Raw genomic sequence first — 144,179 nt, forward strand, 5'->3', positions numbered from 1 at the left:
CTAAAAGATCTGCTGCAGGAATTATTGTGGGGCCGGTCTCTGGCCTGTGTTACACAGGAGGTCAGAGTAGGTGATCACAGTGGTCCCTTCTGGCCGTGGGATCTATGAATGTTGCATACTCAAAAGGTCGGGTGTGAAAATTTTCACCTGGAATTACAGAGTCTGCTCTCTTAAATCTGGGCATCAAAGTTCAATGAGTGCAGACAAAAGCAAATGGATGGATGTATCTCTAGGACAATGGCCTGACAATCCAAATGAAAGGGCAAATATTGCTTATGGATTCCTCGATAGACTTTACTGTCCACTAGCACAGAATTACTGTGCAGAGATCCCACCTCACATGGAGTTACAAGAGGTAAAGTCTTGTCTCAAGATGGAAAGGAGCCTGCTGGCATTCACGCTGCACCCCCAGAACCGGGCCTGCTCTGCTCCCTGACAATTTGTCACAGTCTGAAAACACAGGCATTGTAATCAGTGTGAAGGCTGTAGAATGCTACCACACAAGTATGAAATTCCAGACCTATTAATTGCATTTCCCTTTGTTCTGTAATTTCACTCCTGCCCTCTGCATCTCTAGATTCCTCTGGTCCCTCTCACACAAAGCGTGTAAGACTGGCCATGCTGTGGTGGCAACATGCTCAAGTCATGCAGGAAGCAAGTGCCTTCCCTCGCTTCCCAGGCTGGTGAGGACCAGGAGGAAAGTACTTTCCGGACCAGGAGGAAATTACTTTCCAGCCCTGGGTGGAAAGGGAGTACCTCTAGGTCTAGCTGCCTCTGATACGGTGCCTTTCATCTGCAGATCTCAAAGGAAGGTCAGCATCATCACCCCCATTTTAACAATGGGGAAACAGGGGCACAGAGAGATGATGTGACTTGCCCAAGGTCACCCAGTAAGTCAGTGGCAGAGCTGGGAATAGAACCCAGATCATCTGAGTCCCAGCCCAGTGCTCTCTCTCAATCCAGCTGCTGTCCCGTCTCCCGCTTCCTGAGCCAGTGGGGGCTCAGCCCTTGGTGCAGAGCTCTGTGCTCTCTCACTCTGTGGGGAGACTGCAGCGGGAGTGCTCTCAGCGGGTTGGGGGGCACAGCTTGCAGCATTCTCCCCTGACTCCCTCTGAACAAAGCATGGAGCAGCAGTAACAGGATCCAAGGGGAATGGTGTCCAGCCTTCCTTGGCTGGACACTGGGTTGGTTCTGACCGAACACGTGGGGCCATCATGACAGTCCCTCCTGCTCTGTGAGTTTCTGAGGGTGTTCCAGCAGAGGACAGCAACGGAGAAAGAATTAGAGGGAAACTTCAGCGGCATTTGTATTCTTGACAATCCTGGTTCTATTCAGCTTTACTTTTAAAAGTGCTCCTTAGGTTTCCTTTCTCCTCCTCAAAATTTTCGCTCGGTGAAAAATAATGCAAGAGACAGGCCAGAATTAACAAGTGACTTCCATATCAATGACACGTTTCATGTGTCTGTGAATGGAAAGGCTCTTGCTCATTCCACTCCTGTCCTCTGCATTTGTCAGGTCTGAATTTAGCAGGGCAATCATTAAACCGGAGTGAGCTGGAAAAAGGACCTGAGCCAGCACATTCAGATAACTAGTGCAGAATCTGGCGGTGTAAAGGGGTGCTCTCCCTGCACTCTAGTTATTCCATGGCAGCAGTTGGAGAGCCCGATTTGGCCTGGGTGGGCCGCCGGCTCACTGCTGGGAAAGACGGGAGCTGGGGGAGGGATGGGAGCATGGCGAGGGGAAAGGTCCTGCTGGAAATCCCCCTCATCTTGGAGCTCCTACCCAGAGGGCTCTGCCAGACCCTGGGCCGGTCCAGTGCCAGTCGTTTCTCCATCGACCGTAGGCGGTCTGAGCTGTGGGGCTGCAGTGACTGCCCGGCTCATGTGGAGGCAGATGTGTCTGTCACACCCCAGGAAATGAACTTATCACTGCATCCAGCATGTCCAGCAGCACAGGTCTGAGCTCAAGAAGCCATCTGATGCTTAAAGAAATTGAAAACCAAGCTGTCCAGTGTGCCCAGCAGCTAACTCCTCTGAGCTAACAGCACCATGTCCTGAAGGGGACCTGGGAGTCTCTTAGACTGTGGCTGCTGAAGGCACTTTCCAGAGAGTGTCTCTGACAACCTTGGCTGTGTCTGCTGTCACTGAAACGCTCACAGACTTGCTGTGCTGCTCGCTGGGCCTCACAGCCGTAGTTACCAGAATTCGGGTGTAACTAATGGACAGCTTCATATTGAAATACACAGGGGTTTCCTGCCTCTGGCCAGATCTATTCACGGCTTGTGCGTGGGGCTGGTAATCAACAGCCGCTGCATTCTAATCCCAGTCCTCACAGTGATTCCCTCTGTGGCATTCAGCAAGTCACGTCCACACGCTGTGCCTCAGTTTCCCCATTTTACCCATCTTCCTGGAATGCTGTGAAGATTCATTTGGTGATGTTTGTAAACCACTTTGACCCATGATATAAGGTACACTGAAACACGATGTAAGTGCTAGGCATTACCATTACCCTGTGCGGCATGGCAAACCCAGGAGATCCACTGATGATTTGCACATTTCTGCATAATCATAACACACCAGTGCAAAGTGTCCCTCATTATTGTCAGCACCGCTCATGTTACCAGCGTATGGGACCCTAGTGCAGAGCAGGGTTGAATTAGCAGCCACACCCCCTCCTGGCCTGGAACGCTAGGTAAATTCCAGTGTTCTCTGCTGCCTCTAAATATAACACAGGTGCAGACCAATCAACCATGCATTACATTCTCTAAGGTGCCACAAGTACTCCTTTTCTTATTCTAAATCATAGAATCGTAGGACTGGAAGGGACCTCGAGAGGTCTTCTAGTCCAGTCCCCTGCACTTCTGCCAGGACTAAGTATTATCTAGACCATCCTGGCACTCACTAAATTGCTTCGTAATGCAGACGAATGGCATGGGGGGATGGCGGGGAATGTGGAGCTACAAGGAATGCTGCGCTACTGACTACGTTAAAAGAACCCCCTGACCTTGTAAACCTGTTGATTGCATTCTCCTGGTTTTCCTTGATGGTGTCTCCAGACTTCGTTCCATTACAGTTTCATGGTAATAGCCAGTGTTGTCCACTCTCCAGGGTGTGTGGGGAGTAGCAAAGGGTTAGTGTCTGTTTAAATGGCTTTATGAGAGGCAGAGGATCTGTATGCATTTGTACCTTTATAAATTTGTGCTCAGCCTGGGCCAGTCAGGAACATGGTATGGCAGCAGATCTCCTTTTTTAGTCTCAACTGTAGCATGGAGCTTGGCTTATTTGACTGGGGGAAGGAAAGGGAAGCCTAAAGCCGCAAAGATGCAAATATTTGCAGCCTATTTTCTGAAAATATCCCAATTCTTTTTCTTTAGCCCACATGCAAACTGTCCAACCAGTGCTCTCCTCCCTGCTGGGCCCAGCTCAGTCCGAGGGACCCTCGGCAGGTCAGAATCCTCAGCGACATCGCAGCCGATGGTGTCACACACTGACAACAGTGGCTTCAGGTGGGGACTAGACAGCAGGAGCAGAGGAAAGCGAGTCCTGGTATAAGACGTGGAGGAAGAAGACAGCATATGGTAGCAGCATTAGTAGCTGAATTGTCTCAAAAACAGAGAGTGTCCAAGTTTTCCACATAGCATCAAAGGCTCCTTAGTTTACAGATCACCAACAGGGAGGCACCTGCTAGAACAAGCCAAAGGAAGGTGCTAAGAAGCTGACAGCAGCATGACAAGCTGCCCAGCTACGAATGCAGCAGATACACCAATGATGCAAGGAAAGAACGGGACCGTTTGGGAGCTGCCATTGCTGCTTCTAGCAGGAGCAACCCATTGTTTGACACAGAGGGAAGTGTGAGCAGAGGAGACACTGACAAGCTTCATAATTTGCCACAGCAGTTCCCAGCTCTGATCCACGGTGCTGTGCGGAACTTAGCGTTGCTCCACTGGAGTCAAAGACAGCGTGTAAGAGGTGTCAGAAGAGCTGTCACTAGCTCGTGCGTGGGCTGAGATCTAGACTGTTTGTCGCACACTGAGCTGCATTACACAATTGCTTGTAGACACTGGTTTCTGACCCCGTAATATATTCACAGTAGGGCTGTCATTAATCACAGTTAACTCATGCGATTAACTCAAAAGAATTAATCACGGTTAAAAAAATTAATCACGGTTAATCGCAGTTTTAATGGCACTGTTAAATACTAGAATACCAATTGAAATTTATTAAATCTTTGTGGACGTTTTTCTACATTTTTAAATATATTTATTTCAATTACAACCCAGAATACAAAGTGTACAGTGCTCACTTTATATTATTTTTATTACAAATATTTGCAGTGTAACAATGATAAACAAAAGAAATAGTATTTTTCAATTCACCTCATACAAGTATTGTAGTGCAATCTCTTTGTCGTGAAAGTGAAATTTATAAATGTAGATATTTTTGTTACATAACTGCACTCAAAAAACAAAACAATGTAAAACTTCAGAGCCTACAAGTCCACTCAGTCCTACTTCTCGTTCAGCCAATTGCTAAGACAAACAAGTTTGTTTACATTTACAGGAGATAATGCTGCCCACTTCTTATTTACAATGTCACCAGAAAGTGAGAACAGGCGTTTGCATGGCACTTTTGGTATTTACATGCCAGATATGCTCAACATCCATATGCCCCTTCATGTTTCGACCACCATGCCAGAGAACATGCTTCCATGCTGATGACACTTGTTAAAAAAATAATGCGTTAATTAAATTTGTGACTGAACTCTTTTGGGGAGAATTGTATGTCCCTTGCTCTGTTTTACCCTCATTCTGCCATACATTTCATGTTACAGCAGTCTCAGATGATGACCCAGCACATGTTGTTGATTTTAAGAACACTTTCACTGCAGATTTCACAAAACGCAAAGAAGGTACCAATGTGAGATTTCTAAAGATAGCTACAGCACTTGACCAAAGGTTTAAGAATCTGAAGTGCCTTCCAAACTCTGAGAGGGACAAGATGTGGAGCATGCTTTCAGAAGTCTTAAAAGACCAACACTCTGATGCAGAAACTACAGAACCCGAACCACCAAAAAAAGAAAATCAACCTTCTGCTGGTGGCATCTGACTCAGATACTGAAAATGAACATGCATCAGTCTGCACTGCTTTGGATTGTTATTGAGCAGAACCCATCATCAGCATGGACGCATGTCCTCTGGAATTGTGGTTGAGGCATGAAGGGACATATGAATCTTTAGCGCACCTGGCTCATAAATATCTTGTGATGCTGGCTACAACAGTGCCAGGAGAATGCCTGTTCTCACTTTCAGCTGACATTGTAAATAAGAAGCGGGCAGCATTATCTCCTGCAAATGTAAACAAACTTGTTTGTCTGAGCGATTGGCTGAACAAGAAGTAGGACTGAGTGCACTTGCAGGCTCTAAAATTCACACTGTTTTATTTTTGAATGCAGTTGTTTTTGTACATTATTCTACATTTGTAGGTTCAACTTTCATGATAAAAGATTGCACTACAGTACTTGTATTAGGTGATTTGAAAAAGACTATTTGTTTTGTTTTTTTCAGTGCAAATACTTGTAAGCACTGTACACTTTGTATTCTGTGTTGTAATTGAAATAGATATATTTGAAAATGTAGAAAACTTCCAAAAATATTTAAATAAATAGCATTCTATTATTGTTTAACAGTGTGATTAATTGCGCAATTAATCGTGATACATTTTTTTAATCGCTTGACAGCCCTAATTCACAGCCTTTGCTAGCTCATTCCTTATACAGCATGAGGATGCACCTGGGAGGGGTTTGAAAACTTTGCAATATCTCTTTGTTTTTGATACTGAGTGCAACTTTGCACTTGCAGCTGTTTGTTATGTATTCTCCCGGAATTGCTCCCTCCCCACACTTACCCCTTGAGCACGGAATTAATTTCCTGAGAATTTACAAACAAACCCATTGTGTTTGTCCTGCATCTAGCAAAATGGAACCCTGGTCCATCTCTGAGGCACTCTTGAAATGCAAATCATCAGTATTCATTATTAATTATTAATTTATTATTGGTATTATTAATTTAATAAATGTACATGAATTTTACCAGTGAGTGTTGTGACACTATGAGGGTGAAATATATGAAAAATGTGTCCTTAATAATCAATTTAATCTAGGAACACTAAAATGCCTTGATCCTAATCAGATGGTTATTGCATGGCATTAGTACAGGGCAGTGCTGAGGTTGTTTGGTACCCTAATTGTTCATTTCTTACAAGAATGTGTTTGGATTTCTTTTAAGCATAATCTGAACGCTGACTTTCCTGAGTTGATCATGCTTGGTTTATAAATACAAGATCCCTATAATGGTTTTCAGTTATTGGTACGTACTCCCAACCTTACTCCACCTGCACATCATATTTTGTGGTAGAACTTAAATAAGACACATCTAAAACAGGAACGTGCTATGGTTTCCCTAGCCCAGCTAGGAAGGCATAACCAAAATCAAGAATTGCTAACGCCACAGGCATATAATGAGCTTGTCTACATGCAGAGTTGCCCACTGAAACTGAAAGTGTGTTTCTAAACCAATTAGTTAAACCAGTGCAAAGTCTCTTGATGGTTTAAACCAGGCATATTTCACTTTAGCTTAAACTTGTTCCTAATCAGCTTAAACTACACAGAAATAAGCCACGCAAACTTAGTCCACATAGTAGTTTGTGCCAGTTTAAACTGGTTTAGCTAAATTGGTTCAACTAAACAGATGCAACATTGTGTGTAAACAGTCCTGTGATGGCAGGGGGCCATATAAGCAGTTGGGTTTAGGTTGAGGGTTAGTGTTGTGGTCGGGCTCATGTTTAGGTTTAGTTTGGACAGAGTGAAAAAGTGACTGAGAAGAGCCAGGAGATAGGAACTCGCCTTCTCTCTAGGTGCTGTTGTTAAGTGTCTGAGGGATATTTGGCTAGGCAATAGTCCAAAGCCAAACAAACACCTCCATAAACCATTGCACGGAGGAGTGGCTATCTCAGGGTGGAGCTTTGTAATCACTGCGCTAGGTGGATATTTCTCTGGACACTGTAACAAATCACCCTCTGCCCCATGGCAGGTAGCATATGATATGCAGGAAAGCACAGTGCGTAGCTCCTTACCCTCATGACCTCCCAGCTACAAAGAAGTTAAAAGATCCACAGTTCCTTGAATTAATTGAGCCCCTTTCTAATATCTAGCTGCTGTGTATTTACTGAATATGCAAATAAAAATCAAGTTGTCATTTCAACTTAGCTGTAAGCAGGTGAATCATAGATCCAGGCAGGGGCTAGCTGGGCTATTCTGTTGCCAATTAGTTTAGTTCACACCCATTGCATCTTTCTCCTCTGTTTACATAATAAATTAATCCTGTGAATTTTGTATTCGCTCTTAAACTCTCTCTTTTTTATAGAGCAATCACTATGAAAAAATGAATTTTTTATAAGTTTGCCTTTGTTACTTTAAATTTTTTATAAACTTCTTACCCTTAAGGAATATGTCTTAGACCTGGCAATGAAGTACATTAATTTCATTTGAAAAGGGAAATGTAAGTTTGTATTTTATTAACCCCCCACACACACACACACTATATCTGTAGCCGGGTATTTAATACTTGTGTACAAAATGCGAGGTATTCAATGTGCAGTATAGAATATACACAGAGAGAGCTGTGATGTGTCCAATTAAAACTTGTTCGTTTGCTTGCGTCTTAAACTCAAAAGTCACCTAAGACAAGTCATTTGTAATTCTGGCCCCAGTTCTGCCTTTGCTCCCCCACCAGCCAGCGACTGTCAGTGCCCCTGAATTCCAGAGCACTCCCACCGCTCTTGGTGGGCTGCCTCCTCCCCAGGCAGGGAGAGACCGAATCCAGGCCCACAAAGTCAAGTGGCCAGACTTTTGGCTTGACCCTTCTCCCATTGATTAGCAAAGTGGCGGGAGGGAGGGTGCCATTATCTCGCAAGGGAGCAGATTCTCGGTTAATGCTAAAGGCTCAGTTAAAGACCATTGTATCACAGCAGAGGGGTTCTGTAGGAGCTTTTACCCTGCTTTAGAAGCTGCTGAAGGCTGCAGAAATTTCACTGGTCTCCATCTCCACCACTAGTTCCCCTGCGGGTTAGTGTCCCAATAAACTGGCAACATCCTCAAAGGACCCAAATGTGAATCGTATTTTGATGCAGCAAATAGCAATGGTGACTCAGTTGTGTGCTGCTAACCAAACTTGCCTTAGGGCACACATACAGCGATGCAGCGCACCTGGTAAGACGCTCTGTGATGACAGGAGAGAGCTCTTCCGATAGCATAATAAAGCCGCCAACACGAGCGGCCGTAGCTATGTCAGCAGGAGAAGCTCTTCCACCGACATAGCACTTCCACATTGGTGCTTAGGTCAGTGTAACTTATGTCACTCAGGGATGGTTTATTCACACCCCTGAGTGAGACAAATGATGCTGACATAGACGGTAGTGTAGACATAGCCTAAGTCAGAAAGAGAGTGAAGCTCTGTGGGAAACATGCAGAGCAACTCCCTCATTCCTGATCTTTCAACCAACAGAATAGCTCCGCAGCCAAAGCATTCTAGAAGGGGGCAGGAGCTGTGTGCTTCCTGAACCCGTCAGAATAGCGAGCAATCACTGCACAATTCGTTCCCGGCACTATCCTTTCCCTGTCACCAATGAGGCAGGAACCTGTTTAGATTCAATAAATGTCCATTTACAAAAGGGAAGCTGGCAATTGTGTAGAATGTTCCCAAGTTGCAGACTGTAATGTGTTGTAAATAATTATCTTTACCATGGAAATCGATATCTCTTGAAATGGAGCCCTTTCTTCACTTGGAAAATATTGCAGATTTTTATTCCTTCATTTGCATAACATCTGAGATAGTCGGCTCAATACATAACGCCGAATATGTACAGAATCACTGAAATATACATAATATGTATCTCATGCTAAACTGGAAGGCTGCAGCTCCAATAACAGAGCATATTACTGCATCATAAAGCACACAAGCTAGTGAAGGAGATAAAGAATGTTTTCCCCTTTGGACAAGTAACCAGGAAAGCTGTGACATGTCCTCAGGTGAAGGTTGCTTGTCTGAAACTATAACATGCAAGAAGAAGTGGAAGGGCAATCAGCAGTGACAAAGACAGAGGCATTCTACCTCGTAAAACACTGGGGTAAAGGATGTAAACATGAATCAGTACACAAATTCCTCAGCTGGTCATTGCATTATACATGGTGCACAGATTCAGTATTCTTCTCCCAGCCGGAATGGGGAATGCTGGCATGCTGTGAAAATGTGCACTGCTAAATACCTCTGCATTTACCAGCCAGGTCCAGTGACTGTGCATGAAGAGGAAGGCAGGAGCCTCCCAAAAAGCAGCGGGATGTTTCCCGACCTCCATAAAGCATAGCTTGGTGAGAAAACCACTCAAGGAAGATATATATAATGAGGTCCACTGAGCAGCAGAAGCCCAATTAATTTGCAGACATTAACCAGTGAATTTGGCGTCAGAACTGACTGGGGTGGAATGAGATTCCAGCCATTCATGTACAGTTGTTCAGTCCTTTACAGAATATTTAGCATTGTGCTTAAGTGTTTTGCTGAATCAAGGCCATTAAAAGGAACATGTTATTTACAGCAAAGAACCTTCATCCCTCAAAGCCATTAAAATCCCACTGTCTAGATGATTTGTAAATGCCCGCATGGCACGGTGCTCTAGTGTGCTCTCACTACCCCTACTTGTATTCACTGTTTAACCAGGTTTACACCCTGCTATTTCCTTGCTCCTTTATTGGAGACGTCACAGCTAATGAACGGAGATTCTAACACTCTGGGCATTCAGCTTTTTCACACTTTAATTTCCTACATTTGCTTTCAGAAGGGGTCAAGAGTCATTAATATTCACGGAGCTGCAAGGAAATATACTCCCCAACTCCGACATGCTCTGTTCTAATGCCTAACAGGGGAAACCTCAGCTCTCCTGTGCAGTAGCCTTGCAACTCTGTTCTCCAAGTGAACACACAAAGGCTATCCACCTATTCTGAGCTGGCTACATCACACATGGTATTATTCTTAATCCAGACCAAAAAAAGAGCTCTTTGTTCGTCTCTGAACCATTCTATACAAACAAAATCTTTGCCAAGTACATGACTTAACTGAAGCAGTGACCTCTAACCTCCCTGGCTTCTATTTCCCCTGGCAGCCCAGCCAGTCATGTGGCGCTCTGACTGTTCTGCTTCCCATTCAAGCGTGTCTGTGTGAAGCTCAGGGCCGGAAGCATTCCCATAAGGGGCACGGAGCCGGCCAAAGTCAACCTGCAGCACCGACTCGCCGACCAGCGAAAGACAAGGCTTCTGTCATCACCTACTTCGCTTTCAAAGACTGCTTCAACCAAACCTGCTACCACAGGCTGCACATCCATAACCAGTGGGGTACAAGGGAGAATGCCAGTGTCAACTTCAGCCGAAGACGACATATAACGAAGCTGCCTCATTTGGGCTCCTCGGAAACAAATCGATGGCCTGCCAGGTCTCCAAGCTAACAATTATCATAATAAAATAGAACTAATAGCAAGGCAATGCCTTTATGTAGCACCCTCCTCACCTGGGCAGGAGACTTCGCAATCCAGCTCTATTCAAAGTAACACTGACTAAAGTGTCCTTTCAACTTTGACTGTAGAAATACACTGTTTTCTGTTAACGGCCATAGGCAGTTTCAGCTGTTAATTGAACAGCAGCAACAGAAAGACACAGAACCACCAGCTCTGATTGGTTTGTTTGCGTGCAACTGCAACACAGACAGTATCTGAGAAGCATCTTCCCGCCCAGCAAGCTAGGTGACTTCGGAGAAAAGCTAAGAACTTTACACCCTCACAAAATAGTCAGTGCAGCCACATAGCTGTAATTCATCCTAATTATTTCCCCTGCTACTGTATGCATTAATGACCCTGGTATTAATTTGGAACACTGTCATTTATACCCATATGTACCAGATTGCTCATTAATACACTGTAAATTGTAACATGGTGTTTTTCAGCTGCTGTTTATCACTGTGTATTTAAAGCTGTTACGTGGTAAGTGTACAAGTGAGGGTGACGCAGAATGTCTCTCCAGTCCTGACATTTTTCTGGAAAGGCAGGTTGACAAAGCAGAAAAACATTCAATCTTATACCATCGAATCATAGATATTCATCCTCAGTTCTGTCTGAAGTCCGCAGACCTACCACCCACTGGTTTCCTCTTTCCCGGCAACCAGATGGATCCAGTTAAGTTTTCTCGGTTGCAAGATAAAGTACTGTCAAAGGCAGTGCTTGTCCCAGTGAGGAACACCTCAAAATTCTAAAGCACCCTGTATGTCTTCCTACTGCAAATCTCAGCAGACACGGAACTGGCTGACACCGCATTCCGTTTTGCGGGCTTATATGTAACATATTCATTGAGTTGCACATGGTGGGTGCCTGCTTTTATTCCTATCTTGTTAGTAGAGTGGGGATTGCAGGATTCTGATGCGATTGTGCAATTTGCTCAAACACAGTTCCTTTTAGACAGGCACAAGCCTTCCTTTCCCCACATTATTTATTGATTGCCTCTGGACAGCTGGAATCCAGAATGCCCCAGACTGTAGATTTCAGATTACTACATTAGTTCTCTATTGAAGAGCAGTAATTCAGATGCAGGCACCAGAGATTTTCTGTAAAGATAATTTAATTAATTAATTAATTATTGTAGAAGAACCTAGATGCTCCAACCAGGATTGGGGGGCCACATTATACGGGACACTGGGCAAACAAATAGTAAGAGAATTTCACTCTCCCAAATGCTGACTAGCTAAGTAGACAAAAGACGGATTGTTAATCCTACTTCATAGATGTGGTGATTTAGGGACTTCTCCAAGGCCACACAGGAAATTGGTGGTAGATCTGTCAATTGAACCCACACTTGCACTTTTGCCACAAGGCCACCTTTCCTGCTCCTAGAACTGCTAGCTGTCCTACCGCAATATTCCCCACAAAACCAATGTGCAGTGCTACGACTGTCTCGAGTTCCCGGGGGAGACCAGGCGGGGGAGGGAATGCCTTTTATGGGACCAACTTCCGCTGGTGAGAGAGACAAGCTTCCGAGCTTACACAGAGCTCTTCTTCAGGTCATGGCTCATGGCGACATTTGACATCCTACAGTGCCTTCATTTGCAGAATTCCTCTGCCAGATGTGTACATCAGACCCATTGTCTTTGCTGGTAAGGGGCCAATAGTCTGACTCAGATCCCTCTTTGCTGAGATAAAACTGCCATCTGAAAGCCCTGCAGAGCAGAAGGCTTCCATGTAGTCCCTTTCAAACAACACGACAACTTGAAATCCGGAATTGGCTCATTCTAATCTTCTCCCACTTTGATGACTTTAGATCTATATTAGCACAAGATGTTTTTAATCTCTTCTATATGGCATTTTGTTTCCCTTTAATCACACAAGGTGGGCTTAAGCAGGAGAACATTATACAATTCCCTCCTGCTGTTTCTTTGTAGCTTGATAGTAATGCTCAATTACTTGTTATACAGTGTCTAATATTTTCTGTAGTAAAGAGAATTTTATTATCACTTAACATATTGATGAAAGAGCACAAGCTAATTAATTGAATATGTAATAAATACAGGCATATACTTGAACTATTGATTCCTTCAGTTGTGTGCTTGAAGCATTGATGTACAATGTGCAGATTTGCCCTTAAAACTGTCCAGTCATGTTGCACCAGTCTCTATTTTTAACAATGGGGCAACTTGTTTTTAAGCATGTCCGGGGAAAAAACTCCATGTGCTAAATGAGCCAGGTGCTCATGTGTGTGTGGAGGGGCCAGAGGGAGTAACGACGCCCAGACTAGGGAGAAGACACACTCGACAAAGGATATTTATTTTATCATGTATTTCATAATTACATGAATAAACCAACCAACCCAACTCTCTCCATTAACAGAGCGTTAAGGTTGAGAGTCAAGCACGCAATAGTTAGGAAATGCCAGAGTTAAAGCTGCCTGTGCAACAGAGGAGCTACCCTAAGGCTTTCATACAACCCCCCTCCCCTCCCTGTTCCTACTCTGACGCACGCCACCCAGGAGCCATATTCCCTACCTCCCACCTGGGATTACAGACGGCTGCCTGGAAGAGGCCCCAAAGCACCTTCTGCAGGTTCCAGGTACCCTGCAGCCATCACTGCTGGGAACTTTAATAGGGAAAGAAGGTCACAAATAGGCCCAGTTACCTATAATGGAGGCAATCCTCTGCCTGCAGCTTCTCTCTGCATTCACCAACAGGAGCAGAAAATGCCCCTTCCCCTGGCAATGATCCCCTGCCTGCTTCTTTCAACTGCTCCAGGCACAGCCAGGGTCCTTGTACCAAGCTGCACCTCAGTCCTGGAAGGAGTCGTCTGCCTTGAAAATGCATTGGGGCGAAGTTGGCTCTGGTCTTCTCCCATGTCTCACCCTTGGTTTGGGATCATGGCCCCGTGCAGGATTCCACACAGACTCTGTGTAGGAGAGCTCCCCCTGGATGGGCAGTTCTATGCTCGCTGAAGAACAGGTGTTAACTGTTTATCTCATACCTCCTGCCTGGACCCTGAAACCAGATGTGTCTGTTAAAGTTCAGCATGCCACCAAGCACAGCCCAAATCTTTGCTCTTCAGTTTTAGCTTGTGGAGGCACCAACCACCAGCATGTAACTGGGTTGCAAAGCTGGGACCAAACACACACAAGCTCAAGTCTGTGAAATAAAATCTCCTCTTCATCCAGCACCAAGATGGCACCTCACTCCAGAGGCCACATGCAGCATCCCCCCAAGTGACACACAACTCATTTAACAGCACAACGGCACTCCCTGTGCATCCTGTGTGCGTCTCATGCCTACTCTGAGGCCAAACCCCAAATCCTTACACAAGAACCCGTCCAGGTGATCCTACTGAGGCTTTTGCAGTCTCTGGGTTGCAGGGAGTGGGGTGGAGCACGCGGTCCAACTTCCCCTGCTGCTCCTCACGGAGCTCTCCTCCCCATGGGAAGGTCACAGAAACGAGTGGTGTTTGGATGGCGCAAGAGAAGGGAAGCAGAAGCCTTATGGAGGCCCAGAGACAAAACGTACCTTCATCAACACATGCAGCCCTGCGAGCTTTTAGTGTGCGTCCCATGCTGGCTTTATGGCTTTGCACATGAGTTTGGCCCTGCTATTTATGCAGAACTGTACAGGTGTTCATCCCAGGACAGACTTCTGCACAGAGACTTCGGACAGAACTGGAGAAATTACCCATAGTGAACTATTTAGGTGGCAAATGCCACCCCTTTTCTTCTGTTCCGGCAGTGCTGCTTGTTATCAAAGCTAAGTGTCTGCAATAAGCTGATTTCAATGGGAGTTAGGTGCCGCAATACCTTTGAGGATCTGGGCTTTCCAGCCTGCAGGCTGCTTGGAAATGGTTCATAAAGAGTTTTCATCTAGTTATATGATATCCAGAAATGGCAGTGTGTGAACAGGGCCAGCACAAACTGTGCACCACTAGGGCTTAGCAGAGATGTCAGCCCTGGCCAGGCCTTGGACAGAGGTGCAAATGTCATGCTATAGCAGGCTGTACCTGCCTCTCCCTATCCTGAACTATCCCCTGGTGGCACAGACCTGGAGAGGATCTGCCTCATGATGAGCTTTTCCCTATTACTCTCCCCAGAATGGGACTTTTCTGCTGAGTCCACTGAACGGATCAGTAGGGGAGAACATGTTGGGAGAAATATGTTCCCAGGGGTAGAGATTTGCTGGGATGCCATGTCCTATAGCAGGCTGAGTTTAATAGGATTTCCAAGTTACAATTACATGCCTTGACCCACTGTGGTATCCTACATGCATCAGCAAACGTAGAAAGGTGGAAGAAAATCAACAGAAGACCCGAACTGTATCCGGGGTGATGCTAAGCACCCCTCTGCCCCGTTGTGATCCTTCAGCACCCAGGGGGATTTCCTGGCATTGCAGCAGTGTGGTGAAACTCGTCTCTTTCTCTCTGTGATGGGTCACATCCCCACACTGGCAGTAAGAGGGATACTGGACCTAGAGAGCCCAACTGAGGCATATGGTGGCACCTGGAGGGGGGGCAGCCCTAATTAAAGCAGAGTCTGAGCTGGGAGGTGAACATAAAGGAAGTCTGGAGAAAAAGAGGGCTGATGTGTCCAAAACCAGAAAAAAACAGAAGAGTAGGGATGGTACATTGCATACCAGAATTAGATCCTAGTACCGCTCAAAAAGAATCTGGTTTTGTAGCTGCCACGATGGCTGTACTAGTTGTGGTAATGCTCGCATCACACTGGGTCTGGGATGTGTGCCCAGTGGCCGCAGACATTTCTTCAGACCCAGTAGCAGGCCCCATGGCAATAAAAAAGGGTGTCTCCGTACGCAGAAGTTAAGGAGGGTCAAGGAGGAAGCCCAGACGGATGGCTGGCCTGGGATCCTCTCCTGAGGAAAGGAGTCTGGCAAGAGGCCAGGAGAGATGGGTGGCAACTAGGGCAGAGCAAGCTCTGGTGAAGAGCCCTGATAAAAGAGCAGCAACTGGGGTCCCAGGGACCAAGCCCTGGGAGTCACTCAATTGACAACAGAGGGATGAAAGGTCAAGCCTTCCTGAGGAGGGAAGAGGTCAGTTTAAACCTATAGTTTTGGTTTGGATTTACTGGGGGGCTCCAGGCAGGGGTAGCCCTGTGTACAACATGGGTGAGTTGGAGAGGCCTTGTGAATGGGCCAGTTGCCCCCTAAGGCCCCCACATATTGCCTTAGGATGCTCTGCAGGTGCCCTGACTCAGTTTCCCTCTTCTTCAGCCTAGGGCCCTGAAGCAAACTTCCAGAACAAACTCTTCTCAAGTTCAGTAGCACCCCTCTTTGGGGCTGGATTTCTATAAATAACCAAAATAGTCACAATAAAAGTTCCCAAATCCCCAGCAAGCCCAGGCTCCCAGTCCTCATGCTGGGATCTGCCAGGCCTTCCCCACCTGGAGCCCTTTCCCCAGCAGACTCTTTAGGCAGGTTCTCAGTCAGTCAGTCTCTCTCTCTGAGCATCTCCCTTTCTCTGTGTCTCTTTCTAGCAGCACTAGTGACTCCAGACCCAGCTGGTTCTACTAACAAAGCTCCAGACCCCAGCCCAGGTGGGGCAGGCAGGGCTAATTGTATGGTGCTGGCCAGCTCCGGGCCTCTGGCCCTATAAGGGGCAGGCCAGCCATTACAACCCTGCTGACAGGGAACGGCAGGAAGAAATCCATGGAGGTGGCAGCAAGGAGTCTGGTGACGTGACTCTTGGCTGCCTGTCCTAGGGTCCCTGGCCTGGAACCCAGCATAGAGATCGGGCCTGGGCTCCCCTACCGGCCAGTGGTAAGGTAGGTTGGAGCCCCTCCAAAGGGGAAAGGATGCCTGGGAGCCCTGGGAGAGGGGTGTATGAACCTCTGACCCAGAATGGAGGGCAGCAGGCCGAACAGAGGGCCTGGGCCTTTTTTTGTTGGACTGTCTGTTACCCCGGAGGCGGTAGGACTAAAGAGACCTGACTGGAGGGCTGAGCCACGAGGAAAGGGGGAGCCCTGCGGGACTGGAGTGACCGTCGGCACGGGGCACTAGAAGGGGAGAGGCTGCACCCCGCCACGAGGGGGGCTCCAATGGTGAGTCGACCCTTTGACACTCCCCAAAAGGGGGAAGCGGATTGTTAGCATCCGGTGCAACCTTTCTGAGTATGGGGGTGGGGGGAGGAATAGTGGCTCCTCCGAGGGTCACATCCCCGTGAAGACAGCTGTCAGTGGAAAGAGGACCTAGTGTCTGGGACTATCATCTCATCTGCATGTTCAGCGCACTGCTGCCTTTGTCTCTTCATTACCAGCCCAACTTTATCCTACCTTCTTAAACAATTCTAGCCTTTCAGTCCCCTCTCTCTGCCTTTCCCTGTCTAACCCTGAGACGCTCCCAGCCCAGAGAGCACATTCTATTGATGTCTAATGCTTTCTGACTTGGAGCCAGGAGGTGGATCAGTTACCCCAACCAATAATACCTCCATTTGCGAAGGATCTTTCAGCAGACGCAATGTGATCCTAAGCCCATGACTTTTCCAATCCATTCACAGATTTCCCTTGGACGTTCCCCTTCATTAAGGAAATGCTCCCAACCTCAGCTGCTATTCCTTGACTGAGCACACTAAAATGGAGGCTTTATATTGTATGGACGAGCTCTTTTAAAAAAGCTGTCTATAAAGCGGCCTGTGATGGATTCTGATCAGATGCAGGTTTCCAGAGAACGGACTGTTCCATCTGGGAAGTGCAAGCTGTGGTTTAGGTAGTCCGCAGCTTTATTCTAAATCCAAGAGTCTAGGGGATACCAGGGAACAATCACCAGTGAAATATATGTCTTTGTTCCAATGCTAGACAATGCTAATGCTCGACAATGAGGATGTCTCTGACATTAGCAGGAGACGTAGTAAAGCGACTGGGAACGAGATACAGTGTGAGGCCTTCGGAGGATTTTACACTCTTTCTCCCTTCCGTGGAGTGTTTTTCTTTCTGGGATTTCCGATCCTTTTTTCAAGCACCATACTCAATGGCCTGATGCATTCTGGGATACGCACCACCACTACTCCAGCAGGCCACCATGCATCAGAACATTTTGTATTTTAAGGACATATTTGAACACTGTTGGGTGCCGAGGCATGTGCCTGTAATCCCAGCTACTTGGGAGGCTAAGGCAAGCAGATGGCTTGAACTCAGGGGTTTGGGGCTGGGGTGTGCTAAGCTGGTTGGGTGGCCGGTGCCACTGACAGCCTGGGCAGCGGGTGACTGAAGGACTGGCTAGGACAACACGAACAGCGTGTTGTGATCTGCGCTGTCTCTGGGAGGGCTGAATGGATCGAGGTGACTTAAACACTTTGCTGAATTGGGGTCTTAGCGAGGAATATGAAACTGCCTCATAAATAAGATGTAGAGAAACTCACCTCTGCTTGATATCAGTCCAACATAGTAAGAAAAATTAAGAAAAAAAAGTCAGCGAGATCCCATTGACTAGAGGAGTGACAAGAAGCAAGAGGGTTTCAGACATATTGAGGGGAGAGAAAGACACCAGATAAAGTTGGGATATGTGGCACAGCAGACTCAATAAAAGAAGAGCCCTTAACACAAATATATGTATTTGATCTGGTTTAGCCACTTCTGTTAGGAGAGAAATGGGATTTGAGACACACTGAGAGTCCATTTCAGGACCTACTGTACATAGTAAAGAGTAGGTCTAGGCTGCATTAAGGGGGCTGTAAATGATTTTTTAAAACCTCATTCTAAACTGCAATGTCTAGGAACAGATGGGAAACATGCCTGGGTGCTGTAGAAATTAGCTGCAAAAAAGTGAAAACTCTGCTGCTCGAGTCTGGCATGTCTTGGACACTGGATGGGGTTTCGGGAAGGCAAGATGGTTAATTTTGTTCCAGTCTTTAAAAACAGGAATTACCAGCTTATTAGCCTGACTTCTCTCCCAGGTAAAATGCTTGAAAACGTTAACAATTCAATTACTGACCCACGAGGGGGCAGGAAGGGGGGTAGGGTAGCCAACCCGGTTTGGGAAGCAGAATTTGTGCCAACCCAGCCCAATAGCCTTTTGTGACAAAACAAACTAGTAAGGTAGCTGGCATCCTTTATCTGGGTCTTAGGAAACACTGTGACACAGCATTGCACTACAATCTGACTGGTGAGGTATTGCCTGGATAGCAGCGCTACAAGGCGGATAAACAATTGGCTTGCCGATGGACGGAAGCATTATTATCAGCTGTGTTACATCAGATTGGGAAGATGTGTTAAGTGCACGAGCAGCAAAGCAGTGTTTCCAGATACACAGTGGAGGCTGCTGTAACCACATTCTGTGGGGCGGGGACTCTGGAGAGTAAGAGCGCTGGGTGAGGAGATGGCCCAGGAATAAAGAAATGGGCCAGTACTGTGGTGTTTAGAGTGTGAGGAATGCTCCTGGAAGGATGGCAGAACATTACCCAACTGCAGTTGGTGTGTGGAGTGAGAAAGAGGTAATTTAAGAGCCAAGAACAATCAGGAGTCGAGCATTGTGTCTTCACAGCTTCTAGTTTTGATGTAGTTTAAATGTTAATTGTCCAAGCCAATGAATATGTATATTCCTGACAGTCCTGGCCATCTATAACTGGAAGCTTGTCTGTGTGAATGGAAATGCTTCTGACCTTTACTATCAAATGGACTTTGGATCCTGAGAAATCAGAGTTTATTAAATTATATATATTTCCATAGGAGAATGATGGAAAGTGATCTTTTTTCCCCTTGCATGATTTCCTTTCTTTACATTTGTTTGCTTGAATAGGGATATTTACAAGATTAATTCACAGGTAAGTGTTGGAGTTGAAGGAATGGTGGAAAAGACACAGCAGATATTTGTTCAAATTCCAAATCAAATTTTGATTTGATCCTATCCTGGGCCATTTCTATGCATATCATTGATTGTAAAAATCCAAGTCAATCAATCATTCTATAATAAAAGAGCCCCCATCCCAGGCGTTAGGCAGCCTTGCCAATCTTTAAAATATACTAAACAAATAAACAGATCCCTCACTTTTCAGAGATCAGCTCAAATAACCCAGCCACAACTAGAAATGGTTGACCTTGTTGTCAGCAAAGAAGTTCTTTCCTTTGAAAAAACTGAGTTTGGATTTGCTGGAAAAGAATTATTTGCAGATTTTTTTTTCAAATAAAACACTCAGATTTTCATTGAAAAACCCAAAACCCAAGCACTGACATTTTGTTTTGCTTTGTTTTGTTTAAAACCAAAAATTGAGGGATTTTGTTTTTCCATGAAAATCCAAAATTTTTCATGGAAAATTTTTGATGACAGCAAAATTATTTTCATTTAGTCTGAATTTTTTGACAGCTAAAATAACTTCCTGACAAGTTCTTGGAACAACATAAACGTTAACAGGAATTACACACATTCCTCAGTGCCTTACTGCTGTTAATGTTGAGGTCAAATGCTTGAATCTTCACTGAAAGTAAATTGAATTGCATCTGCCATGGTGAAATTCAGCATCCACACTCTGCAGGTTAGCATGTATTTCAAATATTACCACCCATATTCCTCATCTAAGCAACATAGACCGTGTCTAACATACAGAATCATGATGTTACTGAAGTTATATAGGTTAGTTATGGCATTGGTTACTCATAACTTACCAGGCAAATTGTATATTTGATTGTGGTAATAATTGCAATTTTCAATTCAGGTGTTCTGCAGAACAAGAATTACTCACCAAACAAAATCAAGAACATTTTAGAATAATTAATACATTCGGCAACTTTGCTTTCTGTTCACTTAAATGTCATGAACAGAAAAATGGCCAAACTTATTGAAAAACTATTCTCTCTGTTCTAGTAAATATAATGTATAGTATAAAGGAAAATGCGTGGGTGTATAAGTTTGCTATTGTTACATGGTATATAGGTAAGAACAAGGGAACCTGGTGCAACATAATTATACATAATAAAATGCACATGGTCTGAGCAGATCATGCATGCTGTATCTAGATAGATGATATCCATGGGCAGGTATTCGTTGGTATACACAGATACTTATTATCCAAGTGATTGTGGATCTGAGCTTTCATACACAGATTCTGTAGGTACACTGGCATGCCTGGGTAAGAGTTCAGGTGTTATTTATTTAGTGTGTAAATAATACACTGGTGTCTGTGGTAAATTATAGGTTTCAGAGTAGCAGCCGTGTTAGTCTGTATCTTTTTGTGGTAAATTATGTTTTAGGTCAAGGTTATTTTTGTCTTTGTTGCTTGTGTGTTTCAAGTAGCTCACTGGGTAAAGCTCAGTGATCCTAAAAGCCATCTCAGGAGGACTATCTGTCTGTCCTATAAAAAGAAAAGGAGGACTTGTGGCACCTTAGAGACTAACCAGTTTATCTGAGCATAAGCTTTCGTGAGCTACAGCTCACTTCATCGGATGGATAAAAGTGGAATGCATCTGATGAAGTGAGCTGTAGCTCACGAAAGCTTATGCTCAGATAAATTGGTTAGTCTCTAAGGTGCCACAAGTCCTCCTTTTCTTTTTGCGAATACAGACTCACACGGCTGCTACTCTGAAACCTGTCTGTCCTATAGGTCAGATTTTGTTTGGCTATGTTGTGATTGTAGGGCCTTTTTCTCTGAGCCGTAGCCTGCTGACGTGCTTTGCTAATATCCAGAATAAACACCTCTAGACCTCATTTCATAGATCTGGGGAGGTTTCTGCCAGCATAGCATAGGCTGGGTCTACACCCAAAATGAATTTTCTCTTAGCTTTTATGTACAATGTGTCACCCAGTCATGTGGGTATCTGACCAGGCCTGAGAATGCATGAGCAGTGTGTTCACTCACACTTTCCCCAGCAGAGGCTGGGCTGCTGCATTGCTTTCTGTTAGTGTTCAGTGGTGTGTAATAGACGTGCGATTGCTTTCCCTGGGAATTCTCTGCTGGCGACGGTGAGAAGGAGTTGGTGATGTGTGCACTTGGGAGAATTCCTGCCCAGCAGTTATCTTCTGTAATACCCTGAAATTCTGCATTCCATTTTTCTTTTATAGGCAGTGACTTATCTATCTCGGCACTATTCAGAGAAACAAAGAGAGCGCATCCTTTTAGCTTTGCCAGCTTTCCTGAGTTTTTGCAATTTGCTTTCAATCCTGGACACTGGTTGCTGTATGTCTGCCCAGTCTGTTCTTATGTGGAGCTAATCCCATGACTTGATTTTCAAGTACTTTAGCGTCTAGACATGGTATTGCAATCTTTTGTCCTTCTCCACTGCTTCCATTATTGATTTCGATAGCCCTTCAGGCATGGGCACCTTCTAAATACAGACATGATTAGTAGTATTGTGGCTCTTCTCCCCATTGGGTGAATTTAATATTTTTGTAAGAGAATTCAGCTAAACTTTGCTTATTGTGCTTATCGTGTAAATATTAAAAAGAGAACAAAGTAGAGCTACAGAGAGGAAGGGAAGAGAAAGAAGGAAGTACGACTAGCATGCACCATGGAAGAAGAAAGAAGACTAAGGTTGCAGATAGGGGAGAGGGAAAGGGAAACTGTAAGCTGTCAGCAAGACTGTAAGCTCTCTAGAGCGGGGAGTCTGCAAAGTGCCCAGCCCAATGGAGGCCTGAGCTTTGACTGGAGTGAGTTGGAGCTGCCTTACGTAATACGAACTAACAATAATAATAAAGCCTGGGACCCAGAGGCAACTGTGACCGTGCGGCAAGACAAGGAGCCCTGACGAGAGACGGGGCTGCAGGGAACCCTTAACAAGTGCAGCCCTAGAAATCTTGAATTACCTGTACATATAAACAATCGCTATGGGGTTAGCCCAGGGCTCAGCAGGCAAAGGAGGGAGGAATGATAGTGATTGTTTACTTCAACCTCACATTAGCACTTGGTGGAAAGTTGTGTGCGCTTGTTTAAAACTTAGCACGCTCCTTGGATTTCCCCATTCCAGGTGCAAGTTGTGGGAGTCTGAGAGTCCTGCTGTGATTAGTGGACCTGATCTGGAATGCTCTGGGTTAGTGGAGGCCTTTGGATGCACGGATTGGCATCGTTGCCAGATCAGAGAGGCTCACTCCTTCTCTGTGTACCCGTGTATTAGGAAAACCCAATTAAGTCATTTACATTGAGGACCTGGAGATGGCAGCAACATATAATCACAGACATAAGCAGGGTTTACATGGTAATTATATATTCTATTTTTTATCAGTGCAACGCAGACGGAAGATTATTTTCTGCTTGATAGCATCGTAATTTTTGATCCATTTCCCCCCCAACTTAAAAAGGATTAAGATTGGGTTTCTGGTAATAATTTTGGATATGCCAACTTCATAAGTACTGCACAGCATTGTACTGAACTGATTATTAGCTACTTTGCGTATTGTTAGCACCATTTCTGCTCTTCTCGCATCAGGAATGTATAAAACCAGCTGTTTTGGGTGGTCATGCAAATATGCCAAATATTTCTTTTAAAGTCTGTTTTAAAATAAAGTACACTGTCCCTTTAAACTCCCTGGGCCGAAATGGGCTCAAGCAGATAGGCAATGGGGAGACGAAATACTCTACCTGGCTTTGATAATTTTCAAAAGGAATTCGTAGGAAATGAAGGCACCAGGTGAAACTATTTCATATCCCGAGACCTTGTCTCTGCCGAAACCACCATCTGCTTTTCATTTGCTCTTGGTCTGAGGAACAGGCTGACTGACCTCACAATTTGCATCAATAATTGGTCGGTACCAATACGTTGTCAAAAGGTTCTGACTGTCACTAGGGGTGAAGCTAGCTGGTCAGATGCTTGGCCAGTGGTGAGCAGCCTGGTGTCAGTGACCGTAGTGCTGATAGGGAAGAAATCGGTGCTACGTCTCTATTTATTGCTCAGGGTTAAACAACGTTTGTAGCTGACATTCCTTTCGGGCTCAGGCCCCCTTTGAACACGAAGTCCCCGAGGCAATCCAGAGCTGTGATTCACTCCATTGCCTACCAGGTGTTGATGGCAGGGCCAATACAAGGGACGGGACATTTGTCTGGCAGGCAAAATGTTCAGATGCAGAAGTTCTAGGCTTTGAACAGCTGATATGCTCGTTGACCCTTCCGCCATATCTTTGAATAGGGTGCAAACCTGGCCAGGAGCCTAATCTCTGACCCGGCGCAGCGGAGTTTGATTGTACTCTGCCCTCTCCCCGGGCGTCCTGCGGAACAGAGTCACATTCAGGGTCTTTGTCTTTCTCTTTTGATAGCTGCTTTCAACTACCTGAGAGGTGGTTCCAGAGAGGATGGTTCTAGACTATTCTCAGTGGTGGAAGAGGACAGGACAAGGAGTAATGGTCTCAAGTTGCAGTGGGGGAGGTTTAGGTTGGATATTAGGAAAAACTTTTTCACTAGGAGGGTGGTGAAACACTGGAATGCGTTACCTAGGGAGGTGGTGGAATCTCCTTCCTTAGAAGTTTTTAAGGTCTTGACAAAGCCCTGGCTGGGATGATTTAATTGGGGATGGGTCCTGCTTTTGAGCAGGGGGTTGGACTAGATGACCTCCTGAGGTCCCTTCCAACCCTGATATTCTATGATTCTTCAGCCCAACCTGTGCGTGGGCATCTCTTACTGTGGGAGAGACAAAACGAGCATCCCACACAGTTACTCCCCTACTTCCCTGGAGGGGGACGCACCACCACACATCACAGCAGCCAGGAAACAGAGAGGTGGTGCGTGGACAGTCCTGCTCCAGCAGGTACCCCGATGTACAGAGCACCGCTCCGCTCCATCAGGGCCCCGCTCCTGTTGTTTGGGGGTGAGGGACAGCTGGCTTGGGGAAGCATCCCCTGGGTATTGTCTCTGGCACATGAGGGGGACAGGAGCTGACAAAGCCACTGGAGCTGCACTATTGGGTGCAGAGCGGATTGACAGCAGCTCTGTAGCTTGTTCCCTGCATGCCAAGCCATTGGGGCATCTCTGCTTTCAAGCCTGGCTGCTCGGGCTGTGTGCTGCTCTCTAGCATTTGGCCGTTACCGAAGGACCCCATAGCGTGGACGCTTAGCAGAGCGGGAATTCTGAGGCTGTTGTTGCTGAGCAGAGCGAGTTCTCTGCTCCTCCCAAACAAGGTATTTGTGCCTCCCAGTGCAAACCATGAAATCGCCCAGAGTAAGTAGCAAGGCATTTGTTCCACAGGCTGGGACCTTGGTTAGTGAAAAACACAGGTTTCGTTAAAGCAAATATATACATCTCTCCTCCCCTAATCTGTGTGCATTTCCAAGCTGTATCATCCAGCCACGGGCTGCGCCACTGAGACATTTGCAGTCAATTAGGCTACCCTCAAAGATTACATTAATTTTAACTAGTTCCCTATTAGCTGAAAATAACTAATGTAATTCTCCCTGTTTGGCACCAGTAGGGAACCAGTGCAGAGTAAATGAACTCATGGTTAGGAATTAAAGATTAACAGACTAGCTAGGAGTAATGTCTTCTCCACATGAATTAGCAAATCATAGGGAATTATTGTGGACAGAGCTGGGCAGGTTCATTTTACTAGGTCAGTTAAGAACAGTCTGGAATAATTATAATGTCTCCAGAGCAGGTAGCAATGCTGGAGTTAAAGCTGAAAAGTCCTTTTCACTCTCAATTCATCACCTTAGTTGCTCAGATTTGCCCTAAACATTTTCCTTGGGGCAGAAATAGATCTTGACTGGTACATCCCGTGATTTATTTATTTTTGGCAGATTTAATAAATTCCACTTTGCAGTGTTAGAATCACACAGTTGTGACAATAGTATGTGCCCCACCAAAATTGTCTGCCTGACTATTACACGGGGGTAATGATTTACAAACAAAGCCATCATCTAAAGTTAAACTGGGCTCAGCTCGTGGTGCTTCCAAGCAAGGCAAGAGTTGGGAAGGCTGAAAAAAACAGAGACTTGGAAACAAAACTGGAAGCACTTGAAAATGCTGTCCAGAACACGTGCAGTGCATCAGTCTCCTTAGCTACAGAAACATACACCATTCTCTGGACACTGAAAACAGGGCAGGGTGACCCACTTCCCAGCCAGCCTACAGCCTGGACACCCACTGCCTCCCAAGCCAGCTTGTTTCTGCATTAGGGATTGTTTTCTCCTTGCTCAGATCCCAGGGTGAGGTTCTCGGGCGTCAGCTAGACTGGATCATCATAGTGGTCCCTTCTGGCCTGGCAAGCTATGGAATCTGAGACTTCTCGCTGAGATTGTTTGAAGTTTTATGCATGACCTATAGATATAAACATTCGTAATGCATGGCTCGGGACCAGAGTCTGCCCACAGAACTCCCAGCAAAGCCAACACCAGCTCCTTCCACCTATGGGAGGGCAGAACTTGGTCCAGAATTGCTTTTTGTAGTAGTGGTGTGGAAAATTTAATTTAAAAAAATATGTTTGTAGGCAAGATTTCCATTAATGTTTCTAAGTGGGAATCTGCACCAGGAGAGAGAACATCCAGTCAGGCCACTAACACACCTGTAGCTGCTTAGAAAAGAAAAACTCACCACTGATTTGATCAAAACCTGATGGCCTGGGAGAGGAGAGAGAGAGAATTAAGGAGAGCTTTTTGCATATTATTTACTCTCGACATTATCTCACAGTAGATTGCAGCTTTACCTCTCAGTGTTTAGTTCTATTGGAGAAAGGATGCAGCATCATTAAAAATAGAAGCATCAAAGATTATTTACATTTCAAGAATAGCTAAGGTCTTTAAAGAACCTTCCATCATCCTTTAAAGGCTCTTAGTCAAATGCTGTTCATTATTAAAGCCTGCTGGCTTTATTTAGCCTATGACTACAATTATATATTTATGAGGGAATCAGCAATTGGAAATTTCCCTGTAATGGTAACTGGAGCTTGGCATCCAAATAAAATGAACCCCATTAAGAAGTATTGTGGTCACTGGGGTGGATCAAGTGTGCTAATAGTCCAACTAAGAGCAATTAAGTCAATTAACCATTCAGACATATGCTGCTCAATTTCCCTGCTTAAACAGCCTGGTGCATCTGTGAATTTGTGGAACTTATTTATGGCGTAAGCGGCTGCTCCTCACTATTAACCAGGGGAACCAGTGAAAATAAGGGAGGCTTGTAAAAAATTAATGACTGCAGCAAAAAGACCTGCTAATTGCCAGCCCCCCTCCCAATGGGGGAAAGGTATGGCTTTTCAATGTATTTATTTTGTTGTCATCCCAATATGGTAACGAGCACTGTATGGAATTATTTGGATATGCAGATGAGAGAAGTAAAAGTTATTTTGTTAGCAGCTTCTCCTTGGTGCAGCTTCACTGGGAACACGTCTGTTGTGACAACTGTCCATTGGAGACCGCACCGTGGCTGGTTATAGGACAGCAGGGCTTGGGCGAGGAAGACTCCGACTGGCTGGGGAAACGATTCGTGGGAGCAAAGGGAGGGGGTTAGGCACACCGAACAGTTCTGCAGCCTTGCACACACAATGACAGCGCAAGCCTTCGCTGCCTGCGGAGAGCCAGAAGATCTGGGCTTTTGGCCGTGTGGCTGCCCACCTGTTCTGGCAAAGACACAGACATGGAAGGGTGCTGTGGCTATTCAATAGCACTTCAGGGCCATGAGCTTGGACGGAACTCCCCCTGCCTGCTCCATCCACCCCCCCCACGCACACACGCTGACGCTTCCAGCCACATCCCATATTTCCCACCACCCTTCTGCAGAGCCCTTCTGAGTACAGCTCCAAACTCCGTGTATCCTGTCACCAGAGTGTCTGAGCACCTGGCAAGCATCCGTGGGTCCATCCTCAAGGCCCTCTGGTGAGCTTGGGAACTACGGCCATCCCTATGGTCCAGCTGGGGACCTGCCACGGCTGGCCAAGCAGGGCTTCTCTGGCAGAGCAGGGCCTGACTCTGGCCTTCTGAGGCGACAGCTGAGTGACATTGTTCACACAACTTTTTTCAGCAACAAAAAATGCAGATTTGGCTTGGTGGAAACCTTTCCTCAGTTGGTGCTGAATTCCCTGAATTGTTTCAGTCCAGGCAAAAGCCACCCAAACGTTCTTGAACACTATCAGAAGGCTGCATTGCGACATGTTCAAAATAAAAGGGTTTGTTTTTTTCAGTTCCAAACGACTTTTTGTTTCTAAATTCAGTGTCATTGAAACATTTCTCTCTCACGGTTAAGGCTTAGAAACAAAACAAAAACATTTTTGACTTTTCGTTTAAAAAAAAGGGGGGGGGAGAATGGATTGTTGGGAACAGCCAACAAACAGGGAGATCCACTCGGCTGACACGAGGCTGGGGTCCAGGGTTCAGGAACCAGGGCTCGCCTGCACTTAGTACCTCAGCAGTGCTGGGCCTGAATTCAGCCTTAGTGTAACCACTCTCATTCCAATGGACTCACGGAGGGATGAATTCGACTTATCCATCCTCCCAGCCTCCACTTTGAAATAAGTTACTGTGGTTTATTATTCACATGGCAGCGGTGCATAAAGTCTCCAGTCAGGGCCAAGGCCCAGACCCCAGTGTGCTAGATGCTGTACAAGCATTCAGTAAGGAGACAGTCCCTGCCCTCTAGCTGTTACAGTGTCAGTTACAGTGCATTGCACCCATTTTACAGATGGGAACTCTGAGGCAGAGATGTTTAAGGTGCAATACAGGATCTAAACCTCCCAACCTTGTGCTACTCCAGAGGCAGCGGCACTAATAAAACAATCCAATGGATTTAGTGACACTGAGAATCTCAAGAATTGCTCACAAAATTTCCTCCTCTTTTGCAATTTAGGTCCTTGCTCTCTGTCCAGATGAGGATGTTCCAAATTTTTGCTAAGTACCCGCTTTAATGAACGCTGTTAAAGTTAACCTAGCCATATAGTATATGGGAGAAATCTACCATAAATATAGATAAATAGAGATTGTGAAGATAAATAACAAGAGCAGTGTGTGAGAAGTGAGAATGTACTCTATTTACTGCAGACCCATAAAAGGCTGGTAAAAGATACTGCACCTTTAATGACTCACTCTCTTCCTGGCAGCCGGCACTCACAGTTAGTGAGCTAAGGATGCAGTGACACAAAAAGCTTACAGATAATTAAATATTGATTTTTGTTTTCTAATCCTATATAAAAATTGTCCTGGGTCTCCCAATGGTAGTTTCATCTCACTAGGACGGGGGGGTGGGGGGGGAGGGCCATTAACCCTGCTTGGTTTCAAGCTCTTGTAGAACAAATACAAAGGGAGACTTGAAAAATGGAAACAACAACAGCTCTAGAACCTCTGAGAGCTGCTGTTGCTCTTCCCCACCCTCCACCCCCAGCTCTGCCAAGAATGTCACGCTGGGAAGGGAGCCAGAACACAGTTTGGGATCTGAACTTTTTTTTTTTTTTTTTGGAAGAGCTTCACAATTTGTGCTTGGAAAGCTGCAACAGGGCTTCTTGCATTACACACCCGAGCAGCGAGTTGTACATCCCATGCACAGATGGGTGCGTACTTTAGCTACAAGTGCTGAGACTGAATACTGCAAATTGAAGGTCCAGGCGTCTACCTGCCTCAGTATCTGGAGCATTGTTATAACAGAGGACACAGCAGGTGCCTCTCTCTTGAAGTACAGAATTTCCTTTCAGCCAGAAACATCTCCTTCCCTCTGTTGTCTGTTCCCTTCCCCGTTAGGTTTCTCTGTCTCTGTCGTGCTGCTCAGTGACAACACACCACCAAGTGCTGGACAAAGCACCAATACCGAGAGTGCTGCGGCCCCAGAGAGCTTGCAGGATAGAAAAGAAATATACAAACTCCTTATGCACTTGGAGGGCCAAAGAAAAGACAGCATTGGGGCATGTGCTCTGAGTCAAATATCTGAATTTTTCTACAGAACGTTTCTTTATTGGAAAATGCTGATTTGTCAAATCTGAAATTTTCATAGAACCATAGCGGTTTTGATGAGCCTTTTGTCAGGAAGATTTCTCAGGCCTGGCATGGAATAGCTGGTTCAACAGAGAGAACCAGAGCAAGCCCCAGCTGGACTAGCCCAGGGGTCAGGCACACTGTGGGATGTGTGAGTCTCAGGTTCAAATCCATGCTCTGCCTGATTCAGCCCTAACCCCCTGGCCATTTGGAGGCACCGGAGTCTGTCTCACTCTCATTTTTGTTCCAGTGCAGCATCCAAATGAATTCCCAACCCTCAAGGTTTTCCACAAAAGGACGTTCTTGTTTTCCAGTCAGCCCTGTAGGAATGAGGAGACTGGGGACATAGCGGGGCTGGGAGCAGGAGGTTGTTCCCTGAACAGACAGAACGGGAGAAGGGGCTGGGAGGCTGATGTCACTGGAGGAGTTAAGGGTGAGGGACACAGCCTGTGAGACAAGCTCTGAGATACGGGCCGGGTTGGACCTTGGAGGTGAGAAGCAGGTGATTAAACTGGATACAATGGGCAAGAGGAGTCCAGTGGGGGGTGGCATGGTCTGCCTGACAGGTGAGGAGCGTATTTCTGGATGGACTGGTGTGATATGCACACTAGGGAGGGTTGCTGGAGCTTGGATAGGAGATGACTCAGGCCTGGACACATGTATTAGCTGTTGTGCCAGAAAAGAAGGGGAAGATTTTCTGAACTGTGGAGAAAGTAGCAGCACGATCGGACAACGGTGTGTGCATGAGAGAGAGAGAGCGAGCGCGCGCATGCAGACATGCTGCTACACAACAAGCAAAAGAGGTATTAAAATAATAACCTTCCGAGTCTGCCACGCGTGGCGTTTTCTATCACTATTGGGAAAGCAATTGCCTTCAGCAAAGATCTATTTCCAAACTTGCTCATTTACAACCATGCAGTAAGTACTGTGTACACAGTATGAAATGGAATAAACCCCCAACATTATACAATAGATTCACTCATTCACAAATTGACGCATGGGCCCTCCTTTTGCAGTTATCTTTTCAAAAGCAGCATCCAGCATAACTCACACTGTTTACAGACTTCAGGATGCACGTAAATCACATTGCTTTACATAATTCCTCTCCTTCGGTAAATTGTGTCTTTTTTGAAAGAAGAGAATATTTACTCCCCTCACTTTCCAACGCTGTATATAAATGAGGCCATTGCGCCGATGCGCTGGGGGAGTCTGATTGTAGGGAAAACAGCAAAAAGTCTTCCTGAAAAACTACATGCACCATTTACTTAGAAATGTTAAATATTTTACTTGCAAAAATCTGTAGACTTGATGCTTTCCATACTAAGTACAGTAAGTACTCTCTGGGTGTGCTAAGCCCCTGCTCACCCAGGCACGCGATCAAGCAAAACAATGAGTCAAGTGCACCTTAACTTTATGGGATCAGATCCATATAAAGGCAGTTAGAAGAGTCGCTGTAGCTAAGTAGTTTCCGTACCAGTTACAATATCTTCTTCTGGCTTACTCTGAAGCTTCATGGCTACCCGTGTATTTGCACCGTCTTGCCCTTGGAATGTTCTTCCTGGATCCACTTGCCAGACCACCTCCCTCACCCCATTTAATCCCTCCTAAAAACGCACCTCTGCTGTGGAGCCCATGAGGAGCCAGGGTGAGGTAAGATAGCAACACATATTTACTTAGCAGCACCTCAGGGTGTGTCCATGCTGCAATGAGTAACCACAAGACCTGCCACAGGCCCTGTCCTTGCCTGGCTCACCCCCATGGATCCTCACTTGCATGCTTTAGACGCTCAGAGCCTCGGTCTTCAGAGCTGGGCCGGTCTCATTCAGACAGTGCTTCCTTAGCTAGCCATCACCTGCGAATGGGCCTGTTTCGGTGAGTCGCAGGTAAGGGTGGGAACGCTGTGAATGTTGAGAACTTGGGGGTTTTGTCCCAGCTGTTTCACTCGCCTTGGCTTCTAAGCCTGGCTGGGCTTTTCCGTTTACAGTAAGATCCGCCCCAGCACTCGGACTCGGGTTTTTTCCTCCCAGGCTTCTCTCTTGAGCGCTCCCTTCAGCCAGTCACAATTGTATTTCTTCTCTCCTCCTGCCCAACGCGCCTGGAGCAGCCTGCCAGTTAACAACCCCCCCCAGTCTCCTTCCTTTCAGCCTTCACAAACCACAGGTGTTCCTGCAGCATCCCTGCTAGGTGACCTCCCTGCACCCAGCCTGCTGATGCCTTGGGACTGACGGCTCCTTGGCATGTGCGTTCTCTTTATGTGCCAGTTCAATATGGGTCGTGCGCACACTCTCCAGGCAGTAGATGCACAGTTGTTAACTGGCTTCTTTCATAAGAGTCATGAGTAAAGCCACATTCCTACGAGCACTCCTCTCCTGTGCTTTAGTCAAGCAACAGAAGACGATAAACTAGGAAAAATGGAAGGATCAAAAGCTCCATGCAAAGCCCCGAGCTGGGTAATGAATGTCTCCATTACAGAGGGAAAAACTGATTTTATCAGAAAGTAAAGCACGTTGCTTTTGCACTAAATGAGCTTACAATAATAATGTGTAACGTGTGTTAGAATAAAAGTCCGGAGCGCACCCTCGCCGAGTATAATACAGGGCCATATGCCACCTGTTTAGATCTCATCCTCAAAACCCAATCCGCACAAAGAGGAGGAACCACTAGTGTTAAACCGTAAAGTACATAATTGTAAATGAAGTGTCTGGGAATACTGTGAAAGCAGCGCCTGGTAATCTCATTTAGTGTGTTCTGAGCAGTTGGAGTGGAACAATTTCTCAAGGCGAGCTGCATGTTCTGGGTAGCGACGGAGGAAAGGAAACAGCAGGGGAGACTTCAGTCAAAGCAAAGTGATGGGCTAGTTTGCTTCTTGAGTGCATCCGGCTGCGATCAGAGGGGACAAAGCTGGGCTAGAGAGCGGCTGAGACACTCTCCTTCCCATCAGCGATGGGCTGAGCTGGTCCAGTTGCTACGCGGCACATGGCGTGTAGCCACCTGGCCACGGGTTTATACCCCCAGAAGCACTCCAGCTGATGTTGCCATTTAGGTACCAATCTGCTGCTCCCGCGCCCAAATTTCCGTGGTCTGTTCCTTCTGACGTCAGGTGCAAGCGCATCCTTACAACCACCACACGGCCTTGGCAGCGGGAATTGGGGCCTTCACGAGGTGCTGGAGCCTCTCGGCTTGGCTTTGGCCTGGAAAAAATAACATAGACAGTGGTGTGGAATTCCGTGGGGGCCGGCCTTTCACAGGTTCTCTCTTGTTCCCCCCCTCAGTGGTGAGGAGCCACAGCAGGGGACTTCCCTGGCTCCGGGGCGCTGCTCAGGTGCCGTTTCCGCTGGAGCAGCACGTTGCACTGCGCTGTGCTCGCCCCTGGAGAGCCGCGGGGCCAGGCTCGCTGCGGATCACCACCTGGGCACAGTGCCCCTTTGGCAGGGCACATTCATTTCAGATTTCACAGGTGACCTGCTGCCTGGATTCCCAAGAGCCGGCATACATCCTCACCGCCAGGCTCTTCTGAATCGTCTGCCTAGCTTCATCACAGAGCACAAATTATCAATCCACTCGTGGTCACTGCTTGGGCTTGGACGGCACTGTGTCTGGAGCCACGTGGAGGTGGAGAAACGAACTGGCAAGCGTTAGCTTCAGGCTTTGGAGATGTCTGGCCTCTCTGAATGAGGTCTGCGTGCCCTGGTTTCAGCCTGGATTCCCCTTGCGGTGGGAGTTGCTGAGTGGAGTTCCAGCATCCCGGGAGTTACCCCTTCCCTCCCCCAGTGGTCTCTCCTCTGGCCTTGTCCAAGGCTCTGCACGATTCCCCATCTCCTGCCACGTGCTGTATTAGCCTCTCACCTTGTCGCCTTTGGGCTGCCCTTTTGCGTTTCCTCTGGGGGACCCAGTTTGTGCACAGAGTGTCCAAGCAGCCTCATTAGCGTCTGGGTGTAGACATCTCTGGGGCTGTGAATTTGTCACATGGCTTATGCCTTAGTTGAGATGCAAGTCTAAATGCTAATAAACAGCTCTTAACTGCATGCTGGCGAAGTTGGGCTTGGCTCTGAACTTACTGCTTTAGCAAATAAAACAATTGCGGGCGTAGCCAGCAGTGTCATTCACTGTGCACTTACACCTGGGTTCATGGACAGTGCAGGCTGGTGTGAATCCATTACACCTGCCCTCCCTTTCCTTCCCTGCCCCTCGCCCTGACTCCTCTCTCACGGCCACGCACCACCTTCCACGCGATCCCACTCCCAGTTGACTGCGGCAGACCCCTGCCCTCTCATGGTACCGGTTAAATGAAATCCCCAGCAGGTCTGCTCTCTGACCTGGAACATCTGGGACAGAGATCCCGGGAGCCTGGCAGTATTATGAGAGTAACGCGGAGATCAGAAGCAGCCCTGATAGAAACTTCCCTGGTGACGGGTTGCTCCAGAGCAGAGTGCCACACCATCAATAAAGCTGGGACATTATTGCATAGATTCTGCTGTATTTCCCTTATGCTCCTTTGCCCTGAGCCCTTCCCCACAGGCCCTCTGGAGAGTCACGCTACCAAGCCCAGTGCAGATCTTCCTCCTGCGAGGAGACCACAAGCTCCCAGTGATGCTTCCCATTGTGCCCTTTCCCCCCTCCAGTGTGCTCGGGATCCCATCGTTAGATGGGCAGAAATCTGCTGCACAGCATAGGGGCCGGGGCCGCGTTATGGGCCGCCAAGCGGTGATGTGCTCATCTGAGGCACAGAGCAGGGTGCCATGCAGCTGTGTGCATGCAGAGGGGTCACGTGTCACTGCCATGCACCTGCTCAGCCATGTCAGCGCAGAAATACACTCTGACTTCTACGAGGCTGGTTAAGTGCACTCTGGGGAAATGGGCCAGTATCTCCTACTGACCCGACTGCTGGTTTCCCAAGGAGGGACTTGAAGGTGTGTCTCACATGGTGCAGAGCCTTCTGGACTCGGGGTGTAGGGGGACTGGCTAACACAGGCATGGGTAAGTGGCCCTGCTGGAAGAACAGTGCTAGCCCCTCGTTACCTCCTGACTATGGTGATACTGCAGTGCCCCGGCATGGTGCATCCACATGGCTAAGAACCGGGTGGTTAATCATAGGCTGTGTGCACAGGAATCACCTGTGGGGACAAACCACTGACAGACTGAGAGCAATCCTGTGGAGCCATGGGGCCCTAGGGAGCAGTGATGCCCATGTCTTACGCTGGCTGAGCAGTGACAGCAACCCCCTTAGACACGCTGCCACATGGGTTCCCCAAGGTTCTTCTACGCAGCAAACACATCAGGTTTTCATGTTAGTGCTGCCCCCCCGCTTCCCCATTCTGTGATGTACATGCCTGGCCGAGGGGCAGCTTGTTGGCCCCAGAAGGGTAGGCATGCTTTTCTGATGCTCCCACCCAGCGTTAGCCATTAGACTGAGACTCGAGAAATCCTTTCGGGGGAGCAAGGTCTCAGGCTAGAGCAGGACCAGCAGCAGCTAGAGACTCCTTAGCCAGAGTTGATGGATGCTGGCATTTCAAGTGCTCCACTTTCAGGTCCTTGGACTACCTCACAAGTTGCCAGCATTCATGTGGGCAGGGAGGAAATGGGCAATTCCTCATCAAGCAAAAGCAAAGAGGGGAGACTTGGCTTCGCCAATCTCATTTTATTATAAGTTGGTTGCACAGCCATGTTCTAGTTTGTCCTAGTCCAATAGTGATCTGCAATAGCATTGGCTCATTTGGAACAGCTCCGGATTCCAGATACACCACTTGAATCCAACCCTGTTTGCCTTGAGCTAATTGGATCCTGCCCAAGCTAACCAACCTCTTAAACAAACATGGCATGCCTAAAGTTCTTAACGTCACCTCTGCAGTCACTTGCTGTTCCTACCAGCAACGCAGGGGTCTCACTAGATGGGTGTGTGTCTCAGAAAGCAGGGCAGTGTAGTGGATAGAGCACTGGACTGGGACTATGAGAACTGGTTTCTATTCCTGGTCTGCCTCTGGCCTTCTGGGAGGCCTTGAGCAGGTCACTTCCTGTCCTTATGCCTCAGCTTCTCCATCTGGAAAATGGGACTAATGATAGTGGCCTAGTTGGTAAAGTACTTTGAGAGCTACTGATGATAAGAGTTAGGTGGTGTTATACATAGGGCAAATGCCATGAGGTATGACAACTAAGGCAGCAATGTTGTGCTGAAATTATCTTTGCACAACACTTTCAAATATATAACAACAAAATATCGGTGCCAGGACAACAAACAGAGCTGGAATTCTTGTTACAAAGTTCTAGTCAATGCCAGAGGTAGATAGTCCAAAAATCAGCTCTGCTTTTACTTAACAAGCAAGACCCATATATCAAAAGATACGTTTGCCTTAAAGAAGCAGACTTGAGAATCAAAGTACCATGTTCTAATGATGGTGAGTTACAAACCGCTAACGTTCCTATAGGCACCAGTTGTCACACAGGACGCAGATCTTAACCAACGCCTCGCAGATCTGGGGAGCACGGACCTAGATCGCTGCCAGTGGTGTAATCTGTGCTCAGAGCAGAGCATCGGGAAGAATGCACCCAGAGAGAGCTGTCCGAGCCGAGGCCACCATGCATAAGCTCACTGCAGCCTTGCAGCATGGCGATGATGCCAGGCCATCGAGAACAGCTGAACATCCTCTGACTGCTCCATCTCTGAGTTTTTGTCCAGTAGCACAGCTCGCAGTTCCCACTTTGAGCCCTGGGAAGGATCGGAGAGGAAAGACCAGCCACAGAAAAGCTCAGTTATATGGAACGTGATCACTTTTCTCAGTCATGCTCTCTCAGATACCCAGGCAGCCAGACTGCTGACCACATAGTTCTTTGTACCTTACTGACCTACCTATTCTGCTCTCCCTGCCTGTGTTACCCACCTGTGAGAATCTGCCATTGGAGACCCTACCTTGCCCCAATTCAGTGGCTGCATCTTTGTCATTTACACCCTACTTTTTTCTTCTTTTTCTGAGACACTCTATTATTATCATCAATAACAATAATAAACGAGAGTGAACCTAGATGCAGTAAATAAATGAGCGAGATGACAGGAAGTGAGAGTTTGTTTTCATTCATATCTCCTTAGTAATAAAGAGCAAGGGAAGAGAAATATATTCCCTACTGAACAAGGGTTGCTTCTCAATACAGTTGTGTTCAGAGTTTCCCGTGAGGCTTCAGCAGGTTTTTAAACAAAATAACTATCATTTCATAGAATATCAGGGTTGGAAGGGACCTCAGGAGGTCATCTAGTCCAACCCCCTGCTCAAAGCAGGACCAATCCCCAATTAAATCATCCCAGCCAGGGCTTTGTCAAGCCTGACCTTAAAAACTTCTAAGGAAGGAGATTCCACCACCTCCCTAGGTAACGCATTCCAGTGTTTCACCACCCTCCTAGTGAAAAAGTTTTTCCTAATATCCAACCTAAACCTCCCCCACTGCAACTTGAGACCATTACTCCTTGTCCTGTCCTCTTCTACCACTGAGAATAGTCTAGAACCATCTCTTTGGAACCACCTCTCAGGTAGTTGAAAGCAGCTATCAAATCCCCCCTCATTCTTCTCTTCTGCAGACTAAACAATCCCAGTTCCTTCAGCCTCTCCTCATAAGTCATGTGTTCCAGACCCCTAATCATTTTTGTTGCCCTTTGCTGGACTCTCTCCAATTTTTCCACATCCTTCTTGTAGTGTGGGGCCCAAAACTGGACACAGTACTCCAGATGAGGCCTCACCAATGTCGAATAGAGGGGAACGATCACGTCCCTCGATCTGCTGGCAATGCCCCTACTTATACATCCCAAAATGCCATTGGCTTTCTTGGCAACAAGGGCACACTGTTGACTCATATCCAGCTTTTCGTCCACTGTCACCCCTAGGTCCTTTTCCGCAGAACTGCTGCCTAGCCATTCAGCCCCTAGTCTGTAGCGGTGCATTGGATTCTTCCGCCCTAAGTGCAGGACCCTGCACTTATCCTTATTGAACCTCATCAGATTTCTTTTGGCCCAATCCTCCAATTTGTCTAGGTCCCTCTGTATCCTATCCCTACCTGCCACCATATCTACCACTCCTCCTAGTTTTGTATCATCCGCAAATTTGCTGAGAGTGCAATCCACACCATCCTCCAGATCATTTATGAAGATATTGAACAAAACCGGCCCCAGGACCGACCCCTGGGGCACTCCACTTGACACCGGCTGCCAACTAGACATGGAGCCATTGATCACTACCCCCGCCCCCGAGCCTGACAGTCTAGCCAACTTTCTACCCACCTTATAGTGCATTCATCCCGCCCATACTTCTTTAACTTGCTGACAAGAATACTGTGGGAGACCGTGTCAAAAGCTTTGCTAAAGTCAAGAAACAATACATCCACTGTGTCATAAATATAAAGGGAAGGGTAAACCCCTTTGAAATCCCTCCTGGCCAGGGGAAAGCTCCTCTCACCTGTAAAGGGTTAAGAAGCTAAAGGTAACCTCGCTGGCACCTGACCAAAATGACCAATGAGGAGACAAGATACTTTCAAAAGCTGGGAGGAGGGAGAGAAACAAAGGGTCTGTGTCTGTCTGTATGCTGCTTTTGCCAGGGACAGAACAGGAATGGAGTCTTAGAACTTTTAGTAAGTAATCTAGCTAGGTATGTGTTAGATTATGATTTCTTTAAATGGCTGAGAAAAGAATTGTGCTGAATCGAATAACTATTTCTGTCTGTGTATCTTTTTTGTAACTTAAGGTTTTGCCTAGAGGGGTTCTCTATGTTTTTGAATCTAATTACCCTGTAAGATATCTACCATCCTGATTTTACAGGGGGGATTTCTTTATTTCTATTTACTTCTATTTTTTATTAAAAGTCTTTTTGTAAAAAACTGAATGCTTTTTCATTGTTCTCAGATCCAAGGGTTTGGGTCTGTGGTCACCTATGCAAATTGGTGAGGCTTTTTATCCAACATTTCCCAGGAAAGGGGGGGTGCAAGTGTTGGGAGGATTGTTCATTGTTCTTAAGATCCAAGGGTCTGGGTCTGTAGTCACCTAGGCAAATTGGTGAGGCTTTTTACCAAACCTTGTCCAGGAAGTGGGGTGCAAGGTTTTGGGAAGTATTTTGGGGGGAAGGACGCGTCCAAACAGCTCTTCCCCAGTAACCAGTATTAGTTTGGTGGTGATAGCGGCCAGTCCAAGGACAACGGGTGGAATATTTTGTACCTTGGGGAAGTTTTGACCTAAGCTGGTAAAGATAAGCTTAGGAGGTTTTTCATGCAGGTCCCCACATCTGTACCCTAGAGTTCAGAGTGGGGGAGGAACCTTGACACACTGCTTTCCCTTCATCCACAGAACCAGTAATTTCATCATAGAAGGCGATTAGATTAGTCAGGCATGACCTTCCCTTGGTGAATCCATGCTGACAGTTCCTGATCACTTTCCTCTCATGCAAGTGCTTCAGGATTGATTCTTTGAGGACCTGCTCCATGATTTTCCCAGGGACTGAGGTGAGGCTGACTGGCCTGTAGTTCCCAGGATCCTCCTTCTTCCCTTTTTTAAAGATTGGCACTACATTAGCCTTTTTCCAGTCGTCCGGGACTTCCCCCGATCGCCATGAGTTTTCAAAGATAATGGCCAATGGTTCTGCAATCACAGCTGCCAACTCCTTTAGCACTCTCGGATGCAACACATCCGGCCCCATAGACTTGTGCACGTCCAGCTTTTCTAAATAGTCCCTAACCTCTTCTTTCTCCACAGAGGGCTGGTCACCTCCTCCCCATGCTGTGCTGCCCAGTGCAGTAGTCTGGGAGCTGACCTTGTTCGTGAAGACAGAGGCAAAGAAAGCATTGAGTACATTAGCTTTTTCCACATCCTCTGTCACTAGGTTGCCTCCCTCATTCAGTAAGGGGCCCACACATTCCTTGGCTTTCTTCTTGTTGCCAACATACCTGAAGAAACCCTTCTTGTTACTCTTAACATCTCTTGCTAGCTGCAGCTCCAGGTGCGATTTGGCCCTCCTGATTTCATTCCTACATGCCCGAGCAATATTTTTATACACTTCCCTGGTCATTTGTCCAATCTTCCACTTCTTGTAAGCTTCTTTTTTATGTTTAAGATCTGCAAGGATTTCACTGTTAAGCCAAGCTGGTCGCCTGCCATATTTACTATTCTTTCGACACATCGGGATGGTTTGTCCCTGTAACCTCAATAGGGATTCTTTGAAATACAGCCAGCACTCCTGGACTCCTTTGCCCCTCACGTTATTCCCCCAGGGGATCCTACCCATCAATTCCCTGAGGGAGTCGAAGTCTGCTTTCCTGAAGTCCAGGGTCTGTATTCTGCTGCTTACCTTTCTTCCCTGTGTCAGGATCCTGAACTCGACCAACTCATGGTCACTGCCTTCCAGATTCCCATCCACTTTTGCTTCCCCTACTAATTCTTCCCAGTTTGTGAGCAGCAGGTCAAGAAAAGCTCTCCCCCTAGTTGGCTCCTCCAGAACTTGCACCAGGAAATTGTCCCCTACATTTTCCCTAACATCAAAGGGAAAGTTTCACAGACACATCCATCCCGTGCCAGGTTCCGTTTCGCTGGCTTCTTATGTATCAGCGCAAAGCCAGATACTGGGAAACATTCTCCTTGGCCACAGAGCTCCGCAAGTGAACTGCAGGATGAATTGATTTGGAACCAGTTGGCCACTAAAGTGAATTAATTTAATCCATAAGTGCTTCATTGAAATGCAGAAAATATCCTACTTAGTGTTCCACATCTGAGCAATGGTTCTGTGAAGAGATTGTTCTGTAAATTCACCCAGCATATCATGATAATCTCCTGTAAGTAACTAAGCAACAGGAGACACAAGTCACTCATTTGGTACAGCTTTATTGATAACATTTTTTTTAATCAACACTTAAGTGAGAAACACTCTTTTCAATCTAACACTTGAGATGATTTCATAACATTTTGCTGGTTCTGCCCAATTTTAAAGCAGGAGCAAACTTTTCAAAAAAGAAATGTGTGTTCAAAAAAATGCAAGTTAACTGAGCAGTCTTTTTCTACTTTATTTTTGCTACGTTTGCAGAGATCTGTATTTGAATATAAGCTGCTCTCATTTCTGGCTCATCTTCTCCTCCTCAACCTTGCAAAGAAGCAAAATAGTTAACTAACTTATGTCAATTACCCCAGAGTGCTGGGCAAGGAGGGAAAGGAAAAATTAATTTCTCAACAAAATATTCCTCCTATATGCTGTATACGTCGTATGCATTCCAGTGAAAATAATAACAAACAACAGAACTTGATTATTCCACCAGATCTGGGGAGGAAACTTTAATCGCTCTTGGGTTTTGATGGTGTGATTTGTAATGTTTTTAACCCTGGAAGGTGTTGAGCTCCCTCAGGGCGGGGCTGGACATGGTATAAATATCCTGAACAGAACAGAATGGAGTGGCAGGCTGTGAAAGGCACATAAATAAACCCCAAACCGTGCAAGTCTCCCCTAGTTTCATAGTTAGTGACAAACCTGGCCCTCAGTCCACGTGTGTCAAGGTTCACAGACCTTTGCAGTGATATTAGAGCTGGCTTGTGCTTTCTCACTGGGCCCCAGCTAGATTCAGGAGTTTGAGGAGAAGCTGGTGGGACATTTGGCATCTGATGCACTTTGCTTTGACTTTTTGGGGTAGATTTGGGGCCAGAGCCTCGGGTGCGTGACAGTCCCATGCAGATCAAACCCAAAGAGACTGTCAGTCAGTCAGTCCCTCCCTTCAGCTGAGTGGCCACCCTGGCTCTGAGACTGAGAATTTCTGCATGCCCCTCTGGGTTATCCTGCAACACAGGCATAACCTTGTTACAAGAGATGCACAAACGCACCATTAGGCCTTCATGGTGGGAAAGGTTGGTAGAACATGGGTGGCTGGGAGGGAGAAAATAATTGCTTTAGAAGTGGTGATAAGAGGGAAAGAAGTTTACACAGTCAAGGCCCTGTATAGCTTGTAAGCTCTTTGGAGCTTTTTTGGTTTGTTTATGTAACAGCTGGCAAGGTGAGGTGCTGGTCCTTGACTGGGGTGCCTGGGTACTATAGTAATATAAATAAATAATAATAACGTATGGGCTTTGCCCTTCCCACTATCTTCGAGACAAAGCCTCTGAGCTAGAGAGACTCAGGGGCTGGGCCTTGGATGTTCGTAAGTGCATTCACACTGTGGCAAATTGCCAGCATGATTATGATGGGTCCCATGCTTCCTCTTCTGGGGGGGGTTCAGGGCACAGTTTCCTGCCCCTGAACTGGGGTATCTACTGTTCTACTAGTAACCCAGAGAAGGGGAGTGGAGAGGGAGGGACCCGGGCCCGCCCTCTACTCTGGGTCCCAGCCCAGGGGCCCTAGGAATAGTGGCAAAACACTTGAAACTTCCCCTGGGCTACTTCCCTCTCCTGCTCTTCAGCTTGTGGGGCTCCCTGCCCTTTCTCTGCACAAGCCGGGTGTCTCTTTACCTAGGGTCTTGGTCTTCTAGCCAGCCATGGCACTTCTCCAAACTTCTCTGCTTCTGCTCCAACTCCTTCAAACTGCTCTCTGCTCCAGCTCCTTCCCCTGGAAGACTGAAGCAAGGTGTTTTTTTTTAATCAGGTGACTGGCTTCAGGTGCTCTAATTGGCTTCAGGTGCTTTTAATTAATCTATAGCAACCTTTCTTCCTCTACAGGGAATAAGGCTTCTCCTCATCCTGGGGCTTACATATCTCTCCTAGATCACTCTCCTGCTGCCTTCTGGCCATGCTGTATCACAGCACACAGCTTTTGGACTTACTTGTGCAGAGGGCCGGCTGCACACACTCACTGTCTCCGTTACGGGGCCCGTGCGGTTCTGAAATTCAGACTCTGTGGGGCTTTCCCTAGGCCATGCAACAAATCAGCGGCAGTGGTGAAAGGTCCTGGCTCTTAGCCAAGGGCTCACACCAGTAGGCCAAGCTGCCTCTCTGTTTAGAAACACAGCAGAGAAAAGGGATGTCATAAGCCAAGTGCAAGATAAACAGAGAAGCTTTACCCTGGCCAGCCTGCAGCTTACCCGCCAGGAGACTCCTCTGTAAATAAAGCTAACAGAGCTAATCCTCCCACCCCTGCTCTGGCTCCAGTGGCATTTGCTTATCGAGGGGCGATCTTGTTCACATATGGCCAGACTCTCAAATTAGAATGTGGAAATTTGAAGGAGAAGCCTGGCCCCGAAAAGACTGGCCTCGGAGTGCCCCAGCTAGCTGAGAGCTGTGTGGGAAGCACTCGGCACATAGGAAACAATCTGAGATGTCAGGCCCCTCTTTCAAACAGGTGAGGAAGTTCCATGGAGCTGCTTCTGCTGTAGCAAAGCAGGCTTTCTTTCTTTTGCAGCTTCTAAACTAGAAATTATGGCTCATGTCCATTATTTTAAATGTTAATGGTCTAATAAACAAGAATCACAAAAATGCTGTATAAATAAATGGAGCTGAATTTATTTCGTTCTGTGCCATGGTTAACTAGACCAGGACAATTACTACTTTGCTCTTTATTTATGCCTGCTTTAAGGCTATTCCGATGCAAAAGAGGTTAAAAGCCACTGTTTTCCTCTGGCTTTATTAAGTAATGTGGAGCAGAGCATTCAGTACAGCAAAGCTCGGGAAACCAGCATCATTGTGAACATTTTACAGGTAGAAAAAAAGATTTTGAAGCCAGCTGAAAATCTTCACCTTCACAGGCCCAAATTCCTTTTCTGCCTTTCCTCTGCAAGAGCTGATTACACCGAACACAGAGCATTTCTGTACACTCCGGGGGCACGCTCATAGTCAGGGCTGTGATGGGCTCAAAGTGGGGACTCCTGAACTCAGAGCTTGGCTGGTAAGTGGAAGAGAATCTGATCTTGGTTTGAAATGTGTTTGGAGTTTGGATGCCTGGAAGTACATTTAATTTAAAAAACCCCAAAGTGGTAGGATTCCACATTACTAGAGCTGGTGGAAAATTTTCTGGCAGAATGTGTTTCCATTAGAAACAGCAGGGGGAAAAAAATCAAAAGGAAGCATTTTGATAACATTGAAATGTTCCATTTTCACAACATCATGTTTAGAGTTTTCATTTCAAAATGACTTTGCATCTTGAATTTTATTTTATTTATTTTTTAAAGTTAAAATCAAAATGTGATGTTTTGATTGACCCGAAATGAAAATTTGAATATTGTTTCATGGGAAATTTAAAAATTCAGTGTTTTTTTCCCTTTTGGAATGAAACAAATTTCAAAATCCAGAGGTTTTCCATGAAGTAGAAGTTCCAATTCCCATCCAGCTCTAAAATTACAATGATTGCTGGGTTTAGAAAAAAATTCTAGTTCTCTTATCAGGATACAGCAGACTCTCCAGGGAACTTTCTTATATTGGCTCATCCTAGAGATGAAAATACAAGAGAGTCAGACCCTAAAATGAATTTTATACCTGAAGCTCTTAAATAGACAAATATTTTATCCACGTACATGTACTGGCTGGAAGGATGATGCAGTCTTTGCCATTTCCTAGGAGCCCAGCAGGGGGTGCTAGCCATCCTGCTGTTGTTGGGGTTACAAACGCAGATGAGCTCAGGGCGAGGGCTTTGCACTGCATTGCAAGTGATGAAGTTGGGTAGCATGTTGCCTGTCAGGGACTACTTCATGAGCTGCGGGAGACTATTATTGACAGCTTTGTGTGGGAGGTGAAAGGTGGCTAGGAATGTAGGAAACTTTTCCCGTAACACGATCGGGGAATGGACACACGGAGGTTTACTACTTGGCAGTGGTACAGCATTTCCTTGTGACGCCTTAAATGAAGACTTCTTGTGGAGTTAAAGGAAACCGTGATCGGAGGAAAAAATAAACGTAAAAAAATCACAGAGGACAAGAACTGCTTCCACAATGAACGACAGAACAAGCCAGCTCCCTAAGCAAGTTCAGGGAGCTATGTCTGTGCGACAGCAGCATATGGGTGGTGGGAGTGTGTGGGCCTCATTGTCACAGGTGCTGCATGCCCACTCCCCAGGGGTGCTGAAAAGCAGGCCCCGTGCACGGCTGAGGGCATGTAGGAACATGAGAGCATATGGAGGGGGTGGGGGCGTGCGTGTGCAGTGTTTGAACCTGTAGGAGAGAGCAAATGTGTAGGTGTATTGGGGGAGGAACATTTCTTTATTCAGGAGAACCTCTAATTCACCAAGGAAATGTTTCTTACGTGTAGCGTTCATTGGCTGTCACAGATAAATATGTATCATTTCAATAGGGGACCATGAAATCCCAGGGGTACATGTTTGTTTGTCCTCTCGCTTTATCCACAGCGTGGCTTTCTGCTTGGGATGAGGTTCTGTTGAATACTGAAATAATACTGCCACGAATTGCGCTAGGAGAGGGCAGTTCACAGCAATATTCCGGCCCCTACATACAGTCTATAGCAGCACAATAGCCCTGTCTGTCATAAAACGTGAAGGAATCCCAGGCCATTAAAAAGGAAACGTGAAACTTCGGCTGCCAGAGGTTCTGATCAGTGTATTCTGGGCGCTTTACACCTTAGAGTAGCTAATACATGGGGTCTGCCGGAATAGCACTTTTCTAAGATGTATAATCCACCAGAGGCAGCAGCCCTGATGGTGCACCAGCCTCACGTGGATAGACAACCGTTGCCACCTCGTTGCGCAACACACGTGCCAGAGAAGACACTCGCGTGGTGAGCATGGGACGCTGCCCACAAACAAACCGGAGCTTTGGAAGTTCCCAGATTTTGTGATAAGGGAGATTCTGAAGGTTTGGATGTTTCTCTGAGGCTGATTCACCCTTACCTGAGCTTCTGAGTCCTGCAATAAACTGGGCTGGAAATCGTACAAAACCAGGGTCTGCCATAGGGCTTCTCAGCTTTGATCAGATCATTAAGGCTGGAACTTTCAGTGGGGCCAGAGGTGTCAGGCACCCTATTCCCATTGACTCTGAGTGGGATTTGTGGGCCTGCCTCCTCTGAAAATCACAGTTTGAAACTACAAGAATATTCTCTCATGGGAGGACGTAGCCTTAGGGGAGTGCTCGGGTCCCCATTTTAGCTGCAGATTTAGAGCCCCTTCCTTAAATGTGTCTTCTTATGTTCATTGTCTGTGATTAACTCTTGAGAGCTGGAAGAGAGCTGAGCATCTCCAGGAATGCTGCCCTGGGTTGCACCTCCCTCTGTGGGAAGTGGTGGAGAAGACTGTGAAGTGTTTGTGTTCTGAGGGGCCAGATGGGGAGAAGGGTGAGGAGGCCAAAGCAGAGACTGCTGGGGGGCCTTTTTCTTACATTTTTGATGAGGGGAGAGGGGGAAAAACATGTCAGCTCTGAGGGGAATAGTGCAAAGAAGAGCTTCATTTCTCATCTGGCTCTTTGTGTAGCGGGAAGCCTGTGCCATTCAGTGGGTGGTCCGAGATGGCCTGACACAGACCAATGTATGCGCCTTTCAGGGCTCCGATAACCTACCATTACCCCAGTCTCTGGAAGGCACGGGGTGGTGGGTTTTGCTCAGGGGTGAAAGTAACATTCGACACTTACCAGTACGGGGCTGGCCTCGGGCGGAAGGGGCGGGGCTGGGGGTCAGCATCCCCCAGCCAGTCCATCCGTGGTGCCTGGCCCGCGCCGCCCGGCGCTCCAGTGGTGGTTTAAAGGGCCTGGGGCTCTGGCTGCTGCCACTGCAGCAGCAGCAGCCAGAGCCCCGGGCCCTTTAAATCGCCGGCTCTGGGGCAGCTGCTCCAGCCCATGGCCCGGGGCGGAGGCAAAAGGGGCAAGGACGTTAAAGCGCTTTAAGCAGGATCCTTTGCCGTGGCAGCACTTTAACGTCAGCTGTGTACAGGCTGCTACTGGTGGCCACTTTTTACCGGTTACCCCGTACCAGCCCGTACCAGCTTACCATCAGCCCTGGCTTTGCTCAGCATGCAGGGTGCTCAAACTCTCCCTGCAGCTGGATATAAAAGCCGTGTGGCCAAGAGAACAAATAAAATCCCAATATTTATTTGCTTGAGTCATTTCTGTCTGTAAATGGTTCTGCTTCCTATAGAAACACACACTCACACCAGGCTAGGTCTTTTACTGGAATCTACAGAACAATCTCAAAGAAGTTTCCCCTGAGGAGTCTCCGAGGTCTATTCATGTTTAGTCAGCTAAGAGTCTGGGATTTTTTAAAAAGAAAAAAAATCACCCAGAAACTCAAGGTCATGGGGGTCACCTGCCCAGTGCCTGATTCCAGGAGACAGCTCTTGAAAAAGCTAACACCTAGCCAGGGATATCCCACAATGCACCATGTGCGTTCTGCTGATAAGAGCCTGGGCCATGTAACCTTAGCAGCACGTGACAGGCATAGAGAAAGCACCGTTCTATTCTTGAGGGCTGTAAAAGGAAGCCAGTGCACTCAAATGAAGTTAGCCTCAGAAAAGGAGACAGATAAGAGAAGGGAACAGGAAGCCGTGGGATATTTTTATATACATTTACAGAGAGGGTTGTGCAAGTTTTGATGGGGAGGATAGCAGAGCCTCACGCCTTTGCAGGTTTTAAAAGGCTACAGGAAGGATTAAAATGTACTTCCGAATTCAGATTCATGTTTCCTCATCAGCTCTTTCACTGACCTGAAGGAACTGTTAATGTTTCAGAGGGAAACGTCTCCTCACTCCCCGCATCTTTCGAGCCATCTCTGTGCAGTGGGTTCTCTTAAACACTTTGAAGGAGAGAATAAAATATAACAGGAATACTTTGGCATTTAAAACATCCACATTCCTACTCAGATCAGCAGAGAGTAACAGAGAGAGGAGGAGAAGTCGGGCTTCCAGTGTGAACGGATTTCAGCAGCCGGTGAGGAATTCCAGCGGGCTTTACTGGCCAGCACCAACATCTAAGCAGGCACCCAGAATGGGTGGTAAAATGGTTCCACCACGCTATCAACAGGAGGGTGGTCTGAGGCTAGGAAGGGGTTTCAGACATTCTGAAATGTCGTAAATGTTTATAAGACGTTGGAGGACCCTCGGAAGAAGAGTGCAGCTGGTGGATCCATTATTATTGTCCAAGGACGCAGCCAACACTGTGTGCACAGCACGGAAGTGACTTACAGAAGGGGATCTTCACACCCACCCCCAGAGTTCTTCTTGCCATAGGTCTAGTCAGTAAACTGGGCTAAGGCCAGATAAAATGACAGTGAATACTGAGATGACTCTGCACATGAAGAACGGGGATGGGAACAACTGCGCATGTCTCAGCGCAGACCTGTCTCCCTTCAGAAACCTCACGCAACTTGTCCTCATTTGCGAGGAAACACGGTTTGTTTGGTGGCAGCTGTAAGGCCAGGGACTGGGGTGGGGACGTCTCCCTGCTGGAGAGCAAGGCTGCTGATGAGTTCAGAAGGGTCCAGGTGGTGACTTCTGGTCACCTCCCACTTTCCACGAGCCCCTTGGGGATTTGAGTTATAAATTAAATCCCAACACAAATCACAGTCATCTTGGTGTGTGTGCAAGAGAGCAAGTGTGTTTGTGAGAAACTAAAGCATTCCCTTGCCTGTGGGCACAACCTGAACTCCAGCTCTGGTGAGCTTTCCTCTAGAGATGCCATTCGTCCCCTCTTTGACGTCACTTCCCAGACAGGCACACCTGTCACTGGGATGGCATTTCCCACTCTGAACCAGTCTGGACTTTGCATTCTGCTTGGCTATAAATGGAGCCTCACAACTACAAATTCACTCGAAGGGGGCAACACTGGATTTCCATGACATTTTGTTTGGCAAAGATTCTTATTTCAGTGTTGCTTTCAATTTAAATACTTCACGGATCTCTCTTTTTCCAGTCTAATGCTTGATAGGGTGCTGCAGCATTCCACTGGTTCTGTTCTCCTAGAGACAGAGAAAGACATCAGTTCAGGTTTTGCCCACAGTTACCCCAGCATAAATTGCAACTCAATGGAGTTACGCTGGAGCAGACTGGAGCATGTCTATCCATGGCTCTTGCATTAATAAATGCAGATCAGTTTAAGACCAGGAACTTCATGACTTCGGCAAAGTCAGGCCTTACTCTGCTGCCCTGAAAACTTTCCCAGGGTCAGAATCTGTTACACTGAGTTTCTCAGTTGCTCTGCTCTATCTGAAGTGAGGGAGAAAAGCAAGCTAAATATAGAACAGATGAGCCCAAGTGCACACTGGGATAAATTCATTCTGGAGACAAATGCAGAACTGTCATCACATCCTTCCCACTGCTGTGCCATTTGCTCATCACGTGCTGCACACCTGTGGCCTCCTGGCACTGCTCTTTGATGTAGCGGGGGAGCGGTGCCAGATTCCAAGGTAGCCTTGTGCCCGGTTTGTCTCGCGACTTTCTCTCAGGGCTTTCATGGCTTCTGCTCTTACAATTATGTCAGTATCATCTTTAACCGTCTGGCTTCTGCAAACAAATGTATGTCCTCCCACACGTTCCCTCTGGGAAAGGGACGGATTCTGTCACTTGCCCTAGCTTAAGTCCATTGACTTCAACAGAGCTACTCTTGATTTGCCCCAGTGTAACCGAGATCAAAACTAGGCCCTAACTGCCTGCTCCGAACGAGCAACAGCTAAGTGAAAGAAAGGACCTACTAGCCCGTGGTGCTGCCATGGCTCCTTTCTCCTGATTGTGGGGTGTGAGAATTAGTGTAGGTCCATAATGCATCAATAGTGCCCCTAGCGCCCTGCTGTTGGGCTGGTACCATGGCTCTGTGCAGGCTGCGTAAGCAGGTGAATCGCTGTCATTTCGAAACAGTTGGTGGAGGAAAGTTAATGTGAGGAGTATAGCAAAGGGGTGGGGTTGATCATTGCACGTGCACCTGATTTTTAATCATTCCTAGTTGAAATTCTCTGAGGCAGGGAATTTAGACCCGCAGGGAGGCAGCCTGGTCCGACTCCCCCCAATCCCCACACCTTGTGTCACCACAGTGTCCCCACAAAGACTGCCAGCCCTGCAGGAGCTGAATGCCAGAGCTTTGCCGGCAGGGGCTCAGGAGTAAATGCTAATGCAAAGTGCAGGGGCAGAGACCAGTAAGGCCACTTCCCCGCTCTCCTCCCAAAGACTGACATGACCCAGAGAGGGGCAGCAGGATGGATCTGGGGAATACTGCGCTACCCAGGGAGAGAAGAGATGAGTCTGAGCCTGAGCCGGGGCATCACCTGACTGTTGTTACCAAGGGCCAGGAGGATATAGGGTGGCTTCACTTGCTCATCGTGAGCTATATGCACCCATTCCCCTCCCCCGAGCACCTCCGATGTGGACCAGTTCCCTCTGCCGGTGCCATTCAGGGACCTTCAGATCACTGGGAACTGCAAGCCCTAATGCCCGTCCTCCCTGCGCCCAGCTAACTGCTGCCTGCTCTGTGCTGCTCTAGGACGGGTGCAATTCAATCCCTTCACCAATGACCGACCTTGTAACTTCAATACAAGCCAGAGCTAGCACTGGGTTGTCTTGGGCCCATTAATATCTGAACCCCAGTGATATTTAAACAAACAGAAAACAATAAACTAAACCTTTGCTTGAAGGCGTTGAACACCTTCTGTTCACTTGTCCCAGGTTTTGCAGTCATTATTGTCTACTGAATGTAGGCGTTTCTTAGCCTCTCTAAATTTTAAACAAATATTTTTGCCAGATTTTGGAGCATCATACCCAGGAGGGTGCATTTCGTGATTAACCCCACTATCATGGGGCACACTAAGCTTAAAGGCCAAACTCCTGTGGAGACACTGACCAGAAAGCACGGCCCTCCCATTCCTGCCTGCCAAGTGCAGGATGCTGCATTTCTACTTCTAAGACATTCACAGTCTGTAGGGCCCTGGCCATTTCCCCCACATCACCCAGGAGAAATCAGCATCATTGGACTGCACCATTTGCAAACTAACTACATTCTAATTTGCAGCAGCACGGACACCATCCACGCCCAGTTTGCATCGGCTGTTTGGTAGGAATTTTTCACGTTTAGTGCAAACAAGTCGAATCTGGGTTAAGGTCCCAAGTTTCAACCCAGAACAATTTCTTGCTAAACAATATTTCTGAGAAAAAAATAATTCTGGGTCAATCGAATGTGTCAAGCAGTGTTCTGTTCAGACACAGGTCAAAGTGTCGCTCCAATTCTGAATTCTTAAATATTATATTAGTTTGTTTTGAACTTTATTTTATATAAAGTCATTTCTAAATGAGAATTGAAATCTTCTGTGCTGCAAGGGTTGGAATATTCCATTTTGACCTTATCAAAATGCTTTTTTTCCAATGTTTGTGTTTGGAAAAATTTAGTCAAAATTGACAGGTTCCCACAGAAAGTTTTAATTTTGACAAATGACATTTTCTGATTGAAAAACGTTCCATCAGAAATTTTCAACCACCTTTAGTTAGATGAGACATTCTAACTGGAATTTGGAGGAATATGGGGCAAATGGATTTTGGCTTCCACTAAAACTGGCTATCGTGTTAACCTGGGACATTGAAGCTGTGTGCTCTGAGAGCAAGCACTACGAACGGCACTTTGTTCCACTTGTGACCTGCTATTGTCATTGCAATACTCTATATTTAGTTACTAGTTTTTTTATTACCAGTAAAGAGAATCATTGCCAGAGTGAGTTACCGTAGTAAAGGAGAAGGTTTCAGATGCACAGGATAACACGATATAGCAGAGTCATAGCAGCGTAGGTTATGGATTGCAGGAAGGATAGCCCCTGTTCATACACAGGATTATCAAGGGTTTCTTTTTTTAAAGTTCATCCCACTCGGTTTGTCATTGCTCACATAGTTCAGGTTTGTTGTTTATCTAATACAGACAGCAAGTCTCGCTTTGTTCAGGTATTTCTATGCTGATGGGGTTCTCTCCACTCCCTAAGAATTAAAATATAAACCAACTGTGTAACTCCGCTTACGCTGGGCTGAAAACTTCCTTCTGCTACATCCCTAATTCTATGAATTGTCCTCTCATTTCTTCTACTCTTCTATTGGTGTCTTTTGATTACAAGTCTGCTTTGAAGAGACACTAATTGTAGCCTGCATACAATGCTTTGTAATTATGCCTATTACATTTTGATTCATTTCCATATGTCAACACCACTACAAGGGGTGTGGGGAGGGGTGGGGGGAGCGCAGGTTTTATAATCGGTTATTGCCTGCAAAAAAAATCTGCACAGAGCGTGAGTGAAGCATTCTTTGTTGAAACTGAAAATAAGATTATAAATAAAAATCTTCCTCTGACACCCAGAAAATGGACACTTTAAAATAAATTGCCACTGTTGATCAAGAAGATTGCTAGCTACCTTTTACATTAATGAGGCAAATACTCTTCGAATCCCTAATAGCAATATGTTTGAGTATGTCATTTCAATAGCTTCTTTCTTAATAAAGGTTGACCCTAATATTCCCTTCGCTGTCAAAGGCATTGTCCTCCAAGACATATATGTGATTTTTAGCTGCTCATAAAAGAAAGAAAAAGAAAAAAAAGACCAACAGTTTTACAAAGAACTATGAAAATGAAAGTGAGGAGAGTGTTAGACCCCGGCTGAAGAGACCGGACTTGGGACAAAAATGCAATTTGCATTGCAGCCTCCTTAAGAGCCGTTCTCAGGAGCCAGAAGGTTATTGAATGTCATGGGGGAGTATACATCTTAGCAAGGATGTTCATAATGGGTGGAGGAAGCCCGTGTAAAATGGCTTTTCCGACAGTTTATGGCTGGGTGACCCGCAAACCACTGAAGGTCAGTCCTGGTTTACCAGCTTCCAGCGTTAAAATGAGCATTGGGTGCTTCTGAGCATGAATTTCCCCCTCTTTCCAAACTAGATTACAGTGTGTAGCAGACAGCGCACATGCTAAATCAAAGGCACCAATCCACTTCCCAGCTCTCTCTCACTCCTCCCTCCGCCTCTCCTGCCCAGACGCCTGCTTGGCTTTGTCCCCCCTCCAGGTAATTCTACCAACTAATTATAGGACTTGTAAAAGTATGAGAAGAGCTTATTCTTTAGCAATCAATCAATACAAGTTAAAAGGGCATCTTGTTTGTTTCTGTAACAATGCTCTTTAGAAAATTGGGTCCTTTTACATTTCCTGGCTGATACACCATCAGTCATCAGTTGCATCAGTCACATTATGTTATGTTTTGGAGCATAATATAACATGATGTGAATGATGTATCAGGCAGGAGATTCACAAGTGATGGGTTTCTGCAAGATGTATTTAAAATTAAAAATTCCTGAGTTTGGGGAGTAAGAAAGAGTCAAGTTTTGTTTGTCCTCATGCCAGTCGCTGTACCAGCATGCAGACAACACACGGCCACAGCAGACAATAGCACAGGTACCAGCAGGCAAAAGAGGACAACGTAGAGCAACTCCCAGATTACCTGTGGGGAAGCAGTTATGTCCCAATCCACTCCTAGAATCCATCCCACACCATACCCCAGAGCACACCCGTTTGCTGCTCTCAGTAACACACGATCCCGCTCTGGTGTTCCAGCTCAAGTGGTCGCCTCAAGGACTGGAAAATGCCATTTCCTTTGGGCCATATTCGGCAGTGACATCAATGGCAGAGGGAGTTACTGGTTGGCGGACAGAAAACAGGTGTAAGTGGCAAACCAGTGTAACCTCCACTGGGTAGATGGTGCTGGGTGGAGAGCTGAACCTGCTGTCCTCAGGGCCCAGTGTGGCCCCAGGAGGGCTGTGGGAAAGGGGCAGAAAAGCTGCTCTCTCCAACAGCCTCCATTTAGCTGGTTGCTTTGCTACTACCCCGGCTAACCTCTGTATCAGCAGCACTTGCTTTTCAGATACACCGAATGACAAATGGACGCAAGGAGACACTGATGGCAATGAATATACATTAGAAGTTAAGAAATCAATATTGCCAACCCCCCCAAGGAAGAGGAAGGTAGTATGGTGTGGCCAATTCTCATGCGTTTCAGTGCTTTTCAGAAAGCCTGAACTCCTAGAGTCAGCTGGTTACATGGCAGGTTTCAGAGTAGCAGCCGTGTTAGTCTGTATCCGCAAAAAGAAAAGGAGGACTTGTGGCACCTTAGAGACTAACCAATTTATTTGAGCATAAGCTTTCGTGAGCTACAGAAGTGAGCTGTAGCTCACGAAAGCTTATGCTCAAATAAATTGGTTAGTCTCTAAGGTGCCACAAGTCCTCCTTTTCTTTTTTCTGGTTACATGAGAATCTAGACTTTCATTTTAAAAATAGTAAGTTTCTAGTCCTCATGATTGCAGAGCAAAGCTTGAAAACATAACCTGAGTGTGGCCCTAAAAGCTCAGATCTCAGAATACAAATACAAAATGGATATTTTTCAAAATGTCATATGATTTTTGAACGCTTGGAGTTAGTGGTCCAGACATTGTCCACACACTGTTGTAAATACAGAATAACTCTCATGGACTTCAGAGGATTTGTACTCCAAATTTACACCAGTGTAACCGATATCCATGTTTGGATCTGCTGTTTTCTGTGGAAATAAGAGCTCTGGGTGCTGTGAACAGCACTCCACTGGTACCATGCACCACAATGAGATGTCAAAGGGGCATCACAGCTGTATCAGAGTGACTCCTTTTTTTAGTTAGTGTATTAATCAAACTGTGGTTCTGTTGTACCCTGGGTGGATACTGATGGTCATTGTTGGCTAGATCTGTAAGAAAGTGACTGATTTTTGTGATATTTTAAGTGATTTTTTTCCCCTAGGCCATTTCACAATCACAAATGTTGCTGGGTTTTATCGTGTGTGTGTGCGAGCGCGCGCACATGTAATTTCTGTGAAATGACTATTTGCATGTCCAGAAATGCAGAACATTCAATAGCTTGCAAGTTTTTGCTGCACATTTATTTTTATCCAAATTAAATTTTGAATTTCAAAAAGTTACATTTGCTTTGAAAAAACAAGTCCATTTCTGACTGTAAATGGATGAGACGCTTTCAGTGAATCCAGAACATTTGGCTGGATTTTTTAAGACTGATCAATTTTAAATCATGTTGAAAGGAAATGCAAAAAGTTTGATATTCAAGGTTTTCGTATTTTATTCTTTTGCACACTCAGATTGGGAAGCGAGCTGTGGAGATGGCAGTTCGTATGGAAATGATAGACAGGGTCTGTAATAAAATCAGCCAGAAGTTTGTGCTTTAAAAAATCAAGCATGTTATTTCTTTAATGTGCTCACATGTACCAGATGATGTACAAAATACAGTTAAGGGTGTACTTTACTGGAATCACTTTAATCGCCACTGAAATGTTGCCTTTTCTGTGGTAGAAGCTAGCTGGATTAGACAACAGTTTAGAGCAGGCAGTGAAGAGGTGTTCCATGTATAAATGGAGCTGTAGAGAATATTCAGGTTGGCACCCACACCAGCACTGGACCAGGACATCCCAGATGGAATACACGGATTGTGGCAGAAAAGTTTCCCAGAAGGTAACATAGTGTTTCTTTTTGTGGAACTCTCTCAACAATCTTTTCATTTCAAACAAACCTGCTCAGAAGGTTCCTTATTTGTGCCATGTATGGTCATCACGTTACGCAGACAAACGGGTATGCAGAACAGCTACCCTGCCCGCACACCACTTGCTTTTTAAAATAATGCTCGTATCTCAGTAGCTTTAAATAAATCGATAGATACTGAGTCACACCAACAGGAACGTCACGTCAAGATGGAGGAAGTGCCTCACCTGCCAAGTTATTATTACTGATTAGCCACATCGTTGCTGTTCAAGTTACCAGAATCCTCTTGCCAACACACGCTCTCCACGCTCCTCAGCGGCCCGCTCAGTCTCACCTCCATGGCTCCCCTTCTGCGTGGCGGGACAGGGAGACACCAGCAGCGAAGGGGCGAATGAGAACTGGTCCAAAAAGCAGCAGAAATGACCAAAACCATTGTTTGGCTGCTCCCTGGATAAGCAACTCTCAACCCAGCTCCAACCAGTTCCACCGAAGCTGAGGAGAACAAATACTCACCTGGGCCAGGCTGACTGAGCGCGAAAGCATCCGGCAGCCCTTGCTCTGGTGCTGCTGGAGGGTGTCTGCTGCAGACTCCAGGCTGCCCAGCAGGAGAGCGAGGGAGATCTTCCTTTTATTTTTACAGCTGCTTTGTCCAGCAGTCGGTAGCCAGACAGGGGGTGGACTTGCCTCGTTACCCAAGTCCCCTTCCAATAGCTGGGCTGCTGGTCCCACTGTGCATGTGTGTCCCGCAATAGCGTTACTCTCCCCTTCCGGTGACGGGGCCACATAAGAAGATAAGGACCTACTCTAGCTGTCAGCTCAGAGAGTTACTCCTTTAACTCATGCTGTTGATGCTTGTGCTTTTACCGCAAAAGGTGCTGCATTGAAAGCCCATTGACAACCCAAAGGGGTCATTAATACACGAGTCCATGTTATCGGAGATCAGACTCAAACTGGGACCCCCAGTGACCACTGGCAGCAGTTCCATTCAGTGGATGGGGTCTGTGCTGTGCACATCAGCTCTGGAAGTGGCTCTGTGCCTGATAGGGTGACCAGATGTCCCAATTTTATAGGGACAGTCCCGATATTTGGGGCTTTTTCTTATATAGGTGCCTATTGCCTCCAAACCCCTGTCCTGATTTTTCACACTTGCCGTCTGGTCACTCTAGTGCCTGACCTAGAGCCCAGTGGAGTCAAAGGGAGTCTTTCCACAGACTTCGGTGAGCTCTAGATCAGGCCCTCCGTGCGGACATTCTCACTCATGGAGAACCTCTGGCTCACACCTGAGCAACGCGAGGGGTCGGCCTGCTCAGGCACGGATTAGAGGAGCATGGTCTGCAAAGCTCGAGGGGCCACCTGGCACTCCCCACAGCTACAGTGTAGAAATCGCCCAACGATCAGACTGACTTTGCCTCGTGCTGGGCACCATGTGGTGCCGACAAGGGGTCAGAGGTGGGCACTGGAAATGGGACAGACATCTCCCTCCCGCTCCCACCCCTCACCCGGAGATTGCTGTGGGGGAAAGCCCCAGTCAGGTCTCAGAATGGAAACTTGGAAGCCTGGAGAGCAAAGCCAGGATTGTGATGAGGGGCTGAGCTGCCCTACAAGCTGCCATTCAGCCGAGTCTCTGACAGCTCTGCAGGAACCGTCAGAAACCATCTCTCTGACTCAGAGTGATTCACAGGAAGTTTGAAGGAAATTCAAGTTCTGTTGCTTTCAGGGAGTGAGTGGGTGCTCAAAGGTGACAACATGCCCCTTCTCCATTCATCAGTTTGTCTTATCAAACTGCAAAGCCCTCCACTTCTTCAGTACATTAGGTCCTCTCCCCACACCCACCCAGTCTGTACTGGAAGTTTCACGTTTATTACAAGCTGGCTGGGATAAAAGCACAATCTGAATTTAGCAAATCCTCATGTAACTGCTCCACGTTTTGAGTCAACAACAGAGCTAGACCAAAGCTGAAGTCAAGATTCACTGAGTCACTGCCTCTCACTGGGTCCCAGTCCATGGGAATGATGCACCCGTTAACAGTAAGTAGTGAAGGCTTTCCCCACTGATACACCCATAAAACTTCATCCTATCAATAAAATATCAGCTTGCAAACCCAGTCCCAGAAATGCTCTCAAGTAGCTGTTAATTAAATAATGCCCTATCCCCAACGAGCCATGTAGTCCCTTTAATGAGGACCCATTTGAGAAACAAAGAAAAGCGAGGAGTTCAATACAAATATAGCAGCTGCAGTGTCCCTGTTCCCCACCAACAGCCGGTTGGTGTAAGTGCAAATCGTTCAATGCTGAGCAAGGCACAAATGCTCAAAGGGGAAGAGCACGTCAGGTGGGGGGTCCCAGGGTTGGGAACGGGATCCCATGCACCCTCCTGGGGGCTCAGAGCATCACACAACAGTAGAACAGCATGTCTCAAAGCCAGGAGTAGGCTGGGGTCTGTAGCAGGGGTTACACTGACTCCTTTGCCGGGCACAGCATACAGCCTCCTCCCCGTGGCTAGGCATACACAGACCTGTCACGCCGTGCCAAAGCGATGCCCCCCACAGCTCCGGTGCCCTCTGACTCTGGCATGCACTGTGAGTGCCCAGTGGTGGGGGTACGGGCAAGGTCTCTGCTCTTCGGCCAGCTCCAGGCTGGGCGTTTATACCAGTCCCCGTCTGCAAATGACAAATGACGAAGGCCTGATGTTCCTCTCACACTGGTGTAGTCCCATTGACTTCACTGTAGTCATTCCTAGTCTGGGTCGTGAGAAGAGAATGAGACCCTGAACATATGAGCACCGCAGCTCCTGTCAAAGCAGCCAGGGATGGGACAATGTTTTACACATGACTGAAACATCTCCCCTGGCGAGTTAACTGCCCCCAGTCGTGCTGAGCATGAGCATTTCAGCACAGCATTCCCCACTACCACTGTCCCGGCAGGATGGCCGATGCATACAAGATACAAACTCACTTCTTCCCTGTTCTTTGGGCCACCTCTCTTTGAACCCACTCAGCAACACGCCTCATCCTTAGTTGCAATTATTCCTACTGCACCCTGGATTCTTTACAGACAAATCAATAGAGCAAGTCACCATTTTTCTGTCAAAACCTTTTTTCGGTAGAAAATTGGGTGTTTGACTAAAGGTACTTTTCTGTGGAAAGCATCTGCTTTTCTCAAAATTAAATTCTTTGTTAGAAAATAGAAAGTTTCTGAAGTCTTCTGGTTTGGGCCAAATTTTTCAGTTTGAGCTTTTTACTTTTTTGGCGAAAGGTTGAGATTTTCCATAATAAAAGAGCATTTTCCAAACAGCTCGACAAATAAATAATGACAGATCCCTGCCTGACATTTGAATTCAACCAAAAAATGCCGGAAATTTTTTATGCTAAAGTGTTGCTACAGTGCTTCATGGGAATTATAGTTCAGGCACCTCATCCCCCCATTCTCCTCTATAGGCTGGCCTCCTTGGCCAAACTACTTTTCCCATGATGCACCATAGTGTGCCTCTTGATGATCCACTGTGGTGCTCTAATTTCCAAGGAGATATGTGAGGTGCATGACATGGAATGCAAGGGAGGATGTTCCCAGGATAGGGAGCGGGGGACACAGGAAGAAAGTTGCAGTCACTTATGGGAGAAAAAGACCAGAGACAGAGAAAGGCTCAGTGAAAGGACAACCCTGTGGTATCCAGACAGATGTGTCTGGCACTGGCTGGGAAACTTGTACAAGCCCAGGATTATTTGATAGGGTGGTTGGGAGAGGTGAGTAGGAATGGGAAAAAATCATCACACGCAGTTGCACAGATGGAACAAGAAAATAGTTTACAGTCCTCTTCACTGCTTCATCCTCAGTGGTGTAAATTATATGGACAGATGTATGATCTGGGAAGTTTTCCAGACTCATTTTTTGAGAGAGAGAGATGCTAAAAACAACAGTAGCTGTGCCATGGCTGAGTATTGGGTTTGCTGCTTTGGGAGAGGAAGAGAGGAGATCAGAGCTCCTGGCAAACAATGGACGATCCCAGTCAGAACGGCAACTCTCACAAGTGTAGCAAAAGGTCTTCTTAGCTCACCTGTGCCACACTTTTCATTCTTCAGTGGACACACAGACAGAGATGAGAGTGTTTGATGCTGCCATGCCCTTTGGGGATGAAATAGGACGTCAGCTCTCGCTATGCTCTTTGGTGTACTCAAACAGCACGAAGCATGCTTTTTACTGTGGCTAGTGGTAATCTCTGTAGTTCTCAGGATATTTGTTGGGGTTGCCAGGACATGGGAGAGAGGAGGTGGATGACGATGTGTTTCCACTACTTTTCTTTATACAAATATCCCAAGGCAAGGTACGTCTCTGCAAGAGGTTCAATGCAGCTTTCAAGGCTGCTTCAAAACAAGGATCAAGCAAAGTTTCCAATGCATATTCTTCCCCTTCAGACATTACTCTCACTGTGGAGACTGTACATGGCTTTGACAGCCCTGTCGTTTGTCTACCCACATCCCTGCTGAAAACTTTCTTAGGCTTTTAAAGATGGGAGACATTGGGCTGTTGCTGGAGAGAAGTTCCGATAGCGGATACAGATCAGCCTCAAGGTCAGGCAGGTCCCAGAATCACAGCCACAGCGCTCCTAACTCACATTTCCGATGGGCTGAGAATGCTTCACCAAGTGGCAATGCTTCCAACTGTGGAAAGCGAGGAGCGGCAACAGACGCTAGCAGCCAGAGCCGAGGGCGAATGTGCCCCACTAGTGGAGTCCCCCACTGGTCGCTGGACTGCCTGGGTTTGCCTCCTGTACGTGAGCTGCCAAGCGTGTGGCCAGGAGCGCTGCTGTGTGGCGGCAGACGCTCCCTTTTCAGTGCTGTTATTGCAAAGACTCTCAGTGGGCGGGTGCTTCACAGCGGCGAGAGATGCAAGCGGAAGCACAGCCTGGGCCGACATTCGGACAGGGCCTTTTCTGTCGGCGGATGGGTTGGTGTCTCTCTCACTGGCTCTGACAGAGAAAGCAAAGCTCTTCTGTTACTTTGTGCCCAGGAGTGGGGCCAGGGCAGAATTATGAGGAAAAAGCCACTGGAGGCTCTGGTTTGCCCAAGAATTTCCCCCTCCAGTGGGGTTTAATTACAGGGGCTCCGGCTTCACCCAGACTGACACCTGCTTGGCCAGTGTCCCCAGCTGCACGTTTCCCCCCTCCCTGCAGAGGTACGAGCAGCCAGCTCAAAAATACCAACCCACACAGCAACCGCAAGCCAGGCCGGGTCACCCCTAGGGCTCCCGAGCGCCCTGCCTGACTTCTGGCCAGCACAACCCCCTTGTCTCCCCCCCCCCTTATTTTAAGGTGTTGAGCCTAGGCTCAGCTGCCTGCTGTTTGCTTCCAGCGGGCAGTGCCTCTCTCGGCTGCCTCTGAGCCTGGATAGGAACAAACCCTCCACACGCCAGCCTGTTGGCTGGCTTAGTAGGACCTCTTCCTACGGATGGACACCGCAGGGGTAGGGGTAGAATGTGGCAGGGGTGTCCTGGCCCCCCACCACATACTGTCATCATACATTTGGGCACTGTGCTTACTTGTTAAAAATCAGCTCATCTACCTAGATATTTCTACCGAGCTCACTGCAGGCTACTCATACAGCTGTACATCCACCCGCCTTCCTTCCCTCACCGAGCAATTGGGTGCCAGGGTCCATTCCTAAATCCAAGGTTTAGAGACCCTCCTACTGGATCTTCTCCTGCCAGTGGGGAACCAGCGTCTGAAGGAGTGATACTAATTCACACGCTTTGGACAGCAAAGCGCAATGGGCTTGTAGACCCAGCAGGAAACCGGCTTTTTCATCATTAAACTACATCTCCCTGGGGATGAGAGCAGCCTGAGACCGAGCCTTGAGATCCCCCTCATGGCTCCGGAGTGTTCCGGAGCGGCCTTGCAGGAGAGGAAGGAACGGCTACTTCTGTGAACAAGGCTGAGTTCAGAAGACGAGCGACAGCCAGACACACAACGGGGAGGCAGTTTGACACTTTCCACACCTGCACTGCTGGGCATCTCGGTGTCCCGTGGCTCCCACCCCCAGGGGTGCCACTGGCCTGTAGCAATGGGACTCATCCCTTCCCCACCCCAACCCCGCAGCCGACTTTCTTGCTCTGGGAAGGTGGCTGGCCAGGGACCAGATGCACAGCTCGCACATACCGGGGCTCGGCGACCTCCTTTGGCACCAGAGAGACTGTGCTAGCAATACTGGGAAGTATTTTCCAACACAAATACTCCAGTTCCTTATCGGCATGATTAAACCATCATACATTGTAAGCTATAAATCAGAGTTTTACTAGAGTGATCTTTTATAATTTTACTGCCTCCTCTCCCCCCCCCCAGCATCTATTACAATGTTTTTATCCCCTCCCCCCATGCTGCCACCCCTGCAAGGCTACATAGTGTATTCCCTTATGGGCAAGTAAGACATGGCATAAAATCAAAAAGGATGATTTAGGTTATATCAATGTTACTCCTTTGATTTACAAACAAGGAGAGCATTTACAAGCTTCCTTTCTTTGAAGACATTCCTGGTGTTTAGAGAATCAAACATGTCACTGGAAGGATATTTTGGGGAATAAAATTTGGTTTCATCCTGAATCAGGATGAAAAGAAAAAATCTCTGAAATTTTTTGCACAATTAAAAGTTCCGAAATATTTTGTCTGGCATGATATAAGCAACCCCACACCCACGGGTGCCTCTCCACAGCTAGCAATACAGGGTTTCAAAGGGGGTTTTTTAGCGACTACTGAGATGAGCTGCCATTTCACTCGGGCTGCGGGAGGAGGGGTGGCGCGGCGCGAGGTGTGCGTGATGTGTTTGCAGGGGACCCTTTGCCGGGAAGGAGGAACTGATGCCGGTTCATCTAGCAACAGGACTGGGTCAAGGCACAGGCCTGTGCCTACGCCCCCAGCTCCTCAGAATCTCAGGTTTCATTTTTTAAAGAGTAAATTCCCCCCCCTCGACCCCTGTGGTTACAAAGAAAAGCCTGAAAACATGGCCTGAGCAATGGTTGCCTGACTCTGCCCAGCGCCTGAGATAACACATCCAAGAGGGGATCATCTGTGCACCTCAAGGGGGTGTTAACTCTGAGACCCGCACGTCTTGGGGGGTCATGCCCACCTCACCCCAGCAGGGGGCTGTGTGTGTGGCTGGAGGGAGCAGTTCAGCAGGCCTTGCTGCCTCAAAGACACCCCAGCAGCTGTTCTTGGTACATCATAGAGATGGTAGCAGATTGGAGGAGTCATCTCTTCACAGCTGTGTTCATGAATCTATGCTGCGATTAGTCGACCAGCTCTGACATCTAACAATCCATCAGTTCACCACTGAGCTAGCTACACATGGCATTTCCGATGTGCCCACTGCTTTAGCATCCACTGGACTACATGTTGTGTATCTTGCACCATTGGTGTGTACGAGGATTTGCAGACAGGTATGAGAACAAAGTCCCGGCCACAGAGGGCTTACAGTCTAACAATGTAAGAACCCTGTCCTGCAGACTTTTCTGCTTCCATGAGTGGGACTCTGTCAGGGTGCTGGGTCTGCCCAGGCAGATCAGATTGCAGGATCAGGCCTAAGTTAAACAATAAGACAAGGAAAGGCTGGGGGAGGGAAAGGATGCAACATTCTGTCCTGTAACTCCAGTAGTTTAGGTTTGGCATGCACCAAGTTGGTCCCAGTTACACAGAGAGACTCTGAAGGCCAGGGAGTGCCGGAGGATGCCGAGTGGTGGCATGCAAGCCCAAAGGAGTGAGTTCTTGGAGGGACTTGAAGAAAAAGCATAAAGAGCTGGGTGTCCATGATTGCAGAGGGTATTCCAAGCACAGGGAGTGGTGTGGAAAAAGGCACAAGTGGAAGGAAGTAGCTCAGGGCTGGGTAAGGTGGGAGGCGTTGGATGAGCAAGCAGCAAATGGAACTGGCTGAGCATAACATATGCTGAGGATATAAGCAAACATGAAAAGGAGAAGGGACATCCCTGGAGATGTTATGGCTGCCTAACTCAGCAAGAAAGCCTCCACTGCACCCCTCCTTTTTGTGAATGACTCGCTCTATGGAACTGAGCAGGTAACTGAGGGCTGGAGGATTTCAGAGAATTAAGGCATGTGTCCTCTGCAGCAGCGATTTCCCAAACCCTTTCACCCACTTCAGCTTGACTGTCAACATTTCCAAACACTGGCCACAATATCCTCCATCTCAGCTCCCCGTCTCTGGGACATGACCCAAAGCCTTGGGTTTGAATGGCACCCAGCCTTCAATACCAGAAAAACTGAGTCCCTCCAAAGCAGGGAATAAAATCCAGGGCAGCTGTGTGTGCTTTATACCCTAAACAGGAACTGGCTTGCCACCTCAACCTCCATACCAAATCACAAGCAACAGAGCAGAAAACCAAATTATTCTCAGCTGTTACACTGCTTAATTTAATATTTCCAATGAGCTCCTTTTCCTTCTCCTCAGGAATGAAATGCATATTTGTGCTGTGTCACAAAACATTAGATTTTGTCAAGGCAATTCATTTTTCAATGGTAATTTGTAAGTGCACACCATAGCACACACGGTCTGGGGGATTTTATGGCTTCTTTCAGAGAGAAGCAAAATAAGAACCACTCAGACTAGTGATGAGAGCATGGGGAAAAAAAGCAAGAGGCAACAACAGACCGAGCATTCATCTCTCTCAGCCACCCCAGCCTCAAGACGGAACGAATATCTGGGGAGTAAACAGATGCCTTGCGGCTGGGATGTTCCAAAACAAACACACGCACGCACCCAGCTGCTCCATACTGAGCCTGCCTGCCCACTGGGCAAAGGTCCAGGGCTCTGGAGAATTTTAACCTAGGAGTTAATGGGGCATAACATGTGCTAAATAACCCAATCAGCTTAATACCAACACAGATAAAGTGAGCCTGGCTTTAGATTTATGTCTGAAGAACCTGCACATGGAAGGGAAGGGTTGTTTCAATGACCGAGCCCAAACACTTGGGATCAGTCACTTTAGGATCTAAACTGGGCTCCCAGGATCAGGATTGTGTGGTTTTGATGATGTCACTGTGTAACTGTCTGACTGAAACACACAATCTCCCGCTCTCGACTGTCCCAACAGTAGTACCCGTTGGCCAGGGTATTGTGATGGCACAAAGGGGGTGGAGCCGCATTAAGATCGCTATTGTAAGGTGCCTGTGAGCATGCTCAGAAGTGATTTTTGAATTGCTGGCAACTCTTGTTATATGAGCTGTTCTCACTCATGCATGGCCACACACGGGACCTCAGGGAGGGCTCTTTATGTGCCGGGTTTCAAGTGTGGCTGTTTGGAACTTGTGGGTGGCAATCGGTTTCTACAGGAGAAAAAGTGTTTTTGTCTTTTTCAGTCTAACCTAACTCAAAAATGGCTAAACATACTTGACGGTCTTCTCCAGATTCTCTGAAAATGAAGACCTTTTGGCAGAGACCAAGCAAGAAAAGAAAAGCCTGAAAAGAGAAGGTTTCAGAGTGTTATAAATATGAGAGAACAAGGGCTCAACAGTGAAACGGTTCTGCAACCTTAAGCAGAGGATTTGTGCACACACACCCCGCCCCCCCAACTCGTGTGAGACAGTGTCACGGCAGAGTAGGCGGGAATTCCAGTTAACAGGCGTGAGGAAAAACAGGATCCCGGGAAAGACAACTGGCATCACATGCTATCTCCAGCCCCACAGGGTGTTAGCGACTCCCCCCAGGCACTTCTCTGCTGACATCTCAGTCTTCCAACGTGGACATCAACGAGTCATATCTGGGCTTCAGTTAGCTCAAGTAAAGATGGTGGGTGGGATTTACAAACACACCCATGTGCCATAGGAGCACACGTCCCATTGACAATCACTGGGGCTCCTGCTCCCACAGAACTTCGACGCTTTTGAAAATCCCACCTAACATCTTTTCAAAATAATGAACAAAAGCGGAATGTGTGAAAGTCCCAACACTGCCAGCAGCATTTACCCAAGGCAGCAGGCAGGGGCATCACTTTGCTCTTCGCTCTCTCTCTACCCACCAGCTCTATTTTGTATTTGCTAGGAGTTAATAGCAAGCATCCAGCCTGTCAGATGCTGACATGTTGTGACATACCATCATATGACAACTCCTAAGTGATGTCACTAACCAAGATCCTACTGCATCAGGACCAGAAAGACGACGAGACGGTTCGGGCAAGCGCCGGCCCCCACCACACTAGTAAATACTGGGATATTTGTTGAGATTTCTGTCAGGCATCCTCTTCCCCTTTTAGCTAAACGTTACTTTGCTGTTATACCTCAGCAGGTCTATCGGCCACTAGCAGAGAAGCCTATAAAAGGATCATCTCTAGTTTAAAAATACAGTCACCTGGCAAATCTGCAGTCCCCTAATCTGCACAGCTAGTAATTGGCAAACAAAAATGACCGTCTCTCTTAGCAAAGCTTTCACAGCACAACTTGCACTGAAGGGAGGTATGGCTTTGCAGAAAGGTTTCTTTACAAAATGTATTTTAATCTAGGAATTAGTGCATTATGGAGCATCATAACACTGTAAACACTAATATACAGATGTCAGAATCCATGAGCAGAGCACGTTTTGTGATGCACTGTCCTTCCTTTGTGAGTTGTTTTTCAGGGGCTGGTTAATTCACACAAGTCAGAAATTCAGGGTCTCTCTTGCCATCATTAAAATGAACTAGTGGGGCTTTTCCACAAAGAAGGCACCGGGGTTGTATTTTCAGAAGCACTCAGCGTTGGCTCCACCTCGCTCCCATTTAGGTCAATATCACCCGTGTGTATATGCAGAGAGTTTCATCTAAAGGTAAAATCTCTTGGTTAAACATTTTAATTTGAACTCTGTGTTGTTCTGCACAATCCCCAACTGGCTGTGACGTTTAGCACTTCCGGGTGCAGTCTTTCTGAACAGAACACTCCATTTGAACCGCAGCATAAGAATGATCATTGAACCCATGTGCACACATTTAGTATTTCCCAGATACGTAGGTCTCTGAGTTCTTTACAGATTTATATGGAGGGATCCATTCACCCACTACTGAAATGCAACTACCTCTGGGATGGAACATAACAGCTGTTCTGCATGAGCCATCGGATGCACAACACCACAGTGTTACTTTTTTATGCTTTTTTAGAATGGGAAAATGAACAATGCCTCATTCCGGAACTCCAGGAGGAATATAGATAAGCAGAATGGCATTACGTAGCCACCAAGCTGGTATCCCTGCCTTAATGGGTAAAGGCCAATTGAGGTCTTTAATACCTCACAGTAGCATTTATTTTACATCTCCTTCAGCAGATGGCGCCTCCAGCAGCGAAGCCCCCAGCGTCTTATTACTTCAGTACGAGCACCTTAGGAGTCTTCAGTGCCACTCCCTGCTGCCCTTGGGTTTCCTGGAGCTCTCCCATGCAAGTATTGACCAAGCCCAGTGCTACTTAGCATATGACGACATTTGAACGGTAACGGAATATGTTTTTCAGTGCTACGTGAACAAATAAGAGAACAAGATTTATAGCATATTTTAAGGTTAATCAGTGAAACCTTGCAGGCAGCTAACTATATCAGCTTCTATTCAAACTGCATGATTTACAATGCCCTGTGGGGAATCTCAATGGTGATATTTGCTTGGACTCCCCATTCTGCAGTACAGCAACCCCCACTTTGGTTGGCATGTAACAGATTTATGTCATCTGACGTTTCTTCCCCATGGCCTCTGGTCAGGACGTTTGTTTATTTGTTCTTTGACCCAGTCTGAAGTAGAAATGAACGTCCCAGACAACACCTTAGCCCTCTCGGCAGACCGACTTTCCTTACCCTCAAGGAATTTCCTCAGCTGCGCACATAGCACAAATCCCCACCACAGGGGCTCATTTCCAAACCAGACAACTGGGCACGTGAGCGGTGGTGGTGGGTCACAGAAATGAGTCTAACATTCAAAGAATCAGTAAGGAATACTACCTAGATTGGTGGGAAGAATTGCAATGGAACCAGACTCTGTCGGGAAATGCAGTTCTGTTGAAACTGAAACACATTGCGAAAACGTGTTGATTTCCCCAAAATTTTGTTTTGGAGGGGGAAAAAAAATGTCCTGTTTGACATTCTCAAAATGAAATGTTTCAATTTTTCACTTCGAAGCAACTTTTCATTTTGAAATTTGTGTTATGTATTAAATAATTATGTATAATATAATATAAACAAGTAAATTAAAATAAAACATTTCAATAGATCCAAAACCAAAATTCTGAATTTTCCTTCATAGAAAATTTCAAAAATTTCACGTTTCATTCCAAATCAAAATTATACCAAATTTCAAAATCCTTTGCAAAACAGAATTTTGATCCTCTGCCCAGCGCTAATAACGCTCCCTCTCTACAGTTCAATCTCTTTGTGGACACAGTGAATGTGCTATGTGTAATTAAATAAACTTAATTCATTTAGTGACCTACCTGTGGATAGCCATACCTAATGTTTCTTTTAATAGCTTCTCCTGCTCCAGTCTATAAGGAGCACCTGATACGAGAGACGTTGCATTTAAAGTGATGTAGCTGCTTTCGGTGTATCTGGACATATTCTGTGCTTCCTTCTGCTCATTCTGAAAAAAACAGTGGATTCGAACCTGCGGTAACACAAATTGGTGTGGCTTCTTCAGTTTACCCTGGCTGGGGGTCTGGCCCAGGATCTTTATTTCTAGTTTTCTATTTCTCCTACTTATCCCCCACCTGAAGACACTTTCTTCATTTTCTGGCATTATTTATTAATTGTATTTCAGCAGCAGCCCACAGCCCTGTCAATGCACACAAAGAGGAGGACACAGTCTATGCCCTGAAGAGTTCACAGATGCAGCACACAAAAGATGGTGAGGAGAGGAATAGCACATAGCATCCAATTATGGGCATTTTGTCCCACAGCAGCCAGGGGATTATAACCTCAGATGAGGATTCTGCACAAAAGGCCTGATTCAGGAATGCATGTAAGGTTAAGCATGTGTTTAAATTCCATTGACGTATATATATAGTGACTGCAAATCTACACAGTCAACCATGTTAAGCAGGATAATCTCAATGTCTTAATCACCGGCGAAGGGAATATATAATAAATACTGAGGAAAGGACCAGATCAAAACTGGTAAAGGAAAGTACTGGGCATTTTAGAATCGTGGCTACTAGAAATGTGTGCCCATGTCATGGGTGCTAACCACTCCTGGAGAACCCAACTAATTGTCGGTTTAGGAGAAATTATGTTTCTAGGAGTGTAATCTTGGCTCCAGGGAAGTCAACGGCAAAACTCCCATGGACTGTAGCAGCGCTAGGATTTCACACAGGTAATCTATATTCTGTTTCTCTCTCTATCACTGGGCACATTCATGTCTTTCTTCACAAGGGCCACCGTTCAGGAAAGCTCTTAAGCATGTGCTTCAGCATGTCTCACTGGACTCAGAGATCCTGAGTGCCGGTCGGAGAGATGGCCCACTATTGTAAAAGATGGAGACTTAAACCTAGTTTCAGAACAATAGTTTCCATCCGATTCCATCTGTACCATACAAAGGCCAACAAACAGCTGCACATCTTTCTGAATGGACACAGGCCAGACCACAACCCAAGCCTGTGTATCTAGATGTTACACTGGACCATGCCTTGATTTTCAAAGAACATCTCACCAAGACATCATTGAAAATAAAGGCAAGAAACACCCTGACCAGCAAATTAGCTGGTTCTACTTGGGAAGCCAGTATGCAGGTGCAGTTCTGCAGCAGAGTATTGCTCCCCAGAATGGCTCAGGTCCATTCACACAGGACTAGTAGATACTCAGCTGAATGAAACCATGCCTCTAACAACAAGTTCCATGCCACCTGGCTGCCAGTCCTGGCCAACATTGTTCTTCCTGGCATCAGGTGACAAGTCACCTTGCAGAATCTGCTTCTTAAGGTGCAGGACATGCTCCATCTCCCCCTGGTTAAAGATGTGTTTAATCCATGGAGCCACCATCTCGCCTCAAGGTACCACATCTGGACAACTCCCCTACAGAACCTCAATTTCCCCTCCAGGTAGCGCACTAGATTGCAAGAACAATCTTCTAACATAGTGCATAGACCTTCTATGCTGTAAAGCTCAATCACTTCAGATGTGGCATGATCAGCTATGTGCCACTAATAACTCCAAGCGGGACCTCTGTGCCTCTCCCCTTTGCCACTGAGGCCAGTTTGAAGATGTAGGATCATCCTCAGCAGGCCTGTCCTGTTCTCTCATGGCCTTATACAATGCTCTTCCCTCACTTACTCAGTGACTGGAGCTGAAGCAGGAGACTGTGGGGCTGAGATTAAGCAAAGCACAAAGGTGAGTTCACAGAGTTGCTATACGGAGGGACGGGTGGGGAGTGGCTCCAATAATCACTAACAATATATGTTTGCTTTACTTAAAAAACATACAAATTTTTCTCTCCCATTCTGGGCAGGAGAAAAGGTTAATGAATTCCTTCAGCGCAAAGAGATTTTTTTAGAGCTCTCTTTGAAAAGGAGGTTGGGAATCAATGCTGTCGGTGGGGCAGCAAGGCCAGGTTTCAAAATGTCTGCAAAAATAATTGATAAAGAAGCAGAAAAAAGAAGTAAACTAAACAAACTGGGTGAGGATGACAATTACTCAGCTCCACATGAAGAATATTGAATTATTGTCTATAATTCGGGTTACAGAACCTAAATTAGGGCCTCCAGACTCAAAACTGCTGCATTGTGTGAGGGTACATCCAGGGTCAAATGCTCCTTTGGTTTGCTCATTATTTGCTCTGATACTAGGCTGTCATTAGCAGCAGCAGGGCTGAACAAAGCTGCATTACAAAGGCAGTACACATCAATGGTGCTAATTAATTGGATTAATGGAAGGGCAGCACAAATTAGGTCTGGCTTGGATAATTTCAATGAAAACTGAATACCAATCCCCAAAGTCATTGGAATATGGATGAGGCAAATTGAGTTAAAATAGAGGAGATTGCTGCATTCATTAGCCCGCCCACCCTCTGAAGTAGTTGTTTAATATGCAAACTATTAATATGCAAATCAGCACAAATGAAAAAAGTACAATTTTTTTGTAACTCTCCTGAACACAGGCAGCTGCTGGGTGTGCAAGAACCACGCATCCCTGTGCTGGTGGAGGATGGGATTGCGGGGAAGAGGTGCTTTTATGTCAGTGTCATTTCAAACAACCCGCCTTGTTCTCAGCTCCTGGAAAATGATTCCCTGCCTGGAATGAACTGAAAAATTAACTTGGAGAAATGATTCCTCCGAAAAAACCCTCCCCCCTCAAATCTCACCGATCGGTTTCCAGGGGAATTTTGACTTTCTAACCGTGGGACCTACCCGCAGCCTCCTGTTTAGAACTGGGTGGCAAGCCCAGGTGATCACGATGATGGGGCTTTCAATTGGCATGTCTCAGCACAGCCGATAGGTCAACAAGAACTGGAATGTAGGCAGCGTAGTTGTAGCCATATCGGTCCCAGTATGTTAGAGAGACAAGCTGGGCGAGGTAATATCTTTTATTGGACACGCTTACATTGGAGGGGAAGAGAGAGAGAGAGAAGCTTTCCCAGAAGAGCTCTGTGTGTGTGTCTCAAAAGCTGGTCTCTCTCACCAACAGAAGCTGGTCCAGTAAAAGATATTACCTCACCTACCTTGTCTTTCTAAGAACCGGAGATGTCACATAGGAACCTCATGGCCTACTCCACTGATTAGGGGCAGAGCAGATCAGCTCTGAAGGAGTCATGGACACCGCTCTACAGATGGAAGGACACTGGATATAACACAGGGCCTAGAATAACATCACTACCCCTCTGTGTTTATATCTGTGCATTTCTCTGGCAGAGCTAGTTTGAATATCAAGATTTGCGGCAGCCGAGTCACACAGTCTGAGTGTGGCGTCCCTTACACTAGCTGTATACAGGCGTAATTCCACTGAGGTTGGCAACTAACTCCTGACTCTAACTACTTGAAAATATTTTAAAACAAATGTAGTGTACTCAAGGGATGGTTATGAGGTGAATTGATCTCAGTCTATGAAGTACCTATCTGAAGAAAAGATTTCTAATAGTTTACGGCTCCTGAATCTAGCAAAGGCAGAAAAAGATCCAGTGGCTGGAAGCTGAATATAGACAAATTTGCAGTAGAAATAAGGTGGAGATTTCTAACAATAAGGGTAATTTACCATTGGAACAACCTACCTAGGGAAGGGATGGATTCTCCTTCATTTCAGGTCTTTAAATCTAGATGGGATGTGTTTCTCTGAACCAGCGGGGTTCCTTATGGAGTCTGGGGCTACACAGTATGAGCAAGGTACTGGACATTGGGCTGCAGGGGGATTTCCCAGGGGATGTCTCCAGTGAGAATGAAGGTTTGATGAATCCCCACAAGGAATGAATTCCTCTGACATGTCACTCACTACCATTGCAGGCACATTGTGATGTGTTGAAAAATACCAGGCTTTGATTCCACTCGACCACAAAGAGAGATGTGTCCCTGAAACTGGCATGAATTCATCATTATTTACTAGTTGTATTACCACAGCATCTAGAAGCCCTGGTTATGGACCACATCACGGTGCTAGGCGCTGTACATCCGTCAGGTGAAAGGCCCCCTCTCCTATTGCCAGTCTACTGAGTTAGAGGCTCCTCCTCTAAAGCCTGTGGCCCAGCTCCCTGTCAGTGGCTCCTACTGTGTGCTGCTTTGGTCAAGTACAGCTAATGCTTCAAAACCTTCTTTACTGTTGAGCGCAGAGCCCGCCAGAGGCTGGGTCACGAGGGGGCTGAACAAGTCAAGCATTTCTGTTTATCTCATTTCTGAACACGGGAGTCAAAGAAGTTTGTGCTCCGATTGCAGGTCTCTGTGGGAGATCCCACCCAGGGCTCTTGCCTAGAACTCCACAGCGGTTTCTTTGAACTTCACTGCCGTGCTTCCTTCCACGTGCCACATGACCCCACCTCCACCACAACGTCCTTAAACACCAGGAAGGTCACAAATGATTGCTCTGACTTGGACAACAACAAATAGTGTGAAAATCAAGGGCATCCAAACAGCTGCTGAGCCAAGAACCCAACAGAGCTAGCCCAACAGAGCCAGCCCATTGTGTTAAGATTTCCACTGCGTTGTCTTCACACCCTTGAATGTGCTTGTGGGGGAATCTTCAATGCAGCAGAAAAAGGCAGAGCTCGAGCCAGAGGCGGAAGTTTAAGATAGGAAAGTTCAGATTGGAAACAAGAGGCGGCCTTTGCACAATGAGCGCTGCTGGTAAATTCCTCATGGTACGGAGTCTTTACGTTAAGAGTGGATGTTTTTCTCAAAGGGCTCATTAAACCACCAGTGACTGTGCTGAGTGCAGGAGTCACTGGGTGAGGTTTTCCGGTGTGTGTTCTGGCAGAGGTCAGATTGGGGGGATAGTCACAATAATCTTACGCTCTAGGAGTCTATGCATCAGTCATTGCTGCTCTGCTCTCTCCTCTCCGTAGTTACATGGAAGTACATGGGCTCTGTTTTGTCAGGATTTTCTTTCCGTTTTCAGGCCACGATTCCTTGGCTCCCTAAGGGAAGAGTTACACTGTGGCAAAGCTGGCAGTGTGTGTCTCCTTGCGCCCCCCTCCCTCCACCTCAATTCTGGCTGCACATGAATGTTCAGAAGAAGAGAGGAGAAATTGACTGGGCCAGATGGGAAATCCCCCCTAGTCCATGCGGAGATGTACAGCTTCAAAGAAGATGGGTCCCAGCCTGAAGGCAAACACTGCCACATGTTTCCAATCAGAGTGCAGAGAAGATCTTCCCGAACGATTGGTCTGGCCTCCTTGGACACCTCTGGACCCAGGCGGTGCCAGTGGGAGGCACCCGCTGGACTCTCCAGAACTTCATTTTACAAATGTAGCCGAGAACCCTGGATCAGTGATGGAGGCCATGGCACACTGGTCCTACTCAGTACTCACTGTGAACTTCACTCGCAGAGCCCAGACAAGCTTCCCACACCCAGCCCCACACTAATGCACCTCAACCCTCACTCAGAGAAACTGGCTCTTGGGGACATGGAGGAGATCAGGCTCCATGACCCAGTTCTCTACTGAGCCAGGCTCTTGTCAGCTGGGATTCTTGCAATGTTTCCACAGGAACGAGTCCACAAGCTCCTTTCACACAGGCCTTCAAAGAGCCCTTTCATGGAATGATCCCATCCTCGAGGGGAAGAACTGTCTGTGTCCTAGTGCAAAGCTGTGGAGTCAGACAGCTTCCCTGAAGCATTCGCTGCACTTTGGTTGGTAATTGCACTTCCAGGCCCATTGCCAGTCGGCAGGAGCACATTCCTCACCTGACCTGCAGACGTTTGAGCAGTGTGGGATTGATTCTGCTCTCCATGGAGGTCAAACCCACCATTTGGATTTGACAGCGTTTTATGCTGACACAAGGTGCAAGGCAAGGCAGCATCAGTCTCCTTGGGTCCAGAGGTTGCAACTAGACATGTCAGACCAGCTCAGCCCATCGCTGATGGAAAGGAGAGTGTCTCAGCCTCTCTCTAGCCCAGCTTTGTCCCCTCTGATCGCAGCCGGATGCACTCAAGAAGCAAACTAGCCCATCACTTTGCTTTGACTGAAGTCTCCCCTGCTGTTTCCTTTCCTCCGTCGCTACCCAGAACATGCAGCTCGCCTTGAGAAATTGTTCCACTCCAACTGCTCAGAACACACTAAATGAGATTACCAGGCGCTGCTTTCACAGTATTCCCAGACACTTCATTTACAATTATGTACTTTACGGTTTAACACTAGTGGTTCCTCCTCTTTGTGCGGATTGGGTTTTGAGGATGAGATCTAAACAGGTGGCATATGGCCCTGTATTATACTCGGCGAGGGTGCGCTCCGGACTTTTATTCTAACACACGTTACACATTATTATTGTAAGCTCATTTAGTGCAAAAGCAACGTGCTTTACTTTCTGATAAAATCAGATTTTCCCTCTGTAATGGAGACATTCATTACCCAGCTCGGGGCTTTGCATGGAACTTTTGATCCTTCCATTTTTCCTAGTTTATCGTCTTCTGTTGCCTGACTAAAGCACAGGAGAGGAGTGCTCGTAGGAATGTGGCTTGTCTTATTTTTCATGAATATACTCAGGGAAAGGGGGTTTGCAGGTTAGTGGCTGCTGCGGCTGTTTCAGGTGTGACTGCCCTCCCGTCGCACCTAGCCAGCTCACACATACCACTGGAGTCTTTAGTAAAGACATTGCCGGCAGAGTGGAGGATGTGAGCTGCCAGGTGGAAAGGGCTTCTGCAGATGGTCTTCACTCAGGTGGCTGCAGTCGGGAGAGACCTGGGGGCCCCTGTCGGTGTGGATCTAGTGGTCCCCAATGCCCAGCACATTCAGGCCCTGGCTGCCATTCCACAAGCACTGAGCTCACTCCCAGTGCAAGAAATCAGGACTAACACCCCTGGGGCGAACAAGGTCAGACTGAGGATCTGTCTGCACAGGAGCTCACCAGCTGGAGGGTCATTCTGAGAACTCACTGCCAACGTGGTGATTCATCTTTCGGGATGTCCGGGACATTTCCTTCGTGGCTACTTCCTTTGTGTTTATTGACAAACCCCAGAAGGGGCGGACTATCCGGGGCTCCACCAGAGAACGGAGCCTCTTAAGAGCGGCCTGACGTGCTGAAACACCAGATGCTGCAGAGCAGAGGCCTGGGTGAGTGCTGGGGCCCAGGCTGGGGACTAAGAGGTGCCAGGGCAAAGGAACCCCAGTGACCAGGAGTATCACAGCTAGGAATCATATATCCTAAAATAAATTTTCTTCCCTTTGTTACTAGCAGGACCTCACATTATGGCCTCTGAAATTGTTTTAAATCTAACATGCTTTTCACCAGCACTGCTCCTTGTTCACCGGGCTGAGGCCGAAATCCTGTAGATATTCACTAACACTGGTAGTGTTACATAAAGGAGTCATCCCCTGGCACCCAGTGTCTGCAGTTACTCACCCACCGCAATGTTTGCAAGACCAAGGGCCTCATTCTGGAAACTAGTCACTGACCAGGCTGTGTCATTGCTGGGTCTCACACTGACCCCACGCTGCAACGTGTGTGTCGCAAACCCCGCCGAGGACACCAGGCAAAAGCAAAACAAAACAGATTTCACTGGAGATGCACCCAAAAAAAAAAAAATTAATAAATAAATGTTTGGCCCAAACTCTGGAACAGCTGCTTAATTGTATCTCCAGCCATTTAACTTGTGAACGTGACACCAAAAAGTCCAAGACTTATCTTGCAACAAAGCATGTTTTGCATCCAAAGCACCTACACTAGGTGCATGCCCTATCTCCAGTGGCTGCCATCTAGACGGGCAGGAAAGCTCCCCACCTGAAAACAGGTCACTGGCCGGGTCTTCGGCTAGAGTTCCTGCAGGCTGTGCAAGATCAGAGGTTAAGATCTGAGTTCAAAGAAATTAGAGAAGGCAAAAGCCCATTAGTTGATATTGTCTCTCCTTCAGCCAAGTGTCGTGCTGTTTCTTAGAGCCCATTCCCCTGTGCTTTGTTGCTGTTCCAAGGGATGGGGCTTCTTCCACTGCCTTCTAGAGATGAAAACAGTGCCTAACAGATTCTACTGCTGGGATGTCTTTTTCCCTGGTTCTGCGTTATGGACTCTATAGTAAGTGCCAAGAAATCTTCTGTTTTTTATCATCATCTAGCCTCTTTAGTAGGTTGGTTAAAACAGAACAAACTGTTGGAATTACTGAACACGGCGAAGTAACATGTAAGAGCAGCTAAACATGAACTAACGTGTTTGTCTTGTCCCATGGCATCTTTTCCTAGGAGTCTGATTTCCCAGTGGTCCATTGTTAGCTATAGAAACTGCAGATTGTATGCGGTATGCCTGGGTATGATTGCTCCTGGTTTGATCTAGCCGTGGTATGAATATGTGGTGTAAATCTGCCACGTTCATTTAGCTGCTCCTACTGTGGGCAGCAGGCTTCACTCAGACCTTCAGAAAGCTGGTTCTCCATAGCTTTTCAAGCCATCCTCACAGCAGTAAAATGGAAGCAAAACACCAGGCCTCTCCCATAACACACTGTTATCAAGACTGTAATGGGCCTTTCTCAGTTAGAGTGAAATTAGCGCCTCTCTCAGAAACGTGCCTGTCTTATGGCAGTTCTTTCCTTGGAGAATGTATTTGGTTTGTTTCTGTGTGCATAAGATGACATTCCTGCATCCCTACCAGACACGCAGAGGCTCCTTGCTCTTGTCACCCTGTAACAGCTTCCTGGATTAATGATTCTGCAAAGGGCTAATTCTTAAGAGGGCAATGTCTTTTGCAGGCAGTATTGATCTTTGTCAACTTTCTCTTGGAAGAAAGAAAATATTGGCTTATTTACAAAAGGTAGCTTTTTGCTCCTGGCAAGCCAGCAAGATTCACTGCTCCACGCATCCCTCAGAAATTGGATGGGCTAAGTGCAGTTCTTGGAATGTCAAAATGAAAGTCCCCCAAGTTTACAGAGCCTAATGAAGCAGACACAATATAATGCACCAGAGCAGGCTTTAGCACCAGAACAATGAACAGAGGGGCCCTGTGTAGCAGCACAGAGCTCAGGTTAGGGGAGCTGTGTGGGAACCAGAATTGCCCTCTCACGGGAAATTCTGACATTTCAAAATTTGGTTTTGTTCTGAACTGTTAGGGAACATCGAATTTTGAGATTTCCCACGAAATGGAATATTCAAAAATGTTCATTTTGGTTTGACTGAAACCAAATGCGATTTTGACTTTATTTTATGTGATAATTTATCATATAAATGGAAATTCGCAGTGACATTGCATTTCAAAGTGAAGAATTGAAACGTTCTGCTCTGACAAAGTTGAAATGGATCATTCTAACATCATCAAAGCAATTTTTTTTCTAAACAAAAACTTTCATCAAAATCAGCATGTTCCCCTGGCAAGTTTTGACAAAATGATATTTTCTAACAGAAAAGCTTTCCTTTGGAAAACTTTCAACCAGCATGTAAGGGAGGTAGGCTCAGGATGAAATGGGGTAGTTCATGCAATTCTCATCCTTCCCACTGCAGGGTGTCCTCCACCTGTCAGAAACTATAGATGTCCAAGGGCCTGATCCTGCAAAAACCAGCACATAACTTTACTCATGGAAGCAATACCTTTAAAATTTCATAGCTGCAGAGCCAGGATCAGGCTCCAAGACTGTGGCGGTCCATCACTGACAATGCCTGTTTATTCTCTCCTTAGCAGGTGACAAATCTACATTTTAGCCACCCAGCCTTCCTCAGAGCAAGCAGTGAATAGTAATCCATGGGAATGCAGAATATCTAACATTGCAAACTACCCTGCAGTGCAGCAAGCAGAGACCCACAAATATTTATATGCAACTAAGTGAAAGAAGTGGGTAGATGGATCCCAGAACATTCGAGGAATATGAAATAGAAAGCAGTTTTCAACTAAAAATTGAGATTAAGGGGAAAAGTTGATTATGTACGAAATTATAGTGAACTCAAGAAAATACCTATTCTTGATAAAGTAATAGGGAAATACCAGACTGCAATCTGCCACTTTCGTGGAACACGTGGGTTAAAGAGGAGACACTGTGAGACATACAGGGCCTAGTTTCTTGGTTGCACCATTTACTTCTACTGGGGGTAAAGCACTACCAGCCAGCATGAGTGGAAAGTTCATATTTGGTAGGGATTCACATGTGCTCAGCACAGGTGTAAGGGAACAAAGAATCAGACCATTGAATTACTGTATCATAAGGACTGATGAGACAGCCACAGTTTTGATCCATTAACATCTTGGCATGCATACAGGGGAAGGCCACATGCGGTTTTCAAGCTTTTTCTGGTTATTTTTAAACAGTTTCCTGTGCATACAAGCAGTGTGATATGTCTGGTAACATTTCAGAGCAAATGGGGGAAAGGGGGAGGGATCTGAAGCTGCAGGAGGTCCTTTTCCAAAGCAGACTCCCCAGTGTATTTTCCAGCTATGCTCGGAGGAAATCCCAACCTTAGAATTGATATTGGACTTGTGGGTGGTGTTTATTCACTGAAATAAGTCATGTCCTGGGGGGTAGCTTAGTGGCAATATCAGCTTGTGCACTGATCTGCCAGCCAACACTGGGAAATGCTAAAATCATGCCACCAGCTTTCTTTACAAAGCTAGCCGAATTCGCAGCACAATAGGCTGCAGGCAGACACAGAATTAAGGAGAAATTATGGACGTTAACATTATTACCGAGTTCAGGGCTGTGCTGCCAAGCATTAAATTGGCCCAATTATTGATATCTTTCATTTCTGACAAAAAGCAACCTAGATATATCTGTCAAATATATCAAAGTGCCTGCGTCCATTTCCCTTTGGCATATCTTAATTTTGTTCCTGAACGCAGGTTACATTCTTGAGTTTATCAGCATGTGAAGGGCTCACTTGGAATCCTGTATTTAGCACCATGCTAGACAAATAATATTACACACTAAAAAAAAAACCCTAAAAAGCTATTACACCCACTAACTCCTGCTGTGCAGAAGGTGCCAAATCAGATTACAGCGCACAGTTGCCACATTATCCTGTCTCGACTTCACTAACGCTCATTAAGCTTCTAAAATCCTTTTTATGGTGTTTATAACACCTCCAGAGGAGTTTACTGTGTAAATATTATTCTACCATTAAATCCTGCAACAAGGCAACCGTCAACAAGTGGAATCTGTAATGGGCCTGCAGAGAGGCCTCTGCTTGCAGGCTAAAAAGCCTGTGAAGTGAGGCCAATGAAAGCAGCCAAGAACACAGTACGGAGTGATAAAGCACTTCATTTTGATGCTTTAAATCTCCTACCACTTGGGCCTGCTTAATGTAACAGGCCCACTGAGACATTAGATTTGGGCCTAGAGTCAAATAAGCTACAGGGAGCCACTTACTGAAAGAATCCTTCCCTCTACGGCAGGCACTTGCAGTTTAACCCAGTTAATCTAGTGTTGAATCTTCATGGGTTAATGGCTCTTCGCTGACAAAAGGCCAGGATCACGTCCCATCAAGACGGCAGACACCCAAATTTACTGCAGTACTGAGTATTCTTTGTAGTTAAAGAATGTATGTGCTCTGTGTGTCTCTACAATGTAGTAAAAAAACGGCAAGTGTTCTCTCCCCCTCTGTATACAGATATTTACACTGGGACCAGGCTTAAATATAAAGGCATGCTCTTTCTTTTAAGCATTTTAATTCATGCCATGTGCCTGCATGTTAGGCACACACATTTATTTACCAACTTTATTTTGTAAGGCTATTGAAAGTACAATTCCTTTCTCTGGGCAGGGGATCTCTGAGAGGTTTGGGAAGCCAGAAGGATTAATAATTCCAGCAAGCAGACTCATCCCCAGCGCCTTCCCCCACCTCCTAATTGGGAACATTTTCAAGTGCTGACGTCTGTCTCCCAGCCCCTAACCCTAGGATTTGCAAACCAGCTGAGAACAAAGAAAAACAAAAAAGGCGAAGATCCTCTGGAAAAAAATAAAAAACCCTACAGAAGGGGAAGATCTCAGAAATGGGAGGAAAGGAGACTCCCTGAAGATACTGCAGAGTTGGCAAGTGTCAAAATATCAACAGCTTTTCCTGGAAGGAATACAAACTATATACATTCACAATGTATGCTATCTGTAAGGACCGTTCTCCTCCCTCCCCCCGCTGTATTCTCCAAGCTAAATTGACCGCACTTCATGTGTGACATGGCCAGGCCCTGGGCAGAATGGGGCTTTGGGTGAAAGTGGCTTTTAGACATGATCCGGTACTAAGTGGCCTGTCCTAATTCACTGCCCACAGTGACTCCTCACAGGTCATGGCGATAGTAACCTGGCGTGTAACCAGGATGGGGTGCTTGATTCCTGCTGTGTCACTTCTTAGCCAGTATCAGACCCTATTGCTTCTCTAAAACAAAGGAAGGAGTTGGAAATGTAAAACATTTTCTCAACGACACCTGTTGGGAAACCTTCACCAGTCCCCACTGTAACAGCCCTGTCTCTTTCCATGCCAGTGAGCCATTGGGAAGCAGACAGCATCTCCTTGGAGCTTGGCAAACTGCACTTAAGTAAAAAAGATGACCAAGTTTGGAAATGTTTCTAAATAATTTTTACCATGTGTGTTTCCTGGTCCGTTATCAGTGTCTGCATCCAAGAGACAGGATTCCTCGGGAGAAATTCTAGCTCAGTTTCAGGAGCCTCTGGAAACTGTGAGCCATACACTGGCCGCCTCAGCAGTGAGCGCAGACAGCAGTTAGGCTCTTTTTTTGTTTCCTTTCTTATAGCAAACTTTCTGGTGTTTGCTTGTGATAAAAACCCTCCTGTGACCAAGGAGCAGGACCGAGAAACATCCATTTGGATGACTGGAGAGTCAAGCAGTGCAGAGGACAGAAGTTCGGATTGGCAAAGGATTTGGCAAGTTGACTTCATTCCAAATTGAAGTGAAAACAAACATTTCAGAGTTCTCTATGAAGGAAAGTTATGGGAAATTGTTTTGGTTGAAATCAAAACATATTTTGCTTTGCTTTTGACTGTTCATTTTTGTATCTCATTATAAACACAATATTTTAAAAATTTCAAAACAAAAAAATCAAAAACATTTGCTTCCAAAAATGCCAAAACAGGATATTTCAATATTGTCAGAGCTTTTTTACCCTGGTTTTCTTCCTAAATGAAATTCCAGCAAAATCAACCTGCTTTCATGATGCGTTTTGATTCCAGAGAAATATGGGTCCATCCGGCAAAGTTTCCCTGACTAGCTTTACTGGGGATTTAAAGAGGAACTTTCCTGCCCGAGGAGTTTGTATGGCCATCCTGCTGCAAGGGCCACCACATGCTCTTCAGTTTCACTCACTCTCACACCCTTTTTCCTTGCTCTGCTGGGCTCTTTGTGCCCTTCCCTTCACCACAGGGCTGCTGCTCTCCCAGGGATGTCAGCATGAAGCCTGTGTGAAGTAGCCCTAATTTCCATGACAACAGAACAAAACAGCTGAGAACACCCCACCTGCCTGGAAACCTCTGGGGAGGAGAATCGTCTCCCCATGAAGATGCGCCCACACATCTCCCCCCTCCACCCCCACTCTACAGAAAAATCTGGGGGGTCAGCCCCCAGTCTTGAGGCATCTGCTGGAGGTACAGGCCTGTACCGTGGATGGACTTCTGCCTCCACTGGCAGCTCAGCTCAGTTGGACAGACTGCCCGAGCAAGGAGGGCATTAGGGGTGCTGGAGGCTGGGAGTGGGCTTGGGTGATTTAGCCATCAGGAGTGGGCTAGGAAGGGCTCGATGAGGAGCAAGCAACAGCAGAGTCTAGACATGGCTGTGATGGGAAGGGCCTGAGGAAAGACCCTTGGCTGAAATACACAGGCTGCTATTCCAAAACCAGGGCTGTGCAACAGAACAGCGATGTCCTCCACATATTCCTTAGCTTCATGAGCTTCCACTGCTGGCTCAGTGTTCTGCAAAAACAAGAGCAAGGTGGAGCAAGACATTAACATGGAAATGTGAAGCGTGCATGCCATGCGGAGTTGAAACATACACACAACTGCCCTGCACTGCACATGGCCTTTTGCAAAGAAAGTGAAACACCACCAGTCACACTGGCTCATGCGTAGTCCAGGTAAAATGGCACAGACTTTCGTAGGAAAGGGAAAGCGTTCAGAGCAACGGACAGGCACGACAGCCCAACGCTGAGTCTTGGGCACTAACTAGCCTGGATGCAGTCAGGGAAGCGCACAGCCACTGGGTCCTGTTGGATTCCTCCCAGCTCTTGGAGACCCAAATACCAGCAATGCCCACTAAGAACAAAGCTGTAGAGATTCAAGGCAAAGCCTTTATAGGAGACAACCACCAACGTGACTCTGTTTGGGTTAATGACTAGACTGCAGGAGGAATGGAAAAAGGCTAATGTGGTGCCAATCTTTAAAAAAGGGAAGAAGGAGGATCCTGGGAACTACAGGCCAGTCAGCCTCACCTCAGTCCCTGGAAAAATCATGGAGCAGGTCCTCAAAGAATCAATCCTGAAGCACTTACATGAGAGGAAAGTGATCAGGAACAGTCAGCATGGATTCACCAAGGGAAGGTCATGCCTGACTAATCTAATCGCCTTCTATGATGAGATTACTGGTTCTGTGGATGAAAGGAAAGCAGTGGATGTATTGTATCTTGACTTTAGCAAAGCTTTTCACATGGTCTCCCACAGTATTCTTGTCAGCAAGTTAAGGAAGTATGGGCTGGATGAATGCACTATAAGGTGGGTAGAAAGTTGGCTAGATTGTCGGGCTCAACGGGTAGTGATCAATGGCTCCATGTCTAGTTGGCAGCCGGTGTCAAGTGGAGTGCCCCAGGGGTCGGTCCTGGGGCCAGTTTTGTTCAATATCTTCATAAATGATCTGGAGGATGCTGTGGATTGCACTCTCAGCAAATTTGCGGATGATACTAAACTGGGAGTAGTGGTAGATACGCTGGAGGGCAGGGATAGGATACAGAGGGACCTAGACAAATTGGAGGATTGGGCCAAAAGAAATCCGATGAGGTTCAATAAGGATAAGTGCAGGGTCCTGCACTTAGGACGGAAGAACCCAATGCACAGCTACAGACTAGGGACCGAATGGCTAGGCAGCAGTTCTGCGGAAAAGGACCTAGGGGTGACAGTGGACGAGAAGCTGGATATGAGTCAGCAGTGTGCCCTTGTTGCCAAGAAGGCCAATGGCATTTTGGGATGTATAAGTAGGGGCATAGCCAGCAGATCGAGGGACGTGATCGTCCCCCTCTATTCGACATTGGTGAAGCCTCATCTGGAGGACTGTGTCCAGTTTTGGGCCCCACACTACAAGAAGGATGTGGATAAATTGGAGAGAGTCCAGCAAAGGGCAACAAAAATGATTAGGGGTCTGGAACACATGAGTTATGAGGAGAGGCTGAGGGAGCTGGGATTGTTTAGTCTGCGGAAGAGAAGAATGAGGGGGGATTTGATAGCTGCTTTCAACTGCCTGAGAGGTGGTTCCAAAGAGGATGGTTCTAGACTGTTCTCAGTGGTAGAAGATGACAGGACAAGGAGTAATGGTCTCAAGTTGCAGTGGGGGAGGTTTAGGTTGGATATTAGGAAAAACTTTTTCACTAGGAGGGTGGTGAAACACTGGAATGCGTTGCCTAGGGAGGTGGTAGAATCTCCTTCCTTAGAGGTTTTTAAGGTCAGGCTTGACAAAGCCCTGGCTGGGATGATTTAACTGGGGATTGGTCCTGCTTTGAGCAGGGGGTTGGACTAGATGACCTCCTGAGGTCCCTTCTAACCCTGATATTCTATGATTCTATGAATGAGAGTGTCTGAGTTCCATTTCTGAGAAGATTCTGTGTCAGTCTTACACACACACCATGACTTTGTGTAACTGCAAAATTGTGGTGGTGGTGGGGGGGGGGAACGGAACAGGCCTTAGGTTTATTTCAAACCTCCCAGAATCTTAGGAGAATTACCCATTTTTCACAGACTAATATTTATAACAATCAGGGCTTAAATCAAAGGCAATATAATGAAGAAAAGAAACAAATTTCTGCTTTTATTAAAAATCAAAATAGTTTCTTAAAGAAGGTACTGACACAAGGTTATTCCAAGAGCATGTAAAACCCTAGGGACTGGGTGCTGCCATATTCTTTGGAAAGCAAGATCAGTTGTTCTCATTCCCTGCGGGAATCATTTCTCTCTTCCTGCAATCCACCTCTGTGATAAACTCCGGCCACTGGTATCCTAGTAGGGGCCAGTTATAAATGCCCTACATGATTAAACAGACATTTTTTCTTTAATACATGTTCAAGGTGTTTTATGTTGCAAAGACTAGGGGCAAACATCAGAAGTTGGGTTAGGGAGCTTGCCCAGTTTGAACAAGACCCCCTCAACCTCTCTCTATCCCTTAGGTAGCCCTTCTGGTCACTCAACTGGTCTGGAAGCAGCAGGATTTTCTGGGGGAGAACACACAGTCTGTTCCAGTCCTCCACTGGCAGATCCTTCCTGAGCAGACTTCGTGGCTCCCTTCCTCGGCTTCAGCAGTAGTTGCTGGCCTGCCCAGAGGACCCAGAAGTCTCTCCTTTCTCCTAGGGACAGACTGGGACAGCCTTATGCGCACAGAGTGTTAACTTACTCCTCCAGCAGTCCCATTGAGTCAGGCCAGTATCAGTGACCGACTCAGCGTGAGGGAGGGCAGAACCTGACCAATATTTATTAGAACAGCCTTTTCTATACTCACCCAGGACTCTTCCCTGGCTCCTTTAATGTCGTAGATGGAACCTCTTCATCGGGCTCTGAACCCAATACTGCCCATGGACCTACACAGCCCTTAGATCCCCCAGGGACTCCTGGCTGTGAGCTACAAATGAGCACCCTGCTGCCTAGGGGAAGTTCAGAAGCTGTAAGATTAGAGATCAGCAGGAATTGCTTAGCTAATTCCAGCAGGAAGAACCATCATCTTGGGGACAGATGTCCTGAGTGAAGTTCGGGAGTTCAAAAGGCAAGTCCTTGTTGCTTTGATATACGGTATGGTAAAGGCCACAGCAATCCCAGTAAAAATTGGAAGGAGCTGGTTGGAGGATGGAGAGTGCTTGCTTGTCAGCTGCCTTTGTTGACCTTGTGTCCTGAAGGAAGCTCTTTTAGACATGCATCTGAAAAGGACCAAGTTTTGCACAATGTGATTTGGGGCTCTGAATACTCAGACCAGAGCGGCCAGTGTGTGAGAAAACAAACGGAGCTCTGAGGGCATTACAAAGCTCATAGAGCTCCAATTAAAAGAGTTTCCATCAAAAGGCAGACTTGGATAGGGCTCCCAATTATCCTGACAGGGATACAGAGTTTTAATGGGCACCAACACTTTTAACAAAAGTCTGCACACTGGCACTGACAAAATCCCATTCAGGCTGGTTTTCTAAGGCGGCGAGGGAGCCGAGTTTGGGAAAGGTTCCACGCCTGGTGCAGAGGGTGTGAATGCTACCAGGAGGGTTCTGTGGATGGGCTCCTTTCGTAGATCCAGTGCAAAGATTCTCTGTCTAAATGCTTCTCCCCTCCCCGCCATCCCTTTCTCCTGCCCCTACCTGTTCTGGGTTGAGTGTCATACAGATGTGTAACCACAAAGCTGTTAGCTGGAAGGCTGATGCTTGCAAAGCATCTGCAATCACTTTAATTTCCCGTGGCCCCAAGCCCCCTGTTATTCTTCCAGGGCAATGTGTTCTTCACACCGAGACTCCTGGTGGACATTCCAGAGGCCTGATAAAAGCCACTTGCTGAATGTCTCCTCTGCCCTGGGCCAGTTTTTGCTCTGGCAATATCACATTTTCCAGCTCAACCTCTGGGTGCTTGGGGGAGCTTTTCTGAGCCTCTTTAGAGTCCACACCAGTGAAGCACCAGCTGATGCCAGCAGTACCATTTCCCTTACTAACGGTTGAATACATTTGTCTGAGGGAAGCGGCTGGGCAGCACTGTCCCTTTAAATGCTCAGACAGCAGAATAGGCTCCCAATGAGTCATTCGTCAGGAATGTGGGAGTTCTCGCATTACTCCGCTTTAAAAGCCTTTTAATTCCAGTTTGGTGATGAATGGGCCAGGCCCCTGAAATGAAATGTTCAGAGGCTCAGTGTACCAGGCCTCCTGCTTGTAATTATTTTTGTACAGAATATGTCAAGTGTCGTGCTTCACAAGAACTCGTTTAGCATGCAAACATTTTGTGATTAAGTGAGGCTTACTTAATTAAGCACTTTGTAATGACTCTTAAACCAAAGAGTAGTGGATTCGTGGGTCCTATTTGTGTCTATCACGTTAAAGGCTCGGTAATAACAGGTTTCTGCAGACACTTAGGGTTAGACGACAAAGTGGATGAAGGGAAATCAGCAGCCACTGTGAGCCCAGCCAGTTACAAGTGTCCTGATTTAGAGCAGCCTCAGCTGAGACCATGCAAATTTGCATCTTGCGTCTGCTAGAGCATCACAGCCGGTCCAGACGCTGCTCAGACCCAGCAGTCTGTTGTTACCTTCATTGTTAAACTGCAAGGGAATGCTTGAAGGTGGTCACAGCAACTAGGAGGCTGAGTTGTTCTAATGGGCAGGGTGGGGTTTATTCCCAGAGCACAATTCCCTGCAAAACAAAGATCACCGGCGGTTGTAATGACCCAGGCAGAAACTGTTAGTTCAGGGGTGACTCATGGGTAGCTCTGGGATGTCGTTCTTGGTTGCCTTCTTCGGAAAGGCAGGGGCAGGGCCCTACAGGTCCCAGCATGCAGGGCTTCACCGGGACCCAAGCAGCAGAAGGCTGCAACGGAGAATGAAGTTCAGATGTGTATGTCAGCACCAGCGCAGCTCTCCCAGGGTAACTATGGCTGTGGCCATGGGTGTGGAGTATTCTCTAGCCCTGCACCAGGCTTGGTCTAATGTAGTACTCCACCATGGTTAGCATCAGCAAGGAATTACAGGTCCAGTGTTGCCAGAGCGGGCCCACTCAGGTAGCCTTCAGGAGCTGAGTTTTCATGTTAAGGTAGCTACGATGTGCTCCAATTTCCACCAGCTGGATGTGGCCCCTCAGGCTCCTGGCAACACAGTACCAAGCCGGTGCCCTTCTGCAGTAGCATAACTGAACCTAGCAGGCCAAATTCACCCACTCTGTTCATGTACAGGGAGTTATACCAGGGGCAAATTTGGCAGTTTAGTGTTTTCAGAGCTCCCATTGAGCAGCACCTTGACCCGGGCCTGTCACGAGATATTTATACCCTTGTGTATATTGTAAGGTTACAAGACCTCTGCTTGAGCTTCTAGCCCACGTGGAAAGGTAAAGCTTTTGCAAACAGTCCCTGCGAGTCGCTTGCTATCTTTCAGATAGACCCTAGGCCCAATTCTGGAGCGGATTAGCTTGGAGGAGGATGAGCAGGGTGATTCAGCCCTTCATTGTCAATTCTAATGCTTCCCATCACCAGTAGGACAGTAGCTCAGCAACTGGCCAGCTCCTTGGGCCTTACATCCCAGCAGGAGCTTACTTGAGGAGGGATCACTGATTGGCTGTCAGATAGTCACAGGTACCCAAAATTACAGTACACACAAGTCCCTAAGGCACTCAGGATGAAGGAAACCGGCAATGTGAGGTTTTGTGTTAAAGTTTGTCCTATTCTTTTAGCAGCCCACTAGTGCATCAGACAGCCGAGCCTCAGGAGCAATAGCAGATTGCACCAAGAGAAACACGAAGTGCGCTCTCAGAGGGGCTAGTAGCCCCTAGGCAGGCAGGCACCATACAGATGCCACAAGACAAGAAGGGTCAGAGGTCATCACAGCCATGAATGAGAAGCACAAGTGGACTGAGATGGCTCCCGCGTAGCAGCAATTAACTTTTCTACTTGTCACAGTTCATGGGACCTTATCTCCTGTTGTTGTGTCCTTCCCAGTACTTTGTTCCAGTCCCTTGCTGTCCCGTGGCCTCCAGCCAGACAAATCCCTGCCAGCCTCTCTCCACCCTTAGGCTCCTTCTCAAACTGCAGGTGCTAGCCGGTTTCTAGGGTACATTGGCTGTTCTCTCTGGCATGGCCCTTTGTGAGGCACCATCTGAAATCACACCCAGGAATTTGCAAGTGCAGATGGGCCCAGCCCAGAACCTGGGGTCCTAGCGTGCCCACACTTCGTGCTAGAGCACAGGAGTGGGGATGGGATCAAATAGATATTTGGTTACGAATATTTACACAAGTGAAAAGGACACAGTGCCGGCTGCGTTTGGCTCCCCTTTGTGTTCACTTTCCAGCCACAGCTGCTGCAATGAGACGTGGTGAAGAGGCTGCCTCGGAGGCTGCCAGGTTGTAGACATTTTAGAGTGTGACAGATAATAACTAGGAGCACTGGAGCTGGAAGCTACAGAAATGCTGCAGTATGGAATGGATTTGCAATGTGTTATGCAGAAGTTAAGCTTCCATTAATTCAAACAAACAAACAACCCAACCATTCCTAGGAATTGCCATCCTGGACCAGCCCACTGGTGTTTTGAGTTCAGCACCCTGTCGCTGACAGTAACTAGTACCAGGTACTTCAGAGGAAGGTGCAGGAAGATACTTATGGAATAAATTTCTTCACCCACACCAATTAGAGATTGGTATGTGCTTTGAAGCAGGAAGACTTAGATCCCAACCAAAACCCTGGATTTTTTGCTTGTGTTTTTTGTTTTCCTTTAATGCCTACTTTTGTCATTCCGGATGTGTTCGTTAGCCATACAAACATATAACATTCCTAGCCACTCCAATTGTGAATAAACCCTTCTCAACATGAATTGAACTCCTCAAAGTGTATTAACAGAAACCTGATTCAAAGAAACCAGTACAATATCATGTGACCTGCATGTCCAATCAAAACTAACCCACACAGCTTGCATTTTGAACACTCAGAACAAACCGCTCACAATAAATATTCAGGCCAAGAGTTGGTCAGCAAATAATTACCAATAACAAAGAAATTTGAAAAAACTGGAAGCTTCCCTTGGAGAGTCCATGCACAAAGAGGCTAACTTCATTCATCATATAAACTGTTCAACATGAATCACTTGTGCTCAGCTAGGGAACCCAAACACAGAAGCGTGTTTGAATTTCCCAGGCGGCACCTCTCTCCAGAGTCTGTCAAAACACCCTGATGCAGACAGCTAACATCTGGACTCACATTAAAGTTGTGTGGCTTGAGCCTATTTCAGCTCCCCGGGGTACAAAGTTCACCCACCACTCCTCCCAAGAATCTAGTGATATTTCCAGCCCAATTGCTTGACAAGAGAAGTTCAGCTAAGCAGCTGAATCGGAGCCCTGAACCTTCTGAAGTTGGCCCATCCCTAATTTATGCAGCAGTTAAAAAACAAAACCAAACCCCTGCGCTCCGCTTTACCATGTTATATTACAACATCTGCATCACCAACCCCAGAGGCAGTTCTGTGGCATGAGAAGCACAAGTCCTATAACGACCAGGTAGCTTCCAGTGTGGCCCTGTTCCCACCATGCCTCCCCTGAGCCAGTGCAACCGCAGTGACCTCAACCCAAGGGTGGCAACCTGAGAGCAAGAGCTGAAGTTTAAACGATCTGGGCTTCCCGAGATCCGCAACAGTACAGGATACTCAGAGACCTGCAGGATGTGCTCCAGGGAGAGCAGCAACGATCTGGGGTGGCCAATTCTTAAGGACGGTAAAGCTGGATGATTGTAAATCTGTTATGGATGTGAGGACTGACATGGTATTCTTCATGTTACCTAAACAGTTTCAGATCTTGATTATTAAATGGAGGACATTTGGGAAGAACTAATGTACTACGTGTGTATTGCACAGCAGATTATAGGATAGTGAATTATGACCAGTTGCATAATTGTGTATTATTTCTTTACATGAGTGTGAACGCAGTGTCAGTGAACAGCCTGGCCTTTTGCTACAAGTCAGGCTGTGAAGATGAGAAGACCCCTTCCTCTGCGAATGGCCATGGGCTGATCGGGAGCTTTGGACCGTAGAAATTGCTGGCGCTGTGCACTGGGGAAGTTGCAAGAGAGAAGCCTATGAGTAAGAAAGTCACTGAGCTGTGGCAAGAAAAGGCTGCAGTTACATTTAAAGCCCATGTGCAAAGGGGTTATAGCTTGCAACTAAAAGACCTAAAAGATTTATCCCTCTGTTGCATTAAAGAGGGCAAGTGTCTACATAAGAATTGACTTGTTTGAAGAGAAATTCCAGTTTCATATTATCACATACATTCTAATCACGGCACCAGGAGATGAAAAAGTGTTAAATGTTTTTTTTTTTTAAAAAAGGAGAATGATTAGACATCATCCAGGAAGCGGCTGTTTTGATGATTTGATGATGCAAAATAGGATGAAGAGAAACAGCTTTGCCATGTCTGAGCCTGGGAATAATCTATGGAATAGAAAAGCAGGGATTCAGAGCAGCTGCAGACTCTGGGGCCTGCTGCAGGAGGCAGGTCAGCCAGTGGCAGAAGGGGCTGTGATAGCTGTGGGGTCAGGGGTGACTTGCAGGAGAGAGGTGATGGTACATTGCATTTTGTGTTGGATTTTTTGGATTATTTCAGTAAAATGGAGGGTTATCAAATGATGTTGCAGCCAGCTAGCATTCCTGCAGAATTCACTGCAGCTGCATCATATGCCATGGATGTGACAGAAGTAACTGCTTCATAACCCAGGCTGCAGAGTACCCGGGGTGTTAGTGACACATTGCCTATCAAGCCTCCTTCCACCTCTGCTTTGGTGCAGAGGGAGAGACAGAGACCACTACCCAGCCTAGTCAGGGACTAACATTCCTTCACTGTCTGTGCTCCAGAACTGGAGTCTCTACTTAGCTGCCTGTGGCCAGGATTGGCAGGAGCCAGGATCTCCACTAGCACATTCATACGTAGAGCCCAGCAATCAATGTGTGCGAGTGACCAGAAAATACCCCAGCAACAGGAAGGAAAGGAAGCTAGGGCTAACGCCCGATGCCCAGATCCAGGAGTGTGGGGACTGGCCCCGTGCACACCTTTCACGTTACAGAAGTACCAGCCTGGTGATGGCTCCAGGGGCGTGAGTCAAGAGAAAGGGAAAAGGAGGCCCATGTGCTGGTGAGAGACTCTTCCTGGGCTGCAAAGCATTATTTCCCATGGTAACCAGCCCGTCAACAAGCCCAAGAGCAGCAACTTGTTTGGAAAACAAGACAGCCCTCAGCTGTCTCGTTGCCTCTCCTGGCATGGTGAGTGGCACGCCCCTTCATCACAGCTGATACTAGGTCACCCCCCTTCTCCTCTGTGCAGCCCATGGCGTGAGGATGTGCAATGTCATTGCTCCCCAACAATTATCCACGGAAAGGGTTAGTGCAAGGAGCATACCAATCCAGCCAGCAGCTAGATATACACACCACTAGATGTGTACACACAGCTAGATATACACACCGAGCGCATTCAAAGCAAGTTAAGGTGGCAGAGTCAAACACGCCGAAGTAGAGAAATGCCAGAGTTAAGGGTGTCTAGGCAACCTTAATTCCCCTTGTGCATATGCGGTATTTGATACAATCTTTAACTAGCTGATCACACCCTATTTTCCCACAGGATCCTAGGCTTCTTCAGTGCACAGACTGGACCTGCTCTGGGGATGAATCGGGGTTATGGGTGTGGGGGAGCGGATATGTGATAGGACCCCTGCTTCATCTGTTCAGAGGTTGGAAGGTGTCGACTATTTGAAGTACTGGAAACAGGCAATTCTAGGCCCACCCAAAACTGAAGGCTTTCCTCTCCTCAACTAAGGGAGGAACCACTAAGTCCAGGCTTCAACTGATTACAGGGGACAATGAAGTAGAAAAAAGGAACAGGAGTGAGATCAAAGGCTGGAAATCAAGGAACCGGAAGGGGACACTGAGCAGAACCCCCTCCAGCAGCTCCCACTGCTCCTCAAAGGCATCTAGGAAGTCAGTGGTCACTGCCCAGAGGAACTCTGCCCAGAGACATGACCTAACCAGGGGATGGAAAGGGACCCTACGAGCAGAGTCCTGTCCCCTGCCCCCTCCAGCTGCTTCCTCCTCGGGTGATGGATGGACACCTTGGCCAGCGGCTGGAAGAAGCTGACAAGGTCTTGTGACTTAGTGGGGCCATGGATGGGGTGTGCCATGATCAGGAGGTGTGGAGAGAAATGCAGCCACCTCAGGAAGAGGTTCTGGAGGAGCCAGAAGAGGGACTGCCACCTGAGGCTACGTAGATATGCGTCAGCACCTCCCTCCTGCCGCAGAAGGGGCAGATGTCGGGCGAGTTCGTGCACCGCACCAGGCTGGGAGGGGTACAGTGACTGAGGCAGGGGCTTGCAGGAAGAAAATGGACGGTCTCAGGACTAAGGCACTTAGCTGCATGCTGCCCTGGAGAACTGGGTTCTATCCCTGCCTTTGCCACACTGTTCCTGGGCCATGACGGGAGAAGTCAATTCTATGAAAGTGTTTCATGGCTGGGCCCTAACTGTGTGTTCCTCGTTCCTTGGGTGCCCATATGAGCAAACTGGGCTTTGATTTGCAGACATGCCGAGCATTGATGGATGTGACTGAAGTCAATGGGAGCTGTGCTTTGAATATAGCAAGTGCTAAATACTCTGAAAAATTAGGCCCCTCTTGTCTCAAATCAGGCACCCAAAATTAGTGGATTTTTTTAAATTTTGACTTTAAACTGTGTGCCTTCGTCAGTTCCCCGTCTGCACTCGGGGGATAAAAGCACCCCCTCCTCTTCCAGGGGTGTTGTGAGAGAAATTCATCAATGGCTTTGAAGTGCTCAGATACTACAAAAAGAAAAGGAGTACTAGTGGCACCTTAGAGACTAACCAATTTATTTGAGCATGAGCTTTCGTGAGCTACAGCTCACTTCACGAAAGCTTATGCTCAAATAAATTGGTTAGTCTCTAAGGTGCCACAAGTACTCCTGTTCTTTTTGCGAATACAGACTAACACGGCTGCTACTCTGAAACCTGTCAGATACTATAGTGAATACCCCCATAGAAATGCCCAGGAGGGTATTTATCATTTTATGTTCAGGGCAGGATCTAGATCAGCAGTAAATAAGGCCTGGGGCCACACTCTGAATGATTGTGATGTAAAAGGAAATAATGGCCAATACAGCCATCACCTCCCATCCTGTGCACTGAATGAGGCAGGGGCCAATATTAAAAAATAGTTATGTGATCACGTAATTAAAGCCCTTGTGTTAATGCATACACATAGAATCATAGAATCATAGAATATCAGGGTTGGAAGGGACCTCCGGAGGTCATCTAGTCCAACCCCCTGCTCAAAGCAGGACCCATACCCAATTAAATCACCCCAGCCAGGGCTTTGTCAAGCCTGACCTTAAAAACCTCTAAGGAAGGAGATTCTACCACCTCCCTAGGTAACACATTCCAGTGTTTCACCACCCTCTTAGTGAAAAAGTTTTTCCTAATATCCAATCTAAACCTCCCCCACTGCAACTTGAACCTGGGGGGACCAAATTAAACTTGCACTGGTACATTAGTTCTGGCATTTCTAAACTTTTCAGAGCTTGACTTTGCAATCTCAACTGTCTTTTAATGTAGAGGGTTTTGTTTGTTTGTTTGCTTGTTTGTTTAATATAATTTCCTACATTTTTAAATAGCAAACTGACACACAAACACCCCGCCCAAAATTCCACCTTGTCAAATTGTATTGACTCCAGCATGGGTTACCAGCAGGGTAGGAACCTTCAGATTCACAGGAGAGACTTCCACCACTGAGCTAATGGAGCTCCAGCCGTAATAGGCTGTTATCCTCTATGTGGACCAGCCACCACAAGGGGACAACTCGGACACTTTTCAGTGGATTTCACTGAACTTGCGAAGAGCAGAGGGATATTGGAACATAGGAATCCTGGGTTCAAATCCAGTTACTGGGGGGGAGTGGACAGACACTTCTATCCACATCCCCTGTGCTCCTAACCCCATCTCCCTGACCTTATCTCTCCCATTTGAGTCAAACTGTTTCTTTCTTTTCCTCCACAGTGGGGTGGGGATTACAGGGAGTGCAGGACAGACAGGCTCCATGCTCTGAGTTCTGGGGCCTGATTCCACAGCAGCCCCTGGCTGCCAGCCAGTACAACTGCAGATGTGTCCTGTTTTGCCCCATGTGGGAGCATGCACTCGCTGTGCTTGGCAGGGCACTTTTTGGGGGTGGAACATGCTCAGTGGAGACAATGTTTGGAGAATTTTGCTGCCAGCCTCTAACAAATCTCTTGTGAGCATGTGCAAATGACAAAGTTAAGGGACTCATAATTTGGCTAAATTTGTGTGGATTTTGACAGGGGCAGCAACAGGCACATCCCTGACACCAGGGTGGTCCTCCATCCCTGCCAAATTTCAAGTTCCTGCTCCGCAGTATGAAGGAGTTGGTGCTTCTCAGTGAACCAGTTGTAAGAATTTTTTAATACAGGCAGCGTGAAACAACATGCTTTTCCGAACTTCATTATGGGAAACACTTTTGAACCACTTTTGATGAAATTTTCCAAAAGCATGCAGCTTGAGGCAGACATGCAACGTGGACATTGCAGCCCAAATGATTATGTTTTAGTAAAGTTAGAAGTAACTGAAACCATGGTTGTATCATAGAAAACATCAGGCTCCCCTTACCTCTATGTGGGGCTACCAGTTGCCCTGATAGCGCTTGTTGCTATTTCTTTATGGCGCACAGAATCGTTTCACCTCATTTTCTGTGGGGATCTTTTCTAACTTTTTCCCTGCTTTTTTTAAAAAAATGTATTTTAATGAGAAGTATCAAGTCCTGATCTCCCTCTTTTGTCCGGAAGGACAAGTTGGCATTTTTGGAGGACTCAGAATATGAAGTCTTAAATCGCAACAATGCCCCTGCCCTCTGTTCAGCTCTGCGAGCATTGCGGCTTAGATTTCCAGGTTCCAGACTCCGGCTATGTCACATTCACAAACATTGAAAGGCCAAAATCCTCTCAGAAAGAGAGAGAAGTTAGAACCCGATATTCTCAACTTTTCCAGTGTTAAAACCTCCAACACATTTTCCCAACATTTATTTTGGTTTTCTGTTCACCTTTACAGCAGGAGAATGGCCAGGGGATAGCTACGGTGTATAGCCATACCTACAAGCCATGAGGAATTCCTGAGCTCAGCGATCAGATATCCCGATGTAGTGAACAAGCAGGGTTACAGAGCTAGTAGCTGGTAGTCTGAGGCATTAGGTCCAAACCAAACCATTTCCCCCTTTTTAGACTCTACACAAAACTCCAGATTTTTTTTTCTTTTGCAAAAGCAGCATTATGTGCAACAAATGCAGATAAAGTACCTGCCCAGGTTTATAGTCCTGCAGCTTTGACACCCTTTTTGCTTGCATTTTCACATGCTCAGAAGACAACAGGTAATAAATCTGGATAGTTCACACTTGTTCATTTCCTTTTACCTCACATTTAATGAGATTTCTCCTGTAACAAAGGTGCTATTGAAGCTGAATCTTAAACAAAGCCAGGCGAGGATGAAGTGTCCAGCGGATGGGGAATGACAAAAGCTTTTGGGGAGGGGGCAAGAGGGGGCAGGGGAGTTTGGAAAAGTTTTGATTTGGCTTCTGTTCGAGTTTCGGGTGAATATGTTCTTGTTTTATCCAAATCAGTTTGTCCATCCCTCGAACTCATCCCTATAGTCAGTACGACTAGAATAAAGACCATTAACACATAGGTGCTAGGGAGCCCACAGCACCTCAAGTTTAGTGCTAACACAATTCAAACCTCAGCCTACATTAAAGAAATGTGCAGTGCTGTAAAGACATGGACGTAGTGACCTCATTGCAAACCCCAGTGTAGAAGCATGGGCTGGGCACACAGTGTGGTTTACACCAGGGCAGTTTAATCCAGATTAATTTGGGTTAATGTTCCACTCAGAACAAACTGGAAAATGCAGCAAAGAAGGAAAGATAGGAAAGCATTCATGAAAATATTGCTGAAGTTATATACTGTGTGCAGAAGTCCCCTGTGCCAGCCTGCCATGGGGAGTGGCCCTTTAGCCCTACCCAGAGGATGGGCTACCCTTTAGGGGGGAGACATGTTTATCCAACGTTGAATCCTGTAGAAACAACAACCAAAGATTTGAAATTGTTTTAGGAAAGCTCCTAAACTCAAACTGGTGCTGAGAACTCTGAGAAGTTAAAACATCATTTTGCAAAACCTCCAACTCCACCAGGTTTTCCTAGCCCAAAAAAACTAGATATTTTTATTAGCTATTTTACAGAAGACAAAGACTATACCTACAATACGCTCCATGCTGAAGGACACACTGCTGCAATCAGTACTTGCATACCTGCAGCTTTGCCATAGTGTATCTTATTTATCTATTACCGTTAGTTCTTTGGATCTCTGTAATAATAAAATACATTAGTGGGACCCCACATGTGACACGACAGAAATCATGTCCTGGCATATGGACAACAAAATCTGTGCAGGGAAATCTAATGGCTCTCCAGACTTACACAGGCATTTGTATGTTTCCAGCTCATTAACAACCACTCGGATGTAATGGCTGGCGGATGGCATCACTAGTCTTTAGCAGAGATTGGCCTAACCCTGGGCTCCTCACACCCCCAGGCTGTGGAGAGGTTGGAGTTCTCTCTGAACTTAGTCGCTTTGGCCCCTCTCTTCTCTGTAATCGAATTTTAAACACAAATATTGCTTTTGATGGGGAGTAACAGGCAATGCAAAGGACGGAATCAAACCCTCACGTCCCATATACATTCTTGCTGGAGGTTTCAGGTAGCACAAAGGAGGATCATCATTTTAGCTGTTGATCGAGCAGTAGAGTCTCTATTGTCTGTCTGGGGTCAGATTTTCCAGGGTTGTTCTTGGCTCCATTTGTACTTCCCCTTTTCATCCCTGTCGCCATTTAAATCCTGTGTCACTTGTTAGTTTTTAAAATGTCACATGTTCAAAAAGAATTAGACTCCTGTGAATCCAGTTCCCTCCCCTTCAGACATGGGCCTCACACCCTAACCCTATATAAGCCCCGAACCACTCAGCACCATGCAGGCTTGCAAAGGAGACAGTTTCTGTGCTGTAACTCCAGAGCTCATTTCTGGAGAACCCTCCACTTGGAATGAGAATGCCATCAGTTAACTCAGAACAAATATATAATGTAAAGCTGATGAAGTGGGTTTTTTGGGGGGTCTGGATTTTCTTCTCTCCCTTCTCGAATAAAGGGAAAGGATTGGAAAAGATCTCTGTCATAACCAAAATTGGCAAATACGCCCAAGCAGAACAATAAAGGGGAAGAGGGTATTCACAGCATGAATTTAATCACTGTAGAGGAATAATAAAGCTTTTGGAGAGAAGCCCTCATTTCTAAATCAGTCAGTTTCAAATGCATTGTAAGTTCCACGTCCAACATCTGTTAGTCCGACGGAGCTGCGTTCCCAACCCAATGGATCTGGAAAAATGCTGCAGTGTTTTAGTAACTCTAGGCAGTTGGCAGTTTCATTTTAAATTGCAGCGTTAATCAGAAACATATTGTCCATATTGTCAACACTTTGTTTAACCAATTCTATAAAGTCAGTATTAGTGTTTAAAAGATTCTGAACTGATGGATGAAATAGTCATCATCCTGCAAGCTAAGCCCAATAAAATAGAGCTAATAATTCAGAGAAATAAGGCAGAAGATACTGGACACACACCAATGGGTGAAATTTCCCTCATTCGCACCTGGTGTTGACAGACTGATCAGTGAAACTGATACAGAAAAAGCAATTCCCCATTGACTGGCTTGATGGGAGCTCCTCTTCCCCCCTATGGTGGGCAAGGCTGCTTAGCAGAGAAACTGGCACCATAGTGATGGGCACATAATTAAATGGCACTAATACATTTTAACCCCTTTACCCCCAGGAGTGGTGAAGGGACAGGGGGCACTTCAGTAGGGCTTCCCTACCATCGTCTCTTTCTTTGCACACAGAGAGGGACTCTCCTCTGGCTTGATCCTTGCTGTCCATCTGCTGAGCCAGCTGCCGGAGCCCAGCTCTGGCCAAGGCCCTGCACAGGACTGGCCATGCTCAGATAGAATTACCTAGCCCTCGCTCATGCTGATTTGGGGAGATGGTATTTTTAAAAGCTGCGATTAAGTTTGTTTTTCTTCCAAACGCCCAAGAGGTGCCTAGAGAGAAGCTCTGGCTTCTCGCACTGTGCCGAGAGCCCAGCACTCCCCCAAGTGAAAGGAACATTCTGACAAAGACGAAATTACATATTAATGACGCCTGCCTCAAATGCACCTTTTCTGTCTTTTTTGGAGGCGGGGGGGGGGGGGGATTTTTCTTTTCCCTTCTCCCATTACAGCCTCTCCTGGACTTTGACAAACGTCAGGGCCCGCCCTTTTTTTCCACAGCAACACAAAGGGAGGGGCTGCCAAGCCAACCAGCCAGCTTTACAGGCTGTGTTTGAGTTGTTATCTTATTGTTATTGCATTTTGGCCTCTTTAATCTGCCTAAATTCGGCGAGATTGCCTGAGCTAAGGGACCCAGGGCTAGTTGGCCAAGTAACCATCAGCCGCCATCCCTTAGGCAGTTGGGCTCTCACTCTGGGGTGACTGAAATTATTCGGTACTGGTCAGCACATCTGTACTCTCTAATCCAGTCAGTAAATAGGGGAGAGGCCACAAATACCTTTAAAATATATTTTAAGATCTTGTCATTTATCAAAGTCTGATTGTTTCTGTCTGCAGCCAACGCACCATGGAACTCATCCAGCCAGTTCACAGCTTCCCAAACGTGAACAAGTGAAGCCCCGCAAGGTTCAGACTCCCATGGAACAGGTTTGGGTGGATCACAGAGGGCCAGTCACTAGCTCTTCCATCCAGCCCTACTCTTCCACCCAGAGGGGACTCTTCAAGCCAATTAATCGAATATTCGGGACACCAAATACTGGCACATGCATAATGGGCCGCGCATGTTCCTGGACATACCTGGAGCTTCCAAACAACCTGGCAGTTCCAAAGCATCAGGCCATGTCTTGGAGACCTCTGTGACCCACTGCTTCATTAAGCTGCCTCCCTCCAGGGCTCCTGCTCTGTGAACACCTCTGCCCCGACTCCCTCTTTGCTCCTGTGCTGCAAGGCTACTTCACAGTGAGAAGAATGTCAGTCGCATCTGATGGAGGCCGGAGAGAGAAATAACCCAGCAAGCTGCCTGAGAACCCCATGTGGACACGCTCTTAGAAAAAGGAGGGGTTGTCGGGGTTTCCGTCTATCACCAGCACTAATGAGCAGCTGCTGCTTGTGAGGAGAGAGAGAGCCAGCCGGCCGAGGGGTACTGCGTCTTCCCTTGGACAAAGCAGCAGGAGCTGTGCCGTGGCCAGCAGTCCTGCTATAGGGATGGACGAGCTGGACTTGCATGTCTGACTACTAGGATACCTAGTAAGTAAAACAGCTGCCTCTGCCCCTCTCTCTTATGCAGAAAAGCACCTAGGAGGGGTGAGTTTCTGGACTGGAATTTACAAGTGTCACAACAAGGTGGCAGAAAGCAGCAGCAATGGGTAGACTGGGGTGTTATCATGTGTTATTGCCGGAGGCCAACGGGGGTGAGGGTCCTTTTGCCTTTGCCCTGGAGCAGGTCTCCCTTCCTCGGGCTTTCCAGATTTGACCTGGGTTTGCATGATATATTCCCCTGGAGTAAGATCAGCCCATGAAAGGCTGCAAGGAACTGAATTTCCTCCACCTCAGCTTGCTTATTAATGCAGGCTTCTGAAAACATTTCTCCAGAATGTGAGCTGGGGCCAGATTCCAAATCTAATTGCATGAAACAAGAGGCTTTCAACACTTCTCATCCTACAAAAATAGTTTCCATTTTGACTCCTGATCTCCTTGACAAAGTATTTGAACGTTGTTGTTTTTACTGCAATCCGAGTATAAAAAAATAGCTCCACTCACTGAACTTGGAAGCCATGAAATAATAACCCAACAACACAGGCCTTCTTGGAAAATTCTTCTGAGAATAACACTGCCCTTGGGCATGTCTAGAGCCTTGTTTGTTAACACAATCTCTTTTCAGAATTAGAGCCTTTATAAAGCAAGACTTATTACATCGGAATATTATGCTCCCTTCATCATTACGCAGGCCCCTGTTACTAAATTAATGTAACCCTTTTTAGGGTGGTATTTTTTGAATTTAGTTTGGGTTTAGGTAGCTGCTTTTGAGAAAATAGGGAGGGAGGACGGCAAATAGTTTCTCCACAAATACTCAGGCCAGCCAAACTTTTCACGGTATCTGTCTCAAACTGAAGAAGGTAAAAAGAGGTTGAAATGAAGGAAAACAATTGCATTTCCAGAAAAATCTCAATTTGCGTTGGAACGGAGAGTACCTGCCGTGGGCAGGGAGACACTGGGGGCTGGGGCATGTTCCCTACAAAGCAGGATTTCTGAGCAAGTTGGGAAAAATAAAAATAAATGAAGGCCTCAGTTCTTCAGACAGTTACATGCGGGGTTCATTTATTCAGGTGAGCAGGCCTATTGACTTCAGTGGGACCATGCACACATTTAAAGCTAAGCACAAGAGTGAGTGTTTGCAGGGTCCTGACCTAAATGTTTTAATTGCACAAACCGGATGATCGTGGTCCTCCCCCAACCCTTCTCCCAAAGCAATGCTGGCAGCAGGACAAAGATGAGCAGCGTGGCAGCTGAAGTCAACAGCGTTGCTTATGCTATTACAGTGTAGGGCACAGGTGACTGACGTCACCAACCCAAATCTCGGGCGAAGCCAGAGCCTTAAAGTCACCCAAAGCTTGTGACAAGGAGAATTCACAAGCAATATGCTGTGTTGTTCTGCATTGCCTTTTCTGTAAATAAGCAACCACACCACGGCAATATGAGCAGGATCTGCCCTTCTCAGCAGACCCCTTCTGAAACACTATGCTGTTAGGCCAGACATCAGAGAATAGCACTGGTTGAGGACAGAAAAGTCTTGCTTTGGAAGGATCACACCATTCCACGCAGCAATGCCCATAATACAAAGATAGAACTCCCTCTGGCCCTGCAATCAGCTGGATCTCAGTGGTACCTGCGGTCTGGAATGTCCGTTCAGCCCCTCTCTTATAAATCACCCCTCCCAGATCCTAGGAACCACACTGTGTTACCAAAGATAGGCCTCCTGGAAACCAGGCAAGCCCAGCTGTACTGGGGAAGAAACTGAAAGGCTAGGCCTGGCCCTGGTCTGTGCCATCTCGTCCATCAGCACAGCAACAGGAGCTGGCCACGCATCACTGGGGCAGAACTTCCCTCGTGGCATCGGCATTAGGAGAAGTGGCTCCCCAGGTCATCAGTTTTCTCGTGGCTCCATCAGTGCCTGGTACTGCGCCATTGCCCTCCCCCACTGAGGGGCAAACACCCTCCCCTGGCCCCCAGAGCAGGAGTGAGAGCTGCTTGCAGGAGTGAAGGACCGACATCCTCCCCAGAGGTGGGGAGGGGAGACTGGGTCACTTGGGGATGAAGAAGGGGCCTGGTGGAGCTACACAAACTCACACGTCCACTCCCCACCCCACACCAAGGACAAGGAACTGTGTTTTGTTTTGTTTTTTTCACACTGTCAGCCCCAGCTGGCTACTGGCCTGAGCATTGTTAGGCATTTACTAGGCTATTCAGGCTAAGGAGGAACTCCATTTTATCCCAAAGCTCCTTCATGTTTCCTCAGAGACAATAAAACGGGCTTAACTTGGAGTTCGCTGGTGGGGAAGCTAACGCCCTCCTCTCAGTGCCTGGTGCCTCTCTGCACCCGCAGTCTTCCAAGCCTGAGCTGTTTGGCTAATGAAAGGTTTGTGGAACAGAGAGCTGAACTGGATCCCGCCTGGTGCATTGTCTCCTAAGCCGCCCACCCTCTTCTGATTCCAGGCTTGGTTGCTCGGGGAGCTGCATGGAGAACAGAGAAAAGGAGGGCTGCAGCTTCAGTTTCTCCTCATGTCCCTAGCTGTTTCCTGTTTAGAAGAATGTAAGATCCTGCTGCTGCTACTGGAATCATCACGTCTGGTGGCTTATGAGCTGGTTTTCCCAAACCCGATGCAGGGTCTTGGTTGTTTTTTTAAGGAACTTGCTGAGATAACTCTGGAGAGAGGCCTCTTGTTCCAGACAGGCCTTGTAAGCAGTCAGCTGAGCTGTAGCGGGGATCTTGTTTATCTCTACGCTCTGATCAGAGTCTGAACACAATCAAATTACGCCTTTTCCTGGTAAAACGGGGACTCACCCAGTTTTGCTGATCCTGGTGCACTGCGGTCTAATGGTTACACTGCACTCAGCACAGGAGAGGTCAGGATTTCACTGCAGGTCTGTCTACACAGCAAAGGCAAACCCATGGCTGGCCTGTGCCAGCCAACGAGGGCTCGCGGGGCTCAGGCTGCGGGATGGTTTCATTGCTGTGTAGACTTCCAGGCTCAGACTGGAGCCCGAGCCCTGGGCCCCTCCCACTCGCAGGTTCCTAGAACGCAGGCAGCAGCCGGAACTCAGTTGTCTGCACCGCAGTGACACATCCCCGCAGCCCAGGCATGGGCCAGCCACCCGTTAGTCTCTGCTGTGTAGACAGACTCTTAGAAGTTACGGTAAGCTGAAAAATAAGTGCGAATTTCATAAACTATTTTTTCAGTGTGAATTTTCCTGAAATTTCATAAGTTTGTATCATTCAGAGGTTTTCAACATCATTAAAATGTCTCCCAATTACTGGGAGAGAAATAAAATAATACTCAGTGAAAGAACTTTTCCGCCTTATGGTAAACTTGTCCAGTTATGCCTCATGCAGAAATCTTTTCAGAGAAGAACTTGTCTTAGAACAAAGTTTTTTTTTCTCCCCAAGAACCACAGAAGTTTGATACAGAAAATCCACTTTCTGTACCATCTTCCCCCTTTTTTCCTACCCCTTTCAAGGGCACATGTGAGACCAACACACTCTTCTGGGCAAGATACAGATTCCTCCATGATCCCATCACTGTCACTTTGGGGCTCAAGCCAGCCGGGCAGAGAGAGGGTCACGCTGTATACACGGTGCTCGCAGTCCCAGCTAGAGTGGGGTGAGAATGTCCAGGGTCTAACGGCTAGCTCAGATCCCCTTCATGACGGTGTCTGGCCGGGCAAGCTGCATTGCTTCTCGTGCCATACACGGTGCTCTGTGGGATGCACACACCAGAGAGTGCCCTCAATTCACCGTTCGCCCACAAGCAGATGATTGTATGTATTGCTCGCTAGAGCCAGGTATAAAACCGAAACAAAGGCAGTGATATTTTCTATTCTAAACTGAGTGGAAGGACGCCTCAGAGCTGCCTCTCCGTTCTCAAGCTACAACCCAGCTCTAAAAAGGAGAAGCCAGGTCTTGTTTGGTTACCAGAATTACAGTCCATTTGAGATTTGGATTGACTTTAACAGCACACAGCACCAGTGGTGGAAGAATCACTGGCCTTGCCGCTCTCTCCTGATTTTGGCTTTTTTTTTTTCTTTTTTTTAATATAAATCTGTTAAAAACTTGGTTTAGTTATTGAATGAGAACAGCTGCTGAGTCATCATAGGGGTTCTCTCGTAACCTGCTGAATTCGTTAATGATGTATGGATTTCACCACTAGCACCTAGGGTATTTGGGACGCTCCTCGCCCCGTCCAGTTATAGAGCAGCCCTCTGTTGAAAGCACAGCCTGGCTGGGTTTAGCTGTGTATGGAAAGAACTAGGCTCAGATTACAGCCCTGCACTAGCATAAAGTGCACTGATGATCACCTCCAGTGGGAACGTCTTCCCCAGCTCACAAATCTGTTCTCTTGGTTTCTGGGCCATTCAGAATTCTGTGCAGCACCTGGGACATGGCAGCCGGTGCAGGGTCAGCCCATGTTTCTGAGTGACTTGGGATATATTTGCCATAGCTAGAGGCTTAAGTGTATTCCCATGTCAGCTTTTACCAGTGTTACCTGAAGCTTCAGGGAAATGCAGAGAACTGGGAGAACAACAGACTGTACTTTAATTTCCCTCAAACAAACCTGACTTGCCCTTTGCAAATGTACTAGTTAATCTGCCAATAAATGTCTCAGACATACTATATGAATAATAAAGTCTGCAGTTTGGCATGCTTCTTATCGCCTAAAGACATATTGCTAGATTCAGCTTCCCATTAACTACTTCAGCTCTGGAAACACAGAGCCTACAGATTAGATTGCTGCCTTTCTCTGTGCTCTGGTTTCATTTCTAAAACCCAGCAAGATCTGCAGAACATTCCACACATTGCAGCTGGATTATCTTCTTGCACCACTGCTAAACCCTGGAGTTTATCACCGCTGCAATTACACTGGCTGCCAGTTGCCCACACACATTTTGAGAGAGCTCCCCTGTGACCCATAAGGCCTCACACAGTTCAAAACCAACTTTCTCCTTCCTTTACAGAATATGCATTAAACACAGGATTTGGGGGTTTGCCAACATCTAATGTAGGCAGGGTCAGCTCGGAGGGGGCAAAAGGGGCAGTTCTTGCTGACCCCTTCATTTGAAAGGGCCGCAGACCAAGTGGTGTTGCCATCTGGTGCACAGGGCCACAGCACCACTCAGGTTTGGCCCACCGGCCCCTCCGTCTCAGCAACACTATAGCAACGCTCAGCATGGGACATGGGCTCAGCGCTGCGAGACAGGAGCCAATCCAGGCTCACTATCCACCCCCCACCCCACCTGGGGGGCCTCCCCTCAGTGGTAATTTTTTGGAGAAGGTAGGGGAGAGTAGCTACAGACTTTGTCTAGGGCCCCCAGAACATCTGTGTGACCCTGAATATAGGAAAAAGATCTTTGGGGATGGAGGGTGAGTCTTTCTGTTCCAGGTCTCAGCCTCTCTGTAGATGTTGTACGGTCTGCAACATTTTGTTTTACTTAGCAAGTCCATTTTTTTTTTAATTCCTCCAATGTTTTTATCGGCCTTCACTGCTGTGGGAGAGTTCCTCTCTTTTCCCTTCTTTGATTCTTTTGAACTTAGGAGCTTTACTAAGTTATGAGGCAGGTTGGTGCTGTGACTAAAGCCCTGGGCTGGGAATCAATAGACTTGAGTTCTGTTTCCACCTCTGTCTCTCAGTCATTACATGATGCTGGGCAAGTCCTTTGCCTCAGTTTTCCCACATAAAGCATGGTAATAATGATACTACCCTTTCTGAAACACTTTGAAATCTACCGGTGAAAGCTAAATGCTAAGTAGCATTATTTATTGTGATTTTACTTAAATTTCTTAAAGGACAAATTTAACACAAAATATTTACTGCAAAAATTGCTAATGAAAGCAAAAGTTGCTAAAATTCAAAATATTTTACTAACTTTTGTAAAGTACCAAGATTCACAAGGCATTACACTAAAATGCAATAAACCTAACATGAATATTAATTTAGAAAATGATTTAGAGGATTCCAGATATTAAGAATCAGCCCCATCTTATTGCCTCTGGAAGCTTAAACTCTCACGTTTATATATAACAGCATTTCATTTGTCCTAATAATATTAACAAACCAATCTGTGGGGCTGTGCTGCTGGGTGAGGAGAACGGCCGTCTGAAATACAAAAGCAAAAAAAGCATTCGGAGCTATTTGTCCAGGGCTGGCTGGGTTGCCCCTTGAAAACCTACGTCCTGATTTTCAATTTACCCATCGGAATCTTGCTGCTGCCTGGCTCTTTCTGTCTCTATCACAAAGGGGATTTTTCAGCAACATATCAGCAAAATACAAAAGCACAGAAAGCATTCCTCAAACCGCTTATTCTTGAGCTGTACAAATCCTTACTATGTCATGCATCCAAAATAAATACATACATACACACACACACAAGGATTCTGATGGTCTTTTCATATACTCCAGCCACATCTGGCAAGATACACCGGCATGTTTATGGAGGTTATACTAAAAATATATATCTCAAACATGCTACACATACATGAAATATTTATTTCATGAGCAAAATTTCCTTATGGCAGGTCATGCGAGAACATGCGTTTGCAGTTTATAAATCTCTGAAACAAGCGACTGAAGCAGCCAGCAGGCACAAACCTCTTGTAAGCTGGCTCATGAGAACATCCCTTTTAATTTATATTTTGGTTAATTTTAGTATCATTTTCTTGGTCTCCTACCACTTCAGCCAAACCAGGAGCATTTGGTAGATATCAAAAGAACAATGTAGGTTTTACACTTCCTAGAACTCGTGGCTGTGGTAACTTAAGCATTCAGTGTGCAGATAGACAAATAAAACGCAAATGAAAAAACTAAAAGTAGAAAATGTCTCCTCATTTGGGAGTGAGTCAGTAGAAAGAACCTAATCTTCCTTTGAATTTGTAGGGCATTAAAGTTCTAAAGCATTGTGGTGGCATGTGTCTATTTTTCTTCCCACAGCCATATGCTATTGGTCTACATGTCCTGATTCAGGGAAGCCTCCCTTTTCAGTACTAAATTGAAGCATACCCTTAATTTTAAACACATGTGTCTGTGCAGTCCTGTATCTGGGTCTAAACCGCTCAGAAAGGCAAACATTTTCCTATGTTAGGCGAAAAACAGGTTTCTGTATAACAATAAATACATCTCTTCACCCACTTTTCTCCCTATGTCACAGATCCGTGACCCCGAGCCCTTCTTTAACACAACTGACAACATCACTAATTCATCAAAGAGCCGGGAGGAAAATGGCCAAAAAGAGAGATGAAGAAAAAAGACCAACAACGAACGACGATGGATCACACTGTTTATGTCAGAGACTTTCCCAAGAAATGTCCAGCTGTTCATCTCAAGCCAGTTCCTGGAACAAGCAGCGCCGCAGGTACTGGGTGAAAATGACACAGCGAGCGATGGATTTACGCATCCATAGCAATGCTAAGGAATCTAGCTTCACTGGGGCTCGTCCAAGCCCAGACCGCTCCACTCGTCTGAGATGGTGGAAATTTCGCTCCTTGGCTATGTGTTTGTTTTGCCTTCAGATCAAGTTTCTCCTTCTCCCTACAGTGCCAGGAGCTTGGCACAGGGGCTGGGAGGTCTCCTGCATTGGCAGCAGCTTCCAGGGCGAATGGAAACTCAAAGGCTTACATGAAAAACTATATGGCCCTGTCATCCTCTCAGCTCTGTGGGAAGGTTTGGCGAGCAGTTAACAGAAAACAAGTTCAGAATAAACTTCTTACTCTGGTCACTTGGATTGCTTCGGGGAGTTCTCTAGCTCAAGTAATAAAGTAAATGGCTCTTTTTAGAGCTGAGAGTAGGAGAAAGGCTTTTTGTACTGCCGTCCCATGGAAGTCAACATAGATTCCTTGAAAAGAGAGAGTGAGTGAGAATGAACTGTAGATAAAATATTAAGGGACAGATTCTGTCCTGTCCTGCATGACCACACAAGGGATGATGGGACTCTCCTGTGTGGCTATCCACTTTGGGTGTAGCTGCATGGTCAGAAAGCAGAGTCCATGAGGCCACTAGATGTGTCCCCACATGCATATGGACGGGTGCGTCATGGAGAACAAGTGGGACTTTGATCCAGCACCTCTCCTCCCATGTGACACCGGCGCACCTGCTGGCATAGGGCACGTCCCCCTCTCCCTTCCCCTCAGGGAGCTGGGCAATGGACTAGGACAGAGTCACAACACCATACTGCCTTGTGCACAGGGCTTGTGACAAAGCCATGACTGAGCTCTACAATAGGCACCAATGAACTCCAGGCACAAGGGGTGCGGTGGGGGGGACGGGATTCTTCTCCCTTCATTTAATACTGGCCATCTCAGTGCTCAGCTAAGTGCTTCCCCATTCTGAAAGGGTTCCCCTGGCTGCAGGGCTCCTGCAAAGCGGCGTTGCCAGGGTGTAAGGAGGGCATGGCCATGCGGAAGCGTTCTTCTCCCTCAGGACCCGTGTGGGATTAGCTCTTCAGAGGAAGGTGCGAAAGGCCAATCCACTGCGAAACGTTCCAGGAGCTTTTCGGAGGGCTTTCTCTCACACACAGGACCAATGTGGCCCATAAAATACAGCGATAGCACAAAGGGAGTGTGAACAGAGGGACAGGAGCTTTTCTCTCAAGGCCTTAAAAAATTTGATTGTTCTGTTGTAACAAAAATAGCTTCACGTTCTGGCTGAACTGACATTGCACTGGGGTGCAGCTGGCTTGTCTCGGGGACCAGGTGTGGGAGAGGTACTTCAACCGTTGCTGGCAGTTCTTTGCTGTACACAGTGACGGGCTGTCAAGTTTGTGCTTCTCTGTGGATACCTGGATGGTTTATGCTTAATTTAGGTGACAAGTGGCAGACAATCTATGGATTTACACCAGGGGTGAATTTGTTCCACCTTTTCAAAACACCTGTTGCTTTACATTTGATGTAGAGCAGCTCAAAGCAGTTTCAACAAAACAGTTTCCCCATCAGAAAATGCAATTTAATCAACATCAAAACATTTTGCAGAAACATGCAGCATTCAACAAAATTTTCAAGGGGAAAAAGTCAAACAAACGTAATAAAACATTTTGACATTATCAAAATCAAATGCTTTCATGGTTCCAAAGAGAAAGCTTTTGGAATCCTCATTTCCTGGGAAATTTCAACTTTTGGTTCTGATTTAGAATGAAAACAAATTTTGAAATGTCAATTTCCCACAGAATGGAAATTCTGATTTCTGACTAGCCATAGGGTGAAGTCATTTCTGTTTCAGTTTTACAGCTAATGATAAAACAATTACACTAACGCCTCAGCTATTTCATAGTAGCTGACACAGCATATTCAGTTACATGTTAGCACACAAAGAAACTGAATCACAATCTAAACAAAGAGATGAGCGAATGCAGAGTCAGTTAGAAGAATGCCTATGCAGTACATATTGTTCTGATTCAACATTCGTATTTTTCTGAAGATAAATAGCTAATTGTGAACTGTAAGTCATATAAGCAGAAGCTGCAAAGAAAAAAGTTTAATGGAGTGCAAAAGCTGATGGAGGTCTGGGAGTAAGACGATCCCTGTAAAGAGTGTCCATTACTCTAGAGCAGCCTCTGGAGTTTGTTTAAAGGTTCGAGTAGGGTATAGTCATGTTCTCTGTTACCTGACACTTTGGAGTTCATCCTTCGCAGATGCTAACAACAGGTGCTAACCACAGCGGTGGGCATCAGGGGCTCAATCCAGAAAGGTAGTCAGCACCCTGGCCCTGATCCAGCAAAGCTCCCAAGCATAGGTTTACTGAAATAAATGGGACTGGTCATGTGCTTAAAGTCAAATATGTGTGCAAGTGTTTGCTGGACCAGGACCAGAGCTCTCAGCACTTGGCAGGGTCAGGCCTCCATGTCAGAACAGATCTAACTGGATCAGACAGAGAACAATATTCTGAAAATTCAGTTACTAGAAGAGAATGGGTCCAGCAGAGAAAGATCTTTCCCTTTCTTGATTGCAACGGGAAATGTATCCATGGCATCCATTGAAGAATGCTCAAGGAAGGAGGTGCAACTCAAATGTACCAGAGACTAAGATACCATGGTGATGGGTAAGCCTACATAGACAGACGTCCATCATGTCTACCCCATATCTTCTCCCCCATGCACCACAGAGTCTTGCAAATGGTACTAAAGTTTCTGGAGAGACTCACCCCACACCAAAGTCACAAATACTTATATAACTGATATTATCAGAGATGACAAGTAGCTATCATTTGGTTTGAGCCTACGGTGAATTAGCAGTACACTGATGCATTTGCAGAAGACAGATGCCCCAACTGGTAATTGCATAACATGGATTTGTTAAAAATGCGGTCTTGTCTTTCATATTAGGCAAAACCCACAGGTTTTACAAAGGGGAAGACAGAGAATTTACCAGAAAATAGCGTGTAATTTTTTTTAAGCCAAAAGAACAATTAAGAAATTGCCACTTAAAGAGAAATCCACTAAAGTGAGAGAATTCGTTCTATGTTTGTATATGATCCCAGAGGTAGAAACCAGTTTCCAATCCCCTCTCAGCCTTCCACCACTAGCAGAACTGGGGTTTAAGTGGACATATCAGTTTTCAGAGTAGCAGCCGTGTTGTTTTCCCCACAGTGTTTACAATCTCAGGGAAAGTGAAGAGCTCCCAGTGGTGATGAGCTGGAGTTAAAGAACACGCTGCCGACTCATTGGTGTCCTGTGTAAAACTTGTGTAGAGGGATGCGACTTGGTTGTTAAACTTCTCCATGGATTTGTAAGCATGTTTGAGAACGCCAGTGATCATGTGCAGCCATCAGAGCTGATGTAGATCTGACACAGAGTCTGAATAGGGCCTTCGGTCTCTTAGAAGCTTAGAAAAAAAGGACTTTGAGCTTCAGAGCCTTAGAGCCTAAAGAAAATAAAGCCCTTGGTAAAATAAGCGGATCAGATAAGCCAAGAGAAAATGGAATTGCATAAAGTAAAAATAACTAATCTATCTGGTTGTCACCACATAGGAAAAACAAGAGCTGATAATAAAAGAAATTGTGGCTCTGTTGGATGCTTTCCCCATTGGTTCCAGGGTGCTTGTCTGTTGGTTGGTTTGCTTGTTTTCACTGTAGTGAAAATAGGAAGAGTAGTAAATGGTGTTGGTGAAATCACCTCACGCACAACACATTGAATCAACTCCCAAAAGCAGTCAGGACCCTTCTAAGTCATTTAAACCCAGGAAATGCTAATATTAAATCCTCAAGAGACAAATATCCCTCAGCCCAAATCCTCCAGCTACGAAAAAACAAAGTGTTTTAGTTCTGGAATATGTAGGTTGGCTCTTTAATATTCGCTCTGCTGCACAGACACAATACAAGTACCATAATGCTTTTCTAAGGGCTCAGAAGTTTCAGTGAGGCCCCTTTTTGACTCACGGAAGGAATTGGGTTCACATAACCCTCACTTAAAAAATAGACCAGCACATTTTTGCTTTATCAATCTCTGTTTGCTAAAGACTAAGGCTTAGTGATCTGAAAAGGTTATTTTGAAGCAAGGTCACTCTTGCTGCCACAGGTCTAATAAAACAAAACTATAGCCAAATTAGAAACATATTTCATCTAATAGGGGAAAATATAATTGGTGAATCTGTCTGGTGTTTGACCTACACTATTTATGCTAAATGGAGGTTTAAATATATCACAATGTGGTATGCACAAGAAAAGCTGCATTCACTATATTTTCTGTGCAATGCTCCCTTGTCCTTAACCCTTCGCTTCCAGTAGCTTTGGCAGCATTACACGGAGGCTATAAAGCAAGGGTGATGCCCAAGCTTTTCAAAAGTGAGGAGTGACTCGGGGCGACCAGCCTGAGACACCTCCAAGGGGGCTGCACACTTCAGAAAGTGCTGAGCTCCTGCTCTCTAAGAATTAGGTCTCTTTAAGGTGTCAGGTTTGGCACCCATAAACCGAGGCACCCAAAATCATGAGTCAGGACTGACGATCTCGAGAAGCTGTTTTAAGACAGTTATTTAAATGGTAAGATCTTTGGGAAATATGTTTCTGGAACGCCTGAATGAAGATTCTGGGGGGTACCACAACACAAATAATAATTAATAATAATGCTGCAGCCATGAACTAACTAAACATAGAACTCAGATGTGTAGGACTGGAAGGGACCTCGAGAGGACATCTAGTCCAGTCCCCTGCACTCAAGGCAGGACCACCTAATGTCAAAGCCAAGGTAGGACTCTAAATCTTCAAAATTAAAATGAGTACAAAAGCTTCAAACCAGAACGCTGGAGCTTAGAGAAACTTACTGGGTGGTTATTGATGGACTGCCATGGGCAGAGTTCCCCAGGCCTGGCTGCCATCCAACATACGCAGGAATGAAAAGCAAACTTTTCCTAGAGCCCGTCATCTTCGGATCAACGTTTTCACAAAAGTGGTTGAAAAAAAGGGGCTTCCCTCTGCCCATATTGAAATGAATTTTAGTGTGAGTGGATGGTCGCTCCTTGCCCTGGTCTGCGCATGGGGCTTTGGACCTTCTGTACTGGAACCGCCCTAGGCATATCATTAAGTTGTGATCAAAATTCAAGCTATACAAACTCTTTGCTAGCCCTGGAATGGACACCAGGAAAGACCCTCACCACTATGACATGCGCTGGTTGATGATGCAGGAGGTGTAATTGGTGGTCAACCCGCTGTTTATCATTCCTATTGCTAAGAGAAATCCTCCTGCACCTCCCTGTAATTTATGTTCTGAATAAGAGTGAGGGGCTCCTTGAGCAGCAGTGATGGATGAAAAAGATGGTCTAGGTTTACTTAGTCCTTCCTCAGCACAGGAGGCTGGATTTGATGACCCCTGAAGGGCTCTTCCAGCCCTACAAGTCTAGGAGATTATTAAAAGGGAAATCATTTGAAAGGGTCCATCTCTTGATTCTTCACAGTTATGTAACATTTCATAAAGTTCAAAACAAATTGATTCCTGACTCCTTCGTGTGACAGCAGCCAGCCCGGTGCGCTAGCAAGCCACGGCCTGGGGAGCGGGAATCTGCTCCCCCTGAGCCACTGCAAAATTCAACCACTCTCTCTGTCCAGGAAGGCACCATCGTGTGTGCAAAACAAGCTACAAGATTCCTCATCAGGCCCATTGCCTCAAGAGAAGAAAGCACTGTGGTGCAGCTAGAGTCGGCAGTGGTGGAGGACAGGACTGCATACAGGGGCTCCGCAATATGGGCGCATGGTGGGAGAACTCCCAGGGTAGGAACTCCTGAGTCACGCTGACCAATATTGTCTCCTTGTTTCCTTGTATGCCCCTGTCTGTCAATATCCCTCTGTTGTCTCTTGTCTTGTGCTTTGATTGCAAGCAGGGAGGCACCGTCTTTTCAGTCAGTATCTGTACGGTACCTAGCGCAATGGGGTTTTGGTCCAAGACTGGGGCTCCTAGGCAATAGGTGATACAACTCATTTTCTCAGCACTTGCTGATAACCAAGAAAGGAGGGATTTGGTGATGAAGTACCTCTGAAAGAAGTGGAAACAGACACGGTTTATTCAGTTCTAGACACTGCCTAGCTGTAAAATGCAGATGGTAGGTCAGCCTCTGCAAAGCCCAAACCCAGTCGTCTCTAGATGACAGAAAATCCTGCCATGCCTTTCAGCGTGTTTCAGTGTCCATAGGGCCAGGATAATGCTCAGCTTCTCAGAAATACAAAGACAGCCCAGCGATGGCATTCATTTCCTATACGGCACCATCTACCTAATGCAACCTTCTTGGGAGCTGCAGCTTCCATTACATTTAATCATTTCCAACTGCAGCTTCAGACTGAGGGCAGCTTCTATGAAAGTTAATTACTTTCCCCTGCCTCTTGCATGGTAAAGGTGCCTGGTATAAAGTTATGGCTGCTAATCAAAGGAAACTTCTAAACACAGCTATATGGTACTCATTACACACTCTCTCTTGGTGAGGGACATGCACTAGTCGACATGATCATGCATGTTAATATGTTTCAGCAAAAATCCATGAACTCTCAGCCAAATGTTCGTAGCTATGATTCATCTCTCATAGGACTTATGATTCAAAACAAAAAATCCCAATCAAACAAACAATCACTCAAGCTCAGAGTCTCTAGCAACTTGACTCCTTTTAGCCAGGAAGAGGTGGGACTCCTGGCTCGTCCCACTGAAATATTTACAAAGATCACTTAACAAGGACAGGAAGAAACTCGTCTCATCAGGGCATTGCTTTGGTAGCCAGAGGTACATGAAAAACTCACACAGAATAGCAAGAAGGTAACAATGTGCCTAGGAGATGGGCTTGGAGCACAAGGGGTTTTTTAATTTTTTTTTAAAGCTTGATGTGGAAGAGAAAGCGGCTAATTAAATTCCTTTGCTGAACATACTTAGTTAATCTTTCACAGAGCTGATTGCATTTGGCTGCTGTCCAATACCAAGAAGATAGGATTGTGTTCAGTGAGAAGTAAAAGCAAAGCATTGATTTAGGAGGATCCTTGTAGCTGACCAGCTGACAGTATCTGGGCTGTTTCAAACATTTAGAGAGGAGCGATAAGAGTGGCCAAGGTGGTACTCGCGAATTCTTAGCACATTAGGCTGTGTGTGTAACTTGCCTCTGCGATCTCCTTCAATGTTTAATGTGCAACGTGTCGGGGGGGTGTGCGCACAGAAAGCCTGCACTGCTCGGTCCCTACCGATACAGGGATTATTTAGTCAACGTCAAGCACCAAATGCATCAAAAATAAATAAAACCATTTGTTCCATCTGCACCGGCAGCCTGGAGGCCACATGCAGAGCTGGAGTGATTCTAAAACGTATGATCTGAAGCAAAATGTCCAGCCTGATTTCAAGCAAAGAGGCCTGACAAAGCGTCTGAACCTTGGCTGCACGTCTGAACTGAAATTTCCAGCTCAGCTGGGCTCTGTGCTGATCGATGCTAAACGTGCCAGCGGCCCCGGGCTTCCCCAAACACAGCACGCACTTTGCTGGGCAGACAGGAGACAGCAAAGCGGGCTCCGGCGTCTGGAGCTTGCTTAGCAGACTCGTTTGTTCTCCAGGTTCCCAGGGCTCACTGAGCCAGTCCGGCATGGCAGAGGTGGGGGCTTGGGCCAGCTCTTCTGCCTGAATGGCTCACCCGCCTGCAGTTAGAAACCCCAGAGAGAAGCTCCCTCACACACGGGAGGGCGTCATTCCGCGTTGGACCCACTTGTGCCTTTAAGCCCCGGGTGCAGAGGAAGCTTGTAAGAGCTGCATGCAGACAGCCATTCGCAGTGCATGATAACAGCAACTTTATTGAGCTTACACACTTACGAACAGTGCAACCGACTGTCATTCTTACCTGCCACTAGATGGCGGAGTGTACATGCACTGGCTGTTCACTTTGCACAGGCCCCACGTCCATACACCACTCTCACAACTGGAGTGGTGCACTGCACGCTGCCCCAGAGGCTGCTCTGCTTCCCGCCTGCACATTGCGCCTTTGTTGGGGACACTGGGGCATGGCCACTAGGTAACTCGAGGGGAAGGAAGACCACGAGTGTCAATGAAGCCCCCTCGCACTAGGCCCAAGTGTCCTTGGCCCCCCCGCCTGGAGGCACACACAGCAGTTATGCTGAGAATCTGCAACAGTATGCTGCAGAGTCAGACTGCCTGAAACTAAGCAAGGCCAAACAGGGAAGATATGGAAGAACAATGCTGAATAAAGCAGCTTTATGTATAGTTTAACAAATGATACAGAGAATCAGGGAACTAACTGGGAACTGAATTGGCTGGCTATATAAATACTTGGAGCAGCTTGCTATTAAATAAGTATGCTAAAAAAAAATGTATAAACGGCAACACCTTGATGGGGCGCGGCTTCACCCGCCAGGGTGAAGGAAAGTGGGGCTGTGGCCCTATTTGCTCCCCACAGCCTTTCAGTTGCCTCATGCTGCTGCGGGTGCTAGACCTGCGTCTCCTGGAGCTCTGGGGAACAAAAAGGCTTGAAGCTATGCCTGCACTCCAGGGCAGGGGGCTCTCTCCCCGCCGCGGTACCCGAGCAGGGCTGGCGAGAGTCAGTCCCACAAAGTCTCCTGACCAGAACTCAGCCTAGAGTTCAGCAAACAAAGCAATAGCTGGGAGTTTGGAGGTCTGTGGCCAAGGGAGGCATGTGTAGAGCTGTGCATTGGCTCACGCAAACCAAACCTGCTCAGTCTCACACAGCCCTGCTCGATGTTTTATCCACCTCTGCCCGATGAAGAGCCGAGTCACCACTGCCAGGGTGCCAGGATGGCGGAGTGCATCACTCCCGCTGTGCAAAGCAGGAAACCATCCCCTGCAGCTCAGAAGCCGCGGCCTGCTAAGGGGGAGGCGGAGGAGTAATTCCTGCAGGATGAAATCCCCTTGCAGCTCTTTCCATGGCCAGGAGGGGGCAAGAAAGCTCTGATCCTGCCGCACGGCTTGCACCACCTTCTCCCCTATGTAAGCGCAAGGTACCACGTGCAGGGTGCCACCAGGCTACTCCGACGGACAGACTCCTGCGGGGGTGGGACATTTGCATCTACCTCATCTATTTCCAGGGTGAATTTGCCTGAGTTGATTATGCCTGAGCAGCTCCCTCAGGGATATCATTAGACAGGCAGTTAGTGAACCACAACATGAGGTTTTGCTTTTCCCACAAGAGCCTTGTGAGAAAGTGCCTCCCTCAGCAGGTCTCTTGTCTCCCAAGCCTGTTTCTTTCATTCCCTTAACCCCTCGGTGTCACAGAGTCTGAGGATAATGTATATGGTGCTTCCAGGTGACGCCCCAGGGACAGATCCTGATACAGCTGGTTCCAAGAATCGATTCTCCTTCCTCAGTGCAAGCGTCTCTTCCTACGATTACCTTGGTGCTGTCTTTTTCTGGATCTGGTGTTGTCTTGCCTGGCTTTTACTACCTGCTCTAGTTTCTCTTCACTGGCACCAGCAGGCTCACAGGGTAAGGAGCTGGGTGTGAGTTTATGGCTGTGCCACTCCAAATATTAATTCTTTTATTACAGCCCTGTGAACTAGGGGATTTGTATCCTCATGCTGTTGGAAGGCTCCCTCTGTAGGTGGGCGACAGCTGGATTCAGTACAAACGTCCCAGTGTCACACCATTCTCATGCCATTTTCTGCAGAGATGGAAGAGTGCAAATTTTTTTTTGGCATGCCACAGATCTCAGCTATGCACTGACCTTTGTGTTCAAGGTCAATGTTTGGCCTGGGCGCTGATGGGTGCTCAATAGCAGGACTGGAAACAGGAGAGATTGGAAATCTGACCACATGGGAATTCCAGCCCAAAACAAGTCAGACAAACTCATGCAAGTTTCTGAACACTCCGTCTCCCAGGTGAATTCATTCCTGATCTTGTCAGGCTGTGCATGTCCTCTTACTCATCTAGAGCCCTTTGCTGGGAAAGTCTTAACAGAAAAACAGTTTCACCCCAAGAAGATATTTCAAGTTTGTTGCTAAACCATATTTATTTTGATTGATAATGAGCACCAGTTCAATTGCTCTGGGAGTTTTTACAAGAAATTGAAACCTCACGGTATCAAATACAAATCAACAGCATGCACTATCATACAGCACACTTGTTAACACCTCCTGCACAGTGACAAACATGGCAGTCCATTCCCATTGCTGTGTGATGGTCTTTACACCTGGTGACTCCCATGCATTGTGTCCAGATGCCATAACGTGCACTCCAAAGCCCATAAAAATCTTTAGAGAAAGTCCTTGCAGAAGCACTCCAGACCTGTTAGACCTTCCCCCTCTATCTTCCTTTTTCATTTACTTCAGAGAGAGGAACCGTGATTCCTTCTTAGGGGAGGATTGATGAGACATGCAGTTTTTGCCACAGACTTCACAAGTGACTGTAATAAAGTCACAGAGAAAAAGAGTTTCCCCCTCAGCTTACAGTAACACGCTATGAGCTCATAGCTATGAGTCCTAGGCAGACTGTGAAGAGCTACAAAAGGATCTCACAAAACTGGGTGACTGGGCAATAAAATGGCAGATGAAATTTAATGTTGACAAATGCAAAGTAATGCACATTGGAAAACATAATCCCAACTATACATATACAATGATGGGGTCTAAATTAGCTGTTACCACTCTGGACAGAGATCTTGGAGTCATTGTGGATAGTTCTCTGAACACATCCACTCAATGAGCAGTGGCAGTCAAAAAAAGCGAATAGAATGTTGGGAATCAGTAAGAAAGGGATAGATAATAAGACAGAAAATATCAAGTTGCCTCTATATAAATCCATGGTTCGCCCACATCTTGAATACTGTATGCAGATGTTGTCGCCCCATCTCAAAAAAGATATATTGGAATTGGAAAAGACTCAGAAAAGGGCAACAAATATTATTAGGGGTATGAAACAACTTCTGTATGAGCAGAGATTAATAATACTGGGACTTTTCAGCTTGGAAAAGAGGCGACTTAGGGGGGATATGTTAGAGGTCTATAAAATCATGACTGGTGTGGAGAAAGTAAATAAGGAAGTGTTATTTACTCTCTCGTAACACAAGAACTAGGGGACACCAAATGAAATTAATAGGTAGCAGGTTTAAAAACCAACACAAGAAAGTATTTTTTCCACTCAACACACTGTCAACCTCTGGAACTCCTTGCCAGAGGGTGTTGTGAAGGCCAATACTATAACGAGGTTCAAAAGGGAGCTAGATAGATTCAAGGAGAATAGGTCCATCGATGGCTATTAGCCAGGATGGGCAGGAATGGTGTCCCTGGCCTCTGTTTGCCAGAAGCTGGGAATGGGTGACTGGGGATGGATCACTTGATGATAACCTGTCTGTTCGTTCCCTTTGGGGCACCTGCCATTGGCCACTGTCAGAGGACAGGATCCTGGGCTTGATGGATCTTTGGTCTGACCCAGTATGGCCGTTCTTATGTAGAATTACATCCACTTTGTCTATGTGCTCAAGTGTTCCATGTTTGCACCCATAAGAAAATCTCTCAAATGCAAAGGGCCACGAAGGGAGCCTCCTGCTGCTCCAGCCAGACCCTAATGGCACTTGCTAGCTTTAGCTATGTTTGTGTGCAGTTAAAGGACCTGCAGCAGTGCTGAGCACACAGCAGCCCAGCCAGAATCCAGGAAGGGTGCGGGTGCACAGAACCTGTGCAATTTAGCTCCTAAAGGGTTGGGCCCTGTCTCTGTGGTGAAAGGGGGGCGAATTGCAGCTGAGACCTCTCTGGAGGAAGCTGGGATGTATGGGACTTTTACCATGCATACACATTTTAGCTAATAAAACATGGCGGTGGGGTAGGGACATCAAATATCAACGGTTCTTTGTCAAAATTAAATCTATAGGGTGAAGTGAATACAGCAGCTGGAGGATATACATTACTTCGTGAGAATATTCTTTCAGAGTGAAACATTGAGAATATACTGTGAATTGTCAGAATAATAGAAATATAACAAGGTCAAAATATTAGCCCATAAAATCATAATCAACCTTAATCCAGCAAAGCCACTTGGAAAGGAGATTGTTTTGTCAAAGGCTTTTCATGGCCCAATGGCTTTGTAGCACAAGGATGCTTGGATCAAGTCCTTTCTGATGAACATTTATTACACTGAAGAAATGTCACATTCGTTTTATGCCGGGAAACTTCATAAACTTTCACCAATAATTTAAAGACTTTTCATCCCGTAACTTGTCTGAGAAATTATTTAAATGTAAAGCGTGGGCAGAGGCTGAACACCTCATTGCAGGTTGTTCCAAGCCCCGAGGAGCAGGGATTCCCGGCAACTGGGCTATCTTGAGGTGCCATATTTATTAGGGGGAGCATGATAGTTTCTACCTGCTGCATGGAGGCCGAGCAACACGTCAGTAGATTAGGGCAGGGCTGCAAGGCTGCTGGAAAGAATCAAGAGAAGGGGTGGAACGCTGGTTGTTACGGCCCCGCCGGGTATTCCGGTGTTCCAGAGCCCGCGTTTCTGAGGTGAGAAGTAGGCAAGAATGAGAGTCTACATTTGATTGCTACGTACACAGAGCGTCACTCACATGTGCTCAGAGCACCCTTCCACCATGTGCACAGTACAGGCCCAGAGGCAAATGTCAGTCGATTCATCCCTTTTGCCAAGCAGCCGCCCTCAGTACGAATACGCCCCAGCACGTTGGCTAGTACCTCAGTCCTTGGTATTCCCCCTCCCAGCTGGAACTTCCAGTGATTCTTCACCATTCAGTGCCCACAAAAATCCCCAGAAACTTCCCTGCCCTCCCTCCTATACCCTGGCAGTTTCGCCTCTCAGCCTTCAGCGCAGGCGGGACCAAGCACCACAAGAACTGACCGTTCGGCCTAAATTCACCTCTTAGAGAAGGAGAAGGGGAAGAAAGAAAAGCAGCCAGAGTAACACAAACAATCTAGAACTGTGCTGAGTTGCCACCTCTGTTTTTGTTGTTTAACAACCAGTCGTTTCAGTGCTGCTGGGTATGTCCCCCTCTTTCAGCTCTCACTTGGCAAGTATAGACAATAATGCACATTAGATGGGCTTTTGGGGGGGAGGGGGAAAGAGACACCCCACATGCACACACAGAGTGTGGCATAGAGCAAAGTTCTATGTTAACAAAATTGCAATAAAAAGCAGCAGGGCCTTGCTGCATGAGGAATACGGTTGCAAAACTGCATGTGACCATGTGAGATGCACAGATGTGGCATGCGCTTGAGGGGTAGGTTACAGTGGTTCACAGGCCAGGAGGCTCTGAGGGAGGAAATGTCTACCCCTGCCAAGACCTGGGGATTTTTTGTTCCTCTGCGCATACCACTACAGTGCAGAGCTGGGCTGCTGGAACAATTTGTACAGTGGAGGTGCTGAGAGCCATTGAACCAAACGGTAAACCCTGGATATGATGGAAACCACATCAGGCCAGGGGTGCAGCCGCACCCCCAGCACCCCTCTGGTGCAGAGAGCAGCTAAGTTGGACATTTGCAAATTCATTAGTAGGTAGGCATTCAGTGACTAAATATAAGGGAGAGGATATGTAGCAACTCAGAATTGTGGGAGAAACCATAGGAAGCCCCAAACCCTCAGCACTTGTGCTCAGATTTATTACAACCCAGCTGACTGATTCTGTAAAAGAATTACACAATGCAACACTAAGCACTAGCTCCCGAATCACAAAGGTGTGACATTCACCTCTGTGCAGAAGGACTTGTTGCACTGAAGTGTCACATGGGCCAGGCACAGCCCTTTGGCCCAGAAGTGGATTTCACCCCAAATCTTTGCTCTGTTAGTGTCTGCTCCTTCATAGCATCTGTTTGGAGCCAGTTCCCGATCTCCCTCTGCAAGGGTTAATGTTCTGTAGTGGAGGGAATCTTTTTCTCTTTCCGTTGAGTTTTTTGCCCTTACATCATGGCTGTGTTATGAGGCCTGGCAGGGGTCCGTGTTTCAGCACCAAAGCTCTTTGCTTCAAGCACTGTGTAATTTTTGGCAGCAGGGGAAGAGAACCTCATTCAAGGGATTTCAGACCGATCAATGCAGCACAAACACAAAACCTCCCTCCCCCCGGCTGCAGGCCCAGCAGGAGCAAACGCTGGAGCTGAGCTCTTAGCCCCATCCATGGGAACTGAGGGATCAGAGCAGAATCGAATGTAACCTTTCCCTAAGCCAGCACAGCGTGGTCGGGAGCCAGGGCGCTGCCACGGGGAGTGCAGGTTTGTCAAACCTCAGGGGAGTCTCTGGCCTGCAAAGGACTGAGCTCTTAACCGGGCTGGAGGGGCACAGACCGTGAATCTACAGGGGGCCCGGTGCTAAATGGGGCCGCCGGGAGCTGCTCCCGGGTCAATAGCAAGGAGGGTAACACCCAGAGAGGACCCCTGAACGTGGCATTGGGGGTTGGGGCTTGGGATTCGCAGGCCAGTCAAGGAAGGGCCTACGGAGAGCGAGTTCTGTGAAATGTGAACGGGGCTACCTCCGGGGTTTGATTCGCCTGGCACTTGGGCACAGTCATGCTGGGAACACCTGAGCTGAGCTGCGTGGAGCAGAATCACACCCTCACAGCGTCTGGGAGCTGACTTGGACACAGCCCTCAAACTCCAAGGGAAGTTCAGCCCGACCCCCCAGGCGTTCCCTGCCTGCCTCGTGACACTGCGAGAACTGTTCCGGGCTCGCCAGGAGCTCGGCCCGTGATGGAGCCGGGAGCCCAGCCTGCATCGGGATGTAGAACACCACGCTGCTCAGCATCAGCCCAGACCTAGTGTTTGAGCGCACGGGGCTCTCGGCTGGGCCGCCAGGCCACGTCTTCCCCGTGACGTCATTAAAACGGACAAAGGCTTCAGGCTACCCAGGTGGGTGGTGCTCGGGCCACCACTTCCACTCCTTGCTCTACAGCCACTGTATTACCAGGGCACCAAGTGAGGCTGGAGGAGCTGGGACAAGGAGCAGGGAAGCAAACTCAGGAGCTGTCTGGGGTCATGTCTGCATGAGATTACCAGTGGGGGCAATATGAAACCGCAGCGGAGCACGACTGGGGAACCGGACGTATCCTACTTGGCTACCAGGACCTGGCCTCTGCAGTGAACTCACTCGAGAGAGCAAAAAGCAGGAAGCTATGTACGCTGTTCCCCAGCGTGAAGACGGACTGGCCGGAGGAGACCCAGAGGACACATTCTTTGGGAGGAAGACAAGGACGAATCATACCGTGAATTGTTAAGATTCAAAGCTGGGAATCAGGAGTCAGGACTCTGCCTGCAGCACTCAGTGAGGCTTAATTGCTGGCTTCCCTTACAGAGAGGGGTGATGAGTATGTGCCGAGTGCTTTGAAAGCCTCAGCTGGAAGATGGGATGGAAATAAAAAGGTGCGCGAGTATTAGCATTCTTACAGCGTTGGCAAGGTTGCCGCAAAGCAGATTCTGGGGTGCTCCTGAGACAGCAGCTGGGGCCGAATGGGGCTCGTCTGCCTGCAAGACACGCCATCGGGTCTATTCAGAGACTCCAGACCGCCGGCGGCCAAACAGCGCTTACCGCCCAGAGGATGCCACCACAGGAGTGTGCCAGGTTGGGACACTGAGTGGGTCAGAGGAAGATGGGCTGGATGAAATGGGGTTCCGCACACTGCAGTGTCTGGGGGAACCCTCCGTGACTGGATCTTGCTGCTCTCTCCCATCAGCTGGCACATGTTATACAAAAACTATCAAAACCTGGCATTAGGCCTGGTATTATATGTAATCTCCGTTAATCCCCTGAAAGAGAGAACAAACAGCTTGTCAATGAAATTCACAGATGATACTCAGCTGGGAAGAGTTGCAAATACCAATGAGGACAAAGAAATAATCTAACAGGACCTGGAAAGATTAGGAAAATGGCAGCAAAATAACAAAGAGATTCATCTTGGAAACAATGCAGCTAGTACACCTGCGGGGAAGTAATTCCAAAATGATACTGACTGGGAGGGAGAAACATGGGGAGCCATCATGATGGAAGAGGCATAGTGGGGACAGCAGCTAGGACCTGTCTTACACTTAATCAGGTTGCCATAGCTATGGCACTTAGGGGTGTGAAAAATCATACCCCTGAGCACTGTAGTGATACCACCTAATCCCTGGTGCAGATATAGCTAACTGGACAGAAGGATTCTTCTGTCAACTTAGCTACCACCAACCTGGAAGCACTGGGGAGCTGGATTACCTACCTGGAGAGAAGGGCTACTAGGATAATCGGAGGAACGGAAAACCTAACTTACGAGAGGAGATTCAAAGAGCCTGACTTGTTTAACCTAACCAAATGAAGGCTGAAGGGCGATATGATTGTTCTCCATAAATACATGAGAGGGATAAATACCAGGGAGGGAGAGGAGTTATTTAAGTTAATCACCAAAGAATAAAATAAATAAATAAATAAATAAAACAAAAACTGGCCATCAAGTTTAGGGTCTAAAGTAGATGAAGGTTTCTAACCAGAGGATTGAAGCCCTAGAACAGCCTCCCAAGGGAAGCAAAAACCTGCATTGCCTTCAAGACTGAGATTGATAAATTTATGGAGGGGATGGTATGATGGGGACTGCCTACGATGGTGTGTAGCCCATCTGCCACCGCTAGCAGTGAATATCCCCACTGGCTGGAGATGGGACACTAGATGGGGAGGACGCTGAGGTACTACAGAGAATTATTTCCCAGGTGTCTGGCTGGTTGGTCTTGCCCACATGCTCAGGTACAACTGACCACTGTATTTGGGGTCAGGAAGGAATTTTCCCCGCCGGTCAGATTGGCAGAGACCCTGGAGGGGGCAGTTCACCTTCCTCTGCATCATGGGACTGGGGTCACTTGCAGGTTTAAACTAGTGCAAATGGTGAATTCTCTGTATCTGGACATCTTTAAATCAGGATTTGAGGACGTCAGTAACTCAGCCAGAGGTTGGGGTCTACTTCAAGAGTGGGTGGGTGAGGTGCTGTGGTCTGTGACGTGCAGGGGGTCAGACTGGATGATCACGACGGCCCCTTCTGGCCTTAAAGTCTATCAGTGGGGAAACCCTTTCTTTTGCTACAGGAAGCATGTACACCCTGGCACTCCGGCAGCACAGCTGCAGAGGTGGCCACAGAGCCCATAGCGTTGACATGGCCCAAGTGTGCGTCTACACTGGACTAATGAAGTAAAGAGGATAGTGCCATTTTGGACAGTCTCCAGTGGGATATCACATCACAGAACAGGCCCACATTAGTCCCTCTCTCTGTGAAGTTCTGGACTGCCCAAAGCTAGAGTGCTGTGTTCCATTAGGGGCTTCTCAACATTAGGAAGAGGGAGTTTGGAGAAGAGCAGTAACAATTATTAGGTCCTGGAAGCACTGAATTGATGAAGAATCTTAGTAAGCACGTACAGCTTATATGAGTTGTAACTGGAGGGGCAGGGAGGGTGGCTTGGTAACCATTTACTGCACAAACATTTGGAAGATGTAGGCTGCTAGGACAGAGAGAAATTGCTTAAGGAGGTACAGAGGGGTGTATCGAGGAATAAATTAAGCATTTAAAAATTTAATCCAACTCTACCAGGATGAATTTTCCTGGCACTGTGATATACCAGGTTGTGGAGTGATCTGCAAGGGGAAGCAATAAGATCTCCACTGTTTGTGATGTTTAGTGAAACCACAAAAAAACCTGGACTAATCACCTGAGAACGTACGCTTAAAGAACAATCCCATCCCAGGCTGCATTGCTAGATGACCTAGTACGTCTTCTCCAGCTCTGTGAAACCCGTTGTGAGTTTACATATTTCTTAAACAAAACAAAGTTAATTGGAATATGGGAAAATCATCAGCAGCAATTTCCTCTCCACACTTATTTGTAATAAAAATAGTCCATGGAAAAATAAAACAGAAAAAAACCCACATGGGACTAATATTAAATTACCCTGATTCTACCATATCTGAGCTGGAAATGGAATGTAATGAAATATGGTCAAGCCATTATTGCTAAGAAGTTTGGCATTGTAACTTTAGGACATTTTACTCCTTCCAGCATGATAAGACTGAACTTTGTTGAGCCACGTTTTTCCCATTTAAACAAAGTAGATTATATTTCCTACAAAGTTTGAGTCTTGGAAAAGAGACGTGTTCTGAGCTCTAGGGGAGGAAACGTTGAATTCCATCTGAAACTATGAGAATACCACAGAAGAAAAAGGAGGAAGAACATGAAGTCAAACTGGAAATAATTCCTAAAGCCTTTCTTCCCTTTAGGAAAACAAGTTCCTTACCCCAGGCCACAATCACCATGCCTCAAATCTGTGGATCTAAACAGATTCTACTGATGGAGAGTAATCCACCCCTAGTGCAGATCACCAACACAAAATGCCTATGCCCCAAGTAAGACCTCAAACTAAGTGGAACTGAGGTGGGCCTATGAGGGTGCCAGCCCTCTGCACAGGAATGCATTTCATCGTGAGAGCAGAAGCCTCTTTGTCTGTGGCAGCAATTGGAATATTGTGCAGATAGTGACGAGAAGAGCGCTCGCTTGTGAAAGAAATCAGAGTCTGGGGCTGGGGTATGTTCTCACCAAAGCCCTTGGATTCACTAAAGCCTTCTGGCTTTCTCTCCAGAGCATCTTTGTTGTCCATTCTCCATTGTCCAGCCTGTGATCATCTCTCCAGGATATATCACCCATAATTCATCACAATTTCCACTCTTATTGAGCTGCCACAGTGCATCTTGGGAGTCCCTGGCCACAGTGCATCATGGGAGATATAGTCCATCCAGGGAGCCTGGTCCATAGAGGAGAATGGAGACATGAAGTGTTTGAGTGGCAACTTCCATGCAGCAGCATTTCTACATCAGAATTTTACAGGTGGTGTGTGTTTAGTTTAATGGAAAGTCAAATTTTTTCAGCAAAATACAAACTTTTTGCAAATAAAAAATTGTTTAGTTGAAAATTCCATTTTGTGTTGAAAAGCAGCTTAGAGAAAAAATTTCAACCAGCCCACGCAGAGATCCATTTCTGTGTTTCTGTCCCCTTTCACACAGCTGGAGGGAGACAGGGCGCTTTCTCACTGGCCACCACAGGAAATGCACCCAGACTCCCACCCCAGAGTTAGAGTTGCAAACACAAGAGAGGAGGAAAGCAAAGCAGGAACTTTACTGCTCGTTTGGTAAAAGGTCACTGCAAAGCAGTGCTGAGAAGACCCCGCAGTACTCCCACTTGGTACAGCCTTCGATGGAATCAGCTCAGTGATGATGATTCACTGGAACTATTATAAGAAAGTTCTTATTTTAGGAGGAAGAGTGGAAATTCAAATGTAATTCATGTTGACAAAAACAAATCAGAGAGTGTAGCTTTAAATAACATATGGCAACACAGAACCCCCCTTTTCAGCATTTTTTACACAGCTGCATGGAAGGAAGTGACACTTTCCATTCCTGCACCATGGTGCACAGTGTATAGGGAACCACACACACAGCGGGTTACCTGGTCCATCCCCCTGCATCATGGTCGGGTTCATCCTAAGCCATCTCCAAATGTCTAGGTCCGCCTCAGGATGTTTCCAGCGACGGGGATTCCATCACTTTCCATGGCAGCAGTTTCCACTCCCTGAACCACTGTCGCTAGCATTATAGGGTCTGCTCCTCTCTAACTTGGGTCCTTGCAACGTCACTATTTCCAGGTGGGGTTACTCTTCGCTGGCACCAGCATAAGTGAGAGCTGGAACAGGCCCCTCACATGTTCTCTAATATTTACCCTGCTCTGGGCCATGCCATGTCAACATGCCAAAGGGGGACAGAAGGAAAACCAAACAGGACTCCTTTGATGATCATCGTCTGTCCTGGTGCCAGCATTCAGCTACCGCAGGGGCAGGAGCCATGTCCAGTTTCCAGGCTCCTCCGTTGAATAGGTAGAAGGGCAAATTGTGGGGCCAGGAAGCCCGCAGGTTGGGGGGGGGGGTTTGCTTTCTCGGCACTCAGGGTGCTGGATAGGGAAGGACTGCCACTGAAAGCCTGTATTGCTCAGTCAGAAGGGCCTTGTTGTCAGAGAGGTTAGACATGCCCAGGAGGAAACCCACCGCTGCGTGTTCTTTTTGGAACAGAGGATCCAAAGGAACCAAGATTCCAAACAAGAAAAAAAAAAGCCAGTGTCTCCTGGGGAAAAAAACTAATCACAGACAGGACTCAGCCACTGACCCCAGCTGGGGCTCCCTTCAGCCACAGCCTTTACTGCAAGAAGGGGGCGGGGAATTGAGGTAGGTTTTATCAAGAGAACCACATGTTTTCTTTGGGCTAGATTGTACCTTCTTGGGTAAACGGAGGTGCCTAGACGGGGGGAGCCCCTGCAGTCATTGTACCTCAGAGACACTCCTCTGAGCCAGTTCTTCCCCCCCCCCCGCCATTTCTCTCTTACCCAAGGGGGTGGGAAGTTGTAATGCTGCTGGCCCTCTACCAGAAGCAAATTACAATGCACCCTGCACCAGCTGAGTTTACTGTTGTGTGTCCAGCCCAAGGTCTGCATAGCATGCAGGGGCATAAGGGATCAGGGGTGTTCTTACTCCCCTGCACTGGTGTGTAGCCCTGTCTCAAGAGGACAAGGCTTTTCCCCACGCTATGGTCAGGGCTGGATGCTATTGTGCGGGAGGTTAGACTGGACAATATCATCAGGTTGCAGAAAAATGCAAAGGAAACGTGGAATGAGTCTGTTATAAGCTTTAACTTGAGTGCTGAAGTGCAGAGAGATACATGTCCAAGCTCCTTGCCTTATCGTCGTGTGGCTAATAAAACAAGTCTGGGCAGCGCTAGCAAGCAGGAGTCTAATTAAAGTCAATAGTAACTCAGAGTGGTGGAAGCTAGGAACAGGCTTGTGGAGGATAGAAGTGCTGCAAGTGATGTGCCAGAGGCTACAAAGGAGTGGGTGCCGCACTGACTGGCAGGACAGACAAGTAACCCCTCGCCACCCAGGCCAGTTCTCAGAAGGACACGTGGTTTTCCATTGCACACGGAATATATTATCGTCTCCTCATTTAACAGAAATGGCTAAATAGGCTCTGCAGGAGTGTTTACTTGATTTTACATCTGGAATATAAATAAAAGATGGAGCGTGCGATTCCTTTGGAGAGCAGGGAACAAAGTGCCTTTCCTCTAACTTATTTTAGCAGTTCTCAGTAAGATGATTTCCAGTTCATTGGGTTATCGGAAACACTGCTCATTTTCACGCTGAAGAGGCGATTTCAATGCCCAGCACAGTGCACTCTCTGCTTGGGATTCTGTGTTAGTTTTTTGATATCCACTAATTTCTCCATGCTGAGGCGAATTTGTCACACGCTCGGGTCTGTTTGATTTCATTAAACAGAATATTTAAGCATAAAAATTGTTTAATCGCCTTGTGTCATTATGAGATGAATTTCATTTTGCATATATTTGCATATTTCATCAGCATTAAGGCTGCTGATATGCAAATGAGAGACAGGTTGCGGCTGAGGTGTTTATTGTAATAGCTTCAGGCTGTTCCACTTGAAAGCTTTCTAGGTGGCGAGGAAGAAGGGGATGCAGGAGGAGTCGGGGTTTCGCAGAAATAGTTAAATATGTAAAAACATCCATTTGTTGCTACTTTCCCCACTAATAGCGCTGCAAAAACAGCCTGTGTGGAGAGTATATTGTGTCTTTCATCCCCTCAAGTATTTAGGAAGATCCAGATAGGAAAGCTGGGAACTCGCTCAGCTCCTCACATGTAATGCTGTGTGTTAAGCCTATAGCTACAAGAGCAGCCCCCAGGACTGGCTTGAATGCCAGCAAAGAGAAATGGAACATTTGACAGACCAGCCGCCCCTAAGAGTTATGTCACAGGAACTGTGCTCAGAAGGCGTATGGAAGTCTATTTCTAAATACCAAGACTAGGATTTGCAGAAGTGCCTGTCTGGGATTTTGGCTTGCAGATCCCATAGAATGTAGGCAGGGGTGGTCACCTACCCTTTTAGAGCCCCAACAATTAAATCCACTCATCAGAAAGGCTAATGAGGTGGCTGAATTATACTTGTTCCCCAATTATCGTACTTCGTGGTAGGCTGAATAAATTCAGCACCAGTGTGGCATTGGAATGGATTCGAAACTTCTAGTGCACTCAAGCAAAATATTAGCCACTGCTTAACTTTTATTTCCTGATCAATATGAAGGTTCCCATCTCCTTGTCACTGTCAGCTCTTCGGAGTGTGAGACTTCAGAGATTTTATAGGGCCTCGCATATAGCTTTGCATTTTACTTTCTTAAAAAAATATTCTTTGCTTATCATTTATGGAGAAAAAACACCCTGTGATTTTAATCTTTTATACAACATGATTCTTTAAGAACATATTTAAAGCCTTGGGGTTTGGGTTGGTGTGTGGGGTTTATTGGTTTTGTTTTTTAAAGAGCTAGTTCCATAGTGGCTGCTATGTTAAATCCATAAGGAGTGATTAGCTACTTTGACTTGTGTGTTGTAATTAAAACAAAATTAAGTAGTGAATAGGCACAGACATCCATTCTGAGCGGGGAACACTCCTTTCTGCTGACTCTGCACAGAACGTACAATACATAGACACAATGCGAACTCTGGCTAGGGGCTACGGACAATGGCCGAACAGCACAAAAAGAAGAGGAGCTTATGGGAATTAAAAACAAAAAACAAACTTTTGGCATTAACATTTAAGCACAATGGATTTTTTCAAGGGCAAATTAATCAAAACACAAAAATCATCATCTCTTCTGCAATGAAGACTCTCGAACAATCTCTTGGCTTCTATGTCCAGAGGTAAATGCTGCCCATACCTTAGATTTTCTGTGGGTTTTTTTTTTTTTAAAACACTAGCTCTGAATAACCATCCCAAAATGACTAATAAGGAAGGCAATAGTGCACAGTTGTGATGGAATGCAAATCACAGCTCTGTTCTGAGGTTTCCTATAAATGCAGAGCAGGGAGAATGGGACCACCTTAAGTCCCTTTGAAAGGCTAGGACTTGAAGGTATGTATTTGTTTTAAAAATGTGGTGATTGCAGAGAAAAAGAGAAACCTGAGAGCTTATTCTTGAACAGTCAGACAGGGTCACTAAAACCAGACTAAATAGTCTGACTGCAGGGCAAAGCACTGGGGCTGTCTGAAAAATGATCCTCTGGATGGAGAGAACAACAAGGAAAAACAGGGAAGGAGGAATGGGTGGGAATGAAAAGCTACCAGAGACAGTCAAAATAGCAGGATCAGAGGTTATCATACACAGGGCTCAGTCTGCAGCCGCTCACTGTCTCTCTCGGGGAGGACTACTCCAGGAGGCAGAAGGGAACACCAAATAAAGAGCTTTGTATTTTAGGCATTTTTTTAAAATAGAGATTTATTAGCAGTGGAAGGTAAAAGCGGGTGTCCTCCTCACATTGCCTGCACCACACAGGCAGAGCGGCTCGAGCCACCATCAGCCATAGTTCATCAGCTGATACTGTGTATGCTCAGCATATCCAAACAGCAGTCGGTGTAGGCAAACACAGAGGGGTACAGCAATTAGTGTGAATGGCCCTGAGCTTTTGAGTGGATCTTATACAGGCTAAGACCCAGTCTCATGCCCCACAAAGACAGGAGGAATATTACGCAAGGCAGGCCTGTGTAACTAGCTTCCATGGCTCAGAATGAGAGAAGCTTGGTTGGGAGGTGACACCAACTTCACTTACTACTGGTTTGTCCTTACACTTCCCCCACGCTACGTGGTTATTTAACATAAGAGCGGCCAGACTGGGTCAGAGCAAAGGTCCATCTAGCCCACTATCCTGTCTTCCAACAGTGGCCAATGCCAGGTGCCCCAGAGGGAATGAACAGAACAGGGAATCATCAAGTGATCCATTCCCTATTGCTCATTCCCAGCTTCTAGCAAACAGAGGCTCGGGACACCATCCCTGCCCATCCTGGCTAATAGCCATTGATGGACTTATCTGCCATGAATTTATCTGGTTCTTTTTTGAACCCTGTTTTAGTCTTGGCCTTCACGACATCCTCTGGCAAGGAGTTCCACTGACTAACTGTACGTTGTGTGAAAAAATACTTCCTTTTGGTTGTTTTAAACCTTCTGCCTATTAATTTCATTTGGTGACCCCTAGTTCTTGTGTTATGAGAAGTAGATAACACTTCCTTATTTACTTTCTCCACACCAGTCATGATTTTATAGACCTCGGTCATATCCCCCCTTAGTCGTCTCTTTTCCAAGCTGAAAAGTCCCAGTATTATTAATCTCTCCTCATACAGAAGTTGTTCCATACCCCTAGTCATTTTTCTTGCCCCTTTTCTAAACGTTTTCCAATTCCGATATATCTTTTTTGAGATGGGGCGACCACATCTGCATGCAGTATTCAAGATGTGGGTGTACCATGGATTTATATAGAGGCAATATAATATTTTCTGTCTTGTTATCTATCCTTTTCTTAATGATTCCCAACATTCTGTTCGCCTTTTTGACTGCCACTGCTCATTGAGTGGATCTGTTCAGAGAACTATCCACCATGACTCAAAGAGCTCTCTCTTGAGTGGTAAAAGCTAATTTAGACCCCATAATTTTATATCTATAGCTGGGTTATGTTTTCCAATGTTCATTACGTGGCGTTTTTCAACATTGAATTTCATCTGCCATTTTGTTGCCCAGTTACCCAGTTTTGAGAGATCCTTTTGTAGCTCTTCACAGTCTGCCTGGGACTTAATTATCTTGAGTAGTTTTGTATCATCTGCACATTTTGCCACCTCACTGTTTACCCCTTTTTCCAGATCATTTATGAATATGTTAAATAGGACTGGTCCCAGTACAGACCCCTGGGGGCCACCACTATTTACCTCTCTCCATTCTGAAAACTGACCATTTATTCCTACCCTTTGTTTCCTATCTTTTAAATCAGTTACCAATCCATGAGAGGACCTTCCCCCCCCCCCCCCCTTTGCTTAAGGGCCTGTGGTGAGGGACCTTGTCAAAGGCTCTCTGAAAATCTAAGTACACTTTTTCCACTGGATCCCCCTTGTGCACATGCTTGTTGACCCCCTCAAAGAATTCTAGTTGATTGGTGAGGCATGCTTTCCCTTTACAAAAGCCATGTTGATTCTTCCCCAACAAATTATGTTCTTCTCTGTGTCTGACCGTTTTTTTTTCTTTACCATAGTTTCAACCAGTTTGCCTGGTACTGAAGTCAGGCTTACCGGCCTGTAATTGCCAGGGTCACTTCTGGAGCCCTTTTTAAAAGTTGTCATCACATTAGCTATCCTCCTGTCATCTGGTACAGAAGCTTTTTTAAATGATGGGTTACAGACTACAGTTAGTAGTCCTGCCATTTCACTTTTGAGTTCCTTCAGAACTCTTGGGTGAATCCCATCTGGTCCTGACTTATTACTGTTTAGTTTATCAATTTGTTCCAAAACCTCCTCTAATGACATGTCAACCTGGGGCAGTTCCTCAGATTCATCACTTAAAAAGAATGGCTCAGGTTTGGGAATCTTCATCACATCCTCAGCCATGAAGACAGATGCAAATAATTCATTTAGTTTCTCCACAATGGCCTTATCGTCCTTGAGTGCTCCTTTAGCATCTCGATCGTCCAGTGGCCCCACTGGTTGTTTAACAGGCTTCCTGCTTCTGATGTACTTACAAATTTTTTTTTGCTATTTCTTTCTGAGTCTTTAGCTAACTGTTCTTCAAATTCTTTTTTGGTCTTCCCAATTGTATTTTTACATTTCGTTTGCCAGTGTTTATGCTCCTTTCTATTTTCCTCACTAGGATTTAACGTACACTTTTTAAAGGATGCCTTTTTGCCTCTCACTGCTTCTTCTACTTTGTTGTTTAGCCACGTTGGCACTTTTTTTATTCTCTTACAATGTTTTTTAATTTGGGGTATACCTTTAAGTTGAGCCTCTATTATGGTGTCTTTAGAAAGTTTCCATGCAGCTTGGAGGGATTTCACTTTTGGTGCTGGACCTTTTAATTTCTGTTTAACTAGCCTCCACATTTTTATGTTGTCCCCCTTTTCTGAAATTAAATGCTTGTTTTCCACACCACTCAACTATATACCTCTCTGTCTCCCTTAGCTTCCCCCAGCTCAGCCATCCTGGTCTCTAAAGTCTGTACATGGTCTCTGAGAGCCAGGAGCTCCTTGCACCGAATGCACACGTACACCACCTGCCCACAGGACAGGTAATCGTATATGCTGCATTGGGTGCAATAAACTGGGTAACCCCCAGGTTAGTGCTGCTCTTCCACAGATGTTTCTTTAGTCCCTGAGGTGATTTCCACTCTGTAACGGTCCTGTAAGCAAACAGTCCTTAAGGTACAGAGAATAATTAGCAAAAGCTCCACCTACTAGGAAAATCTGCAGATTATGCACTCTGTAAGCCACACTGCAGAGGAATACCAATGTTCAGAGAGAAGTTTGGCTAGACAACATCAGTCACCCTGCTGCTAGCACACCTGAAGGAAAAAAACACAGCCTCCCTATTCACCTACTACAGACTGCTTTCCAGCTGTAAAGGGAACCCACTTATCCTTACACCTGGGTCACCTGATCTAGTGTTAGACAGGGGATTCAGCCTATCAGGAGCCAAAGAGAAAGGATGAGTCCCGCCCCATGCCCCCAGGAAGTATAAAACAGCAGCCAGCCTGTCTCAGTTGCTGCAGGGAGGTAGTTTTGTGCTTGGTGGAGAAGGGTCTTGCCTTCAAAAAGGGAAGGTGCTGTCTAGTCGCTCAGTAGTAGCCAGCCTGTAGGCCTAAAGGGCTCTGTACTAGCACGGAGCAGCAATACACCTAGGGCCTGGATGTTAAGGCCCAGCCAGCTGCTTTGAGCAGCAGGAGCCTGTCCCTGGGTGCAGTCCCCTCCCTTCCCCCCTTGACATCACTGAGGAGTTTGTGGGATTGGAGATGAAGTGGCACCTAAGCAAAGGTGAAGTAGAGACAACAAGTGAGAGGCCTCAACTGCTTAGTCCTGCTGCAACAGTAACTATTGCACGACCAGTGATGGAGAGCTGAGCAGGGGCACCGCTAACCCTCCAGGTCCTTTTATCCCCTTAAACAGGAAGGGTGCAACTTTTCCCTTTCAGTTTCTGGAAGGGTTCTGCCCCCCACTGCTGCCCTCTGGAGTGGGGCTGGGAGAGTGTTAAAGGAACAGTTCCTCTTTTGCTCTTACCCCTGGACTACAATGTTTGCTCCGTGGGGAAGCCCACGGAAATGTGACTGACAGCACAGGAATAAATGGGGCAGAGAGGAGAGCTGTACAGTATTGGGAGCAGGGCTAGTGTTAAGTGAGAGTCATTTACACAAGGCATTAATTAAACACCTAGACAGTCAGAAACCTACCCTCCAGACCAAGCTGTTTAGGCTTTAGACGGGCCTTCACAGAAAGCACTGCAGCAAGGGGCCTGCTTTTCATCACTTTAATTTGTTGGCATGTTGAAATACTATGGGTCTGGGTGAAGGTGGGGACACCGGAAAGCAAAAGGAAGGAGCATGTCAGGTGAATTAGTAATGCAAATCTTAGAGCCTCTTCTACAAGTTCCCCATGGGTGGAACAGAGTTTGCAACACAAGCACCAGAAACCTTGGCAGCCCCATAGTGGCAAATTTCACAGGAGTGAATTGTTCTTCATCTCTGCTGTGTAGGAAGCATAAGATTGCTTAATAAGTCAGCTAATCCATCCTCTGTCCTCATGCGCTTTCCCTAAGCTGCCCTAGATAGGTGGTCTAGTCCAGGATGACTCCGCCGGTGGTGATTATTCTTAAAGCATCCCTGCCTAGCCTGGCCTAGAATTCTTCCAGTGATTGCTATTCCATAACCTTCCTTGGCAGCTTCCTCGAGGGTCTTAACCATTCTTAGCTGTACAGTTTTCCTAATATGTAGTTTGCACTTTCCCAGCTGCAGGTGGAGACTTACTGCTGCTTCTCTCCTTGGTGACTAATGACAGCAATTGATCCTTGCCTACTTTATCAAATCCTTTCTCATATTTACAGCTCACCATAGCATCCCCACTCACTTATCTTTTTTCAGTCAGCACCTGCCTAGTGGTAAGTTGTTCCTTTTTAGGTTTTATTTTCATGTAGAGCTCCTTTTTTACCCCTGCCCCCCCCTTGAACAAATCTATTTATTGTGGCACATATATGGGAAAGCCCCAGCTGCATTTCAGAGCATGTGTGGGCTCTGGCAGGTACTTGTTTCATGGTACAGAAAGTTTTGCAAGACAAAGGGTGTCCCACAAACACTGATTGTGCCAGCACCCTGGCAGCAGTAGCCAGTAGAGAGCTGTTGTCCTCTCACCGGGGAACAGAAAGGGGATACATATTCATATTTTATTTGTTTTGAGAAATTTACAATTCAGCCAAATCCAAGAGACAGGCAGGCAACTAAATATATGGCAAGCCTCTTGCCAGATATTAGGCAAGAAAGAAACACACACACGTTGAATTCTTTTAAGTTACGACTTCACTTAATTACTGCTTTTTCCTCCACTCATAAACCACATATGGGATTCATAATAACATGAATCTGAGCTGGCCTGCCTAATGCACCAGAAAGAACAAAACAGTAAAAGTGAGCAAAGGAACTTATTACAGGCAAGATATATGCTTTATCTTGAATCCCCTTCCTTACCATTGGTTTCAGAGTAACAGCCATGTTAGTCTGTATTCGCAAAAAGAAAAGGAGTACTTGTGGCACCTTAGAGACGAACCAATTTATTTGAACATAAGCTTTCGTGAGCTACAGCTCATTTCATCGGATGCATGCAGTGGAAAGTATAGAAGATCTTTTTATACACACAAAGCATGATCAAATCCGCACAGACATACCCCTGGAACCCCGACCTGGGATATTCTATCTACTACCCAAGATCCATAAACCTGGAAATCCTGGGCGCCCCATCATCTCAGGCATTGGCACCCTGACAGCAGGATTGTCTGGCTATGTAGACTCCCTCCTCAGGCCCTACGCTACCAGCACTCCCAGCTACCTTCAAGACACCACTGACTTCCTCAGGAAACTACAATCCATCGGTGACCTTCCTGATAACACCATCCTGGCCACTATGGATGTAGAAGCCTCTACACCATCATTCCACACAAAGATGGACTACAAGCTGTCAAGAACACTATCCCCGATAATGTCACGGCTAACCTGGTGGCTGAACTTTGTGACTTTGTCCTTACCCATAACTATTTTACATTTGGGGACAATGTAAACCTTCAGATCAGCGGCACTGCTATGGGTACCCGCATGGCCCCACAATATGCCAACATTTTTATGGCTGACTTAGAACAACGCTTCCTCAGCTCTCGTCCCCTAATGCCCCTACTCTACTTGCGCTATATTGATGACATCTTCATCATCTGGACCCATGGAAAAGAAGCCCTTGAGGAATTCCACCATGATTTCAACAATTTCAATCCCACCATCAACCTCAGCCTGGTCTAGTCCCCACAAGAGATCCACTTCCTGGACACTACAGTGCTAATAAACGATGGTCACATAAACACCACCCTATACTGGAAACCTACTGACCGCTATTCCTACCTACATGCCTCTAGCTTTCACCCTGACCACACCACATGATCCATCGTCTACAGCCAAGCTCTGCGATACAACCACATTTGCTCCAACCCCTCAGACAGAGACAAACACCTACAAGATCTCTATCAAGCTTTCTTACAACTACAATACCCACCTGCAGAAGTGAAGAAACAGATGGATAGAGCCAGAAGAGTTCCCAGAAGTCACCTACTACAGGACAGGCCTAACAAAAAAAATGACAGAACGCCGCTAGCCGTCACCTTCAGCCCCCAACTAAAACCCCTCCAATGCATTATTAAGGATCTACAACCTATCCTGAAGGATGACCCAACACTCTCACAAATCTTGGGAGACAGGCTAGTCCTTGCCCACAGACAGCCCCCAACCTGAAGCAAATACTCACCAACAACCACATACCACACAACAGAACCACTAACCCAGGAACCTATCCTTGCAACAAAGCCCGTTGCCATCTGTGCCCACATATCTATTCAGGGGACACCATTACAGAGCCTAATAACATCAGCCACACTATCAGAGGCTCGTTCACCTGCACATCCACCAATCTGATATATGCCATCATGTGCCAGCAATGTCCCTCTGCCAAGTACATTGGTCAAACTGGACAGTCTCTACGTAAAAGAATAAATGGACACAAATCAGATGTCAAGAATTATAACATTCATAAACCAGTCGGAGAACACTTCAATCTCTCTGGTCACGCGATTACAGACATGAAAGTTGCAACATTACAACAAAAAAACTTCAAAACCAGACTCCAGCGAGAGACTGTTGAATTGGAATTCATTTGCAAATTGGATACAATTAACTTAGGTTACCTTGCATAATGACTTAGCCACTCCCAGTCTCTATTCAAGCCTATATTCAAGCCTATTTCCCCTTGTTTTTTCCTACCACCCCCCCTCCTCAGACGTTCTTGTTAAACCCTGGATTTGTGCTGGAAATGGCCCACCTTGATTATCATACACATTTTAAGGAGAGTGATCATTTTAGATAAGCTATTACCAACAGGAGAGTGGGTTTGTGGGGGGGGGACCTGGATTTGTGCTGGAAATAGCCCAACTTGATTATCATACACATTGTAAGGAGAGTGATCACTTTAAATAAGCTATTACCAGCAGGAGAGTGGGGTGGGGGGAGAGAAAACCTTTTGTAGTGGTAAACACCCATTTTTTCATGCTCTGTGTGTATAAAAAGATCTTCTATACTTTCCACAGTATGCATCCGATGAAGTGAGCTGTAGCTCACGAAATCTTATGCTCAGATAAACTGGTTAGTCTCTAAGGTGCCACAAGTCCTCCTTTTCTTTTTCCTTACCATTATGGCTCCGTTGTGATTTGGAAGCTTATAAATAAAAATGTTCTACCTGGTGCTGTATGAAGACCCATGTTCCTTTGTGCCCCTGCCCCATCTTCTGAATGAAACGCAGTTTGTATGAGCCACTTTGGAGATGCAATTTAATCTGATTCTTGGGTGCTACTCTAACCAATACAATGTAGCCGCATCCGTGTGCAGGGACCAGACAGAGGTGCAGCCTCCATTCTGAAGGCCAAACTGAGGTTACTGAATGGCCAGACAGGTGGTAAATATCCAGGGGCACTAAAAGGAAATTTCTGAGACCCTCTGGTTCAGAAAAATAAGTACAAATTACAATTGTATGAAATTGCCCTGAAACTGAAAGGTTTTAAACAGAATTACAATATTTTCTACTTTATCACTTGTTAGCCCACCAAAAGCTTTGCTATTTATTTTTTAAAGCAAACATAAGCAGAGAAGTGGGTTGGTTATTGTTAGAGCTGTGTAAAGATAATTTTTACTGTTGGCAAGACAAGAAAAACTAAAATAACTTTTAATGAGAAGGTGGGGAAAGAGGAGAACCCCCATTTTGTCCTCCCTTAAATTTTTTCATTACAAGTGAAGAGCTGCTGGGGATGAATAATTAGTTTGAGTCACGAACAGCTCTTTCAGCCAAAATGGGTCAGATTCATGAGGAATCACCATTTGCTTGTGAGAATATTTCATCCAGGATCAGAGTAGGGCCCTCTGAAAATACTTTACCATATAATCATATACCATATAATGGCCTCCAGCCATCCCGCTTTGTTCTGCAATTCCTCATATCTCACAGACTTAGCAGGGGCAGGACAGGTCAGTATTTGGATGTGAGACCTCCAAGGGACACCCATATGTGGCAGCAGATAGCACTCAGTATATTTCACTGTTGCAGAAGTGCCCCAGAGCCTCAGTCAGGTAGAAGCCTGAAGGATCAGGGAAGGTAGGCGCTTTGCATATGCAGTGTGTGATGTGGTCTCTGCCCTGTAGAGCTAACAGGCTAAAACAACCAACACACGCAGGGTGGATAAGAGGGAGACAAGATTGAGTCACGCCAGTGTGGTCATCGACGTGCTGCTGGAGATGTGTGTCGTCTCTTGGGGGAGATGTAAACTGGGCACCAGACCTCTTGGAATTATTAAATGTCCCATGGCACTCCCCAGTGCAGTGACTAACTTCCAACATGGATAATTCATGCTGCCCGCCTCACGCCCTCTGCAGCGTCATTTGGATGGGCAGGCCAGACTTTCAGCTAGGGTTGATCAGAGCTCCAGTGAAAGCAACGAGGCTGTGCTGACTCACCCTAGCTAAGGACCTGGCACTGCATTCTTCACCTCGCGTCCTGAGCTGTTTTCGAATGATGCTGTGTAGTGTATGCCAGCTGCGACGTCCCACCCAAAATTCTGTGATGGGTGGAGGGAGTCCTGGGTGTTCTTCGCCAATCAGTTTAAGTCTGTGGAGTGCCCTTCATAATCCCTCAGCATGAAGGGCTCTCTACCCATTTTTTCGTTAAAAGTAACCTGGATCTGTATTTATGTATCATCTTTATTGTGTCTGTCATTCTTATCAGACTGCAGCCAGAGCCCGTAGCTGAGCTATGGTGTACAACATCTCTGCTCTCGGAGCACCCCAAAATAGTGGCTCTCTGGTGTCTCCTCGCTGTGTGGGGACACACTGATTGCCTGATACTTTGGTTTTAAGTATTACTCTGGTGAGGTAGATGATTTGGGGGTAGAATGAGCCTTAGGTTCATCCCACCCCACCCCGTGTTTTTGTAAATTGGTCCCCTGGAGCCTGTCTGCAGGTGTCACGTACAGAGCTCAAAGGCCTTTCCTCCTCCCTCCTGTTCCATTTCATGCAGACTCCAGGCCACTCCTCTGGGAAGCCCCAGACGTGGGTGGGATGTCAGGTCCTCTCTTTGGGATGGTGGCATCTGCTGTCACCCTTGTTTTAACTGCGAGGGGGTAGAATAGCCCAGTGCTACTCATGGCTCTTGACTGGTTTCAGGAGTCTTCGGTGTACTCCTCACGGCATCTCCTGATCCTCTCTCCTGCCCCTGTCCTTGTGTTGTCACCTCTGCCTGTTGGCCTCCAGCAGCAGTTCCCCGGCCTTTGAACCCTCACATCAGGACACAGAGAAGACTTTTTTTTTTTCCACATGTACCATAATCTGGGCAGAGGGGCATGAAAACCTGAGCATGAATCTGAGAATGGGGCCTGTGGCCTTCCACTGTAGCTGTTCAGTCCCATTGCAGCCTAAATTACATGAATACATAGGACTGGGAAGGGAATGTATAGCCTGTCACCTGTCGTTGACCAGTCGAGGTAATGGAAATAGATTATGAATGAGGCCTTTCTCCTGTAGGTCACTGGTTCCATTTCCCCAGGTGATGGTCTGGAATAGCCTTTGGGGTCTTTCATCTCTAGACCACTGGTTTGTCTGCCCCCAGGACACAGGCATTTCTGGCTGTTGGGAATGAGATCGGGGTTCTGAAGCTAGGAATCTTATTTACAAGGCCTCAGATAAGATCTCCGCTGACAGTGAGTGAGCACCTACAGAATCCCAGATCATACCCCGCCCAGCCCAGTCACAAAGGTTCTCGAGTCACCGATTGGAATGGTAGGATGGATCTCCTGCAGTGCGACCCTGGGAACGTGTGGATCTGGTACTTCTCTTGTGTGCGCTTTCCTACTCAGATCTGGGTGAAGATGTTTTGGCTGTGCTCAGCTTCCACACATCTACTGCCCTTTTGCCAGCTGCGATCCTGCATGTGGAGCACAGGGGCTGTTGGTCTGTGGTGGCGGTGAGCAGTTATCTGGGGATGTGACGTGGATTCCCCGTTTCCTTCATTACCTCACCGTTACACTTTTTGTACCTCTTGTCCCACAGGGAATGCAGTTGTGTTCCCTGTAACTAACCTGGATGGTCTCCAACTGAGCAGGAAAAGCAGCCAGTGCAAAGCTAGCTCTCCCACTGCACGATAACCAGCCTGCCCAGGCCTTGCACTCGAATTTGAAATCTCGGGTGAAGTAAATGAAGTAATACGATCTCGCTTAAGCCAAAGAATTAAAACATAATTAAAAGGGCTCTGGATAATGAAGGCTGAAGTGAAAACAGCCCATCAGAAATCAATGTTTATATTCCATCTCAGGATGATGGAATTCCTAAGGCACCCTATTGACAATATTGTTATTTAGCCAGGAAGCTGTGAAGGGAGGAATCCATGATGCATTTCATTCCACTCCATTGATTATTATGGGCTTTTATCTGGGCACGCCAGAGGGTGCAGCACTCAAGGGCACTTGAATAGAGAGAGAATTTAATTTAAAACCCCCCAGACTATGCAGTATGTTATGTTTGACTAGCTACCTGCTAATGTTTGCCAAACATTATCTCATTAGGAGTTGTAAAGGAAATATAATTAATATTTTTATAGCAAGAAGGTGGCACTTGTTTCAATAGAGAGACTGGAGGCTTTTCACAGAGGTCTCACAGTATTCCTGTTCTCATCTCCCGATAAATGATGCTGCTCGTTTTAGGAAAGAATCCAAGAACTATGGGGCCTTACAGAGGAGGTGTCTTGCGAGCACAATCTCCAGTTTTATGTTGGCCAGGATGGTCCCCGGATCACAAATCCTCTGAAGGTAAAAATGGATTCTCCATTTTTGCAGAGAGGGCACAAATGGAAAATACGTTCAAAGTACAGCTCTTTGGTGGGAAAGACACCCATCGCATGGAGTGGGTTCTGTGACTATCTCACAGCCAGTTTGGACAGGTCACAACAGGAGTGGGTGGTATAAGAGAAAATAAGGATGATGATTTACAGGAGGGGCCGGGTAAAACCCTTTTGAAAAGGCTTGGGACCAGGACATAGAATGGTCCCAGAACAGGTAATGTTCGTTATTCCGCACGTGACTTTCTGTATTTGGAACCATATGTCTGTACCCTACACCCAGCACGTGGGTGCATCAGACCAGGGGGAGCTGCCCCCTCGGGAGAATGGAAGGAGTCACAAGAACTGGGTTCTCTTCTATCTCCTCAGCTCCCCCAAGGCTCCCCCTAGACCAGTTTAGCCCATAATAAAAGCCGCATGAGCCCTTTAAATCCTGCTTATTAACAAGTGTGAGCTAACAAGGGCTTGCATCACCACTTAAATCCTACTCTAGACAAGGCCTGTGTATGCCAGAGCTTCCCCACCTGGGAAATGGGGAAAGCCATATGGATGCCGAAGCAGTGGGGTTGTGAGGAGTCAATTATTAAACAGGCCGGGAAAGGAGTCCCCAGTCCATTAAACCATCAGAGAGACACTGAACTGGGAATAGCTGTGGTTCCCAAGCTTCCTCTGTTCCCTACCCCAGACCTCACACACTATGTGGTGCTGGCTGACCTCTTACCTGGCCCAGTACTGGGCTCACTCAGACCCATTGTCCCACCTGACCTCAGGGCTCTGTGCTAGGAGGCTTGGGCTCTCCCAAGTGCTTTTAGGCTCTGACTGCTCTTTCTTTGTCTGGGGAAGTTGACTGGGATGTGGAGGCATCAGCTTTCCCAGGGTTTGACCATTGCCTGCTGCATTTTGAAGTCAGATCTCACCTTACTTCCTGTCAGGGCATGGACCTATCCAACTTGTCCATCCCAGACACTGCTGATGGAAAGGAACCTGTTTCAGATGCCTCTGAGGGTTTCCACTGTCTGTTGCCCATGACAATTAACAAAACAACGCCTACAAGGTCTTTCTCTAGGTGTGCCCCTAACTGAAAGAAGGGAATGCCTCCTCCTCAACTCTCCATTGTTGTCCTTGTTGGCCTGAAATGTTAAGTCTAAAGCAATATACAGCTCTCTGCTTGGGATGTACAAAACTACTCAAGATAGTTAAGTCAGGGAGACTGTGAAGAGCTACAAAAGGATCTCACAAAACTGGGAGACTGGGCAATAAAATGGCAGATGAAATCCAATATTGATAAATGCAAAGTAATGCACATTGGAAAACAAAATGATGGGGTCTAAATTAGCTGTTACCACTCACGAAAGAGATCTTGGAGTCATTGTGGATAGTTCTCTGAAATGATCCACTCAATGTGCAGCGGCCGTCAAAAAAGCAAACAGAATGTTGGGAATCATTAAGAAAGGGAGAGATAAGAAGACAGAAAATATCATATTGCCTCCATATCAATCCATGGTTCACCCACGTCTTGAATACTGTGTGCAGATGTGGTCACCCCATCTCAAAAAAGATATATTGGGAAAAGGTTTGGAAAAGGGCAACAAAAATTATTAGGGGTATAGAACGGCTTTTGTATGAGGAGAGATTAATAAGACTGGGACTTTTCAGCTTGGAAAAGAGATGACTAAGGGGGGATATGATAGAGGTCTATAAAAACATGACAGGAGTGGAGAAAATAAAGAAGGAAGTGTTATTTACTCCTCATAACACAAGAACTAGGGGTCACCTAATGAAATTAGTAGTTTGTTTTAACAAACAAAAGGAAGTATTTCTTCACGGAATGCACAGTCAACTAGTGGAACTCTGCTAGAAGATGTTGTGAAGACCAAGACTATAACAGGGTTCAAAAAAGAACTAGATACATTCATGGAGGATAGATCCATCAATGGCTATTAGCCAGGATGGGCAGGGATGCAACACCATGCCCTGAGTGTCCCTAGCCTCTGTTTGCCAGAAGCTGGGAATGAGCAATAGGGGATGGATCACTTGATGATTACCTGTTCTGTTCATTCCCTCTGGGGCACCTGGCATTGGCCACTGTCGGAAGACAGGATACTGGGTTAGATGAACCTTTGGTCTGACCCAGTATGGCCGTTCTTATGTTCTTATATAGTTTGGAGAAAAAGAGCTTATTGTATCTTGCATGTTTGTTCTCAACCTGCAATACTGGGATAGTTATAGATTGCCACATTCGCATGCTACTGTTCAAACACTTTGATTTCCCTTAGTAAAAGCATCATCTTCAGATACCTCCCTTGTCAAAGACTGGGAAATGCCTGATCCTAGGCCCATGTGCTGAATGTACTTTGGGGAATCTTCTGCTTCATAAGGTTGAGGCCCATATTTATGAGGTTCCCCCCACTGGGCCAGCAGGCAGTCAGATCCGCCTCGAGGTCTTGCCAGCTATTTCAGTATCACTCCAGTGAGGAAAATAATGACACCTGGAACCAGATTATTGATTAGACATTCAGGCATTATATTCCACAGCACATGCTGCTTGTAAAGATCCTTCTGTGCCGAGACTAGGCGTAGGTGTTTGACTCTCCCATGGGTCACAGCCCACAGGTGTTAATTATGAAATGCAGACAATGTACTTGGAGTTAAGCAAGATGCACCATAAAGATGCTCCCATCCCCCAGGAGCTTGTACCCTAGCAGCAGGACACTGCGGTAAGCCCCAGTAGAACCTGCTCTGTAAGAGCCCGCCTACAGTGACCTCGGGTTCATCTCCACCAACTAGGAACCAGCCTGCCTGTCTGCCTGCATGCCCCTCCCAAGGTCCTAGGAAAGTGGTACAGTAAAAAAAGCTAGCAATGTTGGGAATCATGAGAAAAGGGATAGATAATAAGACATAAAATACCGTATTGCCTCTATATAAATCCATGGTATGCTGAAATCTTCAATACTGCTTGCAGATCTGGTTGTCCTGTCTCAAAAAAGATACACTGGAATTGGAAAAGGTACAAAAAAGGGCAACAAAAATGACTAGGGGTATGGAACGGCTTCAGTATGAGGAGAGATTAATAAGATCAGGACTTTTCAGCTTGGAAAAGAGACAACTAAGGGGGGATATGACAGAGGTCTATAAAATCATGACTGGTGTGGAGAAAGTAAATAAGGAAGCGTTATTACTCCTTCTCATAACACAAGAACTAGGAGTCACCAAATGAAATGAACAGGCAGCGGGTTTAAAACAAACAAAAGGAAGTATTTTTTCACACAATGCATAATCAACCTGTGGAACTCCTTGCCAGAGGATGTTGTGAAGGCCAAGACTATAACAGGGTTAAGAAAAGAACGAGATAAGTTCATGGAGGATAGGTCCATCAATGGCTATTAGCCAGGATGAGCAGGGATGGTGTCCCTAGCCTCTGTTTGCCAAAGCTGGGAATGGACGACAGGGAATGGATCATTTGATGATGACCTGTTCTGTTCATTCCCTCGGGGGCACCTGGCACTGGCCACTGTCGGCAGACA

General features: G+C 46.6%; 1 long non-coding RNA gene across 1 annotated transcript; it reads right to left on the reverse strand.

The window, feature by feature from the left end:
- Positions 1–40,193: 40,193 nt before the first annotated feature.
- Positions 40,194–98,491, reverse strand: LOC144929489 (uncharacterized). Its single transcript, XR_013634735.1, has 3 exons — positions 98,248–98,491; positions 41,871–41,975; positions 40,194–40,224 (listed from the first exon to the last, which is right to left on the reverse strand). It is a non-coding gene; the product is annotated as an uncharacterized LOC144929489 (long non-coding RNA).
- Positions 98,492–144,179: the final 45,688 nt, after the last annotated feature.

Source organism: Lepidochelys kempii, chromosome 15, assembly GCF_965140285.1.
Source record: "Lepidochelys kempii isolate rLepKem1 chromosome 15, rLepKem1.hap1, whole genome shotgun sequence".
Taxonomy (NCBI): domain Eukaryota; kingdom Metazoa; phylum Chordata; order Testudines; family Cheloniidae; genus Lepidochelys; species Lepidochelys kempii.